This window comes from Tachyglossus aculeatus, chromosome 14, assembly GCF_015852505.1.
Source record: "Tachyglossus aculeatus isolate mTacAcu1 chromosome 14, mTacAcu1.pri, whole genome shotgun sequence".
In the NCBI taxonomy this organism is placed as follows: Eukaryota; Metazoa; Chordata; class Mammalia; order Monotremata; family Tachyglossidae; genus Tachyglossus; species Tachyglossus aculeatus.
In genome coordinates this window covers 47307571-47448753 of record NC_052079.1, presented here as the reverse complement: position 1 = coordinate 47448753, position 141183 = coordinate 47307571, and the positions used below count along the sequence as shown (strand labels likewise).

The 141183-nt window shown below is 48.1% G+C and overlaps 2 protein-coding genes across 7 annotated transcripts; both read right to left on the bottom strand.

Moving 5' to 3' along the window:
- Positions 1 to 31660: 31660 nt before the first annotated feature.
- TOM1 (target of myb1 membrane trafficking protein) lies at positions 31661 to 82608 on the bottom strand. 4 transcript variants are annotated; one of them, XM_038756734.1, is made up of 15 exons: positions 82532 to 82608; positions 60620 to 60704; positions 59611 to 59689; positions 58313 to 58462; positions 57384 to 57518; positions 56702 to 56851; positions 53105 to 53221; positions 48318 to 48451; positions 46766 to 46799; positions 46067 to 46181; positions 44948 to 45068; positions 41991 to 42066; positions 36976 to 37035; positions 33353 to 33395; positions 31661 to 32021 (listed from the first exon to the last, which is right to left on the bottom strand). In XM_038756734.1, exons 1-15 carry the CDS (start codon positions 82581 to 82583, stop codon positions 31870 to 31872), a joined length of 1503 nt encoding a protein of 500 aa, XP_038612662.1. In that variant the 5' UTR covers positions 82584 to 82608; the 3' UTR covers positions 31661 to 31869. The 4 variants fall into 4 exon arrangements, with proteins under 4 accessions (XP_038612662.1, XP_038612664.1, XP_038612663.1 ...); XM_038756736.1 differs by having other exon boundaries at positions 31661 to 32000; XM_038756735.1 differs by having other exon boundaries at positions 33356 to 33395.
- Positions 82609 to 91880: 9272 nt separating this feature from the next.
- Positions 91881 to 128030, bottom strand: HMGXB4 (HMG-box containing 4). 3 transcript variants are annotated; one of them, XM_038756264.1, is made up of 10 exons: positions 127964 to 128030; positions 115447 to 115598; positions 115057 to 115135; positions 113170 to 114161; positions 106602 to 106683; positions 105469 to 105533; positions 101582 to 101687; positions 99281 to 99450; positions 97524 to 97646; positions 91881 to 94000 (listed from the first exon to the last, which is right to left on the bottom strand). In XM_038756264.1, the coding sequence occupies exons 4-10, from the start codon at positions 114085 to 114087 to the stop codon at positions 93956 to 93958; spliced, it is 1509 nt and encodes a 502-aa protein (XP_038612192.1). In that variant the 5' UTR covers positions 114088 to 114161; positions 115057 to 115135; positions 115447 to 115598; positions 127964 to 128030; the 3' UTR covers positions 91881 to 93955. The 3 variants fall into 3 exon arrangements, with proteins under 3 accessions (XP_038612192.1, XP_038612190.1, XP_038612191.1); XM_038756262.1 differs by lacking the exon at positions 127964 to 128030 and adding an exon at positions 117067 to 117156; XM_038756263.1 differs by lacking the exons at positions 115057 to 115135; positions 115447 to 115598; positions 127964 to 128030 and adding an exon at positions 114825 to 114908.
- Positions 128031 to 141183: the final 13153 nt, after the last annotated feature.

Below are 141183 nucleotides of genomic sequence, written 5' to 3'. Positions count from 1 at the left end.
ACTTGGGTGCGGAGCATTTACTCATTTATTCCATTCCATCGTATTTACTGAGCTCTTATTGGGTGCAGAGCACTGGACTAAGCGCTTACCACTGTACTAAGCGCTTTCCATTCCATCGTATTTATTGAGCGCCTCCTTGGGTGCCGAGCATTCACTCATTTATTCCATTCCATCGTATTTCCTGAGCGCTTACTCGGTGCAGAGCACTGGGCTAAGCGCTTTCCATTCCATCCTATTTATTGAGCGCCTACTTGGGTGCGGAGCATTCACTCATTCATTCCATTCCATCGCATTTACTGAGCGCCTACTGGGTGCAGAGCACTGGACTAAGTGCTTACCACTGTACTAACCGCTTTCCATTCCATCCTATTTATTGAGCGCCTCCTTGGGTGCGGAACATTCACTTATTTATTCCATTCCATCGTATTTACTGAGCGCCTACTGGGTGCAGAGCACTGGACTAAGCGCTTTCCATTCCATCCTATTTATTGAGCGCCTCCTTGGGTGCGGAGCATTCACTCATTCATCCCATTCCATCGTATTTATTGAGCGCCTACTGGGTGCAGAGCACTGGACTATGCGCTTACCACTGTACTAAGCACTTTCCATTCCATCCTATTTATTGAGCGCCTACTTGGGTGCGGAGCATTCACTCATTTATTCCAATCGTATTTACTGAGCGCCTACTTGGTGCAGAGCACTGGACTAAGCGCTTTCCATTCCATCCTATTTATTGAGCGCCTACTTGGGTGCGGAGCATTCACTCATTTATTTCATTCCGTCGTATTAACTGAGCTCTTACTGGGTGCAGAGCACTGGGCTAAGCGCTTGCCACAGTACTAAGCGCTTTCCATGCCATCCTATTTATTGAGCGCCTGCTTGGGTGCGGAGCATTCACTCATTTATTCCAATCGTATTTACTGAGCGCTTACTCGGTGCAGAGCACTGGACTAGGCGCTTTCCATTCCATCCTATTTATTGAGCGCCTCCTTGGGTGCGGAGCATTCATTCATTCATTCCATTCCATCCTATTTACTGAGCGCCTACTGGGTGCAGAGCACTGGACTAAGCGCTTTCCATTCCATCCTATTTATTGAGCGCCTCCTTGGGTGCGGAGCATTCACTCATTCATTCCATTCCATCGTATTTATTGAGCGCCTACTGGGTGCAGAGCACTGGACTAAGCACTTACCACTGTACTAAGCGCTTTCCATTCCATCCTATTTATTGAGCGCCTACTGGGTGCAGAGCACTGGGCTAAGCGCTTTCCATTCCATCCTATTTATTGAGCACCTCCTTGGGTGCCGAGCATTCACTCATTTATTCCAATCGTATTTCCTGAGCGCTTACTCGGTGCAGAGCACTGTACTAAGCGCTTTCCATTCCATCGTATTTATTGAGCGCCTCCTTGGGTGCGGAGCATTCACTCATTCATCCCATTCCATCGTATTTGCTGAGCGCCTACTGGGTGCAGAGCACTGGGCTAAGCGCTTACCACTGTACTAAGTGCTTTCCATTCCATCCTATTTATTGAGCGCCTACTTGGGTTCGGAGCATTCACTCATTCATTCCATTCCATCGTATTTATTGAGCGCCTACTTGGGTGCGGAGCATTCACTCATTTATTCATTCCATCCTATTTATTGAGCGCCTACTTGGGTGCTGGAGCATTCACTCATTTATTCCATTCCATCGTATTTATTGAGCGCCTACTTGGGTGCGGAGCATTCACTCATTTATTCATTCCATCGTATTTATTGAGCGCCTCCTTGGGTGCGGAGTATTCACTCATTTATTCCATTCCATCGTATTTACTGAGCTCTTACTGGGTGCAGAGCACTGGGCTAAGCGCTTACCACTGTACTAAGCGCTTTCCATTCCATCCTATTTATTACTAATAATAATTACTAATAATAACAATAATAAAGTAGCGGTTAAGTGCGTACTATGTGCCAAGCTCTGCACTAAGTGCCGGGGTAGATCCAAGATAATCAGCGTGGCTCAGTGGAGAGAGCCCAGGCTTTGGAGTCCGAGGTCATGGGTTCAAATCCCGGCTCCGCCACTTGTCAGCTGGGTGACTTGGGGCAAGTCACTTCACCTCTCTGGGCCTCAGTTCCCCCATCTGTCAAATGGGGGTGAAGACTGTGAGCCCCACGTGGGACAACCCGATCACCTTGTAACCTCCCCGGCGCTTAGAACAGTGCTTTGCACATAGTAAGCGCTTAATAAATGCCATTATTATTATTATAATCAGGTTGGACCTGGGGAGGGAGGCCAGATATTGAGTCTTGAAGAGATGCTGAAATGGCAATTGGGCGATAAAGCGGTGAGCTGAGAAATTCATCAGGGAAGGCTTCCCCTTCTAGACCGTGAGCCCGCTGTTGGGTAGGGACCGTCTCTAGATGTTGCCAACTTGGACTTCCCAAGCGTTTAGTACAGTGCTCGCGCTCAATAAATACGATTGATGATTGATTGATTCCTGGAGGAGACCGCAGGCTTCGCTTTCCAATTTTTGCAGATTGCAAGTCGCTTTGAGGGTGAGCCCACTGTTGGGTAGGGACAGTCTCTCTATGTTGCCGACTTGGACTTCCCAAGCGTTTAGTACAGTGCTGGCGCTCAATAAATACGACTGATTGATTGATCGATTCCTGGAGGAGACCGCAGGCTTCGCTTTCCAATTTTTGCAGATTGCAAGTCGCTTTGAGGGTGAGCCCGCCGTTGGGTAGGGACCGTCCCTAGATGTTGCCGACTTGGACTTCCCAAGCGTTTAGTACAGTGCTCGCGCTCAATCAATACGACTGATTGATTGATGATTGATTCCTGGAGGAGACCGCAGGCTTCGCTTTCCAATTTTTGCAGATTGCAAGTCGCTTTGAGGGTGAGCCCGCCGTTGGGTAGGGACCGTCCCTAGATGTTGCCGACTTGGACTTCCCAAGCGTTTAGTACAGTGCTCGCGCTCAATAAATACGATTGATTGATTGATTGATTCCTGGAGGAGACCGCAGGCTTCGCTTTCCAATTTTTGCAGATTGCAAGTCGCTTTGAGGGTGAGCCCACTGTTGGGTAGGGACAGTCTCTCTATGTTGCCGACTTGGACTTCCCAAGCGTTTAGTACAGTGCTCGTGCTCAATCAATACGATTGATTGATTGATGATTGATTCCTGGAGGAGACCGCAGGCTTCGCTTTCCAATTTTTGCAGATTGCAAGTCGCTTTGAGGGTGAGCCCGCCGTTGGGTAGGGACCGTCCCTAGATGTTGCCAACTTGGACTTCCCAAGCGTTTAGTACAGTGCTCGCGCTCAATAAATACGACTGATTGATGGATTGATTCCTGGAGGAGACCGCAGGCTTCGCTTTCCAATTTTTGCAGATTGCAAGTCGCTCTGAGGGTGAGCCCGCCGTTGGGTAGGGACCGTCCCTAGATGTTGCCAACTTGGACTTCCCAAGCGTTTAGTACAGTGCTCGCGCTCAATAAATACGACTGATTGATTGATTGATTGATTCCTGGAGGAGACCGCAGGCTTCGCTTTCCAATTTTTGCAGATTGCAAGTCGCTCTGAGGGTGAGCCCGCCGTTGGGTAGGGACCGTCCCTAGATGTTGCCAACTTGGACTTCCCAAGCGTTTAGTACAGTGCTCGCGCTCAATAAATACGACTGATTGATTGATTGATTGATTCCTGGAGGAGACCGCAGGCTTCGCTTTCCAATTTTTGCAGATTGCAAGTCGCTTTGAGGGTGAGCCCGCCGTTCGGTAGGGACCGTCCCTAGATGTTGCCGACTTGGACTTCCCAAGCGCTTAGTGCAGTGCTCTGCACACAGTAAGCGCTCAATAAATACGATTGATTGATTGATTGATGCTTTTTTCCCTCTAACCCTGCCCTTGGGGCTGTCTCGTGGATGTTTGTGAGCCGGGGGGGAAGTCGAGGGTCCAGGGCAGAGGCCCCCCATCCTTGTGAAACGCTTCTAACTCCGTCCTTGGGCCTTGAACTCTCACCCCGATATCCGGGTGATATTTTATATAAATAGTTTTCCTTCCATAAAACGTGACGGATATCTCGGGAACCGGCGTGCGGAAGTTCAGTGTTAGGCAACTAAAACTAACAAGTCATTCCAAGTGAAATGTGTGTGTCCGCCCGACCGTATATTTATATTTTCATGCGTTCCATCGTATTGATTTATTGAACGCTTACTGTGTGCACGGCACTGTATTGTATAGGACTGAACTGAATAAACGTGCGCATGCTCTGCACCCAAGTAGGCGCTCAGTAAATACGATGGCATTGACTGGGTGAATGTCCAATAAGCGCTTGGTAAGTACGACTGGATTTAATAAATAGGTGACTTCTTTGCACCCAAGTAGGCGCTCGATAAATATGATGGAATTGAATAAATGTGTGCATGCTCTGCACCCAAGTAGGCGCTCAGTAAATACGATGGCATTGAGTGAATGTTCTACACCCAATAAGCGCTCGGTAAGTACGACTGGATTTAATAAATAGGTGACTTCTTTGCACCCAAGTAGGCGCTCGATAAATATGATGGAATTGAATAAATGTGTGCGTGCTCTGCACCCAAGTAGGCGCTCAGTAAATACGATGGCATTGACTAAGTGAGTGAATGTTCCACACCCAATAAGCACTCGGTAAGCACGACTGGATTTAATAAACAGGTGACTTCTTTGTACCCAAGTAGGCGCTCGATAAATATGAGGGAATTGAATAAATGTGTGCATGCTCTGCACCCAAATAGGCGCTCAGTAAATACGATGGCATTGACTAAGTGGGTGAATGTTCTACACCCAGTAAGCGCTCGGTAAGTACGACTGGATTTAATAAATAGGTGACTTCTTTGCACCCAAGTAGGCGCTCGATAAATATGATGGAATCGAATAAGTGTGTGCGTGCTCTGCACCCAAATAGGCGCTCAGTAAATACGATGGCATTGACTAAGTGGGTGAATGTTCTACACCCAGTAAGCGCTCGGTAAGTACGACTGGATTTAATAAATAGGTGACTTCTTTGCACCCAAGTAGGCGCTCGATAAATATGATGGAATCGAATAAGTGTGTGCATGCTCTGCACCCAAATAGGCGCTCAGTAAATACGATGGCATTGACTAAGTGAGTGAATGTTCCACACCCAATAAGCGCTCGGTAAGTATGACTGGATTTAATAAATAGGTGACTTCTTTGCACCCAAGTAGGCGCTCGATAAATATGATGGAATTGAATAAATGTGTGCATGCTCTGCACCCAAGTAGGCGCTCAGTAAATACGATGGCATTGACTAAGTGAGTGAATGTTCCACACCCAATAAGCGCTCGGTAAGTACGACTGGATTTAATAAATAGGTGACTTCTTTGCACCCAAGTAGGCGCTCGATAAATATGATGGAATCGAATAAATGTGTGCATGCTCTGCACCCAAGTAGGCGCTCAGTAAATACGATGGCATTGACTGAGTGAATGTTCTACACCCAGTAAGCGCTCGGTAAGTACGACTGGATTTAATAAATAGGTGACTTCTTTGCACCCAAGTAGGCGCTCGATAAATATGATGGAATTGACTAAGTGTGTGCATGCTCTGCACCCAAGTAGGCGCTCAGTAAATACGATGGCATTGACTGAGTGAATGTTCTACACTTCTACACCCAATAAGCGCTCAGTAAGTACGACTGGATTTAATAAATAGGTGACTTCTTTGCACCCAAGTAGGCGCTCGATAAATATGAGGGAATTGAATAAATGAGTAAATGCTCTGCACCCAAGTAGGCGCTCAGTAAATACGATGGCATTGACTAAGTGAGTGAATGTTCTCCACCCAATAAGCGCTCGGTAAGTACGACTGGATTTAATAAATAGGTGACTTCTTTGCACCCAAGTAGGCGCTTGATAAATATGAGGGAATTGAATAAATGTGTGCATGCTCTGCACCCAAATAGGCGCTCAGTAAATACGATGGCATTGACTAAGTGGGTGAATGTTCTACACCCAGTAAGCGCTCGGTAAGTACGACTGGATTTAATAAATAGGTGACTTCTTTGCACCCAAGTAGGCGCTCGATAAATATGATGGAATTGAATAAATGTGTGCATGCTCTGCACCCAAATAGGCGCTCAGTAAATACGATGGCATTGACTAAGTGAGTGAATGTTCCACACCCAATAAGCGCTCGGTAAGTATGACTGGATTTAATAAATAGGTGACTTCTTTGCACCCAAGTAGGCGCTCGATAAATATGATGGAATTGAATAAATGTGTGCATGCTCTGCACCCAAGTAGGCGCTCAGTAAATACGATGGCATTGACTAAGTGAGTGAATGTTCCACACCCAATAAGCGCTCGGTAAGTACGACTGGATTTAATAAATAGGTGACTTCTTTGCACCCAAGTAGGCGCTCGATAAATATGATGGAATTGAATAAATGTGTGCATGCTCTGCACCCAAGTAGGCGCTCAGTAAATACGATGGCATTGACTACGTGAGTGAATGTTCTACACCCAATAAGCGCTCGATAAGTACGACTGGATTTAATAAATAGGTGACTTCTTTGCACCCAAGTAGGCGCTCGGTAAATATGATGGAATTGACTAAATGTGTGCATGCTCTGCACCCAAGCAGGCGCTCAGTAAATACGATGGCATTGACTAAGTGAGTGAATGTTCCACACCCAATAAGCGCTCGGTAAGTACGACTGGATTTAATAAATAGGTGACTTCTTTGCACCCAAGTAGGCGCTCGATAAATATGATGGAATTGAATAAATGTGTGCATGCTCTGCACCCAAGTAGGTGCTCAGTAAATACGATGGCATTGACGACGTGAGTGAATGTTCTACACCCAATAAGCGCTCGATAAGTACGACTGGATTTAATAAATAGGTGACTTCTTTGCACCCAAGTAGGCGCTCGGTAAATATGATGGAATTGACTAAATGTGTGCATGCTCTGCACCCAAGTAGGCGCTCAGTAAATACGATGGCATTGACTAAGTGAGTGAATGTTCTACACCCAATAAGCGCTCGGTAAGTACGACTGGATTTAATAAATAGGTGACTTCTTTGCACCCAAGTAGGCGCTCGATAAATATGATGGAATTGAATAAATGAGTAAATGCTCTGCACCCAAGTAGGCGCTCAATACATATGATGGAATGGCATAAATGAATGAATGCCCTGCACCCAAGTAGGTGCTCAGTAAATACGATGGAATTGAATGAGTGAATGGTCTACACCCAGTAAGCGCTCAATAAGTACGACTGGAGTGAATGAATGGGTGACTTCTTTGCACCAAGTAGGCGCTCAGTAAATACTGTACTAAGCGCTTGGAAATTACTCAATTTATTTATTTATTTTACTTGTACCTATCTATTCTATTTATTTTATTTTGTTAGTACGTTTGGTTTTGTTCTCCGTCTCCCCCTTTTAGACTGTGAGCCCACTGTTGGGTAGGGACCGTCTCTATCATCATCATCATCAATCGTATTTATTGAGCGCTTACTATGTGCAGAGCACTGTACTAAGCGCTTGGGAAGTACAAACTGGCAACATATAGAGACAGTCCCTACCCAACAGTGGGCTCACAGTCTAAAAGGGGGAGACAGAGAACAAAACCAAACCTACTAACAAAATAAAATAAATAGAATAGATATGTACAAATAAAATAAATAAATAGAGTAAAAAATATGTACAAACATATATACATCTATATGTTGCCAACTTGGACTTCCCAAGCGTTTAGTACAGTGCGCTGCACAGAGTAAGCGCTCAATAAATACAATAGATTGAAAGTACAATTCGGCGACAGGTGGAGACAATCCCTGCCCACACTGGGAGTCTGGAAGACCTGAATCCCCGCTCCACCGCTTGTTTGCTGTGTGACCCTGGGCAAGCCACTTAACTTCTCTGTGCCTCAGGTACTCATCTGTAAAACCCCAGACTTTCTGGGGTAAGAGAGCAGGGACTGTGTCCAGTCTGATTAAATGGTATTTTTAAGCGCTTACTATGTGCCGGACGCTTTTCTAAGCTACGAGCTAATCGGGTTGGACACAGTCTCTGTCCCACGTCTCCATCCCCATTTTACAGATGAGGGAACTGAGGCACAAAGAAATGACGTGATTTGCCCAAGGTTACAAAGGTCGATGGAGAAGCAGTATGGCGGAGTGGGTAGAGCCCAGGCCTGGGAGCTTAGTACAGTGCTCGGCACGCAGTAAGCGCTCAGAAGGTCATGGGTTCTAGTCCCAGCTCTGCCGCTTGTCTGCTGTGTGACCTTAGGCAAGTCGCTGCATTTCTCTGGGCCTCAGTTCCCTCATCTGCAGAATGGGGATGGAGACTGTGAGCCCCACGTGGGACAGGGACTGCGTCCATCCCGATTTGCTTTTATCCACCCCAGCACAGTGCCTGACACATAGTAAGTGCTCAACAAATACCACAATTATTATTATAAAAGTTAAGCACTTAGTATAGTGCTCTGCACACTGTATTTTATATATTTACTCATTTATTTTGCTTGTATTGACGTCCGTCTCCTTCCCTCTAGACAGTAAGCTCATCGTGGGCAGGGAATGTCACCGTTTATTGTTGTCTTGTACTTTTCCAAGTGCTCAGCCCAGTGCTCTGCGAGCACTCAGAGCTCAACAAATACAATTGAATGAATAAATGAATAGCATTCAATATATACGATCGAAAGAGTGTATATCTTTGGAATGAGTGAATGAGCAACATTGAATAAATATGATTGAAAGTGTATATCTTTGGAATGAATGAATGAGCAGCATTGAATAAATATGATTGAAAGTGTGTACCTTTGGAATGAATGAATGCATAGCAATCAATAAATATGATGGAAAGAGTGTCTATCTTTTGAATGAGCGAATGAGTACCTTTCAATAAATACGATTGAGAGTTTATATCTGTGAATGAATGGCATTGAATAAATGCGATGGTTTATCTTTTGAATGAATCAGTAGCATTGAATAAATGCGATTGAAAGTGTTTATCTGTTGAATGAATGAATGAGTAGCAGTGAATAAATACAATTGAGAGTGTTTATCTTTTGCAGCATCGAGTAAATATGATTGAAAGTGCTTATCTTTTGAATGAATGAATGAGTAGCAGTGAATAAATGCGATTGAAAGTGCTTATCTTTTGAGTGAATGAATGAGTAGCAGTGAATAAATGCGATTGAAAGTGCTTATCTTTTGAATGAATGAATGAGTAGCATTGAATAAATGCGATTGAAAGTGTTTATCTTTTGAATGAATGAATGAGTAGCAGTGAGTAAATACAATTGAGGGTGTCTATCTTTTGCAGCATTGAATAAATATGATTGAAAGTGTTTATCTTTTGAATGAATGATTGAGTAGCAGTGAATAAATGCGATTGAAAGTGCTTATCTTTTGAATGAATGAATGAATAGCAGTGAATAAATACAATTGAGAGTGTCTATCTTTTGCAGCATTGAATAAATATGATTGAAAGTGTTTATCTTTTGAATGAATCAGTAGCACTAAATGCGATTGAAAGTGTTTATCTTTTGAATGAATGAGTAGCAGTGAATAAATACAATTGAGAGTGTCAAGTGTTCTAAGTGCTGGGGAGGTTACAAGGTGATCAGATTGTCCCAGGGGTTGCTCACAGTCTTTATCCTCATTTTACAGATCAATCAATCAATCAATCATATTTATTGAGCGCTTACTGTGTGCAGAGCACTGTACTAAGCGCTTGGGAAGTCCAAGTTGGCAACATAGAGAGACGGTCCCTACCCAACAGTGGGCTCACAGTCTAGAAGGGGGAGACAGACAACAAAACCAAACATATTAACAAAATAAAATAAATAGAATAGGTATGTACAAGTAAAATAGAGTAATAAATACGATTGAAAGAGTGTCTGTCTTTGGACTGAATAAGTAGCATTAAATAAATCCGATTGAAAGAGCATCTATCTTTTGCAGCATTCAATAAATCCGATTGAAAGAGTGTCTGTCTTTGGACTGAATGAGTAGCATTAAATAAATCCGATTGAAAGAGTGTCTGTCTTTGGACTGAATGAGTAGCATTAAATAAATCTGATTGAAAGAGCGTCTATCTACCCCAGCGCCTAGTCCAGTGCTCTGCACACAGTCAGCGCTCAATAAATACGATTGCATGAATGAACAAAGACAATTAAAAAAAAAAGGAGCTGTTTTCTGCAAACTGCACATCCCCTCCTCCTCTTGAGGTTTGCATTTTCAGGCCGGCAGGAAACCACGGGTTCTGGGGAAGTTTCGTTTCCCTCCAGCAGCAGCAGATTTGTTGCCAATTTTTCCTTCCCCAGCGCTTAGTGCAGTGCTCTGCACACTGCTCAATCAATACGATTGATATTTGCTATTCTATTTATTTTGTTAATGATGTGCATCCAGCTTTGCTTCTATTTATTCTGATGACTTGACACCTGTCCACGTGGTGTACATAGTAAGCCCTTAACAAATGCCATCATTATTATTTCGTTCATTCATTCATTCATTCAATCGTATTTATTGAGCGCTTACTGTGTGCAGAGCACTGGACTAAGCGCTTGGGAAGTACAAGTTGGCAACATATCTGTACTTGCCAAGCGCTGAGTACAGTGCTCTGCACACAGTAAGTGCTCAATAAATACGATTGATTGATTATACTCTACTAAATACTCTATTTTATTTGTACATATCTATTCTATTTATTTTATTTTGTTAATATGTTTTGTTTTGTTGTCTGTCTCCCCCTTCTAGACTGTGAGCCCGCTGTTGGGTAGGGACCGTCTCTCTATGTTGCCGACTTGTCCTTCCCAAGCGCTTAGTACAGTGCTCTGCACACAGTAAGCGCTCAATAAATATGATTGAATGAATGAATGAATGAATGAACAGCGGAGCTCACTCCGGAAAACCAAACGTGGCTCAGCAAAAAACGCACTTCCTCCCCCGACCGTGATTCAGCAGATTGCAGGGGAAGGGTGACTCGGCAGATTTCAGGGGAAGGGTGACTCGGCAGATTTCAGGGCAGGGTGGCTCAGCAATCTCTGCCCCCCACCGGGCTGATTTCTTCCTGAGTCACTGTAATAATAATAATAATAATGGCATTTATTATTCATTCATTCATTCAATCAGTAGTATTTATTGAGCGCTTACTGTGTGCAGAGCACTGTACTAAGCGCTTGGGAAGTCCAAGTTGGCAACATATAGAGACGGTCCCTACCCCACAGTGGGCTCACAGCGCTTACTATGTGCAAAGCACTGTTCTAAGCGCTGGGGGGGGGGTGTACAAGGTATTCAGGTTGTCCCACGGGGGGCTCACAGGGTTCATCCCCATTTTCCAGATGAGGTAACTGAGGCCCAGAGAAGTGACTTGCCCAAAGTCACATAGCTGACAAGTGGAGGAGCCGGGATTTGAACCCATGACCTCTGACTCCAAAGCCCGGGCTCTTTCCATTGAGCCACGCTGCTTCTCCACTGTAGTCTGGAAGTGGCGGGAGATTGACCGGGGTGACACGTGCTTCCCGGCCAGGCCCGGACCCCAACTTTAATAATAATAATTCATTCATTTATTCATTCATTCAATCGTATTGATTGGGCACTTTCTGTGTGCAGAGCACTGCACTAAGCGCTTGGGAAGTACAAGTTGGCAACATATAGAGACGGTTCCTACCCCAACAACGGGCTCACAGTCTTGATGGCGTTTGTTAAGCGCTTACTATGTGCAAAGCACTGTTCTAAGCTCTGGGAGGATACAAGGTGATAATAATAATAATAATAATAATAACAATAATAATAGCATATATTAAGCGCTTACTATGTGCAAAACACTGTTCTAAGCACTGGGAGGTTACAAGGTGATCAGGTTGTCCCATGGGGGACTCACAGTCTTCATCCCCATTTTCCAGATGAGGTCACTGAGGCCCAGAGAAGTGAAGTGACTTGCCCAAAGTCACACAGCTGACAAGTGCAGGAGCCGGAATTTGAACCCATGACCTCTGACTCCAAAGCCCAGGCTCTTTCCAGGTGATGAGGTTGTCCCACGTGCGGCTCAGTCTTCATCCCCATTTCACAGATGAGGTAACTGAGGCCCAGAGAAGCAAAGTGACCCACCCAAAGCCACACAGCTGACAAGTGGTGGAGCTGGGATTAGAACCCATGACCTCTGGCTCCCAAGCCCGGGCTTTTTTCACTGAACCACGCTGGTCACTGAGGCTCAGAGAAGTGACTTGCCCAAGGTCATATATGTTGCCAACTTGTACTTCCCAAGCACTTAGTACAGTGCTCTGCACACAGTAAGCGCTCAATAAATACGATTGAATGAATGAATGAATATCAGAGACATAATAATAATGATGGCATTTATAAAGCACTGTTCTAAGCGCTGACATGTGGCAGAGGTGGAATTAGAACCCATGACCTCTGACTCCCAAGCCCAGGATCTTTCCACTGAGCTACCCTGCTTCTTTAGAAACAAGAAACAAAAAAGGAAAAAGGACGGAAAAGCAACCTTGGGGGGGTCATGGCCTGGTCTTTGTTAACTCAGGTGGAGAGAACAATTCAGGGAAATGTTTACTGAGGGCCAGCTGACTCCAATTTCCATGCCAACAAGGTCGGTCGGAAAAATTTGATGAGTTAATAATAATAATAGGGACATTTGTTAAGCGCTTACTAAGCGCTGGAGTGCGAGCCCGTTGTTGGGTAGGGACCGTCTCTATATGTTGCTGGTTTGTAGTTCCCAAGCGCTTAGTCCAGTGCTCTGCACACAGTAAGCACTCAATAAATACGATTGAATGAATGAGCCCACTGTTGGGTAGGGACCGTCTCTATAAGTTGCCAACTTGGACTTCCCAAGCGCTTAGTACAGTGCTCTGCACACAGTGAGCGCTCAATAAATACAACTGAATGAATGCCTTCCCAGACTGAGCCCCTTCCTTCCTCTCCCCCTCATCCCCCCTCCATCCCCCCCATCTTACCTGCTTCCCTTCCCCACAGCACCTGTATAGATGGATATATGTTTGTACAGATTTATTACTCTATTTATTTATTTATTTTACTTGTACATATCTATTCTATTTATTTTATTTTGTTAGTATGTTTGGTTTTGTTCTCTGTCTCCCCCTTTTAGACTGTGAGCCCACTGTTGGGTAGGGACTGTCTCTATATGTTGCCAACTTGGACTTCCCAAGCGCTTAGTACAGTGCTCTGCACACAGTAAGCGCTCAATAAATTTGATTGATTGATTGATTGACTAAATGACCTGTCCAGGCTCAGGTCACCAGAACTGACCGTGATTCAGCAGAAAGGGACGCCCGCGCAGGCGCACTACCCCGCCGGCCCGGGGGGGAATACGATGACTCGGCAGAAAGGGAGGCCCGCGCAGGCGCACTGCCCCGCCGGCGGGGGAGGGGGCAGGATGACTCGGCAGAAAGGGACGCCCGCGCAGGCGCACTGCCCCGCCGGGGGGAAACGGGCGCGATGACTCAGCACGGGCGTCAGGCGGCCTCACGAGGCAGTGGGGAGGGGGGGGAGGAGGAGGAGGTGGCTCGGGAAAAGGTGACTCAGCAGAATCCAGCCTGGGGGCGGGGACTTCCCAAACCATTCATTCATTCATCATTCATTCATTCATTCAATCGTATTTATTGAGTGCTTACTGTGCGCAGAGCACTGTACTAAGCGCTTGGAAAATACAAGTTGGCAACATAGAGAGACAGTCCCTACCCAACAGTGGGCTCACAGTCTAGAAACCACCCAAAACGGATTTGGGAATATTTTTGTGGTGCCTAGAGCCGTATATAGATGTACATATCTATAATTATGTTTATTTTTATTAATTCCTGTTTTACTTGTTCTGATGTATATATACATATATAGTATATTTATCTATTTGAAGTATTGAAGAATATTGAAGTGCTTTGTGGTGCCTAGAGCCATATATAGATTTACATATATATAATTCTGTTTATTTCTATTAATGCCTGCTTTACTTATTCTGATGTTTATATAATAATAATAATAATGGCATTTATTAAGCGCTTACTATGTGTAAAGCACTGTTCTAAGCGCTGGGGAGGTTACAAGGTGATCAGGTATAAAAATATATATTATATTTATCAATTTATTTATATTGAAATATATATATCTAATTCTATTTATATTGATTCTAATGATGCCTGTTTACTTGTTTGGCTGTTTGTCTCCCCCCTTCTAGACTGTGAACCTGTTGTGGGCAGGGATTGTCTCCATTGCTAAATTGTATTCATTCATTCATTCATTGTCAGTCAATCGTATTTAATAATAATGGCATTTATTAAGCGCTTACTATGTGCAAAGCACTGTTCTAAGCGCTGGGGAGGTTATAAAAGGTGGTCAGGTTGTCCCACTGGGGGCTCACAGTCTTCATCCCCATTTTACAGATGAGGTAACTGAGGCTCAGAGAAGTGAAGTGCCTTGCCCAAAGTCACCCAGCTGACAGTTGACGGAGCCGGCATTTGAACCCATGACCTCTGACTCCAAAGCCTGGGCTCTTTCCACTGAGCCACGCCACTTGTCAGCTGGGTGATTTTGGGTAAGTCACTTCACTTCTCTGGGCCTCAGTTCCCTCATCTGTAAAATGGGGATGAAGACTGTGAGCCCCCCGTGGGACAACCTGATCACCTTGTAACCTCCCCAGCGCTTAGAACAGTGCTTTGCACATAGTAAGCGCTTAATAAAATGCCATTATTATTATTATTGTTTGGCTGTCTGTCTCCCCACATTCTAGACTGCCTCTCTTTGTTGCTGAATTGTATTCATTCATTCGTTCAGTCAATCGTATTTATTGAGCCCTTACTGTGTGCAGAACACTGGACTAAGCGCTTGGCAAGTACAATTCGGCAACAGATTCATTCATTCATTCAGTCAGTCATATTCATTGAGCACTTACTGTGTGCAGAGCACTGGACTAAGCGCTTGGAAAGAACAAATCAGCAGCATATAGAGAAGGCGCCTACCCAACAACGGTCTCACAGACTAGAAGGGGGAGACAGACAACGAAACAAAACAAGTAGACAGGCGTCAAGAGCATCAAAACTCTGCCAAGAAACTCTGCCTCCAGGAGGCCTTCCCAGACTGAGCCCCCTTTTTCTTCTCCTCAATCAATCAATCGTATTTATTGAGCGCTTACTGTGTGCAGAGCACTGTACTAAGCGCTTGGGAAGTCCAAGTTGGCAACATATAGAGACAGTCCCTACCCAACAGCGGGCTCACAGTCTAGAAGGGGGAGACAGAGAACAAAACCAAACATACTAGCAAAATAAAATAAATAGAATGGATATGTACAAGTAAAATAAATAGAGTAATGAATATGTACAAACATATATTCATATATACAGGTGCTATGGGGAAGGGAGGGAGGTAAGATGAGGGGGATGGAGAGGGGGACGAGGGGGAGAGGAAGGAAGGGGCTCAGTCTTAATCTGTGAGCCCACTGTTGGGTAGGGACCATCTCTATATGTTGCCAACTTGGACTTCCCAAGCGCTTAGTACAGTGCTCTGCACACAGTAAGTGCTCAATAAATATGATTGATTGATTAAGACCGTGAGCCCCAGGTGGGACAGGGACTGTGTCCACCCTGATTAGCTTGAACCTACCCCAGTGTTTAGTCCCAAGCCGTGTTTAGTTAGGGGCCTGGAACATAGTAAGTGCTTAATAAATACTATAAAAAAAATCTGAAGAGGAAGAAGCAGAACGACTTAGACTGGGGATCCACTCCCTAGCAGAGTCCGTTGGGCGTTTTTTGTTTGTTTGTTTTAAAAGAGGATTTTTCTAGTGGAAAGAATCTGCTTTTTATTTGGGTCAGAGCAGACCTCCCACGTCAAAAGGCCAAGTGCTGGGACGGCAAAACGGCCCAAATATTTGGGGAGCTCTGCTAATCCTGGAATCTTTTCCTTGGTACATATTTATTTGGTACATATTTATTACTCTATTTATTTATTCATTCATTTTACTTGTACATATCTGTTCTATTTATTTTCTTTTGTTAGTATGTTTGGTTTTGTTCTCTGTCTCCCGCTTTGAGACTGTGAGCCCACTGTAGGGTAGGGACCGTCTCTATGTGTTGCCGACTTGTACTTTCCAAGCGCTTAGTCCAGTGCTCTGCACACAGTAAGCGCTAAATAAATACGATTGATTGATTGATTGATTTCTCTAAGGAATCATCAGAGGCAGGAGGGTGGCTGGAGAAATGTGCAGCTGGAGGGCAGGGTCAGAGGTCAAAGGTCGAAGGTTGGGGGGGCAGAACTGGTCACCCCTGAATGACCTCGCCCGTCCAAGTCACCGATGACCTCCGAGAAGGGGCAGGACCTCCTTCCCTTCCCCACAGCACCTGTATATATGTATGTACGTATTTATTACTCTATTGATTTATTTTACTTGTACATATCTATTCTATTTATTTTATTTTGTTAATATGTTGGGTTTTGTTCTCTGCCTCCCCCTTCTAGACTGTGAGCCCGCTGTTGGGTAGGGACCGTCTCTCTATGTTGCCAATTTGGACTTCCCAAGCGCTTAGTACGGTGCTCTGCACACAGTAAGCGCTCAATAAATACGATTGAATGAATGAATTTATTACTCTATTTCATTTGTACATATTTATTCTATTTATTTTATTTTGTTAATATGTTTTGTTCTCTGTCTCCCCCTTCTAGACTGTGAGCCCGCTGTTGGGTAGGGACCGTCTCTAGACGTTGCCACCTTGGACTTCCCAAGTGCTTAGTCAGTGCTCTGCACACACTAAGCGCTCAATAAATACGATTGAATGAACAAATACCATAAAAAAAAAAAACAAAAATGTGGCCGAGCTGGGATTAGAACCCCGGTCCTTTGGCTTCCAGGCCTGAGGTCTTTCCAATCAATTAATCAATCATATTTATTGAGCGCTTACTGTGTGCAGAGCACTGTACTAAGCGCTTGGGAAGTACAAGTTGGCAACATAAAGACACAGTCCCTACCCAACAGTGGGCTCACAGCCTAAAAGCCGTTTCTCAGTTTCTTGGTGGTTTAGCAATTTTGTTGTTCAGAGCAGAGGACGCGGCCCGAGAGAACTCGTGACTCAATATTCTGGATTGTTCAGCTGAATTTGATCACCCCAAAAGACGGCTGATGCAACCAACCTTCCAGGCCACAATTTTAACACTTGTAACATTTGCTAAATGTTTCCTATGTGTCAAGCGCTGCGACAAACACAACTAGACTGTAATAATAATAATAATAATGATGGCATTTAAGCGCTTACTATGTGCAAAGCACTGTTCTAAGCACTGTAGACTGTAAGCTCGTTGTGGGCAGGGAATGTGTCTGTTTCTTGTTGTGTTGTACTTTCCCAAGCGCTTAGTACAGTGCTCTGCACACAGTAAGCGCTTGATAAATACGATTGAATGAGTGAATACAACCCGGTCAGACATAGTACCAGACCCACATAAAGCTCTCACTTCCAAGAGGGAGGGAGAACGGGTAATGACTTCCCATTTTACAGATGAGGAGGATGAGGCTCGGAGAGGTTAGGTGACTTGGGCCAAGTTGCATAATAATAATAACGATGGCATTTATTCAGCGCTTACTATGTGCAAAGCACTGTTCTAAGCACTGTAGACTGTAATCTCGTTGTGAGCATGGAATGTGTCTGTTTCTTGTTGTGTTGTACCTTCCCAAGCGCTTAGTACAGTGCTCTGCACACAGTAAGCGCTTGATAAATACGATTGAATGAGTGAATACAACCCGGTCAGACATAGTACCAGACCCACATAAAGCTCTCACTTCCAAGAGGGAGGGAGAACGGGTAATGACTTCCCATTTTACAGATGAGGAGGATGAGGCTCGGAGAGGTTAGGTGACTTGGGCCAAGTCACATAATAATAATGATGGCATTTATTCAGCGCTTACTATGTGCAAAGAACTGTTCTAAGCACTGTAGACTGTAATCTCGTTGTGAGCATGGAATGTGTCTGTTTCTTGTTGTGTTGTACCTTCCCAAGCGCTTAGTACAGTGCTCTGCACACAGTAAGCGCTTGATAAATACGATTGAATGAGTGAATACAACCCGGTCAGACATAGTACCAGACCCACATAAAGCTCTCACTTCCAAGAGGGAGGGAGAACGGGTAATGACTTCCCATTTTACAGATGAGGAGACTGAGGCATGGAGAGGTTAGGTGACTTGGGCCAAGTCACATAATAATAACGATGGCATGTATTAAGCGCTTACTATGTGCAAAGCACTGTTCTAAGCGCTGGGGAGGTTACAAGGTGATCAGGTTGTCCCAAGGGGGGCTCACAGTCTTCATCCCCATTTTACAGATGAGGGAACAGAGGTCCAGAGAAGTTGCCCTAAGTCACCCAGCTGACAATTGGCGGAGCCGGGATTTGAACCCATGACCTCTGACTCATTCATTCAATTGTATTTATTGAGCGCTTCCTGTGTGCAGAGCACTGTACTAAGCGCTTGGGAAGTACAAGTTAGCAATGAACGGAGACGGTCCCTACCCACCAGTGGGCTAACATGCAGAGCACTGTACTAAGCGCTTGGGAATCAATCAGTCGTATTTATTGAGCGCTTACTGTGTGCAGAGCACTGTACTAAGCACTTGAGTACAAGTTGGCAACATCTAGAGACGGTCCCTACCCTGTGCTCTTTCTACTGAGCCACGCTGCTTCTCATGGTAGGAAAGTGGCGGAGTCGGGTTTAGAACCCAGGCCCCGAGTCTCAGCTCGGTGTGCTTTCTACCGGACCATGAAGTCTCAGGAAAGTCACAGCTGAGTCCGTCTTCATCCCTCCCTCTCTAGATCCCGCTTTGCAGCCTTAAATCACTGGAAAAGCAAACTGTTGTCCTGAGATCTCACCTCTGAATTCATTCCTTCAGTCAGTCATATTTATTGAGCGCTTACTGTGTGCAGAGCACTGTACTAAGCGCTTGGCAAGTACAATTCGGCAACAATCCGAGAGAGACACAATCCCTACCCAACAACGGGCTCACAGTCTTATCCCCCCCGCCTTAACTCCTTCCCTTCCCCACAGCACCTGTCTATATGTATATATGTTTGTACAGATTTATTACTCTATTTATTTTACTTGTCCATATCTATTTATTTTATTTTGTTAATATGTTTGGTTTTGTTGTCCGTCTCCCCCTTCTAGACTGTGAGCCTGCTGTCGGGTAGGGACTGTCTCTATATGTTGCCAACTGGTACTTCCCAAGCGCTTAGTACAGTGCTCTGCACACAGTAAGCACTCAATAAATACGATTGATTGATTGATTGATAGAAATGGGCTCACAAAGATAAGAAACAGCCTGCCCCAGGAGATAGAGCAGGGGCCTGAGAGTCAGAGGGACCTGGGTTCTAATCTTCCCTCTGCCACTGGTCTGCCGTGTGACCTCGGGTAAATCACTTCACTTCTCTGGGCCTCAGTTCCCTCATCTGTAAAATGGGGGTTGAGACTGTGAGCCCCATGTGGGACATGGGCTGTGTCCAACCTAATTACTTTGTAATAATAATAATAATAAAAATGGCATTCTTAAGCGCTTACTATGTGCAAAGCACTGTTCTAAGCGCTGGGGAGGTTACAAGGTGATCAGGTTGTCCCACGGGGGGCTCACAGTCTTCATCCCCATTTTACAGATGAGGGAACTGAGGCACAGAGACGTTAAGTGACTTGCCCAAAGTCACACAGCTGACAATTGTCGGAGCCGGCATTTGAACACATGACCTCTCACTCCAACGCTCCTGCTCTTTCCATTGAGCCACGCTGCTTCTCTGTAATAATAATAATAATAATGACAGTATTTGTTAAGCGCTTACTATGTGCAAAGCACTGTTCTAAGCGCTGGGGAGGATACAAGGTGATCAGGTTGTCCCACTTGGGGCTGACAGTCTTAATCCCCATTTGACAGATGAGGTCACTGAGGCCCAGAGAAGTGATGTGACTTGCCCAGAGTCACACAGCTGACAACTGGTGGAGTCGGGATTTGAACCCATGACCTCTGACTCCAAAGCCCAGGCTCTTTCCAATGAGCCACACTGCACCCACTCTAGCACTTAGTACAGTGCCTGGCATGTAGTAAGCAATTAATAAATGCTATAAAAAATTAAGGCTGGATGTGCTTTCTTTAAAGAGGGTAATAATGCCTTTTAATTTCCACTCACTTTTGGAAACTTAAATGACTGTGGCTCAGTGGAAAGAGCCCGGGCTTTGGAGAGGTCATGAGTTCGAATCCCGGCTCCACCATATGTCTGCTGTGTCACCTTGGGCAAGTCACTTCACTTCTCGGAGCCTCAGTTCCCTCATCTGTAAAATGGGGATGATGACTGTGAGCCCCACACGGGGCAACCTGATCACCTTGTATCCCCCCAGCGCTTAGAACAGTGCTTTGCACATAGTAAGCGCTCAACAAATGTCATTATTATTATTATTAAATCTGTTTGCAATGTCCTGCTTCTCCTGCCCTCCCCATTGGGGAAGCAGCATGGCATAGTGGGATTAGAGCTAGGGCCCGGGAGTCATGGGTTCCAATCCTGCTCCACCATTTGTGTGCTGTGTGATGTTGGGCAAGTCACTTCACTTCTCTGGGCCTCAGTTCCCTCATCTGTAAAACGGGGATTAAGAGCGGGAGCCCCACGCAGGAGAGGGGATGCACCCAACTCGATTTGCTTGTGTCCTCCCCGGCGCTTAGTACAGTGCCTGGAACTTTTAGACTGTGAGCCCAATGTTGGGTAGGGACTGTCTCTATATGTTGCCAATTTGTACTTCCCAAGCGCTTAGTCCAGTGCTCTGCACATAGTAAGCGCTCAATAAATATGATTGATTGGAACATAGTAAGCACTTAATGAATACCACAATTCTTCTTATCATCAACCAGGGAGCTGGACCCAGGCCAGCTGGCTCTGGAAAATCACCAAGATGACTCACGTGGCAGAGAAAGGGTACGTGGATCAGACCCAGCCTGTTTCCACTTGCCGGTGGTGTTCCTGGAAACAGCTGTAGCCCCGTGAATCACCCAGGTCGCAGGCTGAGACAGGCCACAGCAACCCCGGTTGGTTCCCAGGGGTTTTCCAAAGATGTGGGGGTCTGCCCCAGGAAGGCTGAGAATAAATTCAGTCTATACCTCACGCTGCTGCCCGGATCATCTCTGTGCAGAAACGCTCTGGGCATGTTACTCCCCTCCTCAAAAATCTCCAGTGGCTACCAATCAATCTGCGCATCAGGCAGAAACTCCTCACTCTCGGCTTCAAGGCTCTCCATCCCCTCGCCTCCGCAGCGTGGCTCAATGGAAAGAGCCCGGGCTTTGGAGTCAGAGGTCACGGGTTCAAATCCCGGCTCCGCCAACTGTCACCTGGGTGACTTCGGGCAAGCCACTTCACTTCTCTGGGCCTCAGTTCCCTCATCTGGAAAATGAGGATTAAGACTGTGAGCCCCCCGTGGGACAACCTGATCACCTTGTAACCTCCCCAGCGCTTAGAACAGTGCCTTGCACATAGTAAGCGCTTAATAAATTAGAGAAGCAGCGTGGCTCGATGGAAAGAGCATGGACTTTGGAGTCAGAGGTCACGGGTTCAAATCCCGACTCTGCCAATTGCCAGCTGTGTGACTTTGGGCAAATCACTTAACTTCTCTGTGCCTCAGTGACCTCATCTGGAAAATGAGGATTAAGACCGTGAGCCCCATGTGGGACAACCTGATCACCTTGTAACCTCCCCAGCGCTTAGAACAGTGCCTTGCACATAGTAAGCGCTTAATAAATGCTATTAAAAAAAAAAAGACTGTGAGCCCCATGTGGGACAACCTGATCACCTTGTAACCTCCCCAGCGCTTAGAACAGTGCTTTGCACATAGTAAGTGCTTAATAAATGCCATTATTATTATTATTATTACCTCCCCTCCCTTCTCTCCTTCTCCAGCCCAGCCCGCACCCTCTGCTCCTCTGCTGCCGCTGACCTCCTCACTGTACCTTGTTCTCGCCTGTCCCGCCATCGACCTCCAGCCCACATCCTTCCCCTGGCCTGGAATGTAATAGTATTAGCACTTAGTACAGTGCTCTGCACACAGTAAGCGCTCAATAAATACAATTGATTGATTGATTGAATGCCCTCCCTCTGCCCATCTGCCAAGCTAGCTCTCTTCCTCCCTTCAAAGCCCCACTGAGAGCTCACCTCCTCCAAGAGGCCTTCCCAGACTGAGCCCCCTTTTTCCTCTCTTCCTCCCCATCCCCCTACCTCCTTCCCCTCCCCACAGCACTTATATTTGTACAGATTTATTACTCTATTTTACGTGTCCATATTTACTACTCTATTTTGTTAATGATGTGCATCAGAGAAGTAGCGTGGCTCAGTGGAAAGAGCACGGGCTTTGGAGTCAGAGGTCATGGGTTCGAATCCCAGCTCCACCACCAGTCTGCTGTGTGACCTTGGGCAAGTCACTTAACTTCTCTGAGCCTCAGTGACCTCATCTGTAAAAATGGGGATTAAGACTGTGAGCCCCATGTGGGACAACTTGATCACACTGTATCCCCCCCCCCAGCGCTTAGAACAGTGCTTTGCACATAGTAAGTGCTTAACAAATGCCATCATCATTATTATTTGAGAAGCAGCGTGGCTCAGTGGAAAAGAGCATGGGCTTTGTAGTCAGAGGTCATGGGTTCAAATCCTGGCTCTTCCAATTGTCAGCTGTGTGATTTTGGGCAAGTCACAACTTCTCTGGGCCTCGGTTCCCTCATCTGTAAAATGGGGATTAAGACTGTGAGCCCCATGTGGGACAACGTGATCACCTTGTAACCTCCCCAGCACTTAGAACAGTGCTTTGCCCATAGTAAGTGCTTAATAAATTCCATCATTATTATTATTATTATTATCTAGCTTTAATTCTCTTTGTTCTGACGACTTTGACACCTGCCTCCGTGTTTCGTTTTGTTGTCCGTCTCCCCCTTCTCGACTGTGAGCCCGTTGTTGGGTAGGGACCGTCTTTATATGTTGCCAACTTGGACTTCCCAAGCGCTTAGTCCAGTGCTCTGCACACAGTAAGCGCTCAATAAATACGATTGAATGAATGAATGAGTAATAAATGCTTAGTCCACTCTACTTCCCCTCCTCTCGGGGCTGGTCTGGACTCTTGTCCAGCCCCAAGATGGGAGGGAGGAGAAAGCCCCTCACCCTCCTTCATTCTCTCCTCGCCTGTTCCTTTTCCCGGTGCCCAGACTTGCCCCTTTCCCAGAGTTTTCCCTAACGGGGCGACTAGCACGAGGGCCACTCTGCCCTGTAGCCATTAAGGAAGCAGCATGACCTACTGGACGGAGCCCGGGCCTGGGTGTCAGAAGGTCCTGGGTTCTAATTCCGGCTCCGCCACTGGTCGGCTGCGTGACCTTGGGGAAGTCACTTAACTGCACGGTGCCTCAGTTCCCTCATCTGGAAAATGGGGATTAAGACTGGGAGCCCCACGGGGGACAGGAGCTGTGTTCGACCCAATTATCTTGTATCTACCCCAGCGCTTAGTACAGTGCCTGGCACATGGTAAGCACTTAACGGCACGAGGCCTAGAGAAGTTGTGACTCGGACCTGAATTCTTTGTGTACATATCTATTCTATTTATTTTATTTTGTTAGTATGTTGGGTTTTGTTCTCTGTCTCCCCCTTTTAGACTGTGAGCCCACTGTTGGGTAGGGACTGTCTCTATATGTTGCCAACTTGGACTTCCCAAGCGCTTAGTCCAGTGCTCTGCACACAGTAAGCGCTCAATAAATACGATTGATTGATTGATTGTTTTACAGATGAGGGAACTGAAGCACAGAGACGTTAAGTGATCGGCCCAACGTCACATGGCTGACAAGTGGCAGAGACGGGATTAGAACCCACGACTTCTAGACTGGGAGCCCGCTGTTGGGAGGGACTGTCTCTATCTGTTGCCAACTTGGACTTCCCAAGCGCTTAGTCCAGTGCTCTGCACACAGTGAGCGCTCAATAAATATGATTGAATGAATGAATGTACGAACCCCAGAATCCCTTGCTTGGGCCCCCCTGCCTTTGGGAATCTGGGAGGTTGGTGGGGAGAACCTTCCCAGACTGAGCCCCTTCCTTCCTCTCCCCCTCGTCCCCCTCTCCATCCCCCCATCTTACCTCCTTCCCTTCCCCACAGCACCTGTATATATGGATATATGTTTGTACATATTTATTACTCTATTTATTTTACTTGTACATATCTATTCTACTTATTTTGTTAGTATGTTTGGTTTTGTTCTCTGTCTCCCCCTTCTAGACTGTGAGCCCACTGTTGGGAAGGGACTGTCTCTCTATGTTGCCAACTTGGACTTCCCAAGCGCTTAGTCCAGTGCTCTGCACACAATAAGCGCTCAATAAATACGATTGATTGATTGATTGCTGAGCCCCTTCCTTCCTCTCCCCCTCGCCCCCCTCTCCATCCCCCCATCTTACCTCCTTCCCTTCCCCACAGCACCTGTATATATGTATATATGTTTGTACATATTTATTACTCTATTTATTTTACTTGTACCTATCCATTCTATTTATTTTATTTTGTTAGTATGTTTGGTTTTGTTGTCTGTCTCCCCCATCTAGTAAGTACTCAATAACTACGATTGATTGATTGCTGACCCCCTTCTTTCCTCTCCCCCTCGTCCCCCTCCCCATCTCCCCCATCTTACCTCCTTCCCTTCCCCACAGCACCTGCATATATGTATATATGTTTGTACATATTTATTACTCTATTTATTTATTTGACTCGTACCTATCTATTCTATTTATTTTATTTTGTTAGTATGTTTGGTTTTGTTGTCTGTCTCCCCCTTCTAGTAAGCGCTCAATAAATACGATTGAATGAATGAATGAACTTGTACTTCCCAAGTGCTTAGTCCAGTGCTCTGCACACAGTAAGCGCTCAATAAATACGATTGATTGATTGATTGAGAGCCCTTCTCCAGTGGGACGGGAGCCAGCGTCCACAAAGGGGGCTTGGAAACCGGAGGCTGTTTATGCCTGAAAGTCCAGAGCAACGAAATGAAATTTTTTCTTGCCAACAGGCTTGGCTGAGCACCACGGAGCGATGCTGCCACTCACTGGAACAGAGAGTGGCCCTTCATCGCTCATGTATATAGGTTTGTACATATTTGTTACTCTATTTATTTTACTTGTACATATCTATTCTATTTATTTTATTTTGTTAGTATGTTTGGTTTTATTCTCTGTCTCCCCCTTTTAGACTGTAAGCCCACTGTTGGGTAGGGACCGTCTCTATATGTTGCCAACTTGGACTTCCCAAGCGCTTAGTCCAGTGCTCTGCACACAGTAAGCGCTCAATAAATACGACTGATGATGATGATGATCGCTCTGGTCGGCCAGTGGACTAGCCAGCTGGCCAGCCAGGTAGTCATCTTGCCAGCCAGCCCCCAACTAGTCAATAATAATATAATAATAATAATGGCATTTATTAAGCGCTTACTATGTGCCAAGCACTGTTCTAAGCGCTGGGGAGGATACAAGGTGATCAGGTTGTCCCACTTGGGGCTCACGGTCTTATTCCCCATTTGACAGATGAGGTCACTGAGGCCCAGAGAAGTGAAGTGACTCGCCCAAAGTCACACAGCTGACAGTTGGCGGAGAAGCAGCGTGGCCACCGGCCTCCAGCTAGTCAAGCAGAGAAGCAGCGTGGCTCAGTGGAAAGAGCCCGGGCTTGGGAGTCGGAGGTCATGGGTTCAAATCCCGGCTCCGCCGCTTGTCAGCTGTGTGACTTTGGGCAAGTCACTTCACTTGCCTGGGCCTCAGTGACCTCATCTGGAAAATGGGGATTAAGACTGTGAGCCCCACGTGGGGCAACCTGATCATCTTGTAACCTCCCCAGCGCTTAGAACAGTGCTTTGCACATAGTAAGCACTTAATTAATGCTATTATTATTATTATTCTCTGGGCCTCAGTGACTTCATCTGGAAAATGGGGATTAAGACTGTGAGCCCCCCGTGGGACAACTTGATCATCTTGTATCCTCCTCAGTGCTTAGAATAATGCTTTGAACATAGTAAGCGCTTAGCAAATGCCATCAATGCCATGTCAGAGGTCATGGGTTCAAATCCCGGCTCCGCCAACTGTCAGCCGTGTGACTTTGGGCAAGTCACTTAACTTCTCTGCGCCTCAGTTCCCTCATCTGTAAAATGGGGATTAAGACTGTGAGCGCCCCCCGTGGGACAACCTGATCACCCTGTAACCTTCCCAGTGCTTAGAACAGTGCTTTGCACATAGTAAGCGCTTAATAAATGCTATCATTATTATCATTATTACTATCATTATTACTTCCCAAGCGTTTAGTAGTGCTCTGCACCCAGTAAGTGCTCAATAAATACGATTGAATGAATGAATGTGGGACAACCTGATTACCTTGTAACCTCCCCAGCGCTTCGAACAGTGCTTTGCACATAGTAACCACTTAATAAATGCCATTATTATTATTATAGTCCTCTCCCAAGCACTTAGTACAGTGCATTGCATACAGCAAGTGCTCAATAAATACGATTGAATGAATGACTGCTGCATCCCAACGTTGCTTTATCTGATTATTATTATTATTATTACTTCCCAAGCGTTTAGTAGTGCTCTGCACACATTAAGTGCTCAATAAATACGATTGAATGAATGAATGTGGGACAACCCGATTACCTTGTAACCTCCCCAGCGCTTCGAACAGTGCTTTGCACATAGTAACCACTTAATAAATGCCATTATTATTATTATAGTCCTCTCCCAAGCACTTAGTACCAGTGCATTGCATACAGCAAGTGCTCAATAAATACGATTGAATGAATGACTGCTGCTTCCCAACGTTGCTTTATCTGATTATTATTATTATTATCATTATTACTTCCCAAGCGTTTAGTAGTGCTCTGCACACAGTAAGTGCTCAATACATACGATTGAATGAATGAATGTGGGACAACCTGATTATCTTGTAACCTCCCCAGCGCTTAGAACAGTGCTTTGCACATGGTAACCACTTAATAAATGCCATTATTAGTATTATAGTCCTCTCCCAAGCACTTAGTACAGTGCATTGCATACAGTAAGTGCTCAATAAATACGATTGAATGAATGACTGCTGCTTCCCAACGTTGCTTTATCTGAGATCCCGAGACTGGCCATAGCGGCTCAGCCCCCTTGGGTCCCCGGGCAGGCCAGCGGGCGCGGGGAGGGGACGGGGTGAGGGTCACCTCCCTGGTCCTCCGGCCCGTGGACTGGCTGGAGCCCTCGCTTTCTCTCCATCATCATCATCAATCGTATGTATTGAGCGCTTACTATGTGCAGAGCACTGTACTAAGCGCTTGGGAAGTACAAATTGGCAACATATAGAGACGGTCCCTACCCAATATTGGGCTCACAACTCCGCCGCGGCCCAGAGTTCTTCCAAGCCCGCCTTCGAGCGGCGGACACGTTCTGCCTCTACGGCTTCCTGAAGGGATGAGTTGTATCTATGTATATATGTTTGTACATATTTATTACTCTATTTTACTTGTACATATCTATTCTATTTATTTTATTTTGTTAGTCTGTTTGGTTTCGTTCTCTGTCTCCCCCTTTTAGACCGTGAGCCCACTGTTGGGCAGGGACTGTATATGTTGCCAATTTGTACTTCCCAAGCGCTCAGTACAGTGCTCAGCACACAGTAAGTGCTCAATAAATACGATTGATGATGATGATGATGAGTTTTAGATGTCCCGGGGCCGCCGGGCCAAGTCGTGTTTCCTTTCTCTTGGCCGCAGACAAGAGAGGTTGAGAGTTTCGAGGGGAGATACTGGGGTGGGGGGGAAGGGGCGGCTCGTGCAGCCCCCCGCTTCTCCCTGCCCTCCTCGGGGCCCAGCAGATACAGACTCCATTGCCGCCGCAGGCCTTAGTCCCAGCGCTGCCCTCACCCCGCCTTTTTTTCTTTAAATGATATTTGTAAAACACATACGATATTCCCGTCACAGCTCTAAGCTCTGGGGTACTTACAGCTCATCCGGCTGGACGCAGTCCCCGTCCCACACAGGACTCCCGATCTCACGCTGAGAAGCAGCGTGGCTCAGTGGAAAGAGCCCGGGCTTTGGAGTCAGGGGTCATGGGTTCAAATCCCTTCTCCGCCACTTGTCAGCTGTGTGACTTCGGGCAAGTCACTTCACTTCTCTGGGCCTCAGTTCCTTCATCTGTAAAGCGGGGATTAGGACTGTGAGCACCCCTGTGGGACATCCTCATCACCTTGTAACCTCCCCAGCGCTTAGAACCGTGCTTTGCACATAGTAAGCACTTAACAAATACCATCATTATTATTAGTATTGTCAGCTGTGTGACTTTGGGCAAGTCACTTCACTTCTCTGGGCCTCAGTTCCTTCATCTGTAAAGTGGGGATTAGGGCTGTGAGCCCCCCGCCCGTGGGACAGCCTCATCACCTTGGAACCTCCTCAGCGCTTAGAACCGTGCTTCGCACATAGTAAGCGCTTAATAAATGCCATTATTATTATTATTAATCCCCATTTTACAGATGAGGGAACTGAGGCACAGAGACATGAACTGACTTGCCCAAGGTCAAACAGCAGGCAAGTGGCAGAGCCGGGATTAGATCCCAGGTCCTCCCGACTCCCAGCCTCGGGCTCTAGCCACGAGACTATTCTGCTTCCCTTGTTAGGCGCCTACTCCGTGTCAGGCGCTGTACTAAGAGCTGGGGAAGACACAAGATAAATCAGGTCTACAGTCCCTGTCCCACGCAGGGCTCACGATCTAAGTCGGAAGGAGAACGAGTACTGACCTCCCATTCTTACAGATGAGACAACTGAGGCACAGAGAAGGGAAATGACTTGCCCAGGGCCACCGCAGGCATGTGGCTAGGCAGGGATCAGAACCCAGGCCCGTGCTCTTTCCACTAGGCCACACTACTCCTCAAATCATCCCTGCCTTCAAGGAGTTTACATTTGAGGGGGGAAAAAAGGTGACTTCCCTCTCCCGCCCAAGAATTCCATCCGGAATGATGCCAACTTTAAGGACATATTTTTTTTTATGGCATTTGTTAAGTACTAGAGGCAGCGTGGCTCAGTGGAAAGAGCCCGGGCTTGGGAGTCAGAGGTCATGGGTTCGAATCCCAGCTCCGTCGCTTGTCAGCTGTGTGACCTTGGGCAAGTCACTTCTCTGTGCCTCAGTGACCTCATCTGGAAAATGGGGATTTTTTTTTTAATGGCATTTATTAAGCCACCACTTGTCAGCTGTGTGACCTTAGGCAAGCCACTTAACTTCTCTGGGCCTGTTACCTCATCTGTAAAATGGGGATTAGGACTGTGAGCCCCACGTGGGAAAACCTCACGACCTTGTATCCCCCCCAGAACTTAGAACGGTGCATCGCACATAGAAAACGCTTAACAAATACCATCATTATTATTACTTACTTACTATGTGCCAGGCATTGTTCTAAGCCCTGGGGTACGTACAACGTTATCAAGCTGGACACATTCCATGTCCCACTGGGGCTTGAGGTCTTAATCCCCATTTGACAGATGAGGTAACTGAGACCCAGAGAAATGAAGTGACTTGGCCAAGGTCACACAGCGGACAAGTGGAAGAGCTGGAATTAGAACCCAGGTCCTTCCAACTCCCAGGCCCAGGCTCTACCCACTAGGCCATGTTGCTTCTCTCTCCTATTCTCCTTCCTACTTAGACCGTAAGCCCTATATGGGACAGGGACTGTGTCCAACTTCACTTGTACCTACCCCAGTGCTTAGAACAGTGCTTGGCATCCTAAGTGGTTAACAAACACGATTAAAAAGTAAATAAATCAATAAACGTTCCTGGCAGCAATGTCTCAGCTCAGCAAGCCAATTGGACCTTCCCTCTTTTCCCTGTCATCCCTCTTTTTTCCTACAGAGAAGCAGCGTGGCTCAGTGGAAAGAGCCCGGGCTTGGGAGTCAGAGGTCATGGGTTCATATCCCAGCTCCGTCGCTTGTCAGCAGTGTGACCTTGGGCAAGTTGCTTCTCTGGGCCTCGGTGACCTCATCTGGAAAATGGGGATTTTTTTTTTTTAATGGCATTTATTAAGCGCTTACTATGTGCAAAGCACTGTTCTAAGCGCTGGGGAGGTTACAAAGTGATCAGGTCGTCCCTCGGAGGGCTCACAGTCTTAATCCCCATTTTACAGATGAGGTAACTGAGGCACAGAGAAGTGACTTGCCCAAAGTCACCCAGCTGACAATTGGCGGAGCCGGGATTCGAACCCATGACCTCTGACTCCAAAGCCCGGGCTCTTTCCACTGAGCCACGCTGCTTCTCTAATTGGCCGCAATTAATTGGGATTAATATTGTGAGCCCCACATGGGACAACCTGATCACCTTGTATCCTCCCCAGTGCCTACAACGGTGCTTTGCACATAGTAAGCGCTTAACAAATACCAAAATTATTATTATTATCCTCCCCCTCCCTGAGAACCCAGCTTGTTCTGGTAAAGCGTCGCGGCGTGAAGCTACATGGCGTGTCCACGTACTGTCGGCCAACTTCCCCGGTGGCCCGAGCGCCCGCGTCGTCCGCTGTCCCCCATGTTGGCAGCCCTCTCAGCCTCCCCGTCCCCGGAGATCCAGGGCCCCGCACCGCGCCCCGGACGGCCGGGACCTCGCCCTTCCCGTCCAGGAACGCTCGCGGGCTTTGCCGGCGTCTTTTCACACTTTAATGGGTTTTTGCTATTGGATTTGTCATACGAAAAGCCAATCTCCCGGCCTCGCCCCGGCCGGGCCCTTACCCTGTTCCTTTCCAAAGGGGTTCACCCCAACGCCTCTCGCTCCCCATTTCAGGGCCTCTTTTCCAGGAGAAGTGTGTGTGTGGGGGGTGGGGGGGTAGGGGAGAAAGATAACCAGCCAAAACCAGGGAAGGGGAAGCAGGGACGTAAGCAGGGAAGAGAGCGGAACCAAGAGGGGGGCTAAGAGGCCTACCCCGTTTAGCGTTAAAGCTCAAAAGGTGCCCACTTTGAGGCCCTTGGGATGTTTCTGCTGACACCACAGGGTGCGAGGGGGTGGGGAGAGGGAGGGGCTGCCTATCTACCCTTCTTCACCTAGTCCGATACCTGGATAATGTGCAGCTCTACAGGATACACGGGGTCTTGGACAGCCATCGCGGATTCCTGGCGTGAGGAAGGGACTGGGGGCAACCGATTTAAGGGCCGAGACCCCAGCGGGGAGGTCAGAGGGCCGGATCTATGTGCCTAATCCAGGTGCAAGAAGGGTTTGGGCAGTCGGGGGAAACGGCCTAATCCCCGATTATGCCGGAGCAGCCCGGGACCGTGGCCTTGACTAGACTTTGCAAGCTCCCTGTCCTCTTCCGTCCCCACACCTCACCAGGAGAACTCCCCTCCCCTCTAGACACCCAGATGTGGAGGAAGGGGAAGGATTGGGGGATGGTACGGGAGTGTATATGTGGAGAAGAACTGCTCTGAGAGAGGACAGGGTCATACCGATGATGAGCCAGTCAGCTCGGCGGGAGATGAGAGAAACTGTGGAGAGCAGCAACTGATTCTCAGGCAGGATGCCCTGAGGGTATTGGTGGGTGGGGGATGAGGAAAAGGAGGAGGAGGAGGAGGAGGAGAAAGATGGGGGGGCTCCTTCCTACTCCCACAAACCCCACCTGGCCCCGGCCCCACCCCCACCTGCAGCCCTGCCACCTCCCCACTTCCCGAGTCTGACCCATCTCGTCCCTGATACAATAATCAATAATAAATCACCCCAAAGCAGCTTAAGCCTGGAGGTAGAAGCAGCGGGGTCCCGAGGCCCCCTTGCTCTCCCCCCGCTCCAGCCTGGCAGGAGAAAGGGAAGGTGTGGCCAGTCCACTTGCTCGGTGGCACGCTAGCCCCGAGGGTTCATAAGGCAAACAGAGCGTCGTCTTCCTTCTCCTTTGGCTTCTTTCGGGGAGCGGAGCTGGGCGGGGCGCTGGGCGGCCCGGCTGGCGCGCTGGGGAGGTTAGGGAGCCTTTCGGCAGCCTTTGCTCGGTCTTCCAGGAATTTATCAAATTCTGAGAGAGAGAGAGAGAGAGAGAGAGAGAGAGAGAGAGAGAGAGGGAGGAAGGAGGGAGAGAGACAGAGGGAGGGTGGAAGGAGAGAGAAGAGGAAAGAGGAGAAAGAGGAGGTAAGGAGAAAGAGAAACAGAAAGGGAGAGAGAAAGAGAAGGTGAGAAAGAGGAGAGATGAGAGAGAAGGCGAGAGAAAGAGGAGAGATGAGAAAGAGAAGGTGAGAGAAAGAGAGATGAGAAAGAGAAGGTGAGAGAAAGAGGAGAGATGAGAAAGAGAAGGCGAGAGAAAGAGGAGAGATGAGAAAGAGAAGGCGAGAGAAAGAGGAGAGATGAGAGAGAAGGTGAAAGAAAGAGGAGAGATGAGAGAGAAGGTGAAAGAAGGAGGAGAGATGAGAAAGAGAAGGCGAGAGAAAGGAGAGATGAGAAAGAGAAGGCGAGAGAAAGAGGAGAGATGAGAAAGAGAAGGCGAGAGAAAGAGGAGAGATGAGAAAGAGAAGGCGAGAGAAAGAGGAGAGATGAGAAAGAGAGATGAGAAAGAGAAGGTGAGAGAAAGAGGAGAGATGAGAAAGAGAAGGCGAGGGAAAGAGGAGAGATGAGAAAGAGAAGGCGAGAGAAAGAGGAGAGATGAGAGAGAAGGTGAAAGAAAGAGGAGAGATGAGAGAGAAGGTGAAAGAAGGAGGAGAGATGAGAAAGAGAAGGCGAGAGAAAGGAGAGATGAGAAAGAGAAGGCGAGAGAAAGAGGAGAGATGAGAAAGAGATGGCGAGAGAAAGAGGAGAGATGAGAAAGAGAAGGCGAGAGAAAGAGGAGAGATGAGAAAGAAGGTGAGAGAAAGAGGAGAGATGAGAAAGAGAAGGCGAGAGAAAGAGGAGAGATGAGAAGGCGAGAGAAAGAGGAGAGATGAGAAAGAGAAGGCGAGAGAAAGAGGAGAGATGAGAAAGAGAAGGCGAGAGAAAGAGGAGAGATGAGAAAGAGAAGGCGAGAGAAAGAGGAGAGATGAGAGAAGGTGAAAGAAAGAGGAGAGATGAGAGAGAAGGCGAGAGAAGAGAGATGAGAAAGAGAAGGCAAGAGAAAGGAGAGCAGCAGAGAGGAAGAGAGAGAAACAGAGAGAGTGGGGAGAGACAGAGAGAAAGAGAGAGTGAGTGAGAGTAGGACACAAACAGGGAACAAAGAAAACACAAATTTAGGGCAAAGAAGGTCATTATGCACAGGGAACGTATCTGTTAATTCAATCTGCCCCCCAAGTGCTCAGTACAGTGCTCTGCACATCATAAGCATTAACTACATCCCCCTGATTGATTTAAGAAGGGATTGTGAAGAGAAGACAAGGGGACTACTACCTTCGCTGGTGACTCCTTGAGAGTCCTCCGCCTCATTGCCCTGAAAGAGGGAAAGAACCGATGGTAAGCAGGGTCCCTTGGCCTGGCCAGAGCAGCCGGCATCTGTGTGAGCAGGGGGCTCGGCGACTGCGGCGGGAGATGGCGGGGGGGTTTCCTAGCGGGTCCCGCCCAATCTCACGGCTGGCCTGCCGTGTTGGTTGAGGGAGGAGCTGGTATTGATATGTCTCCCCTTCTAATAATCATAATTACAGTATTTAAGAGCTTACTATGTGCCAAGCACTGTTCTAAGTGCTGGGGTAGATACAAGGTGATCAGGTTGTCCCTCGTGGTGCCGACAGTCCTGGGCCCCACTTTACAGATGAGGTAACTGAGGCACAGAGAAATGAAGTCACTTGCCCAAGGTCACACAGCAGTGCTCTGCACAAAGTAAGCGCTTAATAAATGCCAATAAAAAAAAAGAAAAGTGCTGGAGCTGGGATTAGGACCCACGTCCTCTGATTCCCAAGTCTGTGCTCTTGCCACTAGGCCATGCCGCTTCTCAAGCCACACTGCTACTCTAGACTGTAAGCTCGTTGTGGGCAGAAAATGTGTCTGTTTATTGTTGAATGGTACTCTCCCAAGCCCTTAGTACAGTGCTCTGCACATATTAAGTGCTCAATAAATACAATGATGAATGAATGAATGAGTGTTGAACCCATAGAGAGGACTCCCCTTCTCCTTCTGTCCAAGCCCGGAGGGAGTGGTCTCCAAGAGAAGCAGCCTGGATCAGTGGAAAGAGCCCGGGCTTTGGAGTCAGAGGTCACGGGTTCAAATCCCAACTCCGCCAATTGTCAGCTGTGTGACTTTGGGCAAGTCACTTCACTTCTCTGGGCCTCAGTTCCCTCATCTGTCAAATGGGGATGAAGACCGTGAGACAACCTGATCACCTTGTAACCTGTCCAGCACTTAGAACAGTGCTTTGCACATAGTAAGCGCTTAATAAATGCCATCATCATCATTAGTATTATTATTATTATTGTCGTTTGTGGAGCCCCGGGAATGCCCCCTCTGCAGCTCTATTCCTCAGTCCGGGGTGACCCATGAGGACTCACCCTGGTGTCTGGGGTGGAGGCGGGTAATCGAGCCCCAACCTGAGTTCTCGGCTTCCCCCTAAATGAGAGCAGCAGCCCCCAGCCGGCTTTGACAACTGCAGCCCCACTGCTGGACACCCAAGAGGCTTCCCTGGGAAGCCGACGGCCATTTGTTGGCCATCCCTCCTCCTTTCCACTCCCTCGAGCAGCTGGGCATCATTCATTCATTCAATCATATTTACTGAGCGCTTACTGTGTGCAGAGCACTGTACTAAGCACTTAGGAAGTACAAGTTGGCAACATATAGGGACAGTCCCTACCCAACAGTGGGCTCACAGTCTAGATGATAATAATAATTGCATTTGTTAAGCACTTACTATGTGCAAAGCACTGTTCTAAGCGCTGGGGGGATACAAAGTGATCAAGTTGTCCTACGTGGGGCTCACAGTCCTAATCCCCATTTTAAAGATGCGGTAGCAGAGGCTCAGAGCAGGTAAGTGACTTGCCCAAGGTCACACAGCTGACAATTGGTGGAGCTGCGATTCGAACCCATGACTTCTGACTCCAAAGCCCGGGCTCTTTCCACCAAGCCACACGGGAACTCATCAAGCCTAGCTGTTGGTCCTCCCAGCGGCCCGATGGCTCTTCAGATGCCTGCCGCTCTCCTTTAGATGCAGCAGCGTCCGGAGGAGCAGCGTGGCTCAGTGGAAAGGGCCCGGGCTTTGGAGTCAGAGTTCATGGGTTCAAATCCCAACTCTGCCAACTGTCAGCTGTGTGACTTTGGGCAAGTCACTTCACTTCTCTGGGCCTCAGTTACCTCAGCTGTAAAATGGGGGTTAAGACTGTGAGCCCCTTGTGGGACAACCTGATCACCCTGTAACCTTCCCAGCACTTAGAACAGTGCTTTGCACATAGTAAGCACTTAATAAATGTTATTATTATTATTATTATTATTATTATTATTATTATTATTATTATTATTATTATTATCATTCCAGAGTGTGATTTAAAAGCCCAGTAAGTAGACAGTCAATGTTTGGCGGCCAGGGCCTGGCTCTAGTGCCGGTCATTCCCCTGCATTTCTGACCCAGCCAGATCGAGGCTGCGCTCAGAGCACCCCGGGGGATGGAAGGGGGCCGCAGGATGGAGAGGAGGGACAGAAAGGAGGGGCACATTTTCTAAAACGCTTTGCACACAGTATACACTCAATAAATATGACTGAATGAATGAACATTGAAGCCCAGCTCAATGCAATCCCCACGTTTCATGACATTGCATGACGACAGTCCTGTGAAGAACCTGTCAGGCAATGGGAGATATGAAAAGGGCTCAGAACTTTGGCCTGGGCCTTGGCAAAGCCCAGAGGATCTGCTGGTTCGGGGGAGGGCAGAAGGGGCACGACTGAGTCGGAAGACGGATCCGGGCAGCGCCCCTGATACACAGTCACGGTCTCTGTCTCCCACGGATCATTTCCCAAAGTCGGGCTCTAGGAAGCGGCTCCTGACGGAGAAATGTTAGTGGGAAGGGAGGACTCAAGTTCTCTCCTTCTCTACCACTTCCCTCCTCTATTGCACGAGTGAAATTCTCCTTCTTGGACGAGTCTAAGAAGGAAAAGGACAGGGAGTGGTGTGGAGAGCAACGGGGAAGCCCGTGGTGGGCGGAAGGGGCTCCGCAGCACCTGTATATATGTTTGTACATATTTATTACTCCATTTATTTATTTATTTATTTGACTTGTACATATCTATTCTATTTATTTTCTTTTGTTAGTATGTTTGGTTTTGTTCTCTGTCTCCCCCTTTTAGACTGTGAGCCCACTGTTGGGTAGGGACTGTCTCTATATGTTGCCAACTTGTACTTCCCAAGCGCTTAGTCCAGTGCTCTGCACACGGTAAGCGCTCAATAAATACGATTGATGATGAAGTTCTCTCCTTCTCTATCACTTCCCTCCTCTCGCGTGGCTCAGTGGAAAGAGCACGGGCTTTGGAGTCAGAGGTCATGGGTTCAAATCCCAGCTCCACCAATTGTCAGCTGTGTGACTTTGGGCAAGTCACTTCACTTCTCTGGGCCTCAGTTACCTCATCTGTAAAATGGGGATTAAGACTGTGAGCCCCACGTGGGAAAACCTGATCACCTTGTAACCTCCCCAGCACTTAGAACAGTGCTTGGCACACAGTAAGCGCTTAATAAATGCCATTATTATTATTATTATTGCACTAGTGAAATTTTCCTTCTTGGACGAGTCTAAGAAGGAAAGGACAGGGAGTGGTGTGGAGAGCAACGGGGAGGCCCGTGGCGGGCAGAAGGGGCTGATAGGCCTCATCATCATCATCACCATCAATCGTGTTTATTGAGCGCTTACTGTGTGCAGAGCACTGTACTAAGCGCTTGGGAAGTACAAGTTGGCAACATATAGAGACAGTCCCTACCCAACAGTGGGCTCACAGTCTAAAAGAGTGGGCTCACAGTCTAAAAGGGCTCATGGTGTTTCCCCAGCCATCTGAGGCTGAACCGCGCCTGGAATCAAGCCACTGGACTGGACTCTACTTACCACATCAGTGGACAGCCACTGTTCAATATCCTCCATGAAGCAGGCCTGAGTCACTGGAATCTGGGTGGAAGAAAGGAATGAACAGAAGCTGTGATTCCAGTCACCTACTAGCAAATCCTCCTCCTCCTCCCCTAGCCCTCTAGCCTCCACCCCGAGTCCAGCCAGCTGATGTTCATACTGCCTAGAGGAGGGGCCTGAAGAGTCTCTGGAGTCATTTTTAATCAACATTTTCTGCAGATGATATCAAGCTCCGGGATGTGGTGACTTGAAGAAGAATCTTCATCATCATCATCATCATCAATCGTATTTATTGAGCGCTTACTGTGTGCACAGCAATGTACTAAGCACTTGGGAAGTACAAGTTGGCAACATATAGAGACAGTCCCTACCCAACAATCAATCAATCAATCAATCGTATTTATTGAGCGCTTACTATGTGCAGAGCACTGTACTAAGCGCTTGGGAAGTACAAATTGGCATCACATAGAGACAGTCCCTACCCAACAGTGGGCTCACAGTCTAAAAGGCGGAGACAGAGAACAAAACCAAACATACTAACAAAATAAAATAAATAGAATAGATATGTACAAGTAAAATAAATAGAGTAATAAATATGTACAAACATATATACATATATACAGGTGCTGTGGGGAAGGGAAGGAGGTAAGATGGGGGGGATGGAGAGGGGGACGAGGGGGAGAGGAAGGAAGGGGCTCAGTCTGGGAAGGCCTCCTGGAGGAAGCCCTATGGGGATGTGGGGGAAAGAGGTCTTTGCCCCTGTTTAAGAATCCTGACCCCATCGGCTGGAACCCCAATCATTAATCGATCACTCATCATTACCCTAAGCTCTACCAACTCCCCAAGTGCTTAGTACAGTGCTCAGCACACAGTAAACGCTCAAATTCAATTGACTGATTAAATGTGTTCCTCTTCAGGGAAACCCTGATGAACTATCGCTAATCAGTTCATTCATTCATTCATTCATTCAATCGTATTTATCGAGTGCTTACTGTGTGCAGAGCACTGTACTAAGAGCTTGGGAAGTACCAATTGGCAACATATAGAGATGGTCCCTACCCAACAAAGTTCCCCTATTTCACCATCGATGGTATTCACTGAGCACTTTCTGTGTGAAGAGCACTGTGCTGAGAACGTCTCATGTTACAGTGAGTTTCCTGAGGACAGAAGTGACTGCACCAGGTATGTTTTATGCTTACCTGATACAATATATTAAAACTTTCTCTCTTCGTATATGAAATTCACTTCAAAAAAATTATAAAGGTGATACCTAATATCTTTACCCAAAGACTTACACAAGGATGCACGAACTCGACTGGGTTTCCTGGTGTTTCAAGGAGCATTTCCCCACCAGCTTGGTTGCATCCCCACTGAGTCCTCTGGCTCCCCTTTTTGAATGGTATTTGTTTAGTGCTTACTATGTGCCAGGCACCGTACTAAATGCTGGGGTAGATATAAGCTCATCAGGCTGGGCACAGTCCATATCCCACGTGGGGTTCACAGTCTTAATCCCCTTCTTACAGATGGAGAAGCAGCATGGCTCAGCGGAAAGAGCCTGAGCTTTGGAGTCAGAGGTCATGGGTTCATATCCCGGCTCCGCCAATTGTCAGCTGTGTGACTCTGGGCAAGTCACTTCACTTCTCTGTGCCCCAGTGACCTCATCTGTAAAATGGGGATTAAGACTGTGAGCCCCCCATGGGACAACCTGATCACCCTGTAACCTCCCCAGCGCTTAGAACATTGCTATGCATATAGTAAGTGCTTAATAAACGCCATCATCATCATCATCATGAGGTAACCGAGGCCCGGAGAAGTGAGGTGACCTTCCCGGGTTCTCACGGCAGACAAAGGGTGGAGTCAGGATTAGAACCCAGGTCCTTCTGCCTTTAGGCCGGTCCAGGCTCGGCCCGGTTACAGCTCTCCGGGATCAGAATCCTCAACCAGAGGGCTCAGTTGGGGCTAGAGGATGGACATTCGAACACAGTTATGTCCCCAACAGGGGCCCGGAAGGCCACATGTCGGGGGTGGCAACCTGAACCTGTATTTTACTTGTACCTATCTATTCTATTTATTTTATTTTGTTAGTACGTTTGGTTTTGTTCTCTGTCTCCCCCTTTTAGACTGTGAGCCTGCTGTTGGGTAGGGACTGTCTCTATATGTTGCCAACTTGTACTTCCCAAGCGCTCAATAAATACACTTGATTGATTGATTGATTGAAGTGTGGGTTTTGCCCTGGCCCCGAAGCCCCTTCAAGGGGAAGCAGAGAGATATTCTTTCCCTTCCCCAGTCGGCGCCCAGAGCCACCTTCTCGAGCTCGGCTCGAACGGCGTTCCCCGAGGAGGTTCGGAAAGCAGCCCCGGCCAGAGGAAAGCGGGCAGGGTGTCCAAGCAGGCCCGAAGAAGTCCCGGCAGAGAACACCGCTCCGGCTCCCACGCCTCGCTCCTCCTCTGCTCCCTCAAAAGGAGAGAGGCTCCCCTCTGCCCCCAGGCCTCCAGGCCAACACTACTGACCGCTCTGTTCATGGCCTAAGAGGCTCGACCTTTTTTTAAAAATGGAATTTGTTAAGCTCTTACTATACGCCAGGCGCTATTCTAAGCGCTGGGGTGGACACAAGCTAATCAGGTTTACCTTGTCCCACAAGGGGCTCGCAGTCTTAATCCCCATTTCACAGATCAGGTGCCAGAGGCCCAGAGCAGTCAAGTGGTTTGCCCAAGGTAACACAGCAGGCAAGTGGCAGAGCCGGGATTAGAACCCAGGTCCTTCTGGCTCTCAGGACCGTGGTCTAACCACTAGGTCACGGTGAGCAGAGGAAGAACCATCTGTTTTCCCAGCCTGGCCCAGTCCGCCCTGAGCCATCAACAAACGTTTGGGTCTCTGTGGGCAAGGATATATGTATGCATATATATATATTTGTACATATTTACATATATATATGTATACATATGTGTGTGTATATATATATATATATATATGTTTGTACATATTTATTACTCTATTTTATTTGTATATATTTATTCTATGTATTTTATTTTGTTAATATGTTTTACCTTGTTCTCTGTCTCTCCCTTCTAGACTGCGAGCCCACTGTTGGGTAGGGACCGTCTCTATATGTTGCCAACTTGCACTTCCCAAGCGCTTAGTACAGTGCTCTGCACACAGTAAGCGCTCAATAAATACGACTGAATGAATGAACGAATGAATGAGGCAATTTTCGGGGCTGGGGGGTCCAGCTGGCATAAAGTGGCCACGGTCAAGTTTCTCCACCTCTGCGGGTTCCCTTTGGCTTTTCAGAGTCAGCAAGTCCAGACCCTCCAGAAAGCGCCACCCTGGCTAACTCCTCGCCCGGGGTGCGACCCCGGACGCGGATTCCGTCGCCTGGTCAGTAATTCCCGGTTTTCCCTGCCTGACCCTTGGCTCACCATTCCTTGTCTCACCATCCAGGTATTGAGGTTGTGCTCGGGGCTGCCTTCCGTCTGGCTGAGAAAGGGGTTGAAGGCAACCGCGATTGAGAGAGGGGGCCGGGCAGCGCTGGCCGGAATGAAAATCTGAAGCCTGCCTCGACGGGAGACCCGGGGCCACCCTCCCAGTGCGGGGCAGGGCCACCCAGGAGGGCAAGATGGGCATACATACTGGCTGCTCCTAAAGACCCATGAAATAACAATAATACCAATATAGTGCGACATGGTTAAAGCACTTACTATGAAATAACAATAATACTAATATGGTATGATATGGTTAAAGCACTTCCTATGAGTCAAGTACTGGTCTAAGCAGTGGGGTAGATTCAAAGTAATCAGGTTGGATACAGTTCCTGTCCCACACTGGGCTCACGGTCTTAATTAATGAATTAATTATGGTATCTGTTGAGTGCTGACTATGTGCCAGACGCTACACTAAACGCTGAGGTGGATACGAGCAAATCAGGTCGGACACAGTCCCCGTCCCACGCGGGGCTCACAGCCTTAATCCTCATTTTACAGCCGAGGTAACTGAGGCCTGAAGAAGCGAACCGACTTGCCCAAGGTCACGCGGAAGCAAAGTGGAAGAGTGGGATTAGAATCCATAACCTTCCGACTCCCGGGCCCACGCTCTATCCACTCTGCAAGGGAGCAGGCAGTGTTGGTCATTTTCAGGGGACGGCACCCAGAATCGGAAGCCGCTGTCCTTTTTGCTATGGATCGTCTGCCCACATTCATTCATTCATTCATTCATTCAATCAATCGTATTTATTGAGCGCTTACTGAGTGCAGAGCACCGTACTAAGCGCTTGGGAAGTCCAAGTTGGCAACATATAGAGACGGTCCCTACCCAACAGTGGGCTCACAGTCTAGAAGGGGGAGACAGACGACAAAAGAAAACATGTGGACAGGTGTCAAGTCATCGGAATAAACAGAAATAAAGCCAGATGCACATCTTCGACACCCACTTGCTTTTTTTTTTCTTAATGGTGTTTGTTAAGGGGAAGCAGTGTGGGTCAGTGGAAAGAGCCTGGGCTTGGGAGTCAGAAGTCATGGGTTCTAATCCCGGCTCCGCCACTTGCCAGCTGTGTGACTTTGGGCAAGTCACTTCACCTCTCTGGGCCTCAGTTCCCTCCTCTGTAAAATGGGGATGAAGACTGGGAGCCCCCCGTGGGACAATCTGATCACCCTGTAACCTCCACAGCGCTCAGAACAGTGCCTTGCACATAGTAAGCGCTTAACAAACGCCATCATTATTATTATTTCTATTAAGCACCTACTATGTGCCAGGCACTGTACTAAGCGCTGGGGTAGATACAGGTTACTCACATTGGACATATCCATGGTTCACATGGGGCTCCCAGTCTTAACCCCCATTTTACAGATGAGGGAACGGAAGCCCGGAGGAGTGGAGTGACATGCCTAAAGTCACACGGCAGACAAGGGGCGGAGGTGGGATTAGAACCCAGGTCCTTCTATCTCCCGGGCCTGTGCGCTACCCATTAGACCACACTGCTTCACGCTGGATTTGGTCCTTACCGCTCCTGTGCTCTGCTGACGGGCATCCAGCGCTCCGGCCAGCCCATCAGTGGCTTGCGGATCTTCATATTTTACTCTAAAATGAGAGCAGAATACAAGGAACACACATTAATGGGATTTACTGAGCACTTACTCCGTGCCCACCACTGTACTAAGCGCTTGGGACAGTTAAAGATATACACGTATCTATAAATTATCTATTTTAAACCATTTATATTAACAACTCCCCCTCTAGACCGTCAGCTCATTGTGGGTAGGGAACATGTCTGCCAACACTGTTGTATTCTCCCAAGCGCTTAGTACAGTGCTCTGTGCATAGTAAGCGCTCAATAAATACCATTGAGGATGATGACGTGGTAGCACAGTCCCTGCCCACAAGGAGTTTGCAGTCTTGAGTGGTATCAGTGGCATGGGGGAGGAGGAGGTGGAGGACTCAGGATAAAAACAATAATAATGATTATTATTATTATTAATAATTACTGTGTTTGTTGAGCATTTTACAATGCGGCAAGCACTGTTCTAAGCACTGGGGTAGGTAGAGCTAATCAGGTTGGATGCAATCCCTGTCCCATATGGGGCTCACTCTTAAACCCCATTTTATAGAACGAGGTATCTGAAGGACGCAGAAGTGGAGTGACTTGGCCAAGGTCACACAGCAGACAACTGGTGAAACCGGTTTTAGGTTCTAATCCCAGCTCTAGCTACTTGCCTGCTGTCTGACCTTGGGTGAGTCACTTCACTTCTCTGTGCCTCAGTTTCCTCCACTGCAAAGGGACACCCAATACCCGTCCCCTCGCCTACTTGGAGTAGCTAGAGAAGCAGAGTGGCTCAATGGAAAGAGCCCGGGCTTGGGAGTCGGAGGTCATGGGTTCAAATCCCGGCTCTGCCAGTTGTCAGCTGTGTGACTTTGGGCAAGTCACTTCACTTCCCTGTGCCTCAGTTCCCTCATCTGTAATATGGGGATGAAGACTGGGAGCCCCCCGTGGGACAACCTGATCACCTTATATCCTCCCCAGCACTTAGAACAGTGCTTGGCACATAGTAAGCGCTTAATAAATGCCATCATTATTATTATTGTATCCTCCCCAGCACTTAGAACAGTGCTTTGCACATAGTAAGCGCTTACCAAATACTATCATTATTATTATTATTATTATTAGACTGTGAGCCCCATGAGGCTCAGGGACTGTGCCTGACCTGATTATCTTGTCTCTAGCCCAGCGCTTAGTACAGTGCCTAGCACATAGTGTGCACTTAATACCACAATAGTAACGATTATTACTCCTGAAGGGAATACAGCCCAGATGTTCCGGGATATGTGTTCTGATTCGGCATTTCTGGAGATGTGCAGCAACAGATTGAAACTTGTTCTCCCGCGACCTCCTCAAAGCAACTCTGAGAAGTGGGTATATTTGGCTGTTAAAGAAGCGTGGCTCAGTGGAAAGAGCTCGGGCTTGGGAGTCATTAGTCGTGGGTTCTAATCCTGGCTCCACCACTTGTCAGCTGCGTGACTTTGGGCAAGTCACTTCACTTCCCTGTGCCTCAGTTCCCTCATCTGTAAAATGGGGATGAAGACTGGGAGCCCCCTGTGGGACAACTTGATCACCTTGTAACCTCCCCAGCGCTTAGAACAGTGCTTTGCACATAGTAAGCGCTTAATAAATGCCATTATTGTTATTATTCTCCGGGCCTCAGTTACCTCCTCTGTAAAATGGGGATTAAGACTGTGAATCCCATGTGGGACAACCTGATGACCTTGTACCTCCTCCAGCACTTAGAACAGTGCTTGGCACATAGTAAGCGCTTAACAAATACCATTATTATTATTATATATTCAAATAAAATTCCCCAGCCAAAGGTTTTTAAACTCCATGGCATTTTATTATCTGTCTCCCCTTGCAGACTGCGAGCTCCTCATGAACAGGGGGTCACATCTACCAATTCTCATACTTTCCCAAGTGTTTAGTCCAGTTCCCTGAACACTCAATAAATACCACTGATTGATTGATTATAAACAAGTAAACAGAGTACCTTTTATGGCTGTTACCCTGGCTAAGAGAGCAAACCGCTGTTGTTAAGGCTGCGGGAAAAATAAATCTTAAAATAAAGGGCTTAAAGAGGCCTAACAGAGTTAGGTGGAGGCAGTGAGGAGACAGATTGAGAGCCTCTGGATTTATCATTTGTCTGTAACCTGACCTTCAGAGATGATGACCGATTCGGGATATTAATAACAACAACCGAGAAGCGGCGTGGCTTAGTGGATAGCGCCCGGGCCTGGGAATCACAAGATCCTGGGTTCTAATCCCGGCTCCGCCACTCGTCTGCAGTGTGACCTTGGGCAAATCGCTTCGTTTTTCTGTGCCTCGGTTCCCTCACCTTTAAAATGGGGATGGAGACTGTGAGCCCCACGTGGGACACTGACTGCATCCAACCTGATTAGCCTGTATCTACCCCAGCGCTTAGTACGGTGCCGGGCACGCAAGTGCTTAATAAATCGCATTAAAAAAATTATAATGATTGCTTACTGAGCTCTGAGAGAACATTCGGCCACAATAATAACCTTGGTATTTGTAAAGCGCTAAAACGTGCCAGACACGTTTACTAAGCGCCGGAGCGGACACAAGCCAATCGGTTGGACACCGTCCCCGTTTTCCAGATGAGGTTAACTGAGGCCCAGAGAGGTAAAGTGACTTGCCCAAGGTCACCCAGCGGGAAAGTGGTGGAGCCGGGACTAGAAGGCCTGACTTTCTCCCAGGGTCCATGCTCTATCCCTACAATATACTCCGTCTCAAAGGCGCTATTTTCTGGCGTGCTCTTTCCACTAGACCACGTTGCCCCTGCCCTCAAGGAGTTGATGTTTGAGGGGGAAAGAGGTGTCCTCCTCTCCCCTCCAACTCCACCACCCCAAAATGATTCCATCGCTCTTCGGCTCTGCTCCTCTCCTTCCCGCCACTCACTCTTTGCGTTGATCGGCCAGCGAACTGCTCCGGGTGAAGGCGAACATGTCGAACTCTTCTTCCAGCTTGGCGGGAGGCTCCAGGGACTGCAGTCCCGCACTGACGCTATCCGAGCCCAGGTCTGCGGGAGGACAGGACGGGTCAGGCGGATGGCACTTTGCTACAGCTCTGTAACCGTTCTGTAATTTATTTACTTATTCACATTAAGGTAACTGTTCTGTAATTTATTCACATTAAGGTCTGTCTCCCTCTCTAGCCTGGAAGCTCGTTGTGGGCAGGGAATGGAGCTGTTTACTGTTCTAGTCCCAAGCGCTCAGTGCAGTGCTTGGCACACAATGAGTGCTCAATAAATATAACAATGAATGAACTTCACGGGGCCCCAGTTCCCTCATCTGTAAAATGGGGATTAATACTGTGAGCCCCAGGTGGGATAGGGACTGCATCCAACCTTGAATCTACCCCAGCGCTTAGTACGGTACTTGGCACAGAGTTAGTGCTTAAATGCCATTTTTGGAAAAAAAAGAAAAAAGAAACCAAATGAAAAACAAGGTGATAGTGGGGAAGCAGCGTGGCTCAGTGGAAAGAGCCCGGGCTTTGGAGTCAGAGGTCAGGGGTTCAAATCCCGGCTCTGCCGATTGTCAGCTGTCTGGCTTTGGGCAAGTCACTTAACTTCACTGGGCCTCAGTGACCTCATCTGTAAAATGGGGATTAAGACTGTGAGCTCCCGGTGGGACAACCTGATCACCTTGTAACCTCCCCATCCTGCGCTTAGAACGGTGCTTTGCACATAGTAAGCACTTAATAAATGCCATTATTATTATTATTAAGACTGGGAGCCCCCCGGGGGACAACCTGATCACCTTGTAACCTCCCCAGGGCTTAGAACAGTGCTTTGCACATAGTAAGCGCTTAATAAATGCCATTAAAAAAAAGTCTAGAGGGGGAGACAGACTTTAAATAATTTTAGACTCCAGAGCTGCAGGTACTTCCCCAAATCATCACATCGGATCCCTGGATTGGAACTGAGTTCAGACGGACTCTTAAGGAAATGAGGAGCTGCATTTAAAGACTCCCTCTCTCCCTTCTCCTCCCACGGTATTCCCGACATCAACGCCTTACTCATGTTGGCCAGCTGAGACGAGAGGTTTCCGGGGGCTTCCGACTGGTTACTTGCTGCGGCCAAGTCGGGTCCCATGTCAATCAGACTGGTTGCGCTTTCCACCTCGCTCGGGACCTTCAAAGGGGGAGAGGATTGATGGGGGAGGAGGGGCTCGGCTTTCTCTCATCTCCCGCGGCCCAAATTCCAGCTCCATTCTGTGTCTTGGACTTTAGGAGTTCACTGAAACTGGTCATGGTGAAATTTGGAGCCACCTCTGCCCTCAGGGGCAAGGGGTCCGTTGCGGACTCTAAGAGGGACAATTTAGGGAGGCTACAAGATGTCGTCTCTGAACCACTAGGATGGATGTCTAAGACAACAAGCATCTAGCAGCTCCTCCAAGCCACCTGCCGTCCTTGTCCGAGACCAAATACTAGGCTGTGGGGACCATCATCGGTCTGATTTCGTGTTGGCACTGCTTTCATTCCTACTTTCTTATCTTGGTGGGGCTTAGAACAGTGCCTGGCACTTAGGAAGCACTTAAATACCATCATTTCTATTATTATTATTATTATTATTGTTCTAGAGGCTCTGAATAGGTGATAATTAGGACTGGATCGGAAAGGGTTTCCCCAATGTTCTAAAATAATAAAATGGGAATGAGGGTCCCTGTGGGCTGGAGGTTAGAGGTATTTAAGCCGAGAAGGAAAATTCTTTTTTACCTTTGCAGACTGGACAGTCCGGAACCGCTCAAACCTATGAAAGGAAAGGTTTTCATTCATTCATCCATTCATTCAATCGTATTTATTGAGAGCTTACTGTGTGCAGAGCACTGTACTAAGCACTTGGGAAGTACAAATCAGCAACAGGGACGGTCCCTACCCAAAAACGGGCTCACAGTCTAGAAGGGGGAGACAGACAACAAAACAAAACGGTGAGTGGTCTCTCAGGTGACACGGATCATCCCTGAAACACATCACCTGGGGCTCCTGGGTTGAAATCCTTAGGAAGAGACCCGGGAGCCGGGGTGGGAGGGTGAGGGAAGGTCCCTGGGTCTGCTCTTTTGGGTCTTTGAGCAAGTCCCTCATCACCATCAGCTTGAAGGACAATGTGGGTGCTGAAGGGGGGAGCCCCCTGGAGCCCCCACATCCAAGAACTGCTCTTGGCCCCCATCCTGTTAGGGGCTCACACCCTAGGCCAGGGAAGGGCACAACCAGCCGGGATATTCCAGATCCTACCAGTCTGACCTTCACAACATTGCTAAAATCCACCCTTTCCTCTCCATCCAAACGGCTACCGCATTGATCCGAGCCCTTCTCCTATCCTGCCTTAACTACCGCATCAGCCTCCTTGCTGACCGCTCTGTCTCCTGTCTCTCCCCACTCCAGTCCATGCTTCACTCTGCTGCCCGGATCAGTTTTCTACACAAACCATCCAGTCCATGTTTCCCCACTCCTCCGGTGGTTGCCCATCCACCTCCACATCAAAAAGAAACTCCTTACCCCAGGCTTTAAAGCACTTAATCACCTTGCTCCCTCCTACCTTTCCTACTTGATTTCCAATGACACCCAGCCCCCACGCTTCACTCCTCTAATAATAATGATGGCATTTATTAAGAGCTTACTGTGTGCAAAGCACTGTTCTCAGCGCTGGGTGCCAACTTACTCACTGTACCTTCATCTCGTCTATCTCACCGCCGACCCCTCGCCCACATCCTACCTCTGACCTGAAACCCCCTCCCTCTTCACACCCTCCAGACGATCACTCTCCCTTCCTTCAAAGCACATCTCCTCCAAGAAGCCTTCCCTAAGCCTTCATTTCCGTTTCTCCCACTCCCTTCTTCATCGCCCCTGCATTTCGATTTGCACTCTTTATTCCTCCCTCCCCTGGATCCCCGGCATTTTTGCCCATATCTATAATTTAAAATCTGTCTCCCTCTCCATTCAGTCGTATTGACTGAGCGTTTCCTGTGTGCAGAGCACTGTACTAAGCACTTACCACTGTACTAGACTGTAAGCTCCTTGTCAGAATGGACTGCATCTACCAACTCTATGTTGTACCCTCCAAAGTGCTTAGTACAGTGCTCTGCACACATGATACAACTGATTGATTGACTTTACTCCTCACTGATCAGGAAGTGGTGCTGGATTTGATGATAACTCTGGTATTTGTTAACCGCTTACTAGGGAACATTTAGGAGGCTCGTTTCACCGCCGGCGGAGGGAAAGAGAGAGGGAAAAAGAAAAGACCGTGGGTGGGAGGAGAAGAGGGTACCGTTCGTGGCGGAGGAATACGTTGTTGAGGTTATCGTTGATGATGAGCAACTCCTCCGTCAGCTGCTCGTTGAGAACGCGGGGAATCAGTTCTAGCACCCGCTTCTGCATGGCCTTACATGTCCGATTCAGGTCCTGCTCGTGGCAAAAAACAAACAAACAAACAAAGCCAAGGAGATCTGGGCTTTTTGGGAATCTACAGTATTGGTTAAGCGCTCACCATGTGTCAGGCACCGTTCTAAGCGCTGGGGAAGAGATAAGATTATCAGGTCTTCAGCCCCTGTCCCACACACAGGACTCACAATCTAAGCAGGAAAGAGAACAGGTACTGAATTCCCATTTTTACAGAAAAGGTAACGGAAAAGACCACACAGCATGCACGTGGGGGACTGGGGAAGCAGTGCGGCTCAGTGGAAAGAGCCCGGGCTCTGGTGTCAGAGGTCATGGGTTCAAATCCCGGCTCTGCCAACTGTCAGCTGTGTGACTTTGGGCAAGTCCCTTCACTTCTCTGGGCCTCAGTTACCCCATCTGTAAAATGGGACTGTGAGCCCCCCGTGGGGCAACCTGATCACCTTGTAACCTCCCCAGCGCTTAGAACAGTGCTTTGCACGTAGTAAGCGCTTAATAAATGCCATCATCATTATTATTATTATTAGGCCATGTTGCTTTTCAAACGATCGCTGCCCTCAGGGAGTTGGGGGGGAAAGAGGTGACCTTCCCCCACCCACCCCATAATGACTCCATCCCTGTCTGGCTCACCTCCTTCCTGCTCTGAGTTTGCCTAACTAAAAATAATCGCGGGGACGGTTCCTCTGATGAAAGAAGGCTGGGTTTTGATCTCCTGGGGTTGCCTAGTTGTCTCCCCGCAACTTGCCCCCTGGGACTCTCTGGCTGGGAGGAACAGGATTCCTCTCCCTCCTGTGACAACGCAACTCTGTGCCTTCCTTTCGGCTTCCTTAGGCCAGGCGTCCTCTCATCTATGTAAGAAGTTTCTTCAGGGAGATCTCCTCCTTCCCTGCAGTGTTTTTTAGATGTCTCCCGGCATCTGTCGCATCCACTTCACTTTCAGGTCAGGCTACCACCCATTCCCTTCTCGGCCTCGCTCAAGTTTTCCTTTTTTAAATAGTATCTGTTAAGCACTTACTCCGCACCAGTCACTGTTCTAGGGACTGGGGCAGCGTGGCTCAGTGGAAAGAGCCCGGGCTTTGGAGTCAGAGGTCATAGGTGTGACCTTGGTCAAGTCACTTCACTTCTCTAAGCTTCAGTTCCCTCATCTGTAAAATGGGGATTAAGACTGTGAGCCCCACATAGGACAACCTGATCACCTTGTATCCCCCCACAGTGCTTAGCACAGTGCTCTGCGCATAGTAAGCGCTTAACAAATGTCATTATTATTATTATTAATATCACTTGGTAACCTTCCCAGCGCTTAGAACAGTGCTCTGCACATAGTAAGCGCTTAACAGATGTCATAATAAATAAATACGTACAAGATAATCAGTTTGGACACAAGGGGCTCCCAGTCTTAACCCCCATTTTGCAGATGAGGTAGCTGTGGCACAGAGAAGTGAAGTGGCTTGCCCATGGTCACGCAGCAGATGGGTGTTGGAGGAGGGATTAGAACCCAGGTCTTTCTGACTCCCAAGCCCCTGCTCTAACCACTAGACTAGGCTGCGTCTCAAGAGTCCCTAAGAGGCGCTCTTTGCTCTGTCAGCGCTTAGAACAGTGCTTTGCACATAGTAAGCGCTTAATAAATGCCATTATTATCGTTTCGCTATCCCCACCTAAGCCCCAGTGGTCTACCACTGCAGCAGCATGGCCTAGTGACTAGAACACGGACCTGGGAATCAGAAGGTCATGGGTTCTAATCCCGGCTCCACCACTTGTCTGCTGTGTGACCTTGGGCAAGACACTTCACTTCTCTGCCTCAGTTCCCTCAATCTGTAAAATGGGGATGGAGACTGTGAGCCCCACATGGGACAGGGACCGTGTCCAACCTGTGTACTAAGCTTCTGTCCATCCCAGCGCTTAGTACAGTGTATGGCACATAACAAGCGCTTAACAAATACCATCATCATCATCATCACCTTCTCCCAGGCACCCAAAGGTAACAACACCCCAGGCAGCCTTTCAGAGCCTTTCACAGCTCCCTTCCCACTTCAGATTTGTTTCAACCAGAGACGCAGCAAATGTCTTGTAGGCCTGAAGACAGAAGTCCTGGGTTCTAATCCTGATTCCGCCACTTGCCTGTTGTGCCACCTTGGGCGAGTCCCAGAACTTCTCTTTGTCTCAGCTTCCTCATCTGTAAAATGGGAATTAAATACTCATTCTCCCTCCCCCTTAGGCTGTGCACCGTTTGGGGGACAGGGATTGTGTCCAAGGGGCTTATAATAATAATAATAATGATGATGATGGCATTTATTAAGAGCTTACTATGTGCAAAGCACTGTTCTAAGCGCTGGGGAGTTTACAAGGTGATCAGGTTGTCCCACGGGGGGCTCAGAGTCTTAATCCCCATTTTACAGATGAGGGAACTGAGGCACAGAGAAGTGAAGTGACTGGCCCAAAGTCACACAGCTGACAGTTGGCGGAGCCGGGATTTGAACCAATGACCTCTGACTCCAAAGCCTGGGCTCTTTCCACTGAGCCATGTTACTATGACCAGTACTTAGCTCACTGCTTGGAACATAATAAGCACATAAGTTGTTAATCAGTTTCTATTCAATCAGTGGTATTTACTGAGCATTTATTGTGTGCAGAGCACTATACTAAGTGCTTGGGAGTACAATACAACAGAGTTGATAGATACATTCTCTGCCCACAAGGAGCTAGCAGTCTAGTGGAGGAGACAGACTTTAATATAAATAATGTATATATATGTACACAATCCTCTGCATTCTCTCCTCAGGTTTCACCCTCCTCTTGGTGTTTTCTCTCTCTCTCTATTGCAAAACCTTTTCCTACTGCAGCTGTGGGCAAGCAACCCCTAACAAACGTTCAATTAATGGGTTGTTCACTGAGTGAGCTCTTTGGCCTTCTTTCTCTTCCGTAACATATCCCACTTTACATACTTTAGGGTAGGTGGCCGCAGAGGAAAATGGTAAAAAGACGGCTGTGTTCCACGCAAATGGTTTATTTCAGCTATCTGTTCCATCCCCACCTTGGCTGCTTCTGTTCCTTAATTTCTCTCCTTTCTGCTGTTCTGCTACAAAGCTTAATGGAGTGAGTGGATCACCAAAATATAAAACTGGTTACAAGTCTCTGTTGGTGCCAGAGAGCAGCAGTGGTTGTTGTGGTGGGAAGAGGGGTGGGGTGGAGGAGGAGGAAAGAACAGGAGGAGGGAGAGGGAGGAGGAGGAGGAAGGATAAAGAAGGGGGGAAGGAGCGAGAAAAGGAGGAAAGAGGAGGGGGAAAAGGAGGCGGAAAAGGAGGGAGGGGGGAAAGGAGGGAGTGAAGGAGGGAGAGGGAAGGGGGAAAGGAGGAGGAAGGAAAGGAGGGAGAGGGAAAGGAGGGAGGAGGAGGAGGGTACATATCTGTAATTAATTTATATTAATATCTGTCCTCCCCCCTCTAGATTGCAGCTCATTGCGGACAGGGAATGTGTCTGTTTATTGTTGTATTTTACTCTCCCAGGTACACTACAGAGCAGTACAGTGCTCTGCACATAATTTATTCATTCAATCGTATTTATTGAGCGCTTACTGTGTGCAGAGCACTGTACTAAGCGCTTGGGAAGTACAAGTTGGCAACATATAGAGACGGTCCCTACCCAACAGTGGGCTCACAGTCTAGAAGGGGGAAGTAGAGGGAGTAGGAAGGAAAGGAGGAGGAGGAGGAAAAGGAGGAAGAGGAGGAAAAGGAGGAAGAGGAGGAGGAGAAGGGGAGGAGTAAGAGGAAAAGGAGAAGGAAGAGGAGGAGGAGATAGAGGAAAAGGGGAGGAAGAAGAGGAAAAGGAGAAGGGAGAGGAGGAGGAAAAGGGGAAGAAGAGGAGGAGGAAGAGGAGGAGGAGGAGGAGGAAAAGGAGGAAGAGGAAGAGGAGGAGGAGGAAAAGGAGGAGAAGAAAGAGGAGGAGAAGGCGGAAAATGGGGAGGAAGAAGAGGAAAAGGAGGACAAGGACGAGAAGAAGAAGAAGGTGGCTCTCTCTACTGCAAAAGCCGTTTCTCTGGTGTCAGCCCCCTCCCTGATCCTGGACAGGAAAGCATGAGGGAAAGAAGGAGGGGGCAGGGGAGGAGGAGGAGGAAGAGGAGATTCGTCTCTTGGCCTTCGGCCCCGGCCCCCTCCCTCCGTCCAGCCCTGCGGAGGCCTCCAGTCCTGTCTCTGTCAGAGCCCGGTCACAATAAGTGGTCAATAAATACGACTGAATCAACAAACGAATGAAAGGAGGGAGGAGGAGGGGAGGGGAGGGTGGAACAGGGATGGAGTGTGCTGATGATTCAGCTGACCATGGGGAGCCTGGCTCTGTCCATCTCTCCAGCCCTACCGCAAAGCCGATGAGCATCCCCTCACTTGGGGCGGGGGGTGTCTCTAGAGACTCCTCTGGTGCCCCCCCCCCCCCCCATAAAAGTTGGTTTTGTCCTTCCCTTGGAGGGGCCTCTGGCAGATGCCATTGGGGAAGAAACTCCAGGCGCAAGACTTCCTGACAAGCTCACCCCAACCGTGTTGCACCCACAGAGAAGATCGCTCAGTCCGTGACAACAGAAGCTTTCCTCAAGACGTCCGGAGCCCCTTCCTGAAGAACTGGGGTCTCCCGTGGAGGGAAGGGGGCGGGAGTCCCGAAGGAGTCCGTTACCTGGAGCAGCTCCAGGTCCGCCGGCTCCGCCTGCCCCGGCACCAGCTCCGTCAGCATCTCCGACATGACCTTGACGTTTCCGTTGACCACCTCCAGCTCGCTGCGCAGCTTCCCAATCTGAAAAGCAGGTCCGAAATGGGGTCCCCCCAGCTCCCGCCCCGGGTGGGGTTCGGGTCGCGGGCCCGGAAGGCCTGAGGAATCGGTGAAGCGCCCCACAGGCCCTGAGCCCGATTCAGCCCCCGACGAGGGCCGGAGGGGACGGGTCCCATAGTTCGATCCCACCTGAACCCTGGACTGGACGGCCCACAAGAAGACCCTCGCTCCCTGGGCCACACGATCCAACCCCAGCTGCTCCGACAGGGCCGCCTTTTTTCCCTGAGGCTCGCTGCTGGACGTTACCATTTCCAGTCCCAGCGACATGGAGGCAGAGGGAGAAGAAAACCGCTCCAAAATGGATGAACGGCAACTGCGCTGACTGTGATACTGTGGGCTCGCGCCGTGAGGGGTCTGTGGCAACTTAACGAGCCCACAGAGAATTGCCCTCGCCCCACCCCTGAGCCATCTCTGGGCCCAGAGCGAGGACCCAGGAGGCCAGGTGTTGCCCGATTTCTTCTGCTCTCCCGTGACTCGGAGGTTCCAGGCTGAGACGAAAGCCTGCTCACCTCAGGCTCCTTTGACCCTGCAATCAATCAATCAATCGTATTTATTGAGCGCTTACTATGTGCAGAGCACTGTACTAAGCGCTTGGGAAGTACAAATTGGCAACACATAGAGACAGTCCCTACCCAACAGGGGGCTCACAGTCTAAAAGGGGGAGACAGAGAACAGAACCAAACATACCAACAAAATAAAATAAATAGGATAGAAATGTACAAGTAAAATAAGTAGAGTAATAAATATGTACAACCATATATATATATATATACAGGTGCTGTGGGGAAGGGAAGGAGGTAAGATGGGGGGATGGAGAGGGGGACGAGGGGGAGAGGAAGGAAGGGGCTCAGTCTGGGAAGGCCTCCTGGAGGAGGTGAGCTCTCAGCACACTTCTCCCCTCTCCTCAAAAACCTCCCCTGGCTCCCCGTTCCTCACCACATCAAGGAGAAACCTCTGACCGTCAATTAGAAGGCACTCTGGAAGCTCTCTCCCTCTTATTTCTCAGCTCTCGTCTCCCATTATATCCCAGCTCATGCCTTTTTTCCCTTCTTTGGCTCATCTTCATCATCGCCTTCTCCCAGGCACCCAAAGGTAATAATGCCCCAGGTAGCTTTTCGCAGTCTTTCACGGCTCCCTGCCCACTTCAGATTGGTTTCAAGCAGCCGTGGCTCAGTGGAAAGAGCACAGGCTTTGGAGTCGGAGGTCATGGGTTCGAATCCCGACTCTGCCAATTGTCAGCTGTGTGACTTTGGGCAAGACACAACCTCTCTGCGCCTCAATGACCTCATCTGCAAAATGGGGATGAAGACTGTGAGCTCCCCGTGGGACAACCTGATCCCCTTGTAACCTCCCCAGCGCTTAGAACAGTGCTTTGCACATAGTAAGTGCTTAAAAAATGCTATCATTATTATTATTATTATTAATTAGAGAAACCTTCATTCATTCATTCAATCGTATTTACTGAGCGCTTACTGTGTGCAGAGCACTGTACTAAGAAGCAGCATGGCTGGGAGTCAGAGATCATGGGTTCTAATCCCAACTCCGCCACTTGTCAGCTGTTTGACTTTGGGCAAGCCACTTAACTTCTCTGTGCCTCGGTTACCTCATCTGCAAAATGGGGATGAAGACTGTGAGCCCCATGTGGTGCAACCCGATAACCTTGTATCCTCCCCAGCGCTTAGAACAGTGCTTCACACATAGTAAGTGCTTAATAAATACCGTCATTATTAGTCATTAGAGAAGTGGCAAGGTCTAGTAGGGCTGAAGAGAGAAAACCTGGGGGCTCTAGTCCTGGCTCTCCTCATTCTCATCTCTCTGGCCTCTGATCCCTTGCAAGTACTCTTTCTCCCATACTAGAAATCCCTTTTCCCAAAACCCCAACTTCTCCAGGAGTCCTTCCCAAATTTTCTCCTTCTTTTTTTAATGGTATTTACTAAGTGTTTACTATGTGCCATGCACGAGTGTTGGGATACATACAGGCTCATCAGGTTGGACACGGTCCCTGTCCCACGTGGGGCTCACAATCTTAATCTCCGTTTTACTGATGAGGTCACTGAGGCACAGAGAAGTGAAGGGACTTGCCCAGAGTCCCACAGCAGGCACACGGGGGAACTGAATTAGAACCCAGGTCCTTCTGAGTCCCAGGATTGTAGTCTATCCACTACGCCACACTGCTTCTCCTCAGGTTACAGCCTGCCAAGGGCCACCACAGTGTTTTGCATTCCTGGCCATCCATGGGACTTTTGTCCCCATCAATTTATCTGCTTGATTACTTAAACAATGTATTTATTCGCCTATCCATCATTCTCTGCTTTCTCCTACAGGGAATTCATTTCGGGTCTGTCTCTCCTTTTAGATTGTACGTTCCTTAAGGGCAGGGATTTTATCTTTTACCTCTACTGGACTCTCCCAAGTATACGCAACAGTGCTCTATACACCTCGGAATACTACTTCTTGATTTGAGGGGAGGCCTTGGGATACAGGCAGGAAACGGAGGAGCAGCCATGGATGCAAACTACCAAGAAGTCAGTGGAAGTGGCGTCAAAGAGCGAGGAACCTTAACAATAATAATTATTATTGTATTTGTTAAGCCCTTACTCTGTGCCAAGCACTGTTCTGAGCAATGGCTTAGACATGAGGTTATAAGTTTGGACACAGTCTTTGTCCCACGTGGGACTCACAGTCCAGGTAGGAAGGAGTAAGATTTAATCCCCAATTTCCAGATGAGGAAACTGAGGCCCAGAGATACGAAGTGACTTGCTCAAGGTCACACAGCAGACAAGTGGCAGAGCCGGGACTAGAACTCAGGCCCTCTGATTCCCAGGCCCATGGTCTCTCCACTAGGCACTGCTCTATTTATTTATTTTACTTGTACATATCTATTCTATATATTTTATTTTGTTAGTGTGTTTGGTTTTGTTCTCTGTCTCCCCCTTTTAGACTGTGAGCCCACTGTTGGGTAGGGACTGTCTCTATATGTTGCCAACTTGTACTTCCCAAGCGCTTAGTATGTGCTCTACACACAGTAAGCGCTCAATAAATACGATTGATTGATTGATTGCTCCTTGCCCTGTAGCTAGAGAGTGGGCCACCCCTCGCTTCTAATACTTCCAAATATTCTTGCCCTTTCTACACACGGCCAGGAAGTCTTGCAAGCTCCATTTTATAAGAGGAAGGAACCGGGATACCAGGAGGAAAGCGGAACTTCTCAGTGTCACAAGGCCATGGTAGCCGTCAATCCTTGGGCCTCTCTTCTCTGAACAGCAGCCCTGAGGCCACTGTGTTTCCATCACTGACACCCCCAGTTCCCCTCCCCGGCTCCCCCGGGAAGCGAGGGCCGGCCCGGGCCCCCGTTACCTAAAAGGCTCAGTGGCTGTTGTTTGATCAGGCACATAGTAAGCGCTTAATAAATGCCATCGTTGCTATTATCTAGATCCCGCTCACCTGCTCTGGGGTTGGCATGATGGGCGTGTCGTCCTGAGGCGCAGGCATCGGCGGCGGAGGGGCAACGGGGAGCAGCTGGGAATCGACCCCCTGAGGGGCGTCACTCACCGCAGAGTTCTGCCCGGTTTGCGATTCGGAGCTGTAAACAGTCTAAAAGACAGAGAAGAGGACATTGGGAGGCAGACGAGAAAGAAATTAAGGATTAAGGTCATCAGCCAATTGTCGGCGGGGGCGAGGGAGGGAGAGGAGAAACGTGACGGTAGCCATACTGTTTTGTGTTGTCTCACTTTACCCTCTCTGCTGCTGCTTTTTGAAAAACGGTATCCGTTAAGCGTTTGCTATGTGCCAAGCACCATATTAAGCACTGGGGTAAAATCAATCAGGTTGGACCCAATCCCCGTTCCCTATGGGGCTCACACAGTCTACGGAAGAGGGACAACGTGAATCCCCATTTTACAGGTGAGGAAACTGAGGCCCATAGAAGTGACTTGTAAACCCAGCAGGTAAGAAGCAGAGGTGGCATTATAGCCCACATTCTTTGTCTCCCAGGCCCGTGCTCTTTCCACCAGGCCAAACTATTTCTCCTTTTCGTTCTCCGAGCAAGGGGTGGGAGAAAGGGGTTGAGGGGAGGGGGCAAAGGGGACCTCCCCGGTTCCGCTGGAATGAGGCTGACGTCCCTTACCCTCTGCGGCGTGTGGATGGGGGACAGCATGTCTAGGTCGGTCATGGGGAACTCCAGGCCTTTCCTCCTGAGGTCTTCGTAGACAGCGACGACTCCCGTCAAGTCTGGGGAGCTGCGAAATGCATCTGCCCAGGACTGAAGCGGGGGAACAAGACAGACCCCACCAATAACCGCAGGGCACCCCTCACCCCTGCGGCCCATGCTAAGCGGGGTTCCTGAGGCCTGGGGGATCCCGTTTATTCCTTCCTCCAGTGGTCTTTCGAGCAGCAGAGCGCCAGGCCCAGTAAGGAAGGAATGACTTCCAGAATGGAGAGGGAAGATGGTAGATGACGAAAGAGAGGTCAACCCCAATGGATGGGATTTCCTTTTTCTTTAAATAATAATAATAACGATGACAACAGTACCAGGTCCTGAATCTCCATTTTGCAGATGAAGGAACTAAGGCACTGCGAAGTGAAGTGACTTTTTTAAGGTCACAAAGCAGATATGTGGCAGTGCTAGAATTAGAACCCAGGTCCTCTAACTTCCAGGCCCGTGCTTTTTTCGCTACGCCATGCTGCTTCACAACTTTAAAGGCTGTGAATCCTTGAATCAGCTTGAGAGCTGCTCCAGTGAGCCCTTCCACCCCCTCCTGCCCCTCATCATTTTTTTATTATGAGCCCCTCGGGGCCCAGAGGCAGTGTCTACACCTCATACTTGTATTTCTTTCTCGGCGCTCAGTTCAGTGTTTTGCACATAAAAAACGCTAAATAAATACTACTATTCTTACAGTGGCACTCGGCCCAGCCAAAGTCGGGTGCTGGGCCTGAGAACGTGACACCTTTCCCACTTCCTTGTCCCCTGACCCTTTGCGGAAGGCGATATCCACTGGTCCCGGGATACCTGCAGCCTCTCCAGACACTCCTCCCTCACTTCCGGCCCTCACTCACCTGGATCAGATTCAAGACCTTGTCGTGCACTATGGCGGGTGGGTTGTTCTTGGGTAGGATGGTCCTCACCAGGACGCCCTCGACGAAGTCTTGACTGGCCACCAGAACGTGGAAGCGGTGGCCACAGTTTTTGACACAAGTCTCCAAGACCTGCAGCCAGGGTGGTATCAGTGATGGCTCAAGGTGGAAAGGGGCCTCTCCCCACCCCATCCCAGTCCCTGCCTGTTTATTTTTATTCCTCTCGGTGGGGGGGAAGGGAGGGAAGGGCGACTGCCCGGCTAATTTGGAGCTAATTACCCAAGACCATGCAGCTGGTTGCCCCACTGGACGCTCTCATTTCCACCTCCAGTTACGAGGGAAGACTTCCAGCCCACAGCTAGCTAGCTAGGGGGACTGCTAACTCCCCTTCCTTCCCTCCCGTAGTTGCCGCAGGAGGTCAACGAGGAAGGTTCTCTGGCCTCCTAAAGGCAAATCCCTCACGCTCTCCGGTGCCAGGGGGAGAAAGCTCCTTGGTGTTGCCGTGGGTCCTAAGACATGTGGGCCACCTCACCGTGTGCTCTCATCGGGGCTCCTCGGAAGAGGCCTTCTCCAACCGCCCTCCTCAGTCCCGGAAAGGCACCTAAACTTGCGTCTCTCATCCCACTCTTTGTCGGCTATCTCGCCTCTGACCTGGAACGTGCCCCTCTCCCCAAAACTTACAATTTATATCCAACAGATGCTCATTCTCCCCATCTCCAAACCCTTAATACCACCACGTCTCCTCCAAGAGGCCTTCTCCAACTAAGCCCTCATTTCCTCTTCTCCTAGTCCTTTCTGATTCACCTTTGCACACGGAATTGCGCCCTTTATTCACCCATTCCCTCGGCCCCACGGCACTTATGTACAGATCTGTTATTCATTCATATTTATGTCTCCCCTCTAGACCGGAAGCTCATTGTGGGCAGGGAACGTGTCTATCTACTGTTATGTTGTACTCTCCCATGCCCGTAGTACAGTGCTCTGCACTAAGTGCTCAATAAATACGATGCATTGATTAATTACTTGAGAAAGGGCCTTCCGGGTTGAGAAAATCAGTCAGTCAATTGTACTGACTGAGCCCTTACTGTGCTCAGAGCACTGTTCTAAGCGCTTGGGAGAATACAACAATAAACAGACACAGTCCCTGCCCACGACGAGCTTCCAGTCTAAAGGGGAACGTACAGTCTAGAGAAAAAGGGCCGTTGTCTTTTGTCCCTTCAGCTCCACAGTGACCCAAGGGAAAGGGCCCCCACCGCAGTAAGGTCCGCTGCAACGCTCACCGTGAGGGCCAGCATCACTTCATGGAAATTTTTATTCCCCACAATCCTCTTCTTCACTGCTCGGAAGGCATCTTTGGGACTGGAGAAAGGAAAGAAAAGGACTAAGGAGGCCTCCAGGGCAATGGAATATAAGACATAAGAAAACTTGGTTTCCTCAAATGATTAGTATTGGGAAAAAAAAAAAGAGTCTTTCATGTATTTGTTTTTGTTTCAAGAGCACTGGGGCTACATGCCCTAGCCAAAGGGAATGTCCCCTCTCGGCTTATCAGCCAAGCTGGGGATGACTATTTTGTTGGAAGATACTGGAGGTCGCCCGGCAACAAGAGCCTTTTATTTACTGGGTCCTGGCATGAGTCACCCTTCGCCAGGCATCTCATTTGGGGACTGCCACGAGGCGGAAGTGACTTGCCTCCCCTCTCTGCTCTTTAGTCTGTGACAGGAAAAATGGGAAAATACCCAACGACCGCAACTCCTTGGAAGGAAACTCAGAAACCGAGTTGGGGTAGGTTCACATCATCCTTTAGGGAGGCCTGGTCTTCACGGTGCTTCCCTCACATAGGGGTCACACGGCAGGTAAGTGGTGGAACCGGGATTAGAACCCAGATCTTCCGATCCCCAGGCCCAGGCTCTTTCCATTTAGGCCAAGCTGCTTCTGGGCCAACAGTCACGGCGACCAGGCGATGGATATCCTAGGGCTCCCAAGCCCAAAAGAGAGGAATTTTTAGACTGTGAGCCCACTGTTGGGTAGGGACTGTCTCTATATGTTGCCAACTTGTACTTCCCAAGCGCTTAGTACAGTGCTCTGCGCACAGTAAGTGCTCAATAAATATGATTGATTGATTGATTGTACCTCCACTGCCAGTTTCAGAGCCAGAAGCGATGGTGTGGCTTCAGTTCCCCTTGCCCCAGGGGATGGAGCTGAGGGACCGGGTCCACTCCCCCTTCCTGGTGGTGCCAGCCCGGGGGCAGGCAGGCCTCCCGCCCTTTTTCCAGGTGCCAGGCTCCTTACCCTTCCTCCGTCTCGTTGATGATGTCACAGATCTCCATGTTGAGGGCCCAGTCTTCGGCCTGGAGGGCTCCATCGGTGGCTTTTTCTACCGGAAACAAACGAAACTTCAAAAATCCTTAAATGAGTCAGCCCGGAGTTAGCTCAACCATGCCATCCTACTGATAACAATGTCATTTAAGTGCTTACTATATGGCAAGCTCTTTTCTAAGCCCTGCAAGATAATCAGGTCCCAAATAGAGCTCACAGTCTCCATAAGAGATGCAAGAGGAATTGAATCCCCATATTACAGATGAGAGAACCAAGGCACAGAGAATTTAAGCGACTAGCTAAAGGCCACACAGCAGACAACTGTGGGAGCCCAGATTAATCAATCAATCATATTTATTGAGCGCTTATTGTGTGCACTGTGCTGCGCGCTTGGGCGAGTACAATCTAACAACACAGCAGAGTTGGTGGACACGTTGAGCCTAAAGCCTACAGGGGCAGACAGACGTGAATAGAAATAAATAAATTACAGATACGGACATAAGTGCTGAGGGGCTGAGGCGGGGTGGTGACTAAAGGGAGCAAATTGGGGTGACTGGGACCTTACTCTTTCCACTAGGTTAAAGAGAAAAATGATAAATTATTTTAAGGGGAAGAGGGATGGAGTTGGATTGGACGTGAAATTTTTCTTAGGGTCTCAAGGGGATTGGGTGTTCCTGGAAAACGTGAGCCCCGAGCAGAGGCTGGAGCCACGAGAGCAGAAGGGCAGCCAGGAATACGAGCCCTGGATGTTGGGAATGAGATAAGACAACAGAAGAGGGCCGGGGATTGCTACTCCTCACTCAAGTGGCAGGGTGACTTCATCACGGGCATGGCCTAGTGACTAGAGTATGGGCCTGGGGGTCAGAAGGACCTGGGTTCTAATCCTGACTCTGCCCCTTTATTTTTTATATTATAATGGCATTTATTAAGTGCTTACTATGTGCAAAGCACTGTTCTAAGCGCTGGGGAGGTTACAAGGTCTGCAGCGGACCTTAGTGCGGTGGGGGCCCTTTCCCTTGTCTGCTGTGGGACCTTGAGCAAGTCACTTCACTTCTCTGGGCCTCAGTTCCCTCGTCTGGAAAATGGGGATTAAGAATCTGAGCCCCTTGTGGAGCTACTGATGCCTGTTTACTTGTTTTGATGCCTGTCTGCCCCCTTCTAGACTGTGAGCTTGTTGTGGGCAAGGATTGCCTCTATTTCTTACAGAATTGTACTTCCCAAGTGCTTAGTACAGTGCTCTGCACACAGTACGTGCTTAATAATAATCATAATAATGATGGCATTTCTTAAGCACTTACTATGTGCAAAGCACTGTTCTAAGCGCTGGGGAGGATGCAAGGTGATCAGGTTGTCCCACATGGGGCTCACAATCTTAATCCCCATTTTACAGATGAGGTAACTGAGGTAAGCGCTTAGTACAGTGCTCTGCACACAGTAAGCGCTCAATCAATCAATCAATCAATCAATCATATTTATTGAGCACATACTGTGTGCAGAGCACTGTACTAAGCGCTTGGGAAGTACAAGTTGGCAACATATAGAGACGGTCCCTACCCAACAGTGGGCTCACAGTCTAAAAGGGGGAGACAGAGAACAAAACCAAACATACTAACAAAATAAAATAAATAGAATAGATATGTACAGGTAAAATAAATAAATAAATAAATAGAGTAATAAATATGTACAAACATATATACATATATACAGGTGCTGTGGATACAATTGAATGAATGAATGAGGCACAGAGAAGTGACTTGCCCAAAGTCACACGGCTGACAAGGGGTGGAGCCGGGATTTGAACCCACGACCTCTGACTCCCGAGCCTGGGCTCTTTCCACTGAGCCACGCCGCTTCTCTAAAATATTGAGGCTGCCTAATAAATACAATTGAATGAATAAATAATGACTGACAGGGACTGCGTTCAACCCAATTACCTTGTATCTACCCCAGTGCTTAGTACAGTGCCTGGCCCATAATAAGCGCTGACAAATACCACACATTATTATTATTATTAGATGGTGAGCTAAGAGCTCCTACTGCTTAACCCTACTGGGACTCCCTGCTGAAGAAAAGGAAAATTCCCAATGTCAGACATCAATTTGAACAAATTAAGCAATATGGCTTGAGGAAAAATGACAGTCCCAGAAAGAAGGGAGAAAGACAGAGAACACTACTACTAATGATAATGCTAATTGTGGGATTTGTTAAAGCACTTATTATCAGTTAGTCAATCATAATTATTGAGTGCTTACCGTGTGAAGAACACTATACTAAGCACTTGAGAGAGTACAATACAACAATAAACAGGCACATTCCCTATCCATGAGTTTAGAGTCTAGAGGGGGAGACAGACATTAATATAAGTATAAATATATTAATATAAACATAAATAAATACTACATGACATGCACCACACCATACTGAGGTTACTACTACTACTACTACTACTACCACTTATTAAGCGCTTACTATGTGCAAAGCACTGTTCTAAGCACTGGGGAGGTTACAAGGTAATCAGGGTGTCCCACGGGGGGCTCACAGTCTTAATCCCCATTTTCCAGATGAGGTCACTGAGGCCCAGAGAAGTGAAGTGACTTGCCCAAAGTCACACAGCTGACAGTTGGCGGAGCTGGGATTTGAACCCACAACCTCTGACTCCAAAGCTCGTGCTCTAATGAGGTCAGATGCCGTTCCTGTCCCCTATGGGGCTCCCATCCAAAGGGAAAGGGAAAGCAGATATTTAATCCCCATCAATCAATCAATGGTATGTAATAATAATAATAATAATCATAATGGCATTTGTTAAGCGCTTACTATCCGCCAGGCACTGTTCTAAGCTCTGGGGGAGATACAAAGTGATCAGGTTGTCCCATGTGGGGCTCACAGGTAACTGAGGCACAGAGAAGTTAAGCGACTTGCCCAAAGTCACACAGCTGACAATTGGCGGAGCCGGGATTTCAACCCATGACCTCTGACTCCCAAGCCGGGGTTCTTTCCACTGAGCCATGGTGGAGCACTTACTGTGTGTAGAGCATCATCATCGTCATCAATCGTATTTATTGAGCGCTTACTGTGTGCAGAGCACTGTACTAAGCGCTTGGGAAGTACAAACTGGCAACATATAGAGACAGTCCCTACCCAACAGTGGGCTCACGGTCTAAAAGAGCACTGTACTTTTAGTACTTTTAAGAGTACGCTGTACTTTTAAATCTAATGCAGATTTAGAAGACATGTTCCCTGCCCTGGAGGAGCTACAGAGGAGGAAAAGGGGGCCCAGAGAAGTCGTGACTTGCCCAGGGTCTCACAGCCAAGGGGCAGGATAGGGATTGGAATCCAGGTCTCCTGATTCCCGGTCTTGGATTCATTCCTCCAGGCCTCAACTGCTTCTCAAGTTGACATAACGAGGCAAAATGTTGGTGCCCACAGAGGAGAAAGACACATTCATTGTTTTTTTTTAGGTAGCCCCTCCCAAAACAGTTAAACCACAAACTTGGAGTAACTGTGTTGCAAACAGGAAAAATGAACAAAAACTGGATTTGTCCAACCTGGATTACTCGGAATATATATTCGGGAATATTATGAGGCGAGCAATTTCCAGCCTAATTCTAATGAGGTGCCCTTAAATTAGAAAATGTCTGACTTCCCTGGGCGGACTGCTCAGTACACAGATGATGATGATGATGGCATTTGTTAAGCGCTTACGACGTGCAAAGCACTGTTCTAAGCGCTGGGGGAGGTTGCAAGGTGATCAAGCTGTCCCACAGGGGGCTCACGGTTTTAATCCCCATTTCACAGATGAGGTAACTGAGGCCCAGAGAAGTGACTTGCCCAAAGTCACCCAGCTGACAGTTGGCAGAGCCGGGATTTGAACCCATGATCTCTGACTCCAAAGCCCGGGCTCTTTCCACTGAGCCACGCTGCTTCTCCAGATGATTGTATATTCCGAGGAGAGCAATTTCCGGCCTAAAGATGCCCTTTAACTTGGAAATTTCTGACATCGCTGTGTGGTTTTATTTTGTTAATATCAATCAATCAATCAATCGTATTTATTGAGCGCTTACTATGTGCAGAGCACTGTACTAAGTGCTTGGGAAGTACAAATTGGCAACACATAGAGACAGTCCCTACCCAACAGTGGGCTCACAGTCTAAAAGGGGGAGACAGAGAACAGAACCAAACATACCAACAAAATAAAATAAATAGGATAGAAATGTACAAGTAAAATAAGTAAATAAATAAATAAATAGAGTAATAAATATGTACAACCATATATACATATATACAGGTGCTGTGGGGAAGGGAAGGAGGTAAGATGGGATGGAGAGGGGGACGAGGGGGAGAGGAAGGAAGGGGCTCAGTCTGGGAAGGCCTCCTGGAGGAGGTGGGCTCTCAGCAGGGCCTTGAAGGGAAGGGCCTTAATATGTTTTCTTTCGTTCTCTGTCTCCCCCTTTTAGACTGTGAGCCCGCTGTTGGGTAGGGACCGTCTCTAGATGTTGCCAACTTGGACTTCCCAAGCGCTTAGTACAGTGCTCTGCACACAGTAAGTGCTCAATAAATACAATTGATTGATTGATTGATTGGTTTGCTGCCGCTGACTGATTAGAGTAGCGTAACCCTGTCATTAACCCGGGTTTAGGGCTGACTGCGTTCACTCGTGTTGGGCGGCAGCGGCCCGGGAGAGAGTCAAGGGAGGAGACTCGAGTTTCCCGCGCAGAAGGCGGCAATGGTAAACCATTTCTGTATTTTTGAACCAAGAAAACTATGGATCCACTACCAGAACGACTGCAGATGGAGAGCGGGGCGGTCCGGGAGAGATGTGTCCGTGCTGTCGCTATGGGTCAATCAATCAATCAATCAATCAATCGTATTTATTGAGCGCTTACTGTGTGCAGAGCACTGGACTAAGCGCTTGGGAAGTCCAAGTGGGCAACATATAGAGACGGTCCCTACCCAACAGTGGGCTCGCAGTCTAAAAGGGGGAGACGGAGAACAAAACCAAAAAGATGCTAACAAAATAAAATAGATTAGATATGTACAAGTTAAATAAATAAATAGAGAAATAAATATGTACAAACATATACACATATATACAGGTGCTGTGGGGAAGGGAAGGAGGTAAGATGGGGGGTCGGAAACGACTCGCCGGCTAAAGACGTGACAAGTCAGACCCGTGTCACGTTCCCGTCTCCCAGCATTTATTATTGAGATTGAGTCATTTTTATAAAGAATATGGAAAGATGACAGGAATGGTTGGGGGTGGGATTGGAGAGGTGTGGTCTTGGGAAGGAATTGACTTTTTTAGGGTATTTGCTAAGTGCTGCGGTAGATACAGCGTGGCTCATTGGAAAGGGCACGGGCTTGGGAGCCAGAGGTCGTGGGTTCGAATCCCGGCTCCGCCACTTGTCAGCTGTGTGACTTTGGGCAAGTCACTTCTCTGGGCCTCAGTTCCCTCAACTGTAAAATGGGGATAAAGACTGTGAGCCCCCCGTGGGACAACCTGCTCACCTTGTAACCTCCCCAGCGCTTAGAACAGTGCTTTGCACATAGTAAGCGCTTAATAAACGCTATCATTAGTAGTATTATTATGATGTTACAGATATGTACACAAAGTGCTGTGGGGCTCAGGGTGGGGTGAACTTCAAGGGTCCAAAGGGTACAGATCCAAGCGTGGCTCAGTGGAAAGAGCCTGGGCTTAGGAGTCAGAGGTCATGGGTTCCAATTCCGGCTCCACCAATCAATCAATCAATTGTATTTATTGAGCGCTTACTGTGTGCAGAGCACTGTACTAAATGCTTGGGAAGTACAAGTTGACAACATATAGAGACAGTCCCTACCCAACAGTGGGCTCACAGTCTAAAAATTACTAAATTACTAAAAGTACTAAAAATTACTAAAAATTACCTGATTACCTTGTATGCCCCCCAACACTCAGAACAGTGCTTGGCCCATAGTAAGCGCTTAACAAATACCATTATTATTATTATTAATAAAGATGACATGAAAGGGAGAGGGAGTTGGGGGAAAGAGGGCTTAATTGAGGAAGGCCTCAGAGAAATTTTTTTATTTGTTAAGCACTTATGTGCCAGACACCATACTAAACACCAAGGAAAAACAAGCTAAGGACACAGTCCATCTCCTACGTGGGGCTCACGGTCTTAATCCTCATTTAACAGATGAGGTAACTGAGGCACAGAGAAGTGAAATGGCTTGCCCGAGGTGACCTTAATAAGGTTTTGAAGAGTGGTGGTCCGGCGTATATGGAATGGGGAGGGAGGTCCAGGCCACAGGGAGGATGTGAGACAGGGGCTTTGTCCAATTAGCTTATATTCATTCATTTCATTCATTCAAAGCAGTGTGGCTCAGTGGAGAAGAGTCCGGGCTTTGGAGTCAGAGGTCATGGGTTCAAACCCCGGCTCTGCCAATTGTCAGCTGTGTGACTTTGGGCAAGTCACTTAACCTCTCTGGGCCTCAGTGACCTCACCTGTAAAATGGGGATTGAGACTGTGAGCCCCCCATGGGACAACCTGATCACCTTGTAACCTCCCCAGCGCTTAGAACAGTGCTTTGCACATAGTAAGTGCTTAATAAATGCCATCATTATTATATTTATTGGTGCTTACTGTGTGCACAGCACTGTACTAAGAGCTTGGGAGAGTACAATACAACAACACAGTCCCTGCCCACAATGAGCTCTCAGTTGAGAGGGGCAGATATTAACATACATAAATAAATGAATGAATAAATAAATTACAGACATACACATATGTGCTCTGGAGCTGGGAGGGAGGTTGAATGAAAGGAGCAAGTCAGGGAGATGCCGAAGGGGGTGGGAGAAGAGGAGAGGAGGACATGGTCAGGGAAGACTTCTTGGAGGAGATGTACCTTCAATAAGGCTTTGAAGTGGGGGAGAGCAATGATCTGTTGGATATGAAAAGGAAGGGTGTTCCAAGCCAAAGGCAGGATGTGGGCGAGAGGGTGGCGGAGAGATAGACGAGATGGAGGTACAGTGCGAAGGTGAGGATTAGAAAAGCGAAGTGTGTGGGCTGAGTTGGCTAGGAGAGTAGCCAGGTGAGGAAGGAGACAGCAAGGTGATTGAGTGCTTTAAAGCCAATGGTGGGGAGTTTTTTTTATATTATATTGTATCTACCCCGGCACTTTGAATGGTGCCTGGCACAGAATAAACAAATAACAAATACCACTATTATCTCATTAGCTAACTCCGCCACATTCATGAAATCGCACACCACACAAATGCTTGTGCAGCTGTTTTTTTTGTTTTTTTTTTTTCTAAGGCTGGACACAATTTTCCATTTCCAAAGCAGCACTTTTTTCGTGTGGACTAGCCATATGGAAACTTTCAGTTCTTTTCTGAGTTGCCGCGTGTTCCAAAGGGTTGTTCAAATGCTTTCCAATTAGAAAGCATTGCTTCCTTTACCTGCCCAGCCGAGCATTTAAAAGTAGCCGGACGTGGACGGAGTCAGCTGCGGAAAGTGTACAGAGCTTAAGCCCTTAGCCTGGGGCCTGAAAAGCTGTCATCATCATCATCATCATCAATCGTATTTATTGAGCACCTACTGTGTGCAGAGCACTGTACTAAGCGCTTGGGAAGTACAAGTTGGCAACATATAGAGGCAGTCCCTACCCAATAGTGGGCTCACAGTCTAAAAGGGGGAGACAGAGAACAAAACCAAACATACTAACAAAATAAATCTGTCAATCTGAAAAGGGAAAAGTTTTCAAAATCTATGCAGGAAGCTAACGAAAGCAGACAGGGCTATTAAAATGGAAGTTGAAGGTGCCCATCGAAAGGATGAATTCGTATTCCCTGTATTCGTCTCCCCACTTCCCAGCCCCACAGCACTTAAGTACATATCTGTCATTTATTTATTTAGAGCCCCCTCTAGACTGTAAGCTCCTTGTGGGCAGGAAATGTGTCTGTGTTACACTGCACTCTCTCAAGCGCCTACTACAGTGCTCTGCACAGAGTAAGCACTCAATAAATACCCCCGAGGGCCCTTTATAATTCTACCAAGGGCTGTGTAAAGCTTCTTGCTGTCAATGGGCCTCTCCAAGCCTTTAATCCTGTCTGCTCTTGTGTGGTAATAAACTTGAGCATAATTAAAAAGGTTTATGGTCATTCCAAGAGCAGGGAGGAAATCTTGGACTTTACTTCTTTCTCAGAGCCTCAGAGAAAACAAAGCTCATTCACCAAACAAATGAAAGTTACCCTGCCTCACCCCAGGGACATTTTAATAGAGATCAGCCTCACTCTGAACAGAAAATCTGATCTACATATTGGAGATATGCCCCCCGTAGAGTCAAAGGCAGGTTGGGGCTCTATTTGTACTTCCCAAGCGCTTAGTACAGTGCTCTGCACACAGTAAGCGCTCAATAAATACAACTGAATGAATGAATCCAGTGCTTGGTCCTGGGTCTGAATCCTGGTTGACCATTCATTCAGTCATTTATTAAGCACTTACTGTGTGCAGAGCACTGCACTAAGTCCTTGTGAGCGTACAATCCAACGATAAACTGTGACAATCCCCGCCCACAAAGAGCTCCAATTAATCAATCACCTATGTGACCCTGGGCAAGTCACTTCTCGGTGCCTCAGTTACCTCATCTGTAAAATGGGGATTAAGACTGGGAGCCCTATGTGGGACAGGGACTGTGTCCAACCCGATTGTCTTGCATCTACCCCAGCGCATAGTTTGAGTGCTCGGCACATAGTAAGCGCTTAACAAGTAGCTCAATTATTAGTAGTAATAGTTGTAATATTAATGAGCACTTAAACTGTGTGCCGAGCATTCTAGACTGTGAGCCCACTGTTGGGTAGGGACTGTCTCTATATGTTGCCAACTTGTACTTCCCAAGCGCTTAGTACAGTGCTCTGCACAAAGTAAGCGCTCAATAAATACGATTGATTGATTCTACTAAGCGCTCGGGTCGCTCTTCTTTTAATGCCCCTCATACAGATATGGCCGAGTGGACCAAGAAACCGATACTGCCACTGACCTTGAATTCTCCAAGCCACCCCGACTTCACCCAGGACTATTAATACAAATTAGAGAAGCAGCGTGGCTCAGTGGAAAGAGCCCGGGCTTTGGAGTCAGAGGTCATGGGTTCAAATCCCAACTCCGCCAACTGTCAGCTGTGTGACTTTGGGCAAGTCACTTCACTTCTCTGGGCCTCAGTTACCTCATTTGCAAAATGGGGATGAAGACTATGAGCCCCCCGTGGGCAACCTGAACTCCTTGCATCCCCCCCAGCGCTTAGAACAGTGCTTTGCACATAGTAAGCGCTTAACAAATTCCATTATTATTATTATCCTAGCAGCGTGGCTCAGTGGAAAGAGCCCGGGCTTTGGAGTCAGAGGTCATGGGTTCAAACCCTGACTCCGCCACCTGTCCAGCTGTGCGACTTTGGGCAAGCCGCTTCACTTCTCTAGGCCTCAGTTCCCTCCTCTGTAAAATGGGGATGAAGACTGTGAGCCCCACGTGGGACAACCTGATTACCTTGTATCTACCCCAGCGCTTAGAACAGGGCTTGGCACATAGTAAGCGCTTAATAAATGCCAACATTATTATTATTATTATATCAGCCTCCTATCTCTCCTCACTCCCATCCATACTCCACTCTGCTGTTGGAATAGTTTTCCTTCAAAAACTTTCAGATCCTGTTTCCCCTCGCCTCAAGAAAGCCCAGTGGTGGCCCATCCAACTCCGCATCCAACAAAAACTCCTCACCACTGGCTTTCAAGCCCTCCATCACCTTGCTCTCTCCTACCTCACCTCGCTACTCCCGTACTATCTATAACCCAGCCGGCCCACTTCATATCTCTAATGTTCACGGGTAGGGACCGTCTCTCTATGTTGCCAACTTGTACTTCCCAAGCGCTTAGTACAGTGCTCCGCACACAGTAAGCGCTCAATAAATATGATTGAATGAATGAATGAATGTACACAGTCTCGTCTATCTTGCCACCGACCTCTCGCCCACATACTTGTACATATCTATTCTATTTTATTTTGTAGTATGTTTGGTTTTGTCTCCCCCTTTTAGACTGTGAGCCCACTGTTGGGTAGGGACCGTCTCTATATGTTGCCAATTTGTACTTCCCAAGCGCTTAGTACAGTGCTCTGCACACAGTAAGCGCTCAATAAATACGATTGATGATGATGATGATCCTGCCTCTGGAATGCCCTCCCTCGTTATATCCGACAGATCGTTGCTCTCCCCCACTTCAAAGCCTTATTGAAGGCCCATCTCCTCCAGGAAGACTTCCCTGACTCAACCCTCCTCTCCTCTTCTCCCACTCCCTTCTGCGTCAACTTCATTCATCCTCCCTCCCAGCCCCACAGCACCTATGGATCTATCTGTAATTTATGTATATTAATGTCTGTCTTCCCCTCTATCAATCAATCGCATTTATTGAGCGCTTACTGTGTGCAGAGCATGATACTAAGCACTTGGGAAGTACAAGTTGGCAACATATACAGTCCCTACCCAACAGTGGGCTTACAGTCTAAAAGACTCTAGACTATGAGCTCGTTGTGGGCGGAGAATGTGTCTGTTTCTTGTTGTACTGTACGCTCCAAGTGCTTTGCCACTGTAAGCGCTCAATAAATACGATTGATGATGATGATGATGATAACTCCACGCACGCTGCTGGCTTTTCTACCGTGTCTTCGTAATGTTTCTCAATCGAAGATTCCCAGGGAGCTTTGCCGTCACTGTACACAGCTTCGGGTGAGGCGAGAGCTGGGTGTTGGGGGATGTTTTCCTTGATTTACCGAGGAAGATACTCCGGACTCCGAGTAGGCAAGGCGGCTGCCTTGAAGCCACCCAGTGACTGAGTCACTAGGCCTGGCTGGAAAGAGATGGCAGATCTTCTGACGTCCGGGACTCCAGGCCCAGATGTGGTCTGTATCGTGCTTTATAACTTTTTTTACGGCGTTTGTTAAGCACTTACTGCATACCAGGCACTGTACTAAGTACTGGAGTGGATACAAGCTAACTGGGATGGACACAGTCCCTGTCCTACATAGGGCTCACAGTCTTTAGCCCCATTCTACAGTGAGGCAACTGAGGCACAGAGGAGTGAACTGATGAGGTCACCCGGCAGATTAGAACCCAGGTCCTTCTGACTCTCTAGTGTGATGGTTTTGTTCTCTGTCTCCCCCTTCTAGACCGTGAGCCCACTGCTGGGTAGGGGCTGCCTCTATATGTTGCCAACTTGTACTTCCCAAGCGCTTAGTACAGTGCTCTGCACACAGTAAGCGCTCAATAAATACGATTGATTGATGGATATCCACTAGGCTACCCTGTTTAGCTTTTCCTCAAGACCCACCTCTACGAAGAATTTCTATGCTGCTCTCATCTCTGTTACCAACTCTGTTGTATTGGACTCTCCCAGGTGCTTATCAATCAATCAATCAATCGTATTTATTGAGCGCTTACTATGTGCAGAGCACTGTACTAAGCGCTTGGGAAGTACAAATTGGCATCACATAGAGACAGTCCCTACCCAACAGTGGGCTCACAGTCTAAAAAGTGGGCTCACAGTCTAAAAGGTGCTTAGTACAGTGCTCTGCACAAAAAAGCGCTCAGTAAATATGATCGATTGATTGATCTGACTCTGGTGACGCAGGCATCCTCCACGGCGTTCAAGAACTGCTCGCAACTGGTGACGCTCTTAACTGGTTCCATGAATAAAAGTGAAAGCGCTGAACGATGTACAGTTTCCCATAAGAAACAGTCCAAAGGGTAGGGAGAAGCAGCACAGTGTCGTCGATAAAGCCCGGGCCTGAGGGTCAGAAGGACATTCAATTCATTCATTCAATCGTATTTATTGAGCGCTTACTGTGTGCAGAGCACTGTACTAAGCGCTTGGGAAGTACAAGTTGGCAACATATAGAGACGGTCCCTACCCCACAGTGGGCTCACGGTCTAGAAGGACTGTGTTTTTTTGTTTTCCTTCGAAAAATTCATAAGGCTTATGAATATATTAAAAAGAGTTGGGGGGTGTGGGGGGGGAGATACACAGTGGAGTTACAAGATGAAACAGTGTACCAGAAATGAAAGAGTTTGAATTACAGGTTTGTGTAATTTTCCAAAGTATTTCCTTTCACATCCTATTCAGCAAAAAGGGATTTTTGCTCCCAGATTCGAGATGGCACATTCTATGCTAAACAGATCTGTCATTATCGACGGTAAATTAAAATAGCCTCAAACCACCCTATTGCGTTAGGTCAAAATACTTCAGAGAGAAGGGAAGTTCTTGGACCAAGGTCAATTTCTCAGCTATCCCAAACGAGAGAGCGCTTATAATAATAATAATTGTGGTCCCAATACCGGCTCCGCCACATGTTTGTTGTGTGATCTTTGGCAAGTCACTTCACTTCTCTGTGCTTCAGTTACCTTATCTGTAAAATGGAGATTAAGATTGTGAGCCCCACGTGGGACAGGGACTGTGTCCAACCCGATTTACTTTTATCCACCCGGGCGCTCAGAACAGTACCTGGCACATATTAAGCACTTAACAAATACCACAATTATTCTTCATGCCTTCCCAAGATCCCCAAACTTCTAATAATAATGATGGCATTCATTAAGTGCTTACTATGTGCAAAGCACTGTTCTAAGTGCTGGGGAGGTTACAAGGTGATTGGGTTGTCCCACTGGGGGCTCACAGTCTTAATCCCCATTTTACAGATGAGGGAACTGAGGCCCAGAGAAGTGAACTGTCTTGCCCAAAGTCACACAGCTGACAATTGGCAGAGCCGGGATTTGAACCCATGACCTCTGACTCCAAAGCCCGGGCTCTTTCCACTGAGCCACACTGCTTCTCCCGTCTCTCCTCACTCCCGTCCATACTCCACTGTGCTGCCGGAATTGTTTTCCTTCAAAAAATTCATAAGGCTTATGAATATATTAAAAAGAGTTGGGGCGGGGGGGGGGAATACACAGTGGAGTTACAAGATGAAACACTGTACCAGAAATGACAGAGTTTGAATTACAGGTTTTTGTAATTTTCCAAAGTATTTCCTTTCACATCCTGTTCAGCAAAGAGGGATTTTTGCTCCCAGACTCGAGATGGCATATTCTATGCTAAACAGATCTTTCATTATCTGTTGCCACCCTGGACTTCCCAAGCGCTTAGTACAGTGCTCTGCACACAGTAAGCGCTCAATAAATACGATTGATTGATTATCGACAGCTAATTAAAATGGCCTCAAACCACCCTATTCCGGTAGGTCAAAATACTTCAGAGGGAAGGGAAGTTCTTGGACCAAGGTCAACTTCTCAGCTATCCCAAACGAGAGCGCGCTAATAATAATAATAATAATGGTACTTGTTACGTGCTTACTATGTGCCAACCACTGTTCTAAGCACTGGGGTTGACACAGGTTAATCAGGTTGTCTCACGTGGGGCTCACAGCCTTCATCCCCATTTTACAGATGAGGCAACTGAGGCTTGCCCAAGGTCACCCAGCAGACGAGTGGCGGAGCCGGGATTAGATCCCATGTCCTCTGGCTCCCAAGCCCGGGCTCTTCCCATTAAGCCAAAGCTGCTGCACTATAATAATAATAATAATGGTATTTATTAAGCACTTACTATGTGCAAAGCACTGTTCTAATACCAGTTATTAAAATGTTATGGAAGAAAGAGGAGTGGAATTGCTCTCTCCAGCCGTAATCAGTTATGGGTTCGTCTCTCCCATTTCTGCTCATCGACGTATTTGCGTTTGTTCCATCTCCTCTATTAGATTGTAATAGCCTTAAAGTCCTCTCCTACTAAATGTCTCTGGAAGTACATGCTGTACTTTCCAAACAACGAGCACTCAGTGTCACCGACGGACTGAGCGATAAGGCTAAAATGTCCGACAGGCTACCCAAACCGATATGACTGTCGGGCAACCTTGCTTTAAATTCGCGTGAGAGGAAAACTTGTACTTCCCAAGCGCTTAGTACGGTGCTCGGCACACAGTAAGCACTCAATAAATACGGCTGAATGAATGAATGAAAACAGCAATCCTAGAAAATGAGGGTAAAAGTAGGATTAATGACAAGAATGTAGAGCTGGCAGTCCTTCGTGGGGAGGTCCAGCTGTCCTTTGGATCGGAGAAAGAAGTTGTGAAGTTAGAGGAGCAGCGTGGCTCAGTGGAAAGAGCAAGGCCTGTGGAGTCGGGGGTCATGGGTTCAAATCCCGACTCCGCCACTTGTCCGCTGAGTAACTCTGGGCAAGTCACTTAACTTCTCTGTGCCTCAGTTCCCTCATCTGTAAAATGGGGATGAAGACTGTGAGCCCCCCGTGGGACAACCTGATCACCCTGTAACCTCCCCAGCGCTTAGAACAGTGCTTTGCACATAGTAAGCGCTTAATAAATGCCATTATTATTATTAAGTTAGTGCAGGCCTGGGAGTCGGAGGACTTGGCTTTGCCACCAGTCTGTTGTGTGACCTTGGGTCAGTCACTTCGCTTCATCTCAATTACCTCGTCTCCTAAAACAGGGAATAATCAATCAATCAATCAATCGTATTTATTGAGTGCTTACTGTGTGCCGAGCACTGTACTAAGCGCTTGGGAAGTACACGTTGGCAACATATAGAGACAGTCCCTACCCAACAGTGGGCTCACGGTCTAAAAGGGGGAGACGGAGAACAAAACCAAACATACTAACAGAATAAAATAAATAGAATAGATATGGACAAGTTAAATAGAGTAATAAACATGTACAAACATATATACATATATACAGGTGCTGTGGGGAAGGGAAGGAAGATGAAGCGCTTAGTACAGTGCTCTGCACACAGTAAGCGCTCAATAAATACGATTGATGATGATGAAGGGGATGGAGAGGGGGACGAGGGGGAGAGGAAAGAAGGGGCTCAGTCTGGGAAGGCCTCCTGGAATAAGACTGGGAGCCCCACGTAAGACAGGGTCCGTGTCCGAACCCATTATCTTGCATCTAATCCCAGCATTTAGTACAGTGCCTGGCACAGAGTAAGTGCTTAACAAATGCTATTAAAAAAAAGTTATGAAGCCCAATACAGAGCACTGGGAAGACTGCGGCTGTGTTGGGCTAAACATGGAATCCTGGGACCGTCTCTATATGTTGCCAATTTGTACTTCCCAAGCGCTTAGTACAGTGCTCAGCACACAGTAAGCGCTCAAAAAATACGACTGAATGAATGAATGGATGGCCTCCAAAAATGCCCGTCACCACTAAATCAGCCCAAACCCTAAACAGGTGATGTTTTGGCCCGCCTCGGCAATCTCCGGCTAGTGTTTCCGACGGCCTAAAAGCGGCATCTGGAGCCACAGTAACGGCTCATGTGGCACGACGTGTTCCATGCGAATTCTGCTTTGAGTCACTAATAAGTTTTGGGTCATCCATTCATTCATTCAATCGTATTTATGGACTAAGCTCTGTCCAAACAGAGCTCCCTCTGAAGTTGTTGGGAGCTTGGCCGGGAGCAGGAAAACTCTGGCAGAGGGAAAGGGTGGCTAGTCCGTCGTGCAACCTCATCTTTCTGAGGGAGTTGTCTGTGGTGGAAGAGACTGAAGTTTCTGAGACAAGCAGCGTGGCACAGTGGAAAGAGCCCGGGCTTTGGAGTCAGAGGTCGTGGGTTCAAATCCCGGCTCTGCCTATAGCCAGCTGTGTGACTTTGGGAAAGTCACTTAACTTCTCTGGGCCTCAGTCTGTCAAATGGGGATTAAGACTGTGAGCCCCCCGTGGGACAACCTCATCACCTTGTAACCTCCCCAGCGCTTAGAACAGTGCTTTGCACATAGTAAGCACTTAATAAATGCTATCATTATTATTATTATTATTATTATTATCCCTTTGGCCCTGTGATGGACCAACTGGTTAGGGGTGTTTCTTTCAACTTTAAAAACTGGGGATAGGGTGTTTCGGTGCTGGCACGTGATAAAGGCACTGCTAGAGGCCTGAAGAAAGAGCAGCGGATGTCGGAAGATCTGCCGTCGCTTCCCAGCCGGGCCCAGTGACTCACTCCCTGGTTGGTTTCTGGGCAGCCGCCTTGCCTACCCGCAGTCTGGAGTGTCTTCCTCGGTAAACTGAGGAAAAAAAGCCCCCACCACCCAGCTCTCGCCCAGCCCAGAGGCGTGGAGGGTGACGGCGAAGCTCCCTGGGATCTTTGATTGAGAAACATTATGAAGCCACAGCAGGGAAACCGACAGAGCGGGAGGAGTTAGCCCCTTCCTTCCTCTCCCCCTCGTCCCCCTCTCCATCCCACCTCCTTCCCTTCCCCACAGCACCTGTATATATGTTTGTACATATTTGTTACTCTATTTATTTATTTTACTTGTACATATCTATTATTATTACTATTATTATTATTATTACTATTACTACTATTATTACTATTATTATTATTATTACTATTATTACTCTATTTATTTATTATTACTCTATTTATTTATTTATTCTACTTGTACATATCTATTCTATTTATTTTATTTTGTTAGTATGTTTGGTTTTGTTCTCTGTCTCCCCCTTTTAGACCGTGAGCCCACAGTTGGGTAGGGACTGTCTCTAGATGTTGCCAATTTGTACTTCCCAAGCGCTTAGTACAGTGCTCTGCACATAGTAAGCACTCAATAAATATGATTGATGATGATGATGATTCTATTTATTTTATTAGTATGTTTGGTTTTGTTCTCTGTCTCCCCCTTTTAGACTGTGAGCCCACTGTTGGGTGGGGACTGTCTCTGTATGTTGCCAACTTGTACTTCCCAAGTGCTTAGTCCAGTGCTCTGCACACAGTAAGCGCTCAATAAATACGATGATGATATGTTTGTACAGATTTATTACTCTATTTTACTTGTACGTATTTACTATTCTATTTATTTTGTTAATGATGTGCATCTAGCCTTACTTCTACTTAGAACAGTGAGCCCATTGTTGGGTAGGGACTGTCTCTGTATGTTGCCAACTTGGACTTCCCAAGTGCTTAGTCCAGTGCTCTGCATCATCATCATCATCAATCGTATTTACTGAGCGCTTACTATGTGCAGAGCACTGGACTAAGCGCTTGGGAAGTACAAATTGGCAACATACAGAGACAGTCCCTACCCAACAGTGGGGCTCACAGTCTAAAAGGGGGAGACGGAGAACAAAACCAAACATACTAACAAAATAAAATAAATAGAATAGATATGTACAAATAAAATAGAGTAATGAATATGTACAAACATATATACATATATACAGGTGCTGTGGGGAAGGGAAGGAGGTAAGATGGGGGGGATGGAGGGGGGACGAGGGGGAGAGAAAGGAAGGGGCTTACTCTGCACACAGTAAGCGCTCAATAAATACGATTGATGATGATGATGATGATGAGTTAGTTCCGGGTGAGGTGGACTCGGCCGTATCTAAGGGTCATTAAATGAAGAGAGGCCCGAGCGCATAGTACGGCAGCGTTTAGTAGACTGCTCCTCACTCAGCAAGCCCCCAATAAACACCGCTGATCGATTGAAGTTGCCTCTCAATGGAGACCACCTGAGGCAGAGAATGTGATGCCTGTTCACAGAGAAATGAGAAGCAAAGTGATCAAGTGGAAAGAGCACGGGCTTGGGAGTAAGGTTTTCAAAAAAAAAAAAAACAACCAAAAACAACAACCAAAACACACACACACACACACACACACACACTCTCTTTCTCTCTCTCTCTCACACCTGGGTTCAAATCCCGGCTCCGCCACTTGTCAGCTGTGTGACCTTGGGCAAGTTACTTCCCTGGGCCTCATTTACTAAATGGGGTTTAAGACTGTGAGCCCCATGTGGGATGTCCGTGCCCGACATGATTATCTTGTATCTACCCTTAGTGCTTAATACAGTGCGTGGCACAGGGAGTGCTTAAAAAAAATATAATTTTTTTTTTTTAAAGTCACTTGAACTTCTCTGTGCCCCACTGTCCTCATCTGTAAAATGGGGATTCAATGATGCTTTCCCATATGGGAAAGGGTCTGTGTCCGATCTGATTCTCTTGCATCTATCCCGGAGCATAGCAGTAATAGCATTGTTCAAGCACTTATGTGTGCAGAGTGTTGTAAACAATAGACAGGTGGGAATTATAATAATAATAATGGCATTTATTAAGCGCTTACTATGTGCAAAGCACTGTCCTAAGTACTGGGGAGGTTACAAAGTGCTCAGGTTGTCCCACGGGGGGGCTCACAGTCTTAATCCCCATTTTACAGATGAGGGAACTGAGGCACAAAGAAGTGAAGTGACTTGCCCAAAGTCACACAGCGGACAATTGGAGGAGCTGGGATTTGAACCCATGACCTCTGACTCCAAAGCCCGGGCTCTTTCCACTGCGCCACACGGCTTCTCTAATTAGACAGGGTCTCTGACCTTTGTGCAAGCTTACAGTGGTTGGCACATTGCACACACAGGAAACACTTAAAGCGCTTAGTACAGTGCCTGGCACACAGTAAGTACTTCACAAATATCACAGTTACTATTAACTCGTTGTGGGTAGGAAATATGCCTGCTAACTCTGTTGTATTGGACTCTTCCAAGCGCTTAGTAACACATAGTAGCATAGCACAGTGTACAGAGCATGGGCCTGGGACTCGGAAGGTCATGGGTTCTAGTCTCAGCTCCACCACTTGTCTACTGTGTGACCCTGGGCAAGTCACTTCACTTCTCTGTTCCTCAGTTCCCCCATCTGTAAAATGGGGATTAAGGCTGGGAGCCCCACGTGGGACTCGACTTGCTTGTATCCACCCCGGCACTTAATACAGTGCATGGCACATAGTAAGCACTTAAATACCACAATTATTATTATTATAGTACCAACCCAATCAGCGCTCAATCAATACGACTGAATGAATGAATGAATGAAAATAAAATAAAAGTCGGTGGCTTCCCAGGAACAGAAATATCAGGGAAAAGATGCATCTCTAGCAGCACATTTACTTGACAAATTGGACTTCCCAAGCGCTTAGTGCAGTGCTCTGCACCCAATCAGCACTCAATCCATACGAATGAATGAATGAAAATAAAATGAAAGTAGCTGGCTTTCCAGGAACACAAATATCAGGGAAAAGAAGATGCACCTCTAGGAGCACATTTACTTGAGGAATTGGACTTTCCAAGCGCTTAGTGCAGTGCTCTGCACCCAGTCGGCGCTCAATCAATACGACTGAATCAATGAGTGAAAATAAACTAGCAGCACATTTACTTGAGAAATTGGACTTTCCAAGCGGTTAGTGCAGTGCTCTGCACCCAATCAGCGCTCAATCAATACGACTGAATGAATGAATGAGTGAAAATAAACTAGCGGCACATTTAGTTGACAAATTGGACTTTCCAAGCGCTTAGCGCAGTGCTCTGCACCCAATCGGCGCCCAATCAATACGACTGAATGAATGAAAATAAACTAGCAGCACATTTACTTGACAAATTGGGCTTTCCGAGCGCTCAGTGCAGTGCTCTGCACCCAATCAGCGCCCAATCAATACAACTGAATGAATGAATGAAAATAAAAGTAAGTGGCTTTCCAGGAACACAAATATCAGGGAAAAGAAGATGCATCTCCAGCAGCACATCTACTTGAGAAATTGGACTTTCCAAGCACTTAATGCAGTGTTCTGCACCCAATCAGTGCTCAATCAATAAGACTGAATGAATGAATGAAAATAAACTAGCAGCACATTTACTTGAGAAATTGGACTTTCCAAGCGGTTAGTGCAGTGCTCTGCACCCAGTCAGCGCTCAATCAATACTACTGAATGAATGAATGAATGAAAATAAACTAGCGGCACATTTACTTGAGAAATTGGACTTTCCAAGCGCTTAGTGCAGTGCTCTGCACCCAATCGGCTCTCAATCAATACGACTGAATGAATGAATGAATGAATGAATATAAAATAAAAGTAGCTGGCTTTCCAGGAACAGAAATATCAGGGAAAAGAAGATGCATCTCTAGCAGCATATCTACTTGAGAAATTGGACTTTCCAAGCGCTTAGTGCAGTGCTCTGCACCCAATCAGCGCCCAATCAATACGACTGAATGAATGAATGAATGAAAATAAACCAGCAGCACATTTACTTGAGAAATTGGACTTTCCAAGCGCTTAGTGCAGTGCTCTGCACCCAATCAGCGCCCAATCAATACGACTGAATGAATGAATGAATGAAAATAAACCAGCAGCACATTTACTTGAGAAATTGGACTTTCCAAGCGCTTAGTGCAGTGCTCTGCACCCAATCAGCGCCCAATCAATACGACTGAATGAATGAATGAATGAAAATAAACCAGCAGCACATTTACTTGACAAATTGGACTTTCCAAGCGCTTAGTGCAGTGCTCTGCACCCAATCGGCTCTCAATCAATACGGCTGAATGAATGAATGAATGAAAGTAAACTAGCAGCTCATTTAGTTGACAAATTGGACTTTCCAAGCGCTTAGGGCAGTGCTCTGCACCCAATCAGCGCCCAATCAATACGACTGAATGAATGAATGAATGAAAATAAACTAGCAGCACATTTACTTGACAAATTGGACTTTCCAAGCGCTTAGTGCAGTGCTCTGCACCCAATCAGCACTCAATCAATAAGACTGACTGACTGACTGAATGAATGAATGAATATAAAATAAAAGTAGCTGGCTTTCCAGGAACAGAAATATCAGGGAAAAGAAGATGCATCTCTAGCAGCACATTTACTTGACAAATTGGACTTTCCAAGTGCTTAGTGCAGTGCTCTCCACCCAATCAGCGCTCAATTAATACGACTGAATGAATGAATGAAAATAAACTAGCAGCACATTTACTTGAGAAATTGGACTTTCCAAGCGCTTAGTGCAGCGCTCTGCACCCAATCAGCGCTCAATCAATACGGCTGAATGAATGAATGAATGAAAATAAACTAGCAGCTCATTTAGTTGACAAATTGGACTTTCCAAGCGCTTAGGGCAGTGCTCTGCACCCAATCAGCGCTCAATCAATACGACTGAATGAATGAAAATAAACTAGCGGCACATTTAGTTCACAAATTGGACTTTCCAAGCGCTTAGTGCAGTGCTCTGCACCCAATCAGCGCCCAATCAATACGACTGAATGAATGAATGAATGAAAATAAACTAGCAGCACATTTACTTGACAAATTGGACTTTCCAAGCGCTTAGTGCAGTGCTCTGCACCCAATCAGCCCTCAATCAATACGACTGAATGAAGGAATGAAAATAAACTAGCAGCACATTTACTTGACAAATTGGACTTTCCGAGCGCATAGTGCATTGTTCTGCACCGAATCAGTGCTCAGTCAATGCAACTGAATGAGTGAATGAAAATAAAATAAAAGTAGGTGACTTTCCAGGAACAGAAATATCAGGGAAAAGAAGATGCACCTCTAGCAGCACATCTACTTGAGAAATTGGACTTTCCAAGCGCTTAGTGCAGTGCTCTGCACCCAATCGGCGCCCAATCAATACGACTGAATGAATGAATGAAAATAAACTAACAGCACATTTACTTGAGAAATTGGACTTTCCGAGCGCTTAGAGCAGTGCTCTGCACCCAATCGGCGCTCAATCAATACGACTGAATGAATGAGTGAGCGAGCGAGCGGAGCGAGGCGGCGGTCCCTTTAAGGGCGAACGCTGGGGCCGGAGGGGAGGGGGGCGCAGGCCCCGCCCCCCGGCGCTGATTGGCCGAGGTCGGCCCCCGGGCCCCGCCCCCCTCCCGCTATTGGCCCAGGCTCCCGTCAATCAGGGAGGAGGGGGCGGGGCCCGGGAGGCCCCGGAGGGAGGGGGGCGGGGGAGAGGAGGACGGAGGCCCCGCTCTGAGGGGTTTGAGGGGTGTGTGGGGGCGGGGGGAGGGAAGGGACACGGGGCCCCGGACTCACCGATCCTTTGGCCGACCGGAGAGCTGAATGGATTCCCCAACAGAAACTCCATCGCTGACAACGCCAACGCCGCCGCCGCCGGGCCCGCGGATCAGCTGACGCCAACCGCCGGGGCCCCGTCACGTGACCCGCCCCCCGCCCCGCCCCCTGACGCGCGCGCCCGCCCGCCCGCGGGGGTGACCTCACGCCCGACGTCGGACGTCGCCCGTGACGTCATAGGCGCCGGGAAGGGGGGCGGGCGCGCGAGCCGGAGCCGCCTCCCCATTGGTCCGCTCCCTCCCGTCGGGGACCACGCCCTCCCGCCCCCTCACTCATTCATTCATCGATTACTCATTCACTCATCCATCCATTCACTCATTCATGCATTCATTCATCAATTACTCATTCATTCATTCATTCAGTCGTATCCATTATTGGTTCTTTCCCTTCTAGCAGGGACCACGCCCTCTCGCCCCGTCACGCATTCATTCATTCATCTATTACTCATTCATTCACTGCCTCATTCATTCATTCATTCACTACCTAATTCATTCTTTCACACCCATCCATTCATTAATTCATCCATTCAGCCACTAATCCATTCATTCATCCATTACTCATTCATTCATTCGATCGTATTTATTATTGGTCCGTTCTCTCCTGTCAGGGACCACGCCCTCCCGCCCCCTCACTCATTCATTCATTCATTCATTCATTCATCTATTACTCATTCATTCATTCACTACCTCATTCATTCATTCACTTATCCTTCCATTCACTAATTAATTCATTCATCCATTACTCATTCATTCATCCAACCGTATTTATTATTGGTCCTTTCCCTCCTGCGAAGGACCACGCCCTCCCGCCCCCTCACTCATTCATTCACTCATTCATTCATCCATTCATTCACTAATTCACTCATTCATCCATTACTCATGCATTCAATCATATTTTCATTTAATTGTATTTATTGAGCGCTTACTGTGTGCAGAGCACTGTACTAAGCGCTTGTATTTATTATTGGTCCTTTCTTTCCTGCCAGGGACCACACCCTGCCACCCCCTCACTCATTCATTCATTCATCCATTCATTCACAAATTCATTCATCCATTTATTCACATTCATCCATTACTCATTCATTCACTCAATTGTATTTATTATTGGGCCTTTCCCTCCTGTCAGGGACCACGCCCTCCTGCCCCCTCATTCATACATTCACTCACTCATTCATTCATTCATTCATAATGGCATTTACTGTGTTCAACCCTATTTGCTTGTATCCACCCCAGTGCTTAGTACAGAGCCTGGCATCTGGTAAGCGCTTAACAAATACCATAATTATTATTATTGCTTTTTTAAAAAATGGTATTTGTTAGGCGCTTACCAGGTGCCAGGCACTGTACTAAGTGCCAGGGTGGATAAATCAGGTTGGATCAGGTTGGAGGTCCCTGTTTCACATGGGCCTCACAGTCAATCAATCAATCAATCAATCGTATTTATTGAGCGCTTACTGTGTGCAGAGCACTGTACTAAGCGCTTGGGAAGTCCAAGTTGGCAACATATAGAGACGGTCCCTACCCAACAGCGGGCTCACAGTCTAAAAGGGGGAGACAGAGAACAAAACCAAACATACTAACAAAAGAAAATAAATAGAATAGATATGTACAAGTAAAATAAATAGAGTAATAAATATGTACCAATCGTATTTATTGAGCGTTTACTGTGTGCAGAGCACTGTACTAAGTGCTTGGGAAGTCCAAGTTGGCAACATATAGAGACGGTCCCTACGCAACAGTGGGCTCACAGTCTAAAAGGGGGGAGACAGAGAACAAAACCAAACATACTAACAAAAGAAAATAAATAGAATAGATATGTACAAGTAAAATAAATAAATAGAGTAATAAATATGTACCAATCGTATTTATTGAGCGCTTACTGTGTGCAGAGCACTGTACTAAGCGCTTGGGAAGTCCAAGTTGGCAACTTAGAGAGACAGTCCCTACCCAACAGCGGGCTCACAGTCTAAAAGGGGGGAGACAGAGAACAAAACCAAACATACTAACAAAATAAAATAAATAGAATAGATATGTACAAGTAAGAGTAATGAATATGTACCAATCGCTTACTGTGTGCAGAGCACTGTACTAAGCGCTTGGGAAGTCCAAGTTGGCAACATCTAGAGACGGTCCCTACCCAACAGTGGGCTCACAGTCTAAAAGGGGGAGCCAGAGAACAAAACCAAACATACTAACAAAAGAAAAGAAATAGAATAGATATGGACAAGTAAAATAAATAAATAGAGTAATAAATATGGACTATAAATATCGTATGATTGTATTATTATTATTGTAAATAAATATCGTATTTATTGAGTGCTTACTGTGTGCAGAGCACTGTACTAAGCACTTTGCCACTGATGGGTTGATTAATGCCCTCTGGTAACCCGCACCATGTGAAGTTAGTTATGTAGTCTGTTGATTTTTCTCCACTCTACTAACTCCTTGCACTAATTATTTTTTAATGATACTTGCTAAGCGCCTACTAGGTGTCGGACACTCCGGTGAGTTTGGGGGTAGATTCGAGACAATGGGGTTGGACCCTGTCCCTGTCCCCTTGCGGGGCTCACAGTCCACACTCGATAGGATGCGTAAAATCATTTGGAGTTGGGAATAACTCAGGCCCTTGCCGTTTCCGTTAATAATAATAATAATAATAATAATGGCATTTATTAAGCGCTTACTATGTGCAAAGCACTGTTCTAAGCGCTGGGGAGGTTCCAAGGTGATCAAGGGGGATGGCGTGAACTGGGGAACTGAGGCAGGGGGCGGATTGAGAGCGGCCTACAGCTGGAAGTTTGGCTGGGGAGGAATAAAGGTAGCCAAGTGGACTGTAGTGGATCAATCAATCAATCATATTTATTGAGCGCTTACTGTGTGCAGAGCACTGTACTAAGCGCTTGGGAAGTACAAATTGGCAACATAGAGAGACGGTCCCTACCCAACAGTGGGCTCACAGTCTAAAAGGGGGAGACAGAGAACAAAACCAAACATACTAACAAAAGAAAATAAATAGAATAGATATGGACAAGTAAAATAAATAAAGACAGCTGGATGAAGACAGCAGATAATATAAGGTGCGTCTAGATGTGGGAGGGACTTGGAGTTCATTCAGTCGTATTTATTGAGCGCTTACTGTGTGCAGGGCACTGGACTAAGCGCTTGGGAAGGACAAATCGGCAACAGAGACGGCCCCTAATAATAATAATAATGGCACTTGTTAAGCGCTTACTATGTGCCAAGCACTGTTCTAAGCGCTGGGGGGATACAAGGTGATTAAGTTGTCCCACGTGGGGCTCACAGTCTTAATCCCCATTTTACAGATGAGGTAACTGAGGCTCAGAGAATCAATCGTATGTATTGAGCGCTTACTGTGTGCAGGGCACTGGACTAAGCGCTTGGGAAGTACCAATCAGCAGCAGAGACGGCCCCTAATAATAATAATAATAATGGCATTTGTTAAGCGCTTACTATGTGTAAAGCACTGTTCTAAGCGCTGGGGGGATACAAGGTGATTAAGTTGTCCCACGTGTGGCTCACAGTCTTAATCTCCATTTTACAGATGAGGTAACTGAGGCTCAGAGAATCAGTCGTATGTGTTGAGCGCTTACTGTGTGCAGAGCGCTGTACTAAGCACTTGGGAAGTACACGTTGGCAACATATCGAGACGGTCCCTACCCAACAGTGGGCTCACAGTCTAGAAGAAGTGAAGTGACTTGCCCAAGGTCACACAACAGACATGTGGTGGAGTCGGCATTCGAACCCATGACCTCTGACTCCAAAGCCCGGGCTCTTTCCACTGAGCCACGCTGCTTCAATGCCATCATCATCATCATACTTCCCAAGCGCTTAGTCCAGTGCTCTGCACACAGTAAGCGCTCAATAAATACAATTGATTGATTGATCATAATAATGGCATTTATTAAGCGCTTACTATGTGCAAAGCACCGTTCTAAGCGCTGGGGAGGTTCCAAGGTGATCAGGTTGTCCCACGGGGGGCTCACAGTCTTCACCCCCCTTTTACAGTTGAGGTGACCAAGGCTCAGAGAAGTCAAGTGACTTGCCCAAGGTCACACAGCAGATGTGGCGGAGTCGGGATTCGAACCCATGACCTCTGACTCCAAAGCCCGGGCTCTTTCCAACGACGGGCTCATAGTCCAGAAGGCACTGCTTTCTGTGGAGAGACGCGGGGAGCCCGGGGGACGGTTTGGAGGCGACAGATGGGCTGAGCAATCAATCAATCAATCAATCGTATTTATTGAGCGCTTACTGTGTGCAGAGCACTGTGCTAAGCGCTTGAGCAGTATTTCAGGAAGGCGATCTGTCCCACAGAGGCAGGAGGCGAGAGAGACAACTAAGGTACCAGGCCAGCGGTGAGGTGAGCATCCAACCCCTCAGCTTCAATCAGGGCTATTTACTGAGCGCTTACTGTGGTGTAGAGCCCTGGATTCATTCAATCATATTTATTGAGCGCTTACTGTGGTGTAGAGCCCTGGATTCATTCAATCCTATTTATTGAGCGCTTACTGTGGTGCAGAGCCCTGGATTCATTGAACCGTATTTATTGAGCGCTTACTGTGGTGCAGAGCCCTGGATTCATTGAACCGTATTTATTGAGCGCTTACTGTGGTGCAGAGCCCTGGATTCATTCAATCCTATTTATTGAGCGCTTACTGTGGTGCAGAGCCCTGGATTCATTCAAACATATTTATTGAGCGCTTACTGTGGTGCAGAGCCCTGGATTCATTCAAACGTATTTATTGAGCGCTTACTGTGGTGCAGAGCCCTGGATTCATTCAGTCCTATTTATTGAGCGCTTACTGTGGTGCAGAGCCCTGTATTCATTTAATCGTATTTATTGAGCGCTTACTGTGGTTCAGAGCCCTGGATTCATTGAACCGTATTTATTAAGCGCTTACTGTGGTGCAGAGCCCTGTATTCAATCAATCGTATTTATTGAGCGCTTACTGTGGTGCAGAGCCCTGTATTCAATCAATCGTATTTATTGAGCGCTTACTGTGGTGCAGAGCCCTGGATTCATTCCATCCTATTTATTGAGCGCTTACTGTGGTGCAGAGCCCTGGATTCATTGAACCGTATTTATTGAGCGCTTACTGTGGTGCAGAGCCCTGGATTCATTCAATCCTATTTATTGAGCGCTTACTGTGGTGCAGAGCCCTGGATTCATTGAACCGTATGTATTGAGCGCTTACTGTGGTGCAGAGCCCTGGATTCATTCAAACGTATTTATTGAGCGCTTACTGTGGTGCAGAGCCCTGGATTCATTCAGTCCTATTTATTGAGCGCTTACTGTGGTGCAGAGCCCTGGATTCATTTAATCGTATTTATTGAGCGCTTACTGTGGTTCAGAGCCCTGGATTCATTGAACCGTATTTATTAAGCGCTTACTGTGGTGCAGAGCCCTGTATTCAATCAATCGTATTTATTGAGCGCTTACTGTGGTGCAGAGCCCTGGATTCATTCCATCCTATTTATTGAGCGCTTACTGTGGTGCAGAGCCCTGGATTCATTGAACCGTATTTATTGAGCGCTTACTGTGGTGCAGAGCCCTGGATTCATTCAAACGTATTTATTGAGCGCTTACTGTGGTGCAGAGCCCTGGATTCATTCAGTCCTATTTATTGAGCGCTTACTGTGGTGCAGAGCCCTGGATTCATTTAATCGTATTTATTGAGCGCTTACTGTGGTTCAGAGCCCTGGATTCATTGAACCGTATTTATTAAGCGCTTACTGTGGTGCAGAGCCCTGTATTCAATCAATCGTATTTATTGAGCGCTTACTGTGGTGCAGAGCCCTGGATTCATTCCATCCTATTTATTGAGCGCTTACTGTGGTGCAGAGCCCTGGATTCATTGAACCGTATTTATTGAGCGCTTACTGTGGTGCAGAGCCCTGGATTCATTCAAACGTATTTATTGAGCGCTTACTGTGGTGCAGAGCCCTGGATTCATTCAGTCCTATTTATTGAGCGCTTACTGTGGTGCAGAGCCCTGGATTCATTTAATCGTATTTATTGAGCGCTTACTGTGGTGCAGAGCCCTGGATTCATTGAACCGTATTTATTAAGCGCTTACTGTGGTGCAGAGCCCTGTATTCAATCAATCGTATTTATTGAGCGCTTACTGTGGTGCAGAGCCCTGGATTCATTCCATCCTATTTATTGAGCGCTTACTGTGGTGCAGAGCCCTGGATTCATTGAACCGTATTTATTGAGCGCTTACTGTGGTGCAGAGCCCTGGATTCATTCAATCCTATTTATTGAGCGCTTACTGTGGTGCAGAGCCCTGGATTCAATCAATCGTATTTATTGAGCGCTTACTGTGGTGCAGAGCCCTGGATTCAATCAATCATATTTATTGAGCGCTTACTGTGTGCACAGCACTGTACTAAGCGCTCAGAAAGTACAATTTGGCAACAGAGACAATCCCTACCCAACAACGGGCTCACATCTAGAAGGGGGAGACAGGCAACCATACAAAACAAGTAGACAGTGGTAATACTAATGATAATGATGGCATTTATTAAGCGCTTACTATGTGCAAAGCACTGTTCTAAGCGCTGGAGAGGTTACAAGGTGATCAGGTTGTCCCATGGGGGGTTCACAGTCTTAATCCCCATTTGACAGATGAGGGAACTGAGGCCCAGAGAAGTGACTTGCCCAAAGTCACCCAGCTGACAATTGGCGGAGCCGGGATTTGAACCCATGACCTCTGACTCCAAAGCCCGGGCTCTTTCCACTTTGGTAGATGCGATCCCTTTCCACAGAGAAGCAGTATGGCTTTAGTGGAGAGAGGACGGGCCGGGGACTCTGAGGGAGCTGGGTTCAAATCCCGGCTCCGCCGCTTGTCTGACGTGTGACCTTGAGCAAGTCACTTAACTTCTCTGTGCCTCAGTGCCCTACGGGGGACAAGGGACAGCCCCGTTATCTTGCATCGAGAAGCAGCGTAGCTTAGTGGGAAGACCACAGCCCTGGGAGTCAGAGGTCATGGGTTCAAATCCTGGCTCCACCACTTAGCTGTGTGACTTTTGGCAAGTCACGTAACTTCTCTGGGCCTCAGTTCCCTCATCTGTAAAATGGGGATTAAGACTGTGAGCCCCCCCGGGGGACAACCTGATCACCTTGTAACCTCCCCGGCGCTTAGAACAGTGCTTTGCACATAGTAAGCGCTTAATAAATGCCATCATCATCGGGAAGCAGCGTGGCTTAGTGGGAAGACCACAGCCCTGGGAGTCAGAGGTCATGGGTTCGAATCCCGGCTCCACCACTTGTCAGCTGTGTGACTTGGGGCAAGTCACGTAACTTCTCTGGGCCTCAGTTCCCTCATCTGTAAAATGGGGATTAAGACTGTGAGCCCCCCCATGGGACAACCTGATCACCTTGTAACCTCCCCGGCGCTTAGAACAGTGCTTTGCACATAGTAAGCGCTTAATAAATGCCATCATCGGGAAGCAGCGTGGCTTAGTGGGAAGACCACAGGCCTGGGAGTCAGAGGTCATGGGTTCGAATCCCGGCTCCACCACTTGTCAGCTGTGTGACTTGGGGCAAGTCACGTAACTTCTCTGGGCCCCAGTGATCTCGTCTGTAAAATGGGGATGAAGACTGTGAGCCCCCCGGGGGACAACCTGATCACCTTGTAACCTCCCCAGCGCTTAGAACAGTGCTTTGCACATAGTAAGCACTTAATAAATGCCATCATCATCGGGAAGCAGCATGGCTTAGTGGGAAGACCACAGGCCTGGGAGTCAGAGGTCACGGGTTCAAATCCCGACCACCACTTGTCAGCTGTGTGACTTTGGGCAAGTCACTGCTCTGTGCCTCAGTTCCCTCATCTGTAAAATGGGGATGATGACTGTGAGCCCCATGTGGGACAACCTGATCATCATCATCATCAATCGTCTTTATTGAGCGCTTACTGTGTGCAGAGCACTGTCCTAAGCGCTTGGGAAGTCCAAGTTGGCAACACATAGAGACGGTCCCTACCCAACAGCGGGCTCACAGTCTAAAAGGGGGAGATTACCTTGTATCTACCTCAGCGCTTAGAACAGTGCTTGGCACATAGTAAGAGCTTAATGAATACCATTATTATTATTATTATTATCATCATCTACCCCGGGGCTTAGAACAGTGCCTGGCACCTCTCCCCACCACTGTTGGGTAGGGACCGTCTCTATATGTTGCCAACTTGTACTTCCCAAGCGCTTAGTACAGTGCTCTGCACATAGTAAGCGCTCAATAAATACGATTGATGATGATGATGATGATAGTAAGCGCTTAACAGATACCATTAATTTTTATTATTCTTACAAGGAGCTTGCTGCCTACAGGCTTTCTCTGTCGGGGAGTGGGGAAGACTCTCTCAACACTGCTACAGCCATTGGGCTTCAGACCTGGGAAAGGAGAAAAGGAGGAAAAGGTGCCCAGTATTATAATAATGGCATTTGTTAAGCGCTTACTATGTGCCAAGCACTGTTCTAAGCACTGGGGGGGATACAATGCGATCAAGTTGTCCCACGTGGGGCTCACAGTCTTCATCCCCCTTTTTACAGACGAGGGAACTGAGGCTCAGAGAAGTGAAGTGACTTGCCCAAGGTCACACGGCAGACTTGTGGTGGAGCCGGGATTCGAACCCATGACCTCTGACTCCAAAGCCCGTGCTCTTTCCATTGAGCCACGCTGCTTCTCCACTTACTATGTGCCAAGCACTGTACTAAGTGCTGGGGTGGATAATAATAATAATAATAATAATAATAATAATAATAATAATAATAGCAACAATACAAGCAATCAGGTGAGACACAGTCCCTGTCCCACATGGGGCTCACAGTCTCAATCCCCATTTTACACATGAAGTAACTGAGGCACAGAGAAGAAAAGTGACTCGCCCAAGGTCACACACAGACATTTGACAGAATCAGGATTAGAACCCACGACCTTCTTACTCCCAAGCCCATGCTCTTTCCGCTGCTTCTCTCAGTATTGCCACTCTGCACAATTTGTATATGTTTGTACATATTTATTACTCCATTTATTTTACTTGTACATATCTCTTCTATTTATTTTATCTTGTTAGTATGTTTGGATTTGTTCTCCGCCTCCCCCGCTTAGACTGTGAGCCCACTGTTGGGTTAGGACCGTCTCTCTATGTTGCCAACCTGTACTTCCCAAGCGCTTAGTACACTGCTCTGCCCACAGTAAGCGCTCAATAAATACGACTGATTGATTGATTTGAAGGCAACCAAGGTGGAATTCCAACAGGGGGGGAATTGAGAGATGAGACCCACTCCAGGTGTTCGAAATGCTGGTTTCTTTCCTTTTTAATACATAAGTACAAAATTTCATTTCTTTATACAACAGCAATGGAATCCGGACCGAACCACTGGGATTTATTTAAAAAAACAAAAAAAAAAGAAAACGAAACAAAAGGATATAAAAACGGTACGCGGGTCTCCGTCCAAAGCTTCCTCTCTGCTAGTACCAAATACCACACGGTGCCGATTATCATACAAATGTGTACAAATCTTAAATACAAATTCATAGGGGTCGGATTAAAAACAAAACACCCTCTCGCCAATATTTCACTAGTTATAAGGACGGCGGAGTTAGAAGTCCCCTTTTTCTGTTTCCTGTGTCCGGGCTCAGAGCTTCCAGTTCCCTCCCTAACGCGCTCCGATGAACGAGAATCGGAATCCGGTTTTAGAATCGCCCAGGAATCACCCCGGAATTTGGGTCTCTCCCGCCCGGCTTTCTCCCAAATTTTCCACCCGGCTTTTGTCCCCCCGTTACCTCACCTAGCCCACTTCCAAGCGCGTTGTTGCGCACGGGAAGGGGATTAAGGTAGGATAAAGCCAGTCTTTCCCCACGGACCGCGTCCCGTCGGGAAGCCGAGATGTCCCGCAGACCCAAACCGAACCCGATCCTTTCCTCTCCCGGAGAGGAAATCTCCGGCTGAAGGCCTCAGCCTCTTTCCGTTTCCGTCGTCCTCCGTGGGACGGCACGACACTGGCCCTTCCCAAGCGCTCAGCACAGTGCTCTGCACCCGGTGAGCGCTCAATAAATACCACCGAATGAATGAACACGACCTGACCTCGGGAGAGCTGACGCCCGCGGTGTGAGGAATCCCAGGGCACGCTGGAGGGTGGGAGATGGGGAAGAGACGGGAGGGAAGGGAAACAGCTAATCCATCCTTATCTTCCACGCGCTGTGGCTAGTGGGGGTTTTTGTTTTTAAATTAGCTATACAGAAATTTACAGGATAAATTAAAATCCGACAGATTACGAGTTAAATACATATATTTAAAAAAAAAAAAAAGGAATCAGACGCGCACCCACATATAAACCCTACATGAAAATCAAGTGCTTTCCTGCGACTCACGTCAGAGGGGAAGGCGGAAGACCACCCGTCTTCCGCTGCCACCGGGCAGCTTGGTGGGCCACTTGGACGAATCTGGGGCTACTTTTTGGCCGTCACGTGGGTCTTTGCTGTTTTTCGTTCGTCGGATGCGACAGCGGCAGGACGAGGAGATGTTCGTCCCGACGCGGTGTAAAGTGGGGTTGGAAGGGCCCGTTTGTTGGGTGTTAGGATGTGGTGCTGGGCACCGGGAGGGGAAATCTGAGGGTTTTCCTTGTGGGGGGCTGCAAGAACATCCCCCCCGTCCCGCCCCGTGCTACGGGGGGAACGGACGGGTCCAGATTAGCGGCCCTGGAGACCAAGGCTTCTGCCCAGAAGAGGTGCGTTGGCAGCCAACGAGGCATCTCCTCCTGCCAAGGGTGGATCCGCTCTCGGAAGCATCCGCCCCCCTCGCCACTCCCGGGCACGCGAAGCGTCGGAACGGGAACCCTCGACGGACGCAACGGGAAAGGTTTGCGGCCCAGTCCCGCGGTGGCGGCCTCAAGAGCTTGGAATCCCCAATCCCTCCTCGCTCCCTTCCGGCCTGTTACACTTCGGACTTTATGAAGGGTCGTCGATGAGTCTGCCGGGAAAACTACCGGACTTTAACCGGTGCGGAAAAGAGGGGCTTCGGCTGCCCCGGACCACCCTCCCCTCCGTCGCCTCCCCCGCCCCCGGACGCGTAGTTACTTTGATTTTTAAGGCAGATTCACCCACCCCGGGAGGAACAACCGACGACAACCACAAAACCCCCCACCGGGCCTCCGGTGGAGAATTCCGGACGGAAGGGTGGCGATTCTTCGGAACATCGTTAAAAGTAAAAGAGTTACAGTCCTATGTATATATTATACATTTGGTAAAAATTTTAAAAACCTACAGCCGGAGCCCCACGGGGGGTCCCGGAATAGTCCGTACGGACGTGAACCGGCGGAGAGGAAGGTTTCTGTCCGGCGGGGGGGTACGGGGAGGCCTTTGCTGTCAGAGTCCAGGCATGATGTAAGCGATATTGTCTAGTGTATTTGACTGCAAAACAAGAACGGAGACAATCAATATCCTCTTCCTTTCCCTGTGTACTCGAGGGAGAAGGTTGAAGGGAGGGAAAGAGAGGAAAGTCAGGCTGAAGTGGGGCGCAGCACAAGCCTGGGAATCAGAAGGACCTGGATTCCAATCCCAGCTCCGCCGCGTGTCTGCTGTGTTTCCCTGGGCAGGTCACTTCACTTCTCTGGGCCTCACTTACCTCACCTGTAAAGTAGGGATTAAGACTGCGAGCCCTGTGTCGGGCAGGGACTGTCTCCAACCTGATTAGTTTGTATCTACCCCAGTGCTTTGTACAACGCCTGGCACATAGTCAGTGCTTAACAAACAGGATGAAACCCCCGCCCCCCCAAAATAACTTTTAAAGCAGGACACAGAATTTGGTTTGGTCATTTCCATTAGAAAGGAGTACTGGTACCAAAGAAAACTGCCATGCGATTGGTATCCTAGGGGAACCATACACCTTAATCCCCCAGAAGGATAATTATCCCTGAATCATCATCATCGATCGTATTTATTGAGCGCTTACTGTGTGCAGAGCACTGGACTAAGCGCTTGGGAAGTATAAGTTGGCAACATAGAGAGACAGTCCCTACCCAACAGTGGGCTCACAGTCATCGTCATCAATAGTATCTACTGAGCGCTTAATACCTGCACAGCGCCGTAGTAGCACGGGAGAGTACGAGCGCTCGGGCGAGTGCGACACGACAGGGTTGGCAGACGCTTGCCCTGCCCACAACAAATAAACTTGGAAAACCCAGGCAAAAATAAAACAACTCCAAGACGATGGGCTCTTGGCTCAGGAAGAGATCTCAGGAGTCACTGTCAACTACTCCATCCCATTACTGGCTAAAAATGAAGAGCTAATCCAAACTATAAAACCTGGGAATCATCTGGAAGAGGAGAGAAACTTAAAATGAAAAGCCTGGCTTTGCCACTATATAAACCTCCGGTTCATCTCTGTTCTCTGTCTCCCCCCTTCTAGACTGTGAGCCCACCGCTGGGTAGGGACTGTCTCTATATGGTGCCAACTTGTCCTTCCCAAGTGCTTAGTCCAGTGCTCTGCACACAGTAAGCGCTCAATAAATACGATTGATTGATTTTACTTGTATACATCTATTCTATTTATTTTATTTTGTTAATATGTTTTGTTCTCTGTCTCCCCCTTCTAGACTGCGAGCCCACCGTTGGGTAGGGACTGTCTCTATATGGTGCCAACTTGCCCTTCCCAAGCGCTTAGTCTAGTGCTCTGCACACAGTAAGCGCTCAATAAATACAATTGATTGATTTTACTTGTACATATCTATTCTTTTTCTTTTATTTTGTTAATATGTTTTGTTCTCTGTCTCCCCCTTCTAGACTGCGAGCCCACTGTTGGATAGGGACCGTCTCTATATGTTGCCAACCTGTACTCCCCAAGCACTTAGTACAGTGCTCTGCACACAGTAAGCGCTCAATAAATACGACTGATTGATTGATTTTGCTTGTACATATCTATTCTATTTATTTTATTTTGTTAATATGTTTTGTTCTCTGTCTCCCCCTTCTAGACTGCGAGCCCACCGTTGGGTAGGGACCGTCTCTATATGTTGCCAACTTGGACTTCCCAAGCGCTTAGTCCAGTGCTCTGCACACAGTAAGCGCTCAATAAATACGATTGATTGATTGATTGACGTCGGGAATATCGACGCTGGGTACGGCGTGCCACGAAGGAAAGAACGGAGCTGGCAAAGGTGGGCGGTAGTAATACTGATTGGGGGACAGCCACCAAAATGATTAGGGAGAGGAGACACCCTTTGGTCGAGAACGGATCGAAAAGATGAGGATTGAAGGCGAGACCGCTTTAGAATGGTATTTGTTAAGCGCTTACTATGTCCCAGGCACTGTAGAGACATACCTGTAGATACGGGAGGTAGATACCGAGGTAGCCTTCCCAGACTGAACCCCCTTTTTCCTCTCCTCCTCCCCATCCCCCCCACCCTACCCCCTTCCCCTCCCCACAGCCCCTGGATATATGTTTGTACAGATTAATTATTGTTTATTTTACTTGTACATATTTACTATTCTATTTATTTTGTTAATGATATGCATTTAAGTTTAATTCTATTGTTCTGACGACCTGACACCTGTCTTCTTGTTTTGTTGTCTGTCTCCCCCTTCTAGACCGTGAGCCCGCTGTTGGGTAGGGACCGCCTCTATACGTTGCCGACTTGGGCTTCCCAAGCGCTTAGTACAGTGCTCTGCACACGGTAAGCGCTCAATAGATACGACTGAATGAATGAATCCAAGACAATCAGGTTGGCCGTAACGAAGGGAACGGACCGGTCAAGCTCAAATGGTCGCCCTTCAAATCCCACGGGACCGAGGTTTGGAGGGCGCTCATCGGAACAGGACAAAAAAAGCGTCACTCCGCCTCATTCCCGACACCTGGAATTCATTATCACAGAAAGTTGTCCCGGCAGAAAGCATCGACAGGTTCAAGAAGGGACCGGATGTGGTCACGGAAGGCTGGTTGATGATGGCTTACTAGGTGGAAAAGTTAAGAATGCTAGAAGATTCAAGGAGGGCTTAATAGTTTGATAGATAATAGGGATGTGGTTTAATACAGGGAAACATTAGAGCACCTAGAAAGTACTTCTCTAATCATCAAGATGGTTCCTTGGAGGAGCTACTGTTAATATTCATTCATTCATTCAACCGTATTTACTGAGCACTTACTGCGTGCACAGCACTGAACTAAGCGCTTGGGAAGTACAAGTTGGCAACATATAGAGACGGTCCCTACCCAACAGTGGGCTCACAGGCTACAGCAACAATAATAATTACGGTATTTTTTAAGCGCTTACTTATGTGCCAGATACTGTACTAAGCGCTGGGGTGGATACAAACAAATTGGGTTGGACACAGTCCCTGTCCCGTGTGGGGTTCACAATCTCAGTCCCCATTTTACAGATGAGGGAACTGAGGAGCAGAGAATAATAATAATAATAATAATGATGGCAATTATTAAGCGCTTACTATGTGCAAAGCACTGTTCTAAGCGCTGGGGAGGTTACAAGGTGATCAGGTTGTCCCACAGGGGCCTTGCAGTCTTCACCCCCATTTTCCAGATGAGGGAACTGAGGCCCAGAGAAGTGAAGTGACTTGCCCCAAGTCACACAGCTGACAAGTGGCGGGGGCCGGGATTAGAACCCGTGACCTTGACCGTGACCTCTAGCCACTAGGCCACGCTGCTTCCGTCCCTTCTGTCGGTGACAGACGGCTGGGTTGAACGGGTCCCGGTTGGATCCCGTCCAATGTGGCTGACGCTCTCCTAAACCGACAATCAATCAGTCGTATTTATTGAGCGCTTACTGTGTGCAGAGCACTGGACTAAGCGCTTGGGAAGTCCAAGGTGGCAACATATAGAGACGGTCCCTACCCAACAGTGGGCTCCCGGTCTAAAAGGCCCGGAGGCCTTCCTGAATTCTCTCCCCATCCGCCCCAGACCCGTTGGGCACGTTCGACTCACCAGGACTTGCTTGGGGCAACCGTTCAACTCGGGCAGCTGGGTGGTCAGACACGCCAACGGCCCGAGGGCGCAGATGATGGAGTCCAACAGCACCGACAGACTCCCGGACACAGCCACCATCCCCTGAAACCACGAACAAAAAACACAAAAAACACTTTAAGGGAAAGAGACCAGAAACTCCGGTTGCTTCCAGGTTTCTCCCTTCTGCGGTCTTTCCGGCTTGCTTCCAGAATCCTTTATTCTTCTTAATTCTTCATAGTTATTCATAGTATTCACATAGTATTTAAACCCGGGGGGTCAATCAATCAATCAATCATATTTATTGAGCGCTTACTGTGTGCAGAGCACTGTACTAAGCGCTAGGGAAGTACAAGTTGGCAACGTATAGAGACATCAAACTGCTGCTCACTGCTCCCCCCATCTTACCCCCTTCCCTTCCCCACAGCACCTGTATATATGTATATATGGTTGTACATATTTATTACTCCATTTATTTTACTTGTACATATCTATCCTATTTATTTTATTTTGTTAGTATGTTTGGTTTTGTTCTCTGTCTCCCCCTTTTAGACTGTGAGCCCACTGTTGGGTGGGGACTGTCTCTATACTGTTGGGTGGGGACTGTCTCTATATGTTGCCAATCTGTACTTCCCAAGCGCTTAGTACAGTGCTCTGCACATAGTAAGCGCTCAATAAATACGATTGATGATGATGATGATGATGACAATGGTGGGAACGGATGTGAATGGTGTAAACTGTGCCATTAATTCGTAGTTATTCATAGTAATTCATAGTACTATGGGACTGGATTGTTCCGGGTCCTCAAACCCACTTCCAGTAGTAACAGCCGCAGTCATAGCAGCACTTATTGAGCAAGGCACTTTATCAGACGCTCAGATAGGTCAGAATAAGCCTCTTATGCGCTAATAGGGGAGACAAAAATGACTGCTCTGGTTGTAAATACTTTAATTCTAAATATTTTAATTTGTGCCAAGCACCGTACTGAGCCCTGGGGTAGCTACAGGATAAGCAGGCCGGACACAGTCTCGGGTAGGGATACTTTGACTGCTCTAGTTGTAAATATTTTAAAAGCGTCCCTCCCCGAGACTGTGCCCGGCCTGCTTATCTTGTAGCTACCCCCGTGCTTAGTACGGTGCTTGGCACACGGTGAACTCTAAACAATAATAATAACAATAATAAAAAAGCGGAGGACAGCTGGAAAGATCAGGACGCCGAGGACATCTCTGGATATACTTAATGGCACACGAAAAGGTTGCCTTTGGGTTACTGTCCTTGCTGTTTATAGCGCCTGGGACTCTTTTTTTGCCTCCTCGTCTCTCTGCCCGTACGAAGCTCTGGCTTGAGGAGAGCTCCTTCCTTCTGCTCTCTCCTCGGGAACTGATTCCCAATTTTCATCTGGGGCCCTGCCTAAGCTTTTGCTTTATGGTGCCCTTAAAACGCTTCCTCCGTCCTCCTTGCTTTCCGCTTTGCCATTTCGGTTCTCCTCAAAGCTGTCGCTCGCCCTCCCGTCGTGAGAGCCCAAGCTTCTTACTCTACGAGACCGACTTGGCTCGACAACTTCACAGTCGCCGTGCTCGTCTCCGGCCACGAGTCGGTCGGTTCGGACTCCAAACGAGCGAGCCGCTGCCGGGCGGGATTCCGGAAATCTTCCGTTTCAGGGACGATGGGTCTGCTGCGGGAGTAGATCCCATTCTGAGCCCCAAGTGACCCCGGGCAACCGTGCCCACTCTACCCACCTCGGTTTCCTGGAGGCGGTGCCCGATGAGGCTGAGGGATTCCCCCAGCAGCTGAAGATGTGCCGCTACGTCGATCGGCTCTGTCTCGGGGACTTTGGCTGGTGAGGGAGAGAATACCACAGTGCTGGCCGGGGACTTCTTGTGGGGAGACAATACTCCCACAGGAGAGGCTGAGGTCACATGGAGAGAGACAGAAAGACACACACACACAACTTGAGAACAACGCGCTGCTGCTAACTGTTGTCCCTGTTATACTGTACTCTCCCAAGTGCTTAGTAGAGGGTTTCGCACACAGTAAGCGCTCAATAAATACAACTGAGTGAACGATTTCCAGGATCATTCATTTCTATTAACGTGTGTCTCCCCCTAAACTGTAAACTCGTTGTGAGAAGGGACCGTGTCTATCAATTCTGTTACGTTGTACTCTCCTGAGTGCTTAGTACAGGGCTTTGCACACAGTAAGCACTCAATACAACTGAATGACTGAACGATTTCCCGGATCATTTATTTCTATTACCGTGTGTCTCCACCTAAACTGTAAGCTCGTTGTGAGAAGGGACCGTGTCTATCAATTCTGTTACGTTGTACTCTCCCGAGTGCTTAGTACAGGGCTTTGCACACAGTAAGCACTCAATACAACTGAATGACTGAACGATTTTCCCGGTCATTTATTTCTATTAACGTGTGTCTCCCCCTAAACTGTAAGCTCGTTGTGAGAAGGGACTGTGTCTATCAATTCTGTTACGTTGTACTCTCCCGAGTGCTTAGTACAGGGCTTTGCACACAGTAAGCACTCAATACAACTGAATGACTGAACGATTGCCCAGATCGTTTATTTTTATTAATGTGTGTCTCCCCCTAAACTGCAAGCTCGTTGTGAGAAGGGACCGTGTCTATCAATTCTGTTACGTTGCACTCTCCCAAGTGCTTAGTATAGGGCTTTGCACACGGTAAGTGCTCATTAAATACAACTGAATGAGTGAACGATTTCCAAGATCATTTATTTCTATTAACGAGTGTCTCCCCCTAAACTGTAAGCTCGTTATGAGAAGGGACTGTGTCTACCAATTCTGTTACGTTGTACTCTCCCGAGTGCATAGTATAGGGCTTTGCACATAGTAAGCGCTCAATAAATACAACTGAATGAGTGAACGATTTCCACGATCATTTATTTCTATTACCGTGTGTCTCCCCCTAAACTATAAGCTCGTTGTGAGAAGGGACCGTGTCTATCAATTCTGTTACGTTGTACTCTCCCAAGTGCTTAGTACAGGGCTTTGCACACGGTAAGCGCTCAAGGAATACAACTGAATGACTGAACATTTCCAAGATCATTTATTTCTATTAACGTGTGTCTCCCCCTAAACTGTAAGCTCGCTGTGAGAAGGGACCGCGTCTATCAATTCTGTTACGTTGTACTCTCCCAAGTGCTTAGTATAGGGCTTTGCACATGGTAAGAGCTCAATAAATACAACTGAATGACTGAACGATTTCCCGGATCATTTATTTCTATTAACATGTGTCTCCCCCTAAACTGTAGGCTCCTTGTGAGAAGGGACCGTGTCTACCATTTCTGTTACATTGTACTCTCCCGTATGCTTATATGCTTATGCTTATGCTTATCCCATATCGGGACCGTCTCTATATGTTGCCAACTTGTCCTTCCCAAGCGCTTAGTCCAGTGCTCTGCACACAGTAAGCGCTCAATACATACGATTGAATGAGTGAATGAATGAATATGCTTAGTCCAGTGTTCTGCACACAGTAAGTGCTCAATAAATACCACCAATTGGTCCTCTTTCTAGTCTTTAATCCTCAGGGAGGGTTAGGGATGAAGTCACAGCAGCATGGGAGTCAGAAATCAATCGATCGTATTTACTGAGTGCTTACTTTGTGCAGAGCACTGTACTAAGCGCTTGGGAAGTCCAAGTCGGCAACATATAGAGACAGCCCCTACCCAACAGTGGGCTCACAGTCTAAAAGTCATGGGTTCTAATCCCCGCTCCACCACTTGTCTGCTTGGTGACCTTGGGTAAGTCACTTCATCTGTAAAACGGGGAGACTGGAAGCCCCACGTGGGACAGGGACGGTCCAACCCGTTCTACCTGGATGCACCCCTGCGCTTAGTACAGTGCCTGGCACGTCGTAAGCGCTTAATGAGTACCACAATTATTTTTTTTCTTATTAGCATTTAAGGGGTCAAAGTTCAACGCTTCCAGAAGGCCTGCTTCCATTTTCTGGTTCAGAAGCAACTTGAGTCTCGGAGAATCCCGAGCCCAAGGAGCGGGTTGGAGTCCTTACCTTTCGCTTTCACGGAGCCCTCCGGCCCAGCTGCTTTCCGCTTCACAGTTGTGGCTTCTGCTTTGTTCTGCTTGTGTTGCAGATACTGGGCTTTCTGCTTCCAAACCTACGCAGAAGCCAGGAAAAAGGGAATTGTCATTCCAGAAATGGCATCAAAGGAGACAATGAAATAATGAAGGAAATAACGCCCCAGCTTTGGAAGGTACAAGTCGAGACTGTGCTGCTGGGGTGGGCTGGCGGAAGGCGAAGCCTTGAGGGCCCCAGCCTAGGGAATCTGTTTGTACATATTTATTACTCTATTTATTTATTTTACTTGTACATATCTATTCCATTTATTTTATTTTGTTAATATGTTTGGTTTTGTTCTCTGTCTCCCCCTTCTACACCGTGAGCCCACTGTTGGGTAGGGACTGTCTCTAGATGTTGCCAACGTGTACTTCCCAAGCGCTTAGTACAGTGCTCTGCATCATCATCATCATCAATCGTATTTATTGAGCGCTTACTGTGGGCAGAGCACTGTACTAAGCGCTTGGGAAGTACAAATTGGCAACACATAGAGACGGCCCCTACCCAACAGTGGGCTCACAGTCTAAAAGGGGGAGACAGAGAACAAAACCAAACATACTAACAAAATAAAATAAATAGAATAGACATGTACAAATAAAATAAATAAATAAATAAATAAATAGAGTAATAAATATGTACAAACATATATACATATATACAGGTATATATACATATATACAGGTACACACAGTAAGCGCTCAATAAATAGGATTGATTGATTGATCTGGCCCTCCCCCACTGCCCCTCAAAGCGCAAGGAGCAACTATGATCCTCACACATGGATTCTCAAGCCTCAATTTTGCATGAAATGCAAGTTCTCTGAGCCACAGGTCAGCGCACAGCTAGCGCTCAAAAAACACGGCCTAAAAATACGTTTGTCAACTCTCATTACACTGCGCTTCTGGAGGAACTCTGTAACTGTACTTTAGAAATCGCCTAGATTGCGAGCCCCAGAATGGGGCAGGGATTGTGCCTGATTTGGACACAATTTGGAAACATAATAATAATAATAATGGCATTTATTAAGCGCTTACTATGCGCAAAGCACTGTTCTAAGCGCTGGGGAGGTTACAAGGTGATCAGGTTGTCCCACGAGGGGCTCAGAGTCTTAACCCCCATTTTACAGATGAGGGAACTGAGGCCCAGAGAATAATAATAACAATAATAATAACAATAATAATGGTATTTGTTAAGCGCTTCCTATGTGCAAAGCACTGTTCTAAGCACTGGGGGGGATATAAGATGATCATGTTGTCCCACGTGGGGCTCACAGTCTTAACCCCCATTTTACAGATGAGGGAACTGAGGCCCAGAGAATAATAATAATAATAATAACGGTATTTGTTAAGCGCTTACTATGTGCAAAGCACTGTTCTAAGCACTGGGGTGGATATAAGATGATGAGGTTGTCCCACGTGGGGCTCACAGTCTTAATCCCCATTTTACAGATGAGGTCACTGAGGCCCAGAGAAGTGAAGTGACTTGCCAAAGTCACACAGCTGACAGTCGGCGGAGCTGGGATTTGAACCCGTGACCTCTGACTCCAAAGCCCGGCCTCTTTCCACTGAGCCACGCTTGTCTGCTGATTCCGTTGTACTCTCCCAAGCGCTTAGTATGGGGGGGGGGGTAGAGCCTGAGCCTGGGATTCCAGGTCATGGGTTCTAATCCCGGCCCCGCCACTTGGCTGCTGGGTGACCACGGGCAAGTCATTTCCCTTCTCTTTGCCTCCGTCCCCTCATCTGTAAGATCCGATCAAGGCTGTGAGCCCTACAGCGGACAGGTACTGTGTCCAACCGGATTAGCTTCTATCTACCCCAGCGCTTAGAACAGTCCTTGGCACATAGTCAGTGCTTAACAAATACCGCAATGATCAATATTATTAGTAGCAGTAAGCGCTCAATAAATACCATTGATTTGGTTAGCTTCTAGGCTGTTAATTCATTGTGGGTCAGGAATGTGTCTAACCAACTTTGTTGAACTGTACTCACCCAAGTGCTTAGTTAAGTAGTTCAGAGCTCTGCACACAGTAAGTGCTCAATAAATACGACCTATTGTTCTACCCCAAAGTTTAGTGCAGTGCGTGGCAGCTGCTCAAAGCTTAATAAATACAATTGTTAGTACCATTATTATCTAGGCCAGTGACGGACATCCTTATACTACGTTTGTTGATAATGATAATAACAATAAGCCCACTGTTGGGTAGGGACTGTCTCTACATGTTGCCAAATTGTACTTCCCAAGGGCTTAGTACAGCGCTCTGCCCACAGTAAGCGCTCAATAAATACGATTGATGATGATGATGATGAATGATGGTATTTGTTCAGCGCTTACTATGTGCCAAGCACTGTTCTAAGCACTGGAGTAGATACAAGGTAATCAGGTTGTCCCACATGGGGCTCACAGTGAGGCACGGAGAAGTGAACTGGCTTGCCTAAGGTCACACAGCACACAAGTGTCGGAACCGGGATTAATAATAATAATAATGACGGCATTTATTAAGCGCTTACTATGTGCAAAGCACTGTTCTAAGCGCTGGGGAGGTTACAAGGTGGTCAGGTTGTCCCACGGGGGGCTCACAGTCTTAATCCCCGTTTTAGAGATGAGGGAACTGAGGCCCAGAGAAGTAAAGTGACTTGCCCGAAGTCACCCAGCTCACAGTTGGCAGAGCCGGGATTTGAACCCATGAACTCTGACTCCAAAGCCCGGGCTCCTTCCACTGAGCCCCGCTGCTTCCCTAAAATCCAAGTCCTCTAAACTCCCAAGCCCGGGCTCTTTCCACTAAGCCCCGCTGCTTCTCTCCAATGGTGACGATCAGCAGTCTTGCTACTGAAGAAATCGCTTCTAATGAGCCCACTGTTGGGTAGGGACTGTCTCTATGTGTTTCCAACTTGTACTTCCCAAGCGCTTAGTACAGTGCTCTGCACACAGTAAGCACTCAATACGATTGATTGATTCATCCCTGCAACGAAGTTCAGCCAGCCAAGCTAATCTAGTAACTTCGCCTTGTTCTTGACTCTATCTCTGTCCCCTCATTCAATTCCATTCCTCTGACCCAAACTTTCCCCAGCATTCCCAAATTCTGATGACACATCACAGCCCTCCCCATATTCAAAGCTGTCCTGAGAGCTCATTTCCTCCACCTTTCCATCCCCAAAGAATTCCCACCATCTTCAATTCCGTAACCCCTCGGCCTCCTCTGGCAGTTATATGCTTATACCCACTCTCGGCCCTTATGTTTAAACATTTATTAACTGTTCGCTCAGTTACAAATTCTGATCATTCTGTCCATATTTTTATGTCTCATGTCTCTCAAGCTCCTTGTGGGCCAGAATTGTATTACTTGCTGGTTCATCAAAACAATAATAACTGTGGTATTTATTAAGCACTTACTATACCCCAAGCACCGTAGTATATGCAAGGTAAACATATTGGACGCCATCCCCGTCCCACACGGGGCTCAGATGTTTGATCCCCAATTTACAGAGGAGGTTATGGAGGCACGGAAGTGATTTGCCCAAGGTCACGCTGCAGGCAAGGGGCAGAACAAGGATTAGAACCCAGATCCCTTAACACCCAGGCCTGTGCCTTTTTCACTCGGTCACCGCTGTTTGTTTTGTACTTTCCAAGAGTTTAGTGCAGTGTAGTGCACCTAATGGGTGCTCTATAAATGCTATTATTACTATTCCTTCCAATATCACCACTACCACTCTGCTCATTTCACGCTCTGGACCGGGGACTATTCTCACTATTTTTCCGGGGCCCAGGTTGGGTTTTGCAGGTGAAATATCACCAAATTATTTAGCTAGGCGGGAGGTACTTACCAGCTTGTCCTTCTCTGGTAGCTGCTTCCACACTTCAGCCAATTTTTTGCTAAGTTCCCCAAAATCTAGCAAGGAAGAAACAACCAAATAATAACGAGCACCCCCCTCCCCCGCGCCCCCGCCGTTCCACCCACCAGAGTTTGGTTAAATACTCCTGAAGGTGGAGGCCGGATACAAGGTTTGCCCACGGGAGTGGAATTGGTTTTGAGGGTTCCTAACATCACCAGCTCCTCTTGGCTTTCAGCGGGTGGAGGAGGCTGAAATTGCAAAAGGGCCCGTCTGATTCCTGGATAAGGTCTGGTGTCCCTCTTCCTCCCTCCCTCCTTTAAATATCTGCTTCTAAAATTGGCCGATTGGGAAGCAAACCCATGCCGGTGGGGGACAATAAGCCACGGGCCACCGGCAAGGCACGGAAACGTGCCGATTCCAGGAGATATCGCCCTCCGAGCAAATTTAGGTCTTTTTCCGGATTCAAAAGTGCCGCCACAAGTACCCGTAGACAGTGTCCGCGCGTGTACAGCTGTAGAAAGATACTGAAAAACATCTCGCTCCGGTCAAAGAGCGGACTTTGACTCGGGCTGGCTATTTACACGTTGGTAAACGTGTGGAGGGGGTGATGCGAGCCACCACCATTATAACTCCAGCGCCGCCGTAAATCATAAAAAAGCTACACCAAAGGGCTGATGAGGACAGACGACCCAATTTAGGGAGCGGATGAGACATCTTCGTCGACGCACATGCTCATAAAAATGTCTAGGCTGGATGCTGGATTTCTACGCCAGCATCCTTATTTAATGCTTTCCCCTCGAGAAATTCAAATCTACAAATAGTAACCTAGAGAATTACAGTGAATTAATGGATACCAAGTGTGTGGTTGGGGTTCCTTTTTTTTTTTGACAATTTAGACGGGAATTGAGGCAGGAAAGTGAGGCGGCTTGAGAGGTAGTCACTGAAGCAGAGGGAGCTAGAAATAGACTCTTTTGAGTGTTCTCCTAATGAGATCATCCTTTCTCCCATCCGCGAGCTAGCTTCATTATAGAGGAGAAAAGACAGGGAGAAAGTGGCTTCAGATCTGGTTTCATTGCACCGCTCGAAGGGTGAGAAGAGACGGGGGAGACGAGGCATTTTCTCACCTATTCCCGGATGCTCGGCAACTATAGTGACCCGGTATTCCTTACAGAACACCTGGTAGGCCGACATGTTCTTCTTCTTCGGCTAGTCCCCGCGGGAAAAGACAAAGAGGATAAGATTTAGTTACTCCACTGAGGAGCCGGTCGTAGGAGACACAGACGGAAGGATGCCCGTATTGCTCTCCAAGGAGAAAGAGCTTGAAAAGGAGCTTCCCCTCAACATTCCTGAAGTGGAAAACCCATCCATCAAAGACGCCGGACCGCCAAAAACGGTGGTCGGAAACCAGAAGTTATACTTTGGCAATACAGCGGCTGGCCCACTTGATCCTAATCCTCAAATTATATAGCAAAGATGCCCCCCTCCCCTCCCGCACTTGTTAAATCCCCCCCAATCACTAATGGTTCACGTCACAGTACGGAACCGTGATCCCTCATGAAAAACGGTATCTCTGTCGATAGCTTTGCCCCTGACAAATGTACACCCCAAAATCTGTAAATAGCTAGAGGAATTTACGTGAATAGTTCCGGAAAAAAAGAAAGATCCCTCATGAAAAACGGTATCTCTGTTGATGGCTTTGCCCCTGACAAATGTACACCCCAAAATCTGTAAATAGCTAGAGGAATTTACGTGAATAGTTCCGGAAAAAAAGAAAGATTCCCTCATGAAAAACGGTATCTCTGTCGATGGCTTTGCCCCTGACAAATGTGCACCCCCAAATCTGTAAATACCTGGAGGGATTTACGTGAATAGCTCCGGAAAAAAAGAAAGAAAACCATAAAGTATGGACAGTGTGTTGGAAGAGCGATGGAGAGACTACTATGAATGGTTTCTGACACTGCTTCGAAAAGTTATCTCGTACGTGAGTGAAATAGGAACTCCTCGATAAATACGAGGTGTTTGAATTGTGTGATTTTTTTTTCTCTCCAGGAGGCTGTTTTTGCCCATAAAGCATTATTTTGGAATTCGGCACCCGGGCGGCCCATTTGAATGCCGACGGATAGAGACTCGGGAGCTTGGGATGAACCAAAGCGGCGTTTACAAGCTCTCGTTTTAATGGGGGGGGGAGATTTTCCAACCCACTGGCCCCCAGTTCACACCCCTCGCTCCTCCCCATCCCTTATCCCTTATCCCATCCCTCATCTGCTTCCCTGGCCGCCACCTCCTAGATCACACCCTTGGTTCCCTCACCCGACAACTCCCTACGCTGAAAGCTCATTGTGGGCAGGGAACATCTCGACCAAGTCGGTTGTACTGTACTCTCCCTACTGCTTAGTACATAGTAAGTGCTCACAAATATCATTAATAATAATAATGATACTTACGGTATTTGTTAAGTGCCAAGAACTGTTCTAAGCGCTGGGGGAGATACAAGGTAATCAGCTTGTCCCACGTGGGGCTCACAATCATTTACAGACGAGGGAACTTGAGGCACAGAGAAGTTAAGTGGCTTGCCCAAGGTCACCCAGCAGACAAGTGGTGGAGGCGGGATTAGAACCCACATCCTCCGACTCCCAAGCCCGTACTCCTGCCATTAAGCCACGCTGTTTCTCTACAATGATTAACGAGGACAATTCCTCCCAAGCCCCCAGACCCCAAAATCTGCTGGTCCCAGCTCTCCCCCTCTTCAAAGCTTTCCTAAAATCCCTCTCCCTCCAGCAAACCCGAGATATTCCCCAAACCCCATGTCTTATCAACCCAACACCTACTCCGTAGCACGTATGAATCATTTCTACACAACCTCCACACCCTTGTGTATCACTTTCATTATTTATCTCATCCTTACATATTCATTCCATTGCCCAGATTGATCAGTTGTACTGATTGAGCACTTACTGTGAGCAAAGCACTAAGCGCTTGGGAGAGCACAATACAACAGCTTAATCTAGAGGATGCTCCTTTTTCTTCATACTGTCAATCATATTTTGGAGCGCTTACTGTGTGCAGAGCACTGTGCTAAGTGCTTGGGAGCGTACAATATAATAAACAGATATGTTTCTCCTAATATTCAAAAAGATTCTGCATGTCTGAGCTTCTCAGGGTTAGGAAATGTGTCTTTTGCTTCTCCTGGACTTTCACTGATGCTTCGAACATAATAGTGTGGTGCACTAAGGCACTAAAATACCATTATTTTTCTTCCTACTAAAACTCCCTTCCGCCAACTCCCCAGGCCCCCACAGGTTCACACACTTGAGGAGGTAACAGGTGCTTCTCCCACTGAGACGGCACAATGCAGTTTCCCCCTCCCGAACCAGAGTGACACCATAGTGTTTGTAGCACTGACGCTTTTTGCGTCATAAATGGGTAGCACCCGAGATGCGCTACTAGGACTAAGTGGAAAAAAGGAGGAGGAAAATAGAGGTCAGAGACGAGGAGCAACATGAGAAGCGATGTGGACTAGCGCTTAGTACAGTGCTCTGCACATAGTAAGCGCTCAATAAATACGACTGATGATGACTAGTGGGGAAAGCACAGGCCTGGGAGTTGGAGGACCGGGTTCTAATTCGAGCTGCTGTATTTGCCTGCTACGGGACACTTCTCTGGGTCTCAGTTTCCTCAACTGCAGAATGGAGATTCCATTCCTGTTCTCCCTCCTCAGACTCTGAGCCCCACGCAGGGCCTAATGGCTTTGTATCTACCCCAGTGCTCGGTAGGGTGCTTGGCATATAGAAAGCGCTTAATAAATACCACGCTTATTCAGATGAAAAAGAACAGCCTCCTTTGGGTTGAAGCACCTCCCTGTTTAGATACATTGACACGAAATACGGCAACACCGACTCTGCGGAGGTGAACCCTGCCCTTCCTCCTCCTCCTTTACTTTTTCCCCTCCTACACACCTCCATCTGGAGCTGCGGCCCGTTCTCATCGCCAAAATTCGCCTCCGCACGTGGTTCGTACTTGGAAATCTTTTTAAAGTTCAGGGAGAGTTTCTGTTTCACCTCCACGTGTAAGACCCTCTGCTTGCTTTCTCCTGCACCGGCACTGGGGTTCGGACCCAAGGGGGTTAAGGTGCCCCACAACATAAACCAGTTCCCGTCATATGCAAGTGAAAAGTGGGCTTTTCCAATGTTAATCTTCAACAACCGCCCTGAGCTCCAACCTCTGCCAGCAACAGCCCTGTTTCAACAGGTTGCGGGTGAAAGGCATCACAAGAGCAAGCCACATTCAACAGGTAACGGGGGCAGAGGAGTGTTGGGTAGGGACCGTCTCTATATGTTGCCGATCTGTACTTCCCAAGCGCTTAGTACAGTGCCGCGCACACAGTAAGTGCTCCATAAATACGACTGAACGATTTCCTTGGAAACGGAAGGAAACCGGCGCCAATTTTCTCAGGAATAAAGGTACCAACCCCCTCTCTCATCCTATCCAGAATAGGACGATCGGGTAATTGGAACCAAGAATCTGAAGAGGAGTTGAAAGACGCAAAATTAGACTTTACGTTACCTTCTCCCCCGGGTTAGGCAATCTCTGAATGCTTTCCTTGGCCAATTTGTACTTCCCAAGCGCTTAGTACAGTGCTCTGCACATAGTAAGCGCTCAATAAATACGATTGATTGATTGATTGATTGAGAGAAAGCGCCGACAGCCGATCCCACGTGAACAGCTTTGACAACTAAGGAAGCTGGAGAAAACTTCCAGGAAAAGCCAGGAACTATGAGACAGTGCGCTTCCTTGCCCTGAAGACCGAGTGGGATCCTCATTCCCAAAGAGGGAATGAGGGCCTCGCCTTAACGTCGTCGTCGCTGCTGTTTCCTTAGGACAGTGCCGCGCTCCTCAAACTCTTTCACCAGGTGCCAACTGGGTGCAACCCACCATTTCATTCATTCAGTCGTATTTATTGAGCGCTTACTGTGTGCAGGGCACCGCACTAGGCGCTTGGAAAGTACAATTCGGCAACAGATAGAGGCAGTCAGCGTGGCTCAGTGGAAAGAGTCCGGGCTTTGGAGTCAGACGTCATGGGTTCAAATCCCGGCTCCGCCACTTGTCAGCTGTGTGACTTTGGGCAAGTCGCTTCACTTCTCCGGGCCCCAGTTACCTCATCTGGAAAATGGGGATTAAGTTTGTGAGCCCCACGTGGGGCAATCTGATCACCCTGCATCCTTCCCCGCGCTTAGAACAGTGCTTTGCACATAGTAAGCGCTTAACAAATGCCATCATTATTATCATTATTTATTTATTGAGCGCTTACTGTGTGCAGAGCACTGGACTAAGTTGGCAACATACAGAGACGGTCCCTACCCAACAGCGGGCTCGCAGTCCAGACCCGCACGGAAAAGTGGAAATTCTACGCGTGATTTTGAGAGGTGGCTCCCCAAACCCCCGAATGAGGTTAGAATAGGGCAAATGTGTTCTCGGCTGTTCCCGCCGCGGGTCGGTTACAGGTGATGAAAAGAAGAGAAGAATTAAAAGGGTGTTTCGGGAAAAGCGTCCGATTGGAATACAGCTACCTCAGTAGCCGCAAGATTCGGACCAACGGCCAGCTGGGCTCCTCCTGACGGGAAGGCGGCCGGTCCGGGCGGGGTGACGGTGAGAGGAGTCCGGGGATGAGCATGGCTCCCTCCCTCCGTGTGACTTCTCCTTCGCCCGCTCCTCTTCTGCCTCAGCCGCGCCGGGGCCAGCGGGAGGGGGGAATGCAGAGGCACAAGTTTCTACGGATCGTCATACGGTCAAGTCCAAATGAAATGCATAACAAAACCCCACAAAACACACACGCATTTTGGCAGCAGTCCTGGTTTTTGTCTTGATTTTTTTTCCTGCTGAAATTCTACAGTTCTGCACGGGTTCCCTCTTTCCCGCTCAAGGCAGGCAAAAAGAAACCAACAAACCGTCCAACCGACAGGCAGAATGAGGTCTAAGCATAACTTTTCCACCTGTATTTGACAAACCCTATGAGGAAAATTGATATCCTCACCCCTTAAGGAATTACGTTTTGGGGTCGTCTTTTCGGTAATCTGAATTACAATTTCCTATTTTTTTTTTTTTAAAAAAGGGCCACTTTACTCAGGGTAACCACCAAAGCTCCCTAACTCCCTCCACCTCCATTTTCCCCCGACCGTCCACCAGCCACGCGAGCCACCCAGACGTGAGGCCTGTGACGACACAATCGCGACAGACACACAAAGTCAATATCTCGTTTTCTGAGAAAACCAAAGGCAAAATATTCCTACTCCAATTTGTAAAGGCAGTAAAGAAGGGATAGGAAAAGCTCCACTGCCTGCGGGGGATATCAGGTCCTTTAGTAGAAAATAATAATAATAGTAACGGCATTTGTTCAGCGTTTACTATGTGCAAAGCACTGTTCTAAGCGCCGGGGCGGATACAAGGTGATCAGGTTGTCCCACGGGGGGCTCACGGTCTTCCCCTCCATTTTACAGATGAGGTAACTGAGGCTCTGAGAAATTAAGTGACTTGCCCAAGGTCACGTGGCGGAGCCAGGATTAGAACCCATGACCAGGCTCTTTCCACTGGGCCATGCTGCTTCTCTAAAATGCTTACGGGGGTGTCTCAGCGAAGATACTTTTCCATTCCCAGATGGTGCGGACCCCCAGTTACTTCTTCCGATCTTTCCCAGATGATTCCTATGACCCCCGACCTTCTTTCCGCAGAACTTATATAAACAACCTGCTAGAGGGCAAAGGAGAGTAGATTTCGCTCCCTTGGGAGAGTCCAGTCAGTCAGTCGTATTTATTGAGCGCTTCCCGTGTGCAGAGCACTGTACTGAGCGCTCGGGAGAGTACAACGGCTCCATTCCCTGCCTACAAGGAGCTTACAGTCTGGAGGGAGTCGAGAAGGAGTCCAAGTCTCGGTCGGAGCACTCCCAGTGGGCCTCTGCGAGCGAAAGCTCCATGAGGAACGAGAGCCAAAGAGGGGAGACAGGACACAGCCCCGCTAACGACAAGCACAACATTACAAATTGTGTCTGCGGACCACACGCTTCACCTACGGTGGTACCTTCTTTGCAGCACGTAGAACAGTGCTTGGCACATAGTAAGCGCCTAACAAATACCATCATTATTACAGACAGGACAACTCTACGCAGCCAGCCCTCCTAAGTCTCTGCTGCTCAATGGGTAACACTATCATTATTGTTATTATTATTATTATTCTGGCATTTGCTAGGTGCTCACTGTGGGTCAGGGACTGTAGCCTGGCATAGTTGCTACGGCACGGGCCCGGGAGTCAAAAGGTCACGGGTTCTAGTCCCGGCTCCGCCACTTCTCTGCTGTGTGGCCTTGGGCAAGTCACTTCGCTTCTCCGGGCCTCGGTTACCTCATCTGCACAAAGGGGGTTAAGACCGTGAGCCTTATACCGGACAGGGACCGCGTCCAACGCGATTTGCTTGTATCCACCCCGGCGCTTGGTACGGTGCCCGCCACGTAGCAAGCATTTAAATACTATTATCATTATCATCACTAAACACCGGAGTAAACATCTCTCTGAGAGTGTCCCAGTCTATATAGGAGGGGCTTGGTGGGGGTAGTTTCCATTCTGCATTCCACCCGCCGAGCTTTTTCCCTGAAATTTCCAGCAACTCACCCGACGGGAACAACGTTGCTCGATTCCGCTCTTTACCTTTTCGATTTTTTCGGCCTTCTCTTTCTCCCGCTCTTCTCTCCTCTTCTTTTTCTCACTCTGCCCGTCCGGATGGAAGACAGGCGGCGGCGGGGGAGGCGGCGGGGCGGCGAGGGGGTAGGAGGGGGCGCCGGGCGGGGGGCCGGGGGCCCCGGCGACTTCGTCGCCTGCCGATCCCCCGGAGGAGACCCCGGCGCTTCTTCTGGACTTCGAGTGCCTCCTCTCCTTGTGCTTCTCCTTGTCCTTCTTCTTCTTGCTCTTCTTGGACTTCTTCTTCTTCTTGATCTCGCGGTACGAGTCATCTATGACCAGTTCCCCGGCCTCCAGCTCCCCGCCCGAGGAGGAGGCCGACTCCGGGCCCGGTTCCAGGCCGGAGAGCTCGTAGTCGGCCCCGTGCCGATCCGGGAAGAGGGAGGCGTCCGGCCTGAAGTCTTCGGGGCCGGGACGGGGCGGCGGGTGCGGGTCCGAGCTCGGCTTGTGCTTCTTCCGGGAGGTTTTCAGAAAGCTCTGCAGTTCGTGGCCCAGAAGGAGAGCCCCTTGCTCGTCCCGCGCCGACTTCCTGGAGGATTTTTTGGCGGCGCCTTGTGCGGGAGGGTAGGGAAAGGCCTCTTCGTCGGCTGCGCCGCCTCCCTTCTCTTTGGGGGACAGGATGAGCTTCATCTTCAGGCCGTCCGGCTCCCGCAGGGTCAGCGTCTCCGTGTTCACGTACAGCGGCTTCATTTTTTTGGACTTGTGGTAGCCGCCGTCGTCTACGGAGGGCTCGCCGCCGCTCCCGCTCACCTTCCTCCTGTGGTGCTCCTTCTTGCTTTCCGAGTAGCTCGAGGAACTGAAGGAGGAGAAGGAGGATTTCTCTCCGCTCTTGCGGGAGGGCTTGGAGCCCGTGGCCAACGGCGAGGTGATGGCCTTCAGCAGGTCCATGGCCGTGTCGGTGGACGGCGGGCTGGAGACCGCCTTTTTCTTTTTCTTCTGTGATGGCTCCAGAGGCGAAAGGTCTGAAAAAGGTCCAAAGGAGGGCAGCTGTGAAAAGGCGACGGGCAACTTTCCATCACGCTCCCCGGCTCACCAGAGTCTCCCGACCGGTGAGAAGCAGGGGCTGATGGGGAGGGGGAAGGGATGGGAGGGAGGGAGGTCTTCCGAAATAGTCCCAGCACTGAGAGAGAGACAGAGAGAGAGGGAGGGAGAGAGGGGAGAGAAAGAGAGCACTGCTGCCTCCGAAAACCGGGAGCCGGGTTACCCCTGGAGTTGCTTCCACTGATTCTTCGCACGGCCACATAAGGGACCACACTCCGACGGAGGGCAACGGCTGTGGGGAGTAAGGTGAGTTACGGTTCAGAATTCAGAGTGCCGCTGGTCTCTGGGCCCAGGCCGGACCCACTTCGGAGTGAGCGCTCCGTAAATACGACTGACTGACTGAATGAATGAATGAGAAGGGTTAGGCCCTTCAGCCACGTTGGCATCCCAGCTAAGAAAAACCGGTCTCGTACACGAGAGGATGAGCAAGGAAGGTGTTCCTTGCTGGAGGGAGACGAGACCAGGGGCGGGCCACAGGGCTCGAGGGCCTCCCGCGGCGGATGGGCCGCTAGACGATAAAGACCGGGCAAGAGAGAAGTGGTTTGGGGCTGGGGGGAGAGGAGAGGGGAGAAGGAACCTGGTACCTGGTGTAGCCAAATGAAGACTGTTCTTCTATGCTGAATCCTCCAAAAATACCAGCCCTCCACCTCTCTCCTCCTCCACACTGGTTTACCGGCACTCAGAACAAGAACCACTGCCCTGTTAAATAGGCCACTGAGTCAGCAACGTCTACAGCCCTTTCCCCTAGCCCGACTCCAACAACCAGGAGGGGAGTCCGCCCCTCCTCTTCGTCACTTCTTCCCCCACCCCCCTCACCTCCATAGTAGAAATCATCCGAAGAGTGCTTCCTCTTCTTCTTGTGAGTGTCCGTCCCCAGGAAGGAGCGGTCACTATCCTGGAATCAGAGGAGAGGACAAGCGAATGATAACGGAGCGAGGGGGAACCAGAGACGGGACGAAGCAACTCTGAGTGAACTCCTTCCCCACTGAGAAGGTGCTTTGGTTCCTGGTCCCTCCCAGGGTCAGGAAACAAAGCAGGCTAGAGTCTAATGAGGACAAAAACACTGCCATCAAATAAAAAACGAGCATAAGATGACAAAAAAAAAAACCAAACCAGCGGCCAAGATGGATGGTTGTAACTTTTGGAACAGTCTGGTGAAAAGCCTGTCCCCTCTAGCGTCATCCCCCCAACTCGGGCACTTCTCACCTTCAACCTCTTCTTGGAGGACTTCCCGACTTGAGCCTCAATCTCTTCTTCTTCTTCCCTCAACAGATCCTTGTAAGAACGCCTCTTCTCGCGTTGGCCTCTGCCCGCTCCCGGACCTACGTCCTCAAAGGTCCGGTCACCATCGAAACAACCTTAGGAACCGCGCACACGTTAAAGAGGAAGAGACAGAGGCAAAGAGGGGGGAGAAGAAAAATCCAGGTGAGGAGAAGTGTAGCCATATCATCATTCAATCATTCAATCGTAATTATTGAGCAATTACTGTGTGCTAAGCGCTTGAGAAGTACAAGTCGGCAACGTATAGAGACGGTTATTCATTCAATCATATTTATTGAGCGCTTACTGTGTGCGGAGCGCTGGACTAAGCGCTTGGGAAGTACAAGTCGGCAACGTATAGAGACGCCCGGAAGCAGCGTGGCCTAGTGGATAGAGCACGGGCCTGGGAGTCCAAAGGACCTGGGTTCGAATCCCGGCTCTGCCACTTGTCTGCTGTGTGACCTTGGGCAAGTCACTTCACTTCTCTGGCCCTCAGTTCCCCCATCTGCAAAATGGAAATTTAGTAACCTGTTCCCTTTAATAACGTGTGAGCCCCATGTGGGATCTGGATCTCGTATCTTGTATCTACCCTAGGGCTTACTACAGTGCTTGGCGCACAGTTAGCGTTTAACAAGTACCACAGTTATCATTATTCCCCACAGCACCTGTGTATATGTATATATGTTTGTACACATTACTCTATTTATTTTACTTTTACATATCTATTCTATTTATTTTATTTTGTTAGTATGTTTGGTTTTGTTCTCTGTCTCCCCCTTTTAGACTGTGAGCCCACTGTTGGGTAGGGACCGTATATGTTGCCAATTTGTACTTCCCAAGCGCTTAGTACAGTGCTCTGCACATAGTAAGCGCTCAATAAATACGATTGATGATGATGATGATGATGAGACGGTCATTCATTCAGTCATATTTATTGAGCGCTTACTGTGTGCGGAGCGCTGGACTAAGCGCTTGGGAAGTACAAGTCGGCGACACGTAGAGACGGCCCCTGCCCCACAACGGGCTCACAGTCTAGAAGGGGGAGACGGACAACAAAACAAAACCTGTGGACCGCTGTCGAGCCGTCAGACGTGCACAAACCGTAGCGGGCCCTCCGCCTCAAACCGACCGTTCCTTAAACCGACCGGAACACGGGGATCGGATCCAAGGGCCCAAGAGTCCACACTCCTCACTGTCTTGGCTGTAGGCAACGGCTCCGCCGGAGGGATTAACGTTTTCCACTGCCACGCTACATCCGCTCCGAGGCCACGTCTCGGCTGGATTTGGCAACGGCCAGGTGAACCGCGGGGGTCAGGCCCAGAAGGAGAGGGGTGACGAGGCGGCGTTGTCATTCCCACAGCCGGGCTCTTGCTCCCCGGAGCCGGCAAGGACCGGGAGTGATGCGGTGGCCGCCCCCACCGTCTTGGGGCCTGACTATTCCGGATAGGGCTCTGACTATTCCGGAAAAAAGCAGGATACCGTCCCCAATCCTGGTCTCTCGGACTCTCTGCGGGGGGCTGCGGAGGGTACCCGCTTCGGCAGGCTTCTCCGACTAAGGGGTCATACCTTCTTTCTTCCCGGAGTCATCAGAAGCCATGGCGGTCCCACAGAGCTTGTGATTGTCTCGGTGGGTCCTTGTTCCTTCCCGTCTACGGGGCCAGGTCTGAGAGACAGAGAAGGAAAACCCTCCCGTGAGGCGAAATCGCTACGGAGGAGAAGAAACCTTCCGGATGGAAGAGCCTGGCAAGCGCTGAACAAAAGGAAAGAGGAAAGGGGAGTCTTGCCATCGCTTTGGGTTCCCCGCCAACCTGGCCTTCAACTTCTAGGATGAGCCAAAGTTTCAAGTTGCAAGTTAAACAAATGGTTCTTGGGCTTCTGAGCCCATATGGGTTTTTTGGAGGGGGAGCTGGGGGAAGCGCGGGAAAAGGTTTCCACAGGAAGGATGTCTGACGTACCAAAAGATTGATGGGACTCAGGCACGGTGAAAAGACATGTCAGTGGGCTCTGTGTAATCACGGCCACAAAATGACACCTCTTGAACGGGTTGATGGGCTACACCGTTCACACAAGAGAGCCCCAAGACCTCTTCCTGAGGATTTAAGACAGATGGAAGCTACTTCATTGCAAATTCCACGCAAAGAAAGGCCAGTACCACAGTAGCACAGGAGCCTTTGGGTTGGCATCTCAAAAGATCTACGAGAAGCAGCGTGGCTCAGTGGAAAAAGCACGGGCTCTGGAGTCAGAGGTCATGGGTTTAAATCCCCACTCTGCCAACTGTCAGCTGTGGGACTTTGGGCAAGGCACTTCTCTGGGCCTCGGTTCCCTCATCTGTAAAATGGGGATGAAGACTGCGAGCCCCCGTGGGTCACCTTGTAACTTCCCCGGCACTTAGAACAGCGCTTTGCACAGAGTGAGCGCTTAATAAATGCCATCATTATTATTATCTATCACTGTGGGCTGAGAGGCTAAGAGAATCTGCCCAATTGGCACAACTGTATAAATGCGTGATTTCTTTTCCATGCCGACTGGCTCAACTTCCAACTCTGCGGGGCTGTTTGGGATTTATTTTAAGTGCTAAGGAAGGAGGATGTGACTCCAATCTAAGCTACGAAGATGAATTTAAATAATACTTGGGACCGTGAAAATTTTCATCCACTAGCAGAGTACGGAAGTTTATTTGACGGATAACAAAAGAAAAGGAAAAAAAAAGATTTTTGCTTGCTAGGCAAGAGCAGGCATTTCTTTCAGCTTGGAGATTGGCTAATAGGAAATCAATATTTGGAGTTGAAGGGATGTAATACGGTAGAAACAGATTTGGGCCTTCGCAGATTCATCGACAGTCCACGAACAGCATATAATTTCACTGAAATCAAGAGGCTGGGTCTTAAATCCTCAGCTGCTGCTTGCGTGTGACTTTGAGCTTATTATATTTTAGCATTTATCGAAAAGGAATTAGTTCACCTTTGGATTTTATATGTGAGATTCCCTCCCTGAGCAAAACTACTGTTTCAAGGGACATTATGGCCCTGTGGCCCTGCCATTATGGAGATTTCCAAGAGAATAAGTATGAATTTGGTTAAATGGATTACTGAAATCCAAATAGAGAAGTACAACATAGGATGGAGTTTGAAAAAGCCTGGTGGTCTTGCCAGATCAAGACTGAGATGCAGAGTGAAAATGAAAGGGATAAGGAATATGTCAGGTATGAATGTAAATTTTTTTTAAAAAATTATCCACCATGTGAGAAGGAAATTGATCATGGAGAGTGTTCGGAGGCACATGTGAGGAAAGGGTAAAATGGCAAAGAAACAACTAACAACTACTTTTGTGGGAGATGAAGGGATTTAGAGGAGGGGAAAGAGGAAAGTCTAGATTAGCTCTAACGAGCAGATCATCATCATCATCAATCGTATTTATTGAGCGCTTACTATGTACAGAGCACTGTACTAAGCACTTGGGAAGTACAAATTGGCAACAAATAGAGACAGTCCCTACCCGACAGTGGGCTCACAGTCTAAAAGATACCCCAGGGAAAAGTCAAGACACAGTTTACTCGAGATTCTCTGCATTTTTGCATCAAGTACTGAACTCTTCAGGCCCAAATCAAATCCCAACAGCCTTGCTTTTCCCTCCACCACGTAATGGTCCCACTAGAGTGGTGAAAGGAATGTTTTCTTCCTACATCTCTTTTTACATTTTTATTATAAGAGACGAGCCCATTCAAAATGCCTATAGAAACAGCGGCACCTTCAGAAAGCCTGAAATCTCCAAGGAAAATATGAATTTGAAAAATTCATGCATCACTAACAGAATTCATCAAAAAGTTCTGAAGGCAGAATGATACGTTTCGACGCATACAGTGCCATAAGAAACAGTCACTGCTCTGCAATAAAGGCCAGCACAGATTCTGGGAATTATATTCCAGTCCTCACCCTGGTTCCAAGGAATCTAATGTAAGGCCCGGTGAGGCCCAGAGTCAGGCCACCCCAAACAGGCAACTCAAAATATTCCAGAATGGGAAAGAGGAGAATTTCCGAAATCGGCTTTTAAGGTCCTTCACACAGAATTATGACAAATGAAACAGAAGATAGGGGCCAAACCTTGGAGTGGATTACAAAACCAGTCAGGTGATAGGAACCAACTAATAAGGGATTGCTCTTTGGAATGAAAGGCAAATATCAGAAACTGGATATGGATTTGGGATGAATAGGGAGGAGTGAAAGTACGGAACTCTAAAAATTTTAGAAAATTTAGAAAGAGGGCAGAAAAAGGGAGGACGTGGATCTCAAAGAATTGCCGTGTAACCTCTCAGATCCAATGACGGCCAGAAAGTTTCTGAGATCGGTACGGCCCAAATATTGGGGCATAGTGTCTGGCTTTGGCGGCTGCCTCCGAGAAAGGAAGGGGAGCGCAGAAAAAAATCGTATCAGAGAATGGTACTGAAGATGGGAAGCACGGAATACCAACAAAGGATTACCCTAGGAGAAAGGAAAAGGATTTCCCAGAACATTTAGGGAGAAAGGTTTTTCGTGTCATCCGTATGAGAAGACAGGGGATCCCCTGATTTATTTAATCTTGGTAAATCTGATCAACTAAAGGCTTTCTCTTGATCTTCTAAGTTGGCGTATGCAGGATCCAGTTAGTCTGTTGATTTCCTTGACTAGGGTAAATATCGTGGTGACGTTTAAAGGATGGAATCATTTTGGAGCCTACTCGTGTGTCTGCACTGCTACAGAACGAAGTTCAAAATGAGCAGAACGTCGAAGCGAGAAATAAAGCACATCGGCGAAAATACACGTCTAGGCGCGTTTTTTTAAGATCCTCTGCCATTTTCTAGTAGCAGCAGGACCGCTTAATCGAGAGGGCTCCAGTTCTAATGTTTATTATTTGGAGAACCCGAGAGGCACATTAGAAGTTGTTTCCCAAATTCATTTCAAAATTGTTCGGGCCTCAGACGATCGATGTTAAGCGCCTCCTCCTTGCCCGGCCCGAACCAGCCGGCCCTAAAAAGCGAGGTTGACGCCTCTCGAAGTGGAGTTCGATTCAGGGTTTGGAAATCGACGGGGAATCACGAGAAGCCTCAGATTCTTCCCAGGTGCCACCGCTTCTTCCTCTATTCCATTAGTTCGGAACATCAATCGGGGGATTTGCTTCTTTTAGCCCACACAGCCTCCGCCAGCTCAGGAAATGCCCATCTCCGGGGAGCCGATAAATCGTGCGGCGTCTTCTCCTTGCCTCCGTGTCTCTCGGGACTCCAGGGCCGGTGACTCCAAACTCCAGTTGGGTCCGTTTCCTTTTCCCAAGAGCTACGCAGCCCTCTGGACCCCTGGTCAGCTCTCTGTTAAGTTTCATCATCATCATCAATCATATTTATTGAGCGCTTACTGTGTGCAGAGCACTGTACTAAGCGCTTGGGAAGTACAAGTTGGCAACACATAGAGACAGTCCCTACCCAACGGTGGGCTCACAGTCTAAAAGCCAAAAGCCAACAGGACGGGGATGGACTTAGGGGGTCTTGGAGAAGCCCAGAGTCACATACTGAAAGCTGTTTTCTAGATTCATTTCAAAATTGTTCAAAACTCAGCCTCCTCCTTGCCCAGCCTGAACCCGAAACCATTCTTCACATTCATTTAATTGTATTTATTCATTCATTCATTCATTCATTCATTCAACCATATTGATTGAGCGCTGTGTGCAGAGCACTGCACTAAGCACTTGGGTAATGCAAGTCGGCAACACATAGAGACGGTCCCTACCCAACAGCGGACTCACAGTCTAGAAGGGGGAGACAGACGACAAAACATATTCACCAAGTAAAATAAATACGTACAAATAAATAAATAAATATTACTACTCCCACGCGGATGGATTCGGAGATGGGAATTTTTACGGTGATAACGGATACAAAAACCACCTCTACGGATTTCCGTACGCCGTTCCAAATGAAGGGGCTGGGTTTTCCATTCCGTTTTCACTTCTGGTGCTCTCAGGGTGTGTGAAATCAAGGCCCCGCTGAGAGCTCACCTCCTCCAGGAGGCCTTCCCAGATTGAGCCCCTTCCTTCCTCTCCCCTTCGTCCCCCTCTCCATCCTCTCATCTTACCTCCTTCCCTTCCCCACAGCACCTGTATATATGTTTGTACGTATTTATTACTCTATTTATTTAACTTGTACATATCTATTCTATTCTATTTTGTTAGTATGTTTGGTTTTGTTCTCTGTCTCCCCCTTTGAGACTGTGAGCCCACTGTTGGGTAGGGACTGTCTCTAGATGTTGCCAACTTGGACTTCCCAAGCGCTTAGTCCAGTGCTCTGCACACAGTAAGCGCTCAATAAGTACGATTGATTGATTGATAGGAATCGGCCTGCCATCTCTACTCTTGGATTAGATCGATGATTGATGAACGAACCTGCCCCAACCAGGGAGGGCAACAGAAACCCGACGGCTACCACTCTGCGGGAGGAAAAAAAAAAAATCCCCAAAAACCAAGGAAGCAATCGACTCCGGGGTGGTAAGTGAAAAACTCCCGCCTTCGACGGGCATCTCCATCCGGAGAGGCGGGGGCCGCCGTCCATCCACCCATTCATTCAATCGTATTTACTGAGCGCTTACTGTATGCAGAGCACTGTACCAGGCACTTGGAAAGCACAGTTCAGCAATAAAGACAGACAACCCCTGCCCACACCGGGCTTACAGTCTAAAAGCGGGAGGAGGGGACAGACAACAAAACACGTGAACCGGCCCATTCATTCAAACGTATTTATTGAGCGCTTACTGTATGCAGAGCACTGTACTAAGCGCTTGGAAAGCACAGTTCAGCGATAAAGACAGGCAACCCCTGCCCACACCGGGCTTACAGTCTAACAGGGGGAGGTGGGGACAGACAACATGTGAACGGGCCCATTCATTCAATCGTATTTATTGAGTGCTGACTGTGTGCAGGGCACTTACTGAGCGCTTGGAAAGTAAAATTTGGCGATAGAGACAATTCCTGCCCGCAGCAGGCTTACATCCTAGAAGGGGCGGGGAGACAGACATCAAAACAAGTAAACGGGCCCATTCATTCAGTCGTACTTAACTGAGAGCTTGCTGTGTGCACAACACTGTACAAAGCGCTTGGAAAGGACAATTCAGCAATAAAGAGAGATAATCCCTGCCCACACCGGGCTTTCAGTCTAGAAGGGTGGAGGGGAAAAGACATCAAAACAAGTAATAGACCCATTCAATGGTATTTACTGAGCGCTTACAGGATGCAGAACTCTGTAGTGAACGCTTGGGAGAGGGCAATACAGTGATCACAGGGGACAATCCTCGCTCACCATGAGTTCACAGTCCCCCCTCATGTTCCGACCGAGGCTGCTGGGCAGGGATTGTCTCTGTCTGTGGCCACACTGGACTTTCCAAGCGCTTGATACAGTGCTCTGCACGCAATAGGTGCTCAATAGCCCACTGCTGGGTAGGGACCGTCTCTCTAGTTGCCACCTTGTACTTCCCAAGCGCTTAGTACAGTGCTCTGCACATAGCAAGTGCTCAATAAATACGATTGATGATGATGATGATGACCGCCTTGGTGCACCCCCTGCCGTTCGCAAGCGCTCAGTCCAGTGCTCCGCACCCAGTAAGCGCTCAATCCATACGATTGAATGAATGAATGAATGACTGACTGCCTTGGTGCGCCCCCTGCCGTTTGCCCCGTGCCGTTCCCAAGCGCTCAGTACAACGCTTCGCACACAGTAAGCGCTCAATCCGTACGATTGAATGAATGAATGACTGAATGACCGGATCGGTGCGCCCCCTGCCGTTCGCCCCGTGCCGTTCCCAAGCGCTCAGTACAACGCTTCGCACACAGTAAGCGCTCAATCCGTACGATTGAATGAATGAATGACTGAATGACCGGATCGGTGCGCCCCCTGCCGTTCGCCCCGTGCCGTTCCCAAGCGTTCAGTACAATGCCTCGCACACAGTAGGCGCTCAATCCATATGACTGAGTAAATGAATGACTGAATGACCGCCTCGGTGCGCCCCCTGCCGTTCGCCCCGTGCCATTCCCAAGCGCTCAGTCCAGTGCTCTGCACCCAGTAAGCACTCAATCCATACGACTGAATGAATGAATGAATGACTGAATGCCTCGGTGCGCCCCGTGCCGTTCCCAAGCGCTCAGTCCAGTGCTCCGCACGCAGTAAGCGCTCAATCCATACGACTAAATGACTGACTAAATGACCGCCTCGGTGCGCCCCCTGCCGTTCGCCCTGTGCCGTTCCCAGGCGCTCAGTACAGTGCTCCGCACCCAGTAATTGCTCAGTCCATACGATTGAATGAATGAATGACTGACTGACCACCTTGGTGCGCCCCCTGCTGTTCGCCCCGTGCCGTTCCCAAGCGCTCAGTCCAGTGCTCCGCACCCAGTAAGCGCTCAATCCACACGACTGAGTGAATGAATGACTGAATGACTGCCTTGGTGCGCCCCCTGCCATTCCCAAGTGCTCAATCCAGTGCTCTGCATCCAGTAAGCGCTCAATCCATACGATTGAATGAATGAGTGACTGCATGACTGGCAGGGACTGTCTCTAGATGTTGCCAACTTGTACTTCCCAGGCGCTTAGTCCAGTGCTCTGCACACAGTAAGCGCTCAATAAAGACGACTGATTGCCTACTTTGGTGCGCCCCCTGCCGTTCGCAAGCGCTCAGTCCAGCGCTCCGCACCCAGTAAGCGCTCAATCCATACGATTGAATGAATGAATGACTGAATGACCGCCTTGGTGCGCCCCCTGCCGTTCGCCCCGTGCCGTTCCCAAGCGTTCAGTACAACGCCTCGCACACAGTAGGCGCTCAATCCATATGATCGAATAAATGAGTGACTGAGTGACCGCCTCGGTACGCCCCCTGCCGTTCGCCCCGTGCCGTTCCCAAGCGCTCAGTCCAGTGCTCCGCACCCAATAAGCGCTCAATCCATACGATTGAATGAATGAATGACTGAATGACCGTCTCGGTGCGCCCCCTGCCGTCCGCCCCCTGCCGTTCGCAAGCGCTCAGTCCAGCGCTCCGCACCCAATAAGCGCTCAATCCATACGATTGAATGAATGAATGACTGAATGATCGCCTCCGTGCGCCCCCTGCCGTTCGCCCCGTGCCGTTCCCAAGCGCTCAGTCCAGTGCTCCGCACGCAGTAAGCGCTCAATCCATACGATTGAATGAATGACTGAATGATCGCCTCGGTGCGCCCCCTGCCGTTCGCAAGCGCTCAGTCCAGCGCTCCGCACCCAATAAGCGCTCAATCCATACGATTGAATGAATGAATGACTGAATGATCGCCTCCGTGCGCCCCCTGCCGTTCGCCCCGTGCCGTTCCCAAGCGCTCAGTCCAGTGCTCCGCACGCAGTAAGCGCTCAATCCATACGATTGAATGAATGACTGAATGATCGCCTCGGTGCGCCCCCTGCCGTTCCCAAGCGCTCAGTCCAGTGCCCCGCACGCAGTAAGCGCTCAATCCATACGATTAAAAGACTGACTAAATGGCCGCCTCGGTGCGCCCCCTGCCGTCCGCCACCTGCCGTCCCCAGGCGCTCGGTCTAGTGCTCCGCACCCAGTAGGCGCTCAGTCCATACGACTGGATGAATGAATGACTGAATAACCGCCTTGGTGCGCCCCCTGCCGTTCCCAAGCGCTCAGTCCAGTGCTCCGCACACAATAAGCGCTCAGTCCATACGACTGAATGAATGAATGAATGAATGACCGCCTCGGTGCGCCCCCTGCCGTTCGGGCCGTGCCGTTCCCAGGCGCTCAGCACAGTGCTCCCCACCCAGTAAGCGCTCAATCCATACCATTGAATGAATGAATGACTGAATGACCGCCTCGGTGCGCCCCCTGCCGTTCCCAAGCGCTCAGTCCAGTGCTCCGCACCCAATAAGCGCTCAATCCGTACGACTGAATGAATGAACGACTAAACGACCGCCTCGGTGCGCCCCCTGCCGTTCGCCCCGTGCCGTTCCCGAGCGCTCAGCCCAGTGCTCCGCACGCAGTAAGCGCTCAATCCACACGACTGAGTGAATGAGTGACTGAATGACCGCCTCGGTGCGCCCCCTGCCGTTCGGGCCGTGCCGTTCCCAGGCGCTCAGCACAGTGCTCCGCACCCAGTAAGCGCTCAATCCATACGACTGAATGAATGAATGACTAAATGACTGCCTCGGTGCGCCCCCTGCCGTTCGCAAGCGCTCAGTCCAGTGCTCCGCACCCAATAAGCGCTCAATCCATACGATTGAATGAATGAATGACTCAATGATCGCCTCCGTGCGCCCCCTGCCGTTCGCCCCGTGCCGTTCCCAAGCGCTCAGTCCAGTGCTCCGCACGCAGTAAGCGCTCAATCCATACGATTGAATGAATGACTGAATGATCGCCTCGGTGCGCCCCCTGCCGTTCCCAAGCGCTCAGTCCAGTGCCCCGCACGCAGTAAGCGCTCAATCCATACGATTAAAAGACTGACTAAATGGCCGCCTCGGTGCGCCCCCTGCCGTCCGCCACCTGCCGTTCCCAGGCGCTCGGTCTAGTGCTCCGCACCCAGTAAGCGCTCAGTCCATACGATTGAATGAATGAATGACTGAATAACCGCCTTGGTGCGCCCCCTGCCGTTCCCAAGCGCTCAGTCCAGTGCTCCGCACACAATAAGCGCTCAGTCCATACGACTGAATGAATGAATGAATGAATGACCGCCTCGGTGCGCCCCCTGCCGTTCGGGCCGTGCCGTTCCCAGGCGCTCAGCACAGTGCTCCCCACCCAGTAAGCGCTCAATCCATACCATTGAATGAATGAATGACTGAATGACCGCCTCGGTGCGCCCCCTGCCGTTCCCAAGCGCTCAGTCCAGTGCTCCGCACCCAATAAGCGCTCAATCCGTACGACTGAATGAATGAACGACTAAACGACCGCCTCGGTGCGCCCCCTGCCGTTCGCCCCGTGCCGTTCCCGAGCGCTCAGCCCAGTGCTCCGCACGCAGTAAGCGCTCAATCCACACGACTGAGTGAATGAGTGACTGAATGACCGCCTCGGTGCGCCCCCTGCCGTCCGCCCCGTGCCGTTCCCAGGCGCTCAGCACAGTGCTCCGCACCCAGTAAGCGCTCGATCCATACGACTGAATGAATGAATGAATGAATGACCGCCTCGGTGCGCCCCCTGCCGTTCGCAAGCGCTCAGTCCAGCGCTCCGCACCCAATAAGCGCTCAATCCATACGATTGAATGAATGAATGACTGAATGATCGCCTCCGTGCGCCCCCTGCCGTCCGCCCCGTGCCGTTCCCAAGCGCTCAGTCCAGTGCTCCGCAAGCAGTAAGCGCTCGATCCATACGATTGAATGAATGACTGAATGACCGCCTCGCTGCGCCCCCTGCCGTCCGCCCCGTGCCCTTCCCAAGCGCTCAGTCCAGTGCTCCGCACCCAGTAAGCGCCCGATCCATACGGTTGAATGAATGAATGAATGACGGAATGACCGCCTTGGTGCGCCCCCTGCCGTTCCCAAGCGCTCAGTCCAGTGCTCTGCACAAAGTAAGCGCTCATTCCATACGAATAAATGACTGAATGACCGCTTTGGTGCGCCCCGTGCCGTTCCCAAGCGCTCAGTCCAGTGGTCCGCACGCAGTAAGCGCTCAATAAATACGACTGATTGATTGCTTTGGTGCGCCCCCTGCCGTTCGCAAGCGCTCAGTCCAGCGCTCCGCACCCAATAAGCGCTCGATCCACACGACTGAATGAATGAAAGACAAAACGACCGCCTTGGTGCGCCCCCTGCCGTTCCCAAGCGCTCAGTCCAGCGCTCCGCACCCAGTAAGCGCTCGATCCACACGACTGAATGAATGAAAGACAAAACGACCGCCTTGGTGCGCCCCCTGCCGTTCCCAAGCGCTCAGTCCAGTGCCCCGCACCCAGTCAGCGCTCAATCCACATGACTGAATGAATGACTGACTGAATGAATGACTGAATGACCGCCTCGGTGCGCCCCCTGCCGTTCGGGCCGTGCCGTTCCCAAGCGCTCAGTCCAGCGCTCCGCACGCAGTAAGAGCTCAACGCATACGACTGAATGAATGAATGACCGCCTTGGTGCGCCCCCTGCCGTTCGCAAGCGCTCAGTCCAGTGGTCCGCACGCAGTAAGCGCTCGATCCATACGATTGAATGACTGACTGAGAGCCTCGGTGCGCCCCCTGCCGTTCGGGCCGTGCCGTCCCCGGGCGGGGCCTCCCGGCGGCCCCCGCGAAGCGCGCGCGCGCGCCCTCTGGCGGCCTCGCCCTCTTTTTTTTCCCCTTTCTCCCCGCCGCCCTTTTCCCGCCTCGCCGGTTGCAAGTCGCGCGGCGCCCCCGGAGCCCCCGGCCGGCCGCGCCCGGCACTCCAGCCCCCGGCTCGGGCCCGGGCCTAGGCCGCGGCGGGGCGGGACGGGGCGGAGGGTCCGCGGGGCCTCGGGGCTCCGCTCGCCGCTACCTTCAGTGCTCCGTGGCCGGGACCGCCGCCTCTGCCCCCGCCGCTGCTCTTCCCCTTCCTCCTCCTCCTCCTCCTCTTTCTCCGCCGGCCGCCATCTTGGAGTGCGGGAGGAAAGCGCCTCGCCCAGGGAGCCGCAGCCGAGCGCCGACCGCATCCACCCGGCGCGCGCAGGGAGCCGCAGCCGAGCGCCGAGCGCACGCGCCCAGGGAGCCGCGGCCAAGCGCATGCGCCCAGGGAGCCGCAGCCGAGCGCCGACCGCCTCCACCCGCGCGCCCAGGGAGCCGCAGTCGAGCGCCGAGCGCATGCGCCCAGAGAGCCGCAGCCGAGCGCCGAGCGCATGCGCCCAGGGAGCCCAGGGAGCCGCAGCCGAGCGCCGAGCGCATCCACCCTCGCGCCCAGGGAGGCTCAACCGAGCGCCGACCGCATCCACCCAGGGGCTGCCTGTCAATAATAATAATGAGGATGGCATTTATTAAGCGCTTACTATGTGCCAAGCATTGTTCTAAGCGCTGGGGAGGTTACAAGGTGATCAGGTTGTCCCACAGGGGGCTCACAGTCTTCATCCCCATTTTACAGATGAGGGAACTGAGGCCCAGAGATGATAATGATAATGATGATGGCATTTATCAGGCGCTTACTATGTGCCAAGCACTGTTCTAAGCGCCGGGGAGGTTACAAGGTGATCAGGTTGTCCCACGAGGGGCTCAAAGTCTCCATTCCCATTTTACAGATGAGGGAACTGAGGCCCAGAGATAATAATAATAATGGTGATGGCATTTATTAAGCGTTTACTATGTGCCAAGCACTGTTCTAAGCGCCGGGGAGGTTACAAGGTGATCAGGTTGTCCCACGAGGGGCTCAAAGTCTCCATTCCCATTTTACAGACGAGGGAACTGAGGCCCAGAGATAGTAATAATAATGGTGATGGCATTTATTAAGCGCTTACTATGTGCCAAGCACTGTTCTAAGCGCTGGGGAGGTTACAAGGTGATCAGGTGGTCCCACGGGGGGCTCCCAGTCTCCATCCGTATTTTACAGATGAGGGAACTGAGGACCGGAGGTAATAATAATAATAATAATAATGATGGCATTTGTGAAGCGCTTACTTTGTGCCAAGCACTGTTCTAAGCGCTGGGGAGGTTACAAGGCCATCAGGTTGTCCCAGCTTGGGCAGGATCAATCAATCAATCAATCAATCAATCGTATTTATTAAGCACTTACTGTGTGCAGAGCACTGTACTAAGCGCTTGGGAAGTACTAGTCGGCAACATATAGAGACAGTCCCTACCCAAAAGCGGGCTCACAGTCTAAAAGGGGGAGACAGAGAACAAAACCCAACATACTAACAAAATAAAATAAATAGAATAGATATGTACAAGTAAGATAAATGAATAGAGTAATAAATATGTACAAACATATATACATATATACAGGTGATATACATATATACAGCAATCCATATCTATTCAGCATCCATAGGGTGCTTGGTTCTGGGTTACGCCCATTTTCCTGTTTTAGAACAGTGCTTTGCACATAGTAAGCGCTTAACAAATGCCATTATTATTATTATTATTTCCTTTTGCTGTTTCCTCTGAGGATAGGGTTAGGGTGCAGTAATCTCCAATGAATAGAGCGTGGTGGATGTGACAACTGGCTATCAATAGCCTTATTTGTAGCTAAAATGCTTTATTAAATACAGTGTTTTCCTTCCCGCCCCACAATGTAGACAGTATTCAATCAATCAATCAATCAATCGTATTTATTGAGCGCTTACTGTGTGCAGAGCACTGTACTAAGCGCTTGGGAAGTACCAGTTGGCAGCATATAGAGACAGTCCCTACTCAACAGTGGGCTCACAGTCTAAAAGGGGGAGACAAAACCAAACATACTAACAAAATAAAATAAATAGAATAGATATGTACAAGTAAAATAAATAGAGTAATAAATGTGTACAAACATATATCCATATATACAGGTGCTGTAGGGAAGGGAAGGAGGTAAGATGGGGGCAAGGAGAGGGGGACGAGGGGGAGAGGAAGGAAGGGGCATCCTTATTATTCCTCAAGACCTAATTGCTTTCAAGTTTTCTAAGGAGGTGAACAGGAAGGCTGGGGGAGAAGAGACTGAGTTTAACACCAGGAATATGTTTGTACATATTTATTACTCTATTTATTTTACTTGTACATATCTATTCTATTCATTTTATTGTGTTAATATGTTTGGTTTTGTTCTCTGTCTCCCCCTTCTAGACTGTGAGCCCGCTGTTGGGTAGGGACTGTCTCTATATGTTGCCAACTTGTACTTCCCAAGCGCTTAGTCCAGTGCTCTGCACACAGTAAGCGCTCAATAAATGCAATTGATGATTGATTGATTAGTACAGTGCTCTGCACACAGTAAGCGCTCAATAAATACGATTGATTGATTGAATATCTGAGTCATGTTTCAGATTTGTCAGTAAGGTACAACAAAGACTAATTTTTTTTTTATTACAGTATAATGGAGATTTCGGTGATTGAACAGAACCCAAGATCATGTTGTGAAAACAATCGGTCTTTATTGTATGAATAATTGGGTGGCTCTTAAAATGCCGAAATTTCAGTGGTAAAGCAGCAATTCATCCATCCATTCATTCATTCTTTGTTGTGCTTAGAACGCCATACCAGAAGGTGGGAAATAAAAAAACCCAAAAGACTCCTTGGGGAGTTTACAATCTAATTGAGCCATTAGGATAATGGCAAAAACACAAATAAATAGAAATAAAGTACAAAGGATAGAAAATTGGAAGGTACAACACGGAATAATTCTTCTTCCCCTTTCCCTTTCCCTTCTCTTTCTTCTGCTCAGTGGAAATCAATCAATCAACCAATCAATCGTATTTATTGAGCGCTTACTGTATGCAGAGCACTGTGCTAAGCGCTTGGGAAGTACAAGTTGGCAACATATAGAGGCAGTCCCTACCCAACAGTGGGCTCACAGTCTAAAAGAAAAAAAGTGAAGTGACTTGCCCAAAGTCACACAGCTGACAATTGGCGGAGACGGGATTCGAACCCGTGCCCTCTGACTCCGGGAAAGAGCCCGGGCTTGGGAGTCAGAGGTCATGGGTTCTAATCCCGGCTCTGCCACTCATCAGCTGTGTGACCGGGCAAGTCACTTCACTTCCCTGTGCCTCAGTTACCTCATCTGTCAAATGGGGATGAAGACTGTGAGCCCCCCGTGGGACAATCTGATCACCTTGTATCTCCCCCAGCTGCTTAGAACAGTGCTTGGCACATAGTAAGCGCTTAACAAATGCCATTATTATTATTATTACAGTGCCTGGCACATAGTAAGCACTTATCGAGCACTACAATTATTGTTACCCCAACACCTAGCACAGCGCTTGACACATAGTAAGCGCTTAACAAATGCCATCATTATTATTACAGTGCCTGGCACATAGTAAGCACTTATTGAGCACCACAATTATTATTTCCCCAACACCTAGCACAGTGCTTGATACATAGTAAGCGCTTAACAAATGCCATCATCATTATTATTACAGTGCCTGGCACATAGTAAGCACTTATCGAGCACTACAATTATTGTTACCCCAACGCCTATCACAGTGCTTGACACATAGTAAGCGCTTAACAAATGCCATCATGATTATTACAGTGCCTGGCACATAGTAAGCACTTATCGAGCACTACAGTTATTGTTACCCCAACGCCTAGCACAGTGCTTGATACATAGTAAGCGCTTAACAAATGCCATCATTATTATTACAGTGCCTGGCACATAGTAAGCACTTATCGAGCACTACAGTTATTGTTACCCCAACACCTAGCACAGTGCTTGACACATAGTAAGCGCTTAACAAATGCCATCATTATTATTACAGTGCCTGGCACATAGTAAGCACTTATCGAGCACTACAGTTATTGTTACCCCAACACCTAGCACAGCGCTTGACACATAGTAAGCGCTTAACAAATGCCATCATTATTATTACAGTGCCTGACACATAGTAAGCACTTATCGAGCACTACAATTATTGTTACCCCAACACCTAGCACAGTGCTTGGCACATAGTAAGCGCTTAACAAATGCCATCATGATTATTACAGTGCCTGGCACATAGTAAGCACTTATCGAGCACTACAATTATTGTTACCCCAACACCTAGCACAGTGCTTGACACATAGTAAGCGCTTAACAAATGCCATCATTATTATTACAGTGCCTGGCACATAGTAAGCACTTATTGAGCACCACAATTATTATTTCCCCAACACCTAGCACAGTGCTTGATACATAGTAAGCGCTTAACAAATGCCATCATTATTATTACAGTGCCTGGCACATAGTAAGCACTTATCGAGCACTACAGTTATTGTTACCCCAACACCTAGCACAGTGCTTGACACATAGTAAGCGCTTAACAAATGCCATCATGATTATTACAGTGCCTGGCACATAGTAAGCACTTATCGAGCACTACAGTTATTGTTACCCCGACGCCTAGCACAGCGCTTGACACATAGTAAGCGCTTAGCAAATACCATTATTATCGTTGTTATTAATCAAACGCCAAGGGCTCCACACGGCGCAGGTGCTCGGACTGGACTGGAAAAGGGCTGAATCTTTGTGTCCGGGCCTGGAAACTGCACATTGGTTCGTCGGCATCACTGAAAAGCGCCTAGTCCAGTGCTCTGCACATGGTTAGCGCTCAATAAATACGATTGAATGAATGTAGATCAATCAATCAGTCAATCAATCGTATTTATTGAGCGCTTACTGTGTGCAGAGCACTGTACTAAGCACTTGGGAAGTACAAGGTGGCAACATATACAGTCCCTACTCAACAGCGGGCTCACAGTCTAGAAGGGGGAGACAGAGAACAAAACAAAACGTATTAACAAAATAAAATAAATAGAATAAACATGTACAAATAAAATAAATAAATAGAGTAATAAATACGTACAAATATATATGCATATATACAGGTGTTCCTATTCCAATCGTGGGCGGGTTGGGAGTCCGTGAGGGTGGGTGGATCTTAAGTGTCTATTTTCGAGAAGCAAGGATCATCATCATCATCATCATCAATCGTATTTATTGAGCGCTTACTGTGTGCAGAGCACTGTACTAAGCGCTTGGGAAGTACAAGTAGGCAACATATAGAGACAGTCCCTACCCAGAATGGGCTAGTATTCCAAAATCATTCCCAAGCTCTTCGTAGACTCGGCCATGGATCCACTAGAGGGTACTCTCTATCTAGTTTTTAATCTAGATTCATTCCTTCAATCCTATTTATTGAGCGCTTCCTGTGTGCAGAGCACTGTACTAAGCGCTTGGGAAGTCCAAGTTGGCAACACATAGAGACGGTCCCTACCCAACAGTGGGCTCACGGTCTGATCTAGAGGCGATCGTTTCTTCCTGCTTTTCGTCTTCTGTTGTGTTGTTGTTGTCTTTAGTGGTATATGATAAGCCCTTACCATGTGCTGGGCACTGTACTAAGTGCCGGGATGAATAATGATGGCATTTATTAAGCGCTTACTATGTGCAAAACACTGTTCTAAGCACCGGGGAGGTTACAAGGTGATCAGGTTGTCCCACGGGGGGCTCCCAGTCTTAATAATAATAATAACTACGGCATTTATTAAGCGCTTACTATGTGCAACAGACTGTTCTAAGCGCTGGGGAGGAGACAAGGTGATCAGGTTGTCCTGGGGGGTCTCACAGTCTTAATAATAATAATAACAGCATTTATTAAGTGCTTACTATGTGCAAAGCACTGTTCTAAGCTCTGGGGAGGAGACAAGGTGATCAGGTTGTCCCACGGGGGGCTCACAGTCTTAATCCCCATTTTACAGATGAGGTCACTGAGGCACAGAGAAGTGAAGTGACTCGCCCAAAGTCACACAGCTGACAATTGGCGGAGCAGGGATTTGAACCCATGAGCTCTGATTCCAAATCCCGGGCTCTTTCCACTGAGCCACGCTGCTTCTCACAAAAATATAAGTACAAATATTTTTAAATATAAAAATATAAATATAAGCTCATCAGGTTGGACACGGTCCCCGTCCCACGTGGGGCTCCCAATCTTAATCCCCATTTTGCAGATAACAATAATAATAATAATGGCATTTATTAAACGCTTACTATGTGCCAAGCACCGTTCTAAGCGCTGTGGTAGTTACAAGGAGATCAGGTTGTCCCATGGGGGGCTCACAGTCTTAATCCCCATTTTACAGATGAGGTCACTGAGGCCCAGAGAAGTGAAGTGACTTTTTTTTTAATGGCATTTATTAAGCGCTTACTATGTGCAAAGCACTGTTCTAAGCGCTGGGGAAGTTACAAGGTGATCAGGTTGTCCCACGGTGGGCTCACAGTCTTAATCGCCATTTTATAGATGAGGTGACTGAGGCCCAGAGAAGTGAAGTGACTTTTTTTTAATGGTATTTATTAAGCGCTTACTATGTGCAAAGCACTGTTCTAAGCGCTGAGGAGGTTACAAGGTGAACAGGTTGTCCCACGGGGGACTTACAGTCTTAATCCCCATTTTACAGATGAGGGAACTGAGGCCCAGAGAAGTGAAGTAACTTGCTCAAACTGCACTTTAAAAATGAATTTTCCAGGCTGCTCTAAAATCTATTTATCACAAAATCTACAAAAGGAAAATTAGATTCATCATCATCATCATCAATCGTATTTATTGAGCGCATACTATGTGCAGAGCACTGGACTAAGCGCTTGGGAAGTACAAACTTGCTCAAAGTCACACAGCTGACAGGCGGCGGAGTTGGGATTTGAACCCATGATTTCTGACTCCAAAGCCCGGGCTCTTTCCACTAAGCCACGCTGCTTAACTTCTGTATACCTCAGTTTATTCACCAGAAAAATGTGGATTTAATAATTGTGGTATTTGTTCAGCGCTCACTATGTGCCAGGCACAGTACTAAGCGCTGGGGTAGATACAGAGAAATCGGGGTGGACACAGTCCCTGTCCCACATGGGGCTCAGTCCTGGGAATCATGGGTTCTAATCCCGGCCCCACCTCTGCTGTGTGACCTTGGGCAAGTCACTTTACTTCTCTGTGCCTCAGTCACCCCATCTGTAAAATGGGGATTGAGGCTGCGAACCCCACGTGGGACGGAGACTGCGTTCAACCCGATTTGCTTGTATCCACCCCAGCGCTTCGTACGGTGTCCGACATACAGTGTGTAACAAATACCATCATAATAATGATAAATAATAATACCACATTTCCCCCCACAACTCCCTGCCAACCCACCATCAGGACTTTTAAAATTGATTCCCCTTTTTCCCGTTTCCCCAGAGCTCGTGCCAAAGCGCTTAGTACAGTGCTCTGCACGCAGTAAGCGCTCAATAAATACGATTGAATGAATGAATAAAAGGCCACTAGCGTTGTAAAGTCGAGACCGATGTGTTGTGAAGCTGAAACTGGGTATAAATAGAGAAACACTGTCAGTGCCTTCTAGACTGTGAGCCCACTGTTGGGTCGGGACCGTCTCTAGATGTTGCCAACTTGTACTTCCCAAGCGCTTAGTACAGTGCTCTGCACACAGTAAGCGCTCAATAAATACGATTGAATGAATGAATGAATGGGGCTCACAATCTTAATCCCCTTTTTACAGATGAGGGAACTGAGGCCCAGAAAACCCATTCTCTCGCCAACTTAGACTGTGAATCCCACGAGGGACAGGAACCGAATCCAGCTTGACACCATGTCTGTATTTACTCTCTTGTCCATATTTACTATTCGATTTATTTTGTTAATGATGTGCATATAGCTTTAATTCTATTTGTTCTGACAATTTTGACGCCCGTCTACCTGTTCTGCTTTTTTGTCTGTCTCCCCCTTCCAGCCTGTGAGCCCGCTGTTGGGTAGGGACCGTCTCTATATGTGGCCGACTTATCCTTCCCAAGCGCTCAGTACACTGCTCTGCTCACAGTCAGCACTCAATAAATACGACTGAATGAATGAATGAATGAAAGACCGCTTCAAAAGCCTACCCTGCACTTTAAAAATGAATTTTCCAGGCTGCTCTAAAATCTATTTATCACAAAATCTACAAAAGGAAAATTAGATTCATCATCATCATCATCAATCCTATTTATTGAGCGCATACTATGTGCAGAGCACTGTACTAAGCGCTTGGGAAGTACAAATTGGCAACATATAGAGACTGTCCCTACCCAACAGTGGGCTCACAGTCTAAAAGGGGGAGACAGAGAACAAAACCAAACATACTAACAAAATAAAATAAATGGAATAGATATGTACAAGTAAAATAAGTAAATAAATAAATAAATAGAGTAATAAAAATGTACAAACATATATCCATCTATACAGGTGCTGTGGGGAAGGGAAGGAGGTAAGATGGTGGGGATGGAGAGGGGGACGAGGGGGAGAGGAAGGAAGGGGCTCAGTCTGCGAAGGCCTCCTGGAGGAGGTGAGCTCTCAGCAAGGCCTCAACAAGATTGAAAGAATGATTTCAGACACCACTTTGTAAAAATCATTTCATGCTGAAAAGCGTTAGATCCAATATCTGTTTAGTACAGTGCTCTGCACACAGTAAGCGCTCAATAAATACGACTGATTGATCTGTTGCATTGGTGCTCTGTGTTTCATCGGCCCGAGCGACGTTTGTTTCAAACGTTGATTTCCTCTCTGGATTACATCGGGCTGGACTTGATGAGTCTAGTCCATCTTAGGGACAAATATTCTCCCTCTTTAGACAGTAAGGTCGTTGTGGGCAGGAAATGTGCCGCAATAATAAAAATGACGATAATGAACCCGCCCTGCCTATCAGGGAGGACCAGAAGAAGTCTAGCTTCTCTGCAGTGAAGAAGAAAGAAGCCTAATCCTTCCCCCTTCCCTGGGTTTGAAGCTCTTCAAACTGCACTCGGAGGAGGCTGTATTAGTTATCATCATCATCATCAATCGTATTTATTGAGTGCTTACTATGTGCAGAGCACTGTACTAAGCGCTTGGGAAGTACAAATCGGCAACATAAAGAGACAGTCCCTACCCAACAGTGGGCTCACAGTCTAAAAGGGGGAGACAGAGAACAAAACCAAACATACTAACAAAATAAAATAAATAGAACAGATATGTACACGTAGAATAAGTAAATAAATAAATAGAGTTATACCAAGTAAACTTCGCACACCAAACACTCTCCGCAAGCAAATAAAGGCTCTGGAGGAAAGACAGAAGAGAGAGAGAGATCCTAGAGACGACAGCAAGACTTGAAGGATGTCCCTGCTCAACAGGTTCATTCATTCAATCGGATTTATTGGGCGCTTTCATTCATTCAATCGGATTTATTGGGTGCTTGATTGATTGATTGATTGATTGACAGATACCACTATTACTATTATTATGAGTCACTCACCAGGGCCCCCAAATGTCTCTTTGGGCCAGTCACTTCACTTCTCTGGGCCTCAGTTCCCTCATCTGTAAAATGGGGATGAAGACTGTGAGTCCCAAGTGGGACAACCTGATCACCTTGTGACCTCCCCAGCGCTTAGAACAGTGCTTCACACATAGTAAGTGCTTAACAAATGCCACCATCATTATTATTATTATCTCCATCCACTGTTATTGAGGGGAGAAAGACTCTAAGCACCTTCCTGAAGCGCTTAGTACAGTGCTCTGCACACAGTAAGCACTCAAAAATACGATTGAATGAATGAATGAAGACCTAAGCTTAAGGATCCTAGACCGTAAGCTCTTTGTGGACCGGGAGGGTGTCTACCAAGTCCATTATACTGTGCTCTCCCAAGTGTTTTGGGCAGTGCTCTGCATGCAGTAACCGCTCAATAAATACCACTGATGAACGGATGGACTGACCAGCTGAGAGTCTGTGAAGTTTTAATGTTGAGCTTTGGGGTCAATCCCACAAAAGGGAGAATCTCTTAGGTTCTCCCAACCATTGGGTTCAAGCGATATCGGCCACGCAATATGTCCCTCTCTTCTTCGGCTCCCTCACGCCTTAGCTATTAGTTTGGGAATTCCATTGGGTTTCTGCTTCCTTGAAAAAGAGCGGTCATCCAAGTTCACTTTTATTCAAAGAACTTACTCCACCCACTCGTCCGCAAATGTATTCGGTAGCTGGAGTTTTCTCCTGGAAAGTGCAAGGGAAAAGCCACGTGAAAACATCTTCCTCAGCAGCACTACCATCTCTTATCGTTCTAAAAATGGTCTCAAAGGGTTTTAGAGCCACAACGAAATCCGCTGAGAAGAACGGCACAAAGCAAATTCCTTCCTGCTCCAAGCGGTCGTCAACTTCCCCACCTTTCCTCCCCCCTGAATGTCAGTGGAAAACCCATCAGCATCTGAATAAATTCAGACACCTACAATGTGTATTTTCATAATGTTGCCGGTATAGCATCAGGGATATGTTACCCCTGCTTATATCGCCCCTAACTTAATTTATAGCATTTTTTTTTTCTACAAAAACAGACGGTAATTCAGACGGCTGGTGGGGGGGAGAAAAAAATTCCCGCCATCCCTTTGTGGCAGTGTAAATAAAAATGGTAATGCACGTAATAGATTTCTGCCAGGATCGTGAACGGCCAGGGGACGTGTCATCCGAGTTAAATAGCTTTCAAGTAAATTTCAGCGTGAGTTACCTATTCACTCTTAACATGTGAGTTTAGATCTTTTAGTTCTTTTAGACTGTGAGCCCACTGTTGGGTAGGGACTGTCTCTATATGTTGCCAACTTGTACTTCCCAAGCGCTTAGTACGGTGCTCTGCACACAGTAAGCGCTCAATAAATACGATTGATTGATTGATTGATTGATTTAGATTTGAGGAGAGATCATGAGAACCCCCTCCCGCCTCAGGCAAGCTTGATCTCCCGAGGCCCTGTGAACCACCATTTTCTCTTGTCTCTAGAGGGTGGCTGTCTTTCACAACTCAGTTGAAGAAACCCCAGGACATTTTTTTTTATGGCATTCAATAAGCAGTTACTATGTGCCAAGCACTGTACTAAGAGCTGGGGTGGTTACAAGCTAAACAGGGTGGACGTAGTCCCTTTCCCTCATGGGTCTTACAGTCTTAATCCCCATTTCCCAGATGAGGTAACTGGGGCCATGATGCAGACAAGGGGCAGAGCCGGGAGCTGTACTCTCCCAAGCGCTTAGTACAGTGCTCTGTACACAGTAAGCTCTCGATAAATTCATTCATTCATTCATTCAATGGTATTTATTGAGCGCTTACTGCATGCAGAGCACTGTACTAAGCACTTGGGAAGTACAAGTTGGCAACGTATAGAGACGGTCCCTACCCAACAGCGGGCTCACAGTCTAGAAGGGGGAGACGGACAGCAAAACAAAACATATTAACAAAATAAAATAAATGGAATAAATATGTACAAGTAAAATAGAGTAATAAATATGTACAAACATATATACATATATACAGGTGCTGTGGGGAGGGGAAGGAGGTAAGGCAGGGGGATGGTGGAGGGGAGGGGGAGAGGAAGGAGGGGGCTCAGTATGGGAATATGATTGACTGAGAGTGGCCGAGGCAGGATTACACTCATCATCATCATCAATCGTATTTATTGAGCACTTACTGTGTGCAGAGCACTGTACTAAGCGCTTGGGACGTACAAGTTGGCAACATATAGAGACACGTCTGTGAGAAACAGCATGGACTAGTGGATAGAACATGGGATTTGGAAGTCAGAAGGACCGGACCACTACTCGTCTGCGGTATGACCTTGGGCACGTCACTTTATTTCTCTGGGCCTCAGTTTCCTCATCTGTAAAATGGGGGTTGATCCTGTGAGCCCCACGTGGGATGGCGTCTGTGCCCCACCCAATGATCTTGTATTTATCCCAGTGCTAAGAATAGTGCCTGGCACATAATAAGCGCTTAACAAATACCGCAGTTATTATTAGTATTACCACTGTCCTAAGCAAGTGGGAGAGTACAATCCAACAGAGATGGGGAATTAATTCTTCCGATATTTCAGTCAACAAGGTTTTGTCTGGCCAGAGCCCAAAGGACCTGAGGAAATAATTTCCTCTCTCTTTCACTGGTCTCTGTCTCTCCCAAGAGCCTGTCTTGAATTGGGGACCCAATTGGATGTCTTGATTGGGGAGCCCACTGTTGGGTAGGGACTGTCTTTATATGTTGCCAATTTGCACTTCCCAAGCGCTTAGTACAGTGCTCTGCACATAGTAAGCGCTCAATAAATACGATTGATGATGATGACCCAGGAATTCTGGCTCTCCCTGGAATTCTCTCCCCGTTAGTTCAAGCCAGAGCAGCTCAATTCCCAAGAACAGCGTTCAGGCACATCAAACCAGAGACATCATTCATTTATTCATTCATTCAATTGTATTTATTGAGCGCTTACTGTGTGCAGAGCACTGTACTATGCGCTCGGGAAGTACAAGTTGGCAACATCGAGCTGAAGGTCTCGTTTATCTGTTAATAATAATAGTCATAATAATTGTGGTATTTAAGTGCTTTGTATGTGCCAGCCACTGTACTAAGGGCTGGGTTGGATACAGGCAAATCGGGTCGGACACAGTCCCCGTCCCACATGGAGCTCATGGTCTCAATCCCCATTTTCCAGATGAGGTAAGTGAAGTCCGGAGAATCATCATCATCAATCATATTTATTGAGCGCTTACTGTGTGCAGAGCACTGTACTAAGCGCTTGGGAAGAACAAATTGGCAACATATAGAGACAGTCCCTACCCAACAGTGGGCTTACAGTCTAAAAGGGGGAGACAAAACCAAACATACTAACAAAATAAAATAAATAAATAGAATAGAATAGAGAAGTGAAGTGACTTACCCAAGGCCACCCAGCAGACGAGTGGTGGAGCCAGGATTAGAACCCAGATCCTTCTGACTCCAAGGCCTGTACTGTAGCCACTAGACCATGCTGCCATTAATACCGGTGGCCCCCCCGGTGAATGTTTGTATGAGCTGTAGGTGGGAAGGAGCTGTATAAATACGAGGAATATTACTCTTAACCAACCTCCCTTCCCCGGAGACCTTTGGAACCAACGAGAATGGATGAATTCACTCTCCTGAGAGATTGCGAGAAGAATGTAATTCTGAAGTAATTTCCGTCCCCTCAAATCTTTGCCTGAGCAATGCCTCTAGGAAGCGGGGGGACGGAGGCGAAGGGGTGGGAAGATGGAGAGAGGAAAAAAAGGCAGAGATGGGGAAGGGAGTGCCCG

Bases quoted from the DNA above. Each gene is read 5' to 3' on its own strand.
- TOM1 (XM_038756734.1), bottom strand. From the start codon at position 82,583: ATGGAGTTTCTGTTGGGGAATCCATTCAGCTCTCCGGTCGGCCAAAGG. The intron at 58,463-59,610 runs GTGAGCGTTGCA...CCCTGGCTGCAG, and splicing joins AAGTGATGCTGGCCCTCACG to GTCTTGGAGACTTGTGTCAA. The intron at 56,852-57,383 runs GTAAGGGACGTC...TCTGTCTTTTAG, and splicing joins CCATCCACACGCCGCAGAGG to ACTGTTTACAGCTCCGAATC.
- HMGXB4 (XM_038756262.1), bottom strand. From the start codon at position 117,097: ATGGCTTCTGATGACTCCGGGAAGAAAGAAG. The intron at 105,534-106,601 runs GTGAGAAAATGC...CTTCCTTGCTAG, and splicing joins TGCCGAGCATCCGGGAATAG to ATTTTGGGGAACTTAGCAAA. The intron at 97,647-99,280 runs GTGGGTAGAGTG...TCGTGGTTTCAG, and splicing joins ACCGCCTCCAGGAAACCGAG to GGGATGGTGGCTGTGTCCGG.